The sequence below is a fragment of the Nyctibius grandis genome, chromosome 3 (assembly GCF_013368605.1).
Source record: "Nyctibius grandis isolate bNycGra1 chromosome 3, bNycGra1.pri, whole genome shotgun sequence".
In the NCBI taxonomy this organism is placed as follows: domain Eukaryota; kingdom Metazoa; phylum Chordata; class Aves; order Nyctibiiformes; family Nyctibiidae; genus Nyctibius; species Nyctibius grandis.
This window is the reverse complement of record NC_090660.1, coordinates 22,821,902-22,966,080: the sequence shown is the minus strand read 5'-3', so window position 1 is coordinate 22,966,080 and position 144,179 is coordinate 22,821,902. Positions and strand designations below refer to the sequence as shown.

General features: G+C 37.4%; 1 protein-coding gene across 1 annotated transcript; it reads right to left on the bottom strand.

Moving 5' to 3' along the window:
* Positions 1-43,428: 43,428 nt before the first annotated feature.
* Positions 43,429-121,334, bottom strand: LOC137661529 (cadherin-10). Its single transcript, XM_068397105.1, has 11 exons — positions 121,104-121,334; positions 87,191-87,485; positions 71,683-71,802; positions 70,923-71,090; positions 64,867-65,054; positions 61,748-62,001; positions 57,727-57,863; positions 55,418-55,539; positions 47,003-47,111; positions 44,792-45,043; positions 43,429-43,922 (listed from the first exon to the last, which is right to left on the bottom strand). The coding sequence occupies exons 1-11, from the start codon at positions 121,332-121,334 to the stop codon at positions 43,429-43,431; spliced, it is 2,370 nt and encodes a 789-aa protein (XP_068253206.1).
* Between the last annotated feature and the right edge of the window lie 22,845 nt (positions 121,335-144,179).

Here is a 144,179-nt window from a genome sequence, read left to right as displayed (position 1 = left end):
ATATTTTGTACAATTTTTTTTAATCTATATCTGTCACGTTCATCTAATTTCTATGCACTGTCACTATTAATGTTATCTTTCCTGAAATATTATTTACTCCTGCCACCCTACCCCTGCTTTGTCTTGAAATGTAAATGAACCATGTACTCATCTTTAGTTTCAAGTTCACCAGTGAAACTTGAGATAGACTGATTGTAAATAAAAGTAAAAAAAATCTTTGCGCTGTTCAATGTAGTGATCAGAAGACTTATAATGAGAGAGAGAGATATATATGCAGATGTGCAGCTTGCCATGCCCACCTCAGTCATCTCTGTCTTTGGTCTGTTGGATAGGTCACTGATAATTAAAGCATGACAGATTTTAAAACTGTATGTAAAATGCAATCTAGGGAATTAAGCTTTTTGACCTAATAATGTTACATGTGAGTCTATCATTTTACATGTTTTTGCTGTCTAGCAAATGGAGGTAAATGAGCAATTTAACAATACTTTAAAATATTCTGTTTGTTATAGTTTACTTCATCCGTAAATTGAAATGTCACAAATGTTTCTATTCCATGTGTTCAAAAGTCACTAGGGATTTATTTTAGCTCTTATTTAAAAAGCTGAAAATCAACAATGTATTTTTGAGAGAGAAGGGATATCAGGATGTAATGAAATGCCTGTTTAAGCTATCTGAGCAGTTTCATGGATTCAGCAGATCTTTAGACTCTTCTATGTCTTTCCTGCTGTATTTTATAACTTTATTGATATCAGTTGAATATATTGTTAAAAAATTCAAAATTCTGTTTATGAATTCTGATTAATATTATTAATGTTTTGTACAGATCTACACCAGGTTGGTATTTGCAGTTCAAAAATGGAGCCTTTTGCTTCTTTGATGCTTTTTTCAGCCCAGTCTTCAGAAGCAGCTCAGAAAGGGGATAGTTCAGAGCTAGCAGAAGAGGGCTATGGCTTTAAGGACTCCATTGCTGATCCGTAATTTTTCTAACCAACAAGCTGGCTCCATTAAGGAAAAGCTGGTTTGTCAAAGGGAGGTTGTTGAGAAATTGATTAGTACCAGTAACAATTCCAATCAGGTTTCCCATCAATCAGAGCAAGTGGAAAGGCAAAAAGGAATGGAGGTACAACTGTTTGATTTTCAGTCGTGTTCAGCAGTTAAGGCTGAGGAAGACCATCTGCATCCAGAAACAGAGATGAGGGAGGGATCCCTGGAATAGTCACAACACCAGTGCATACACTGTTGAGCGTGAGGGTCTTTGTCATGAAAGGATCTTGCATTTTTGACACCAGGGAAAAGAGAATAAACATTGCATTCCTTATCAACAACCCATCAAATGGCAACCACAAGATACTCATACTCAACCATATTTACCCTGTTAGTCTTGTACCTTTATTCATTAGTTTTCCAGGTAATACTAGGTGGTTGTTTGGTTTGGGTGAGTGACAGTGGTGCTCTGTATGTTGAAAGTCTGGTTTACGCTGTCTTAAGATGCTGCATACTTTGTTTTAATTCTTACAGATAACTAATTTTTTCCCACACACATTTCCTATCCCATCTTCCAGCTCCTTTCACTGTCAGTTCTCCTTCTTATCTATCTCTTTGTTAGACCTCCTGTAGATCAATATGCACCAAACATGTCATCAACTGAGTGAGTGCAACAGTCATCTCAATCCTGGAATAATATTCTGATGGATCATAAATAGTGGTATAGCTAGAAAAAAAGAGTATAATTTGCATTGATTTGTCATATAGTGAGTAGCCAAATGTCAAGGTTTAAAGCTGGGCTGGCTATTAAACCAACAACAGGTGATCTCTATTAACCCTTTCCTTGCTGCAGAAGCGGCAAGGAAAAGAGAAAAGGGAGAGCGACTTACGGGTTGGAAAGTTTAAACAGTTTTAATAAACAATAACAATGAAAAAAGTGTATAATAATAATAATGGAAATAATTAGATATATACAAATATATACAAAACCAACATCGAGCTCCCCTGATGATGATCACATCACCACTGATGCTGCAGGGCACGCCCCGGGAAGTCCCTGACTGGACTTAGCGGCAGATGGGAACATGATTCAGGAACACAGAGATTGGGATCAAAGGCAGAAGAATGGACAGAGTCCTCTTCAGGTACTGGCCATAGAAGAAGAGAGTGTGACCCTCATGATCCCTCAGGTTTAAACTGAGTATGACGTGTATGGGATGGAATACTTCGCTGATCTGCTCCTCCCCGCAAGTGTGACCCTTTTACGCCTTTTCATTTCTGGAGCATAGAAAATGTAGCAGTGACGTTGGTTTCTATAGGAATAAGTATAAGCAAGGGTCTTTCTGCATACCATTTGTACTGTTACCTAACTAATAACTGCAGACTTCAAGTGTTATCAATCCTAGAAGCAGACACTGTCTGAAAAAAAAAATGTAGTTAAATTCAGAAAGTGCAGTTACTGTTTGGCTATAAGACAGGGTCAGCGCAAAGGACACAGACACCAGGTTCAAAAGATAAGCTTACTTCTACCTTAGTTTAAAGCAGCAAGAGAATAGTAAGGGAAAATAATACAGCAGGAACAAAACAAAGCAAGGTGATGCACCTAATCATTACTAAGAAAGATTCATCACCAATTGCCTTAATACTTTACCATCATCCAGATCTGCAGTCGCTGGGGCGCCCCGGTTACAGCAAGGATTTGGAGAGCCTTTCCCGGCAATTGGGAGGTCCTATGCAGTGTGTCCACTCATAGGTGAGGTCTCCAAAGTCGCTGTAAGAGGGTCCAGCTTTTATATTATTGAATAAACAAGCTTACATAACTTCAAATGCGGAAAAAGTCTGGTTTCACTCAGTTAGATGCTACCCAAAGCCTCGCCAGGGCTTAAGAAGGAACTAAGGGAGTGTCTTTATCTATTTGGCTCTGACTACTTGTGCCCAGAAAAGGTCAGACACCTGGTTTCACAGCCTTGACAGCCTGCCTCTAAATAAGGAAAAATAGATACATTCTCATAACATGGATACATTCTCATAACTTTTCATTTTCACTGAGGATTATATTTTACCTAAGCTACATCTTTCATTAATAATCATGCATATTTCACTAATAATCAGATACTAATATTATATAACGTGTGGTTGGAGGTTCATCCAGAGGTCAGCTTTAGTTCTGGGCCTATTGCTCAGGCCTCAGCAAATCAAGTTACTTAGAAGAAACTTAACTGAAAGGAAAATTGGTTCTGTCCTAGTCCAAACCAGGACACAAATTAAATGTATAAGTGAGAGAGAGAGATTTTAGCAGGACATGCAGCTGATAGGAGGAGGTGAAATAATCTTCGGAAGGGACAATCTTTTACCCACTTATCTCCATTTTTCCATCATCTGCAACTGTAGGATCCAATTTATAGCTGAGGTTACTGTTTGCCATCCCAGTTTTACTACAAAAATAAGTGATTCCCATTTTTTTTAGCTGCCATATTTGATCAATATTGAATGGCAATGTTTTGTGGACCTTTGGAAATGTGAAACATATATAAATTTTTCTGTACTGTTACACAAGTCCTTTTTTAATTTTAGTGCACAGATGTAGCTTATTGCTTTTATGCACATGAATTGTTAATTTAGTTTAAAAAGTAATTTCATACAATCTCAGGGATAAATTGTTAGATATAATAAAAATAGATACTTGCCATTTATGATCATAGATTTAGTAGACAACGCCCCAAAAATTTGCAGTTGAAGATAAAGTAAATAAAAATATAGACGAATAAAAATTTAAGTTCTAATTTTTCCTTATTCTAATCTGAGTTTGCAGTGAGTTGAACCTGGCCAGTGGCCAAACTCCCACCCTGCCTCTTGCTCACGCCCCTCTCCTGTGGGATGGGGAGAAAATCTAAGGAAGGTCATAGGACTCATGGATTGAGGTAATGATGGTTTAATAAAGAAAATAAAAGCTGTGTTTGCAAGAAATGCAAAATAAGGAATTTATTCACCACTTCCCATCAGCAGGCAGACATCCAGCCACTTACAGAATCACAGAATCACAGAATCACAGAATGTTAGGGATTGGAAGGGACCTCGAAAGATCATCTAGTCCAATCCCCCTGCCGGAGCAGGATTACCTAGACCATATCACACAGGAACGCGTCCAGGCGGGTTTTGGATGTCTCCAGAGAAGAAGACTCCACAACCTCTCTGGGCAGCCTGTTCCAGTGTTCGGTCACCCTCACCGTAAAGAAGTTTTTCCTCATATTTATGTGGAACCTCCTGTGTTCCAGCTTGCACCCATTGCCCCTTGTCCTGTCAAGGGATGTCACTGAGAAGAGCTTGGCTCCATCCTCATGACATTTGCCCTTTACATATTTAGAAACATTAATGAGGTCACCCCTCAGTCTCCTCTTCTCTAAGCTAAAGAGACCCAGCTCCCTCAGCCTCTCCTCATAAGGGAGATGTTCCACTCCCTTAATCATCTTCGTGGCTCTGCGCTGGACTCTCTCTAGCAGTTCCCTGTCCTTCTTGAACTGAGGGGCCCACAACTGGACACAATATTCCAGATGCGGCCTCACCAGGGCAGAGTAGAGGGGGAGGAGAACCTCTTTTGACCTGCTAACCACACCCCTTCTAATACAGCCCAGGATGCCATTGGCCTTCTTGGCCACAAGGGCACACTGCTGGCTCATGGTCATCCTGCTGTCCACTAGGACCCCCAGGTCCTTTTCCCCTACTCTGGTCTCCAACAGGTCTGTCCCCAACTTGTACTGGTACATGGGGTTGTTCTTGCCCAGATGCAGGACTCTACACTTGCCCTTGTTATATTTCATTAAATTTCTCCCCGCCCAACTCTCCAGCCTGTCCAGGTCTCTCTGAATGGCTGCGCAGCCTTCCGTTGTGTCAGCCACTCCTCCCAGTATTGTGTCATCAGCGAACTTGCTGACAGTGCACTCTATTCCCTCATCCAAGTCACTAATGAATATATTGAATAGTACTGGTCCAAGTACCTACCCTTGAGGGACTCCACTAGACACAGGCCTCCAACTGGACTCTGTCCCATTGACCACCACTCTCTGGCTTCTTTCCTTCAGTCAGTTCACAATCCACCTCACTACCCCATCATCCAGACCACACTTCCTCAGTTTAGCTGCGAGGATGTTGTGGGAGACCGTGTCAAACGCTTTACTGAAATCGAGATAGACCACATCCACAGCTTTACCATCATCTATCCACCAGGTTATGTCCTCATAAAAGGCTATCAAGTTGGTTAAGCATGACTTCCCCTTGGTGAAGCCATGTTGAGTGCCCCTAATGATCCCCCTATCCTTGATGTGCCTAGAGACAGCACCAAGGACAAGTTGTTCCATCACCTTTCCGGGGATGGAGGTGAGGCTGACAAGTCTATAGTTACCCGGGTCCTCCTTCTTGCCCTTTTTGAAGACTGGAGTGACATTTGCTTTCCTCCAGTCCTCAGGCACCTCTCCCATTGCCCACGACTTAGCAAAGATGATGGAGAGTTCCTGGGAAGCAGGGCCTCAGCACCTGTAAATGTTGCTTGGGAAAACAGCATAGCTGTGAATGTCCTTCCTTCCTCTCCCTTTCCCTGGGCTTTTGTTGCTAAGCACAATGTTATATGGTTTGGAACATCCCTTTAGCCATTTTGGATCAGGTGTCTTGGCTGTGTCCCCTCCCAAACTCTTGTGCCCAGTCTCCTTGCTGTGGGGGGGAAGTGGGAAGACAGAAAGCCATGATGCCTTGCAAGCACTGTTGAGCCAAAATACTGTTATCAACACTGTTTTAGCCACAAATGCAGAGCACACCACCGTATGGGCTGCTATGAAGAAACTTAGCTCCATCCCAGCCAGACCCAGCTCAGAGTAGCTTGTCTTGCTGAAATGCTGTACCTATATATACTGAATGCAGTGTTCATGAAGACAGAAACAGGAAGACTGTTAAAAGACAGTGGGGAAAACTGAAAATTTTGTACTCCTTCCAAGTAAACTATTCAGTAATATAGATTTGTTTTAAATGTATTAATCAAACTCTTGCTGTGTGTTTTGCAATGCAGCATTAGATTTTGTAATAGTACCATTTACTATATGCCTTTATATTGCATTTTCCAATGTATATTATGTTCTTGTTTGACCTTGCTAGGTATCTTATTATTTGCCAACCAACTAACATACAAATTAGTCAGGAACCTATTTATATTCAGAGATTAAAGCATGTGTCTTATGTTCTTGGTTTCCAGTTATCACTTCTTACTTTTTCTCTATTTCTAATGTGTGAGAAGCAACATTTTTACTTCTTTTCTTAAAGACCATCACTAGTTAGCTAATATCGTATGAGGGTAAGCAAAAAGAATAACCACCTTAATAAACTGACAGCTCTATTTTGCATTAACATTCCCTCATCTGAAACTGTGTCTATTTTAGAATCATCTTCTAAAAGTAGTCTAGTAGACATCGGTATTATTTCACAGAAATATTTCCTATACTTCTCTGTTGTCTTCATAAACTTGTGAGTGCAAAGTGCTTTCTCTAAGATAAATTAAAATAAAGTACTGAATATTGGTCTCATGTAGAAGCAGGAGGTTTTCTTAAACTTGCACTTCCACTGCAAGTAACAAAATCATACTAAGAAAACAAAACTTTTACAAAGCAGGATGGCATATTAGAGAGATACTTTCTAATTTTAGCATCATCTGTAGACTCTTTGAATCGTCTTACTTAATAAAATTATATTTTTTAGTTAATGGCAACTAGCCATAACTATCTTTTGTGATGCCTATTCACTTTTTTTCATCTTTTACTTCCATTACAGGTCCTCCCACTGAAAATGCTTAGTTTTTGCACTGCAATAGCTTTCAATAACATACCATTCTACCTCCTTCCCCTTTATGTTTAACAACTTACCAGCACCTTACGGACAGGGCTTCATAAACTGTTTATAACCGGAACTGACTGGCAGGAATAGATAGCTGGTGGTGGGAATTTTCAATATCACCTGTGTTGCCAAAGGAAACATATAATTTAACTAGTTCCTTATAGTTATTATCTTCAGATAATATTTTCATAAATGCTTAATTTCAGATGTTTCTTTCTTGAATACTATACTATTTTTATCACATGAGATTTTAGTTTGCTATATACATAAAAAATAACTGACTATATATCAGAGAGCTATATATCTGTTACATGGCGATATGCAATATTAACAGAGAAACTTTAAGCAATAATTAGGACTGTAATAAAGACATAATAGGCTGTATTGCAAAAAGATGGTGATGGCTGGTGGTTTTTCCACCATCATGTATTTCTCACCATTCTCTCTGTGACTGCCAAGTATGAGCTATGATAACACCACAGTTTTTGTGAGTCGGATTCTTTTTCTTTCTGTGTGTATGTGCATACATATGCATGTATATGCATATATATATATATGTATAGATACACACATATATATTTATAAGTAAATATATATATAAAAGACAGTGAGAGTTTGAATTTTTTTCACCAATAGTATATTTTTTTGTTATAAAGAACATTTAATTTTGGGAAAAGCATAAAGTTGTTCTGAAGAGAAGAAAATGGGCTACCATGATTTTTTTCTATTAACTTCTTTAAAAGGTATTTTAGAATTAGAGAGTTGTCAGGGATATTAATTAGCTACTTGCTATGTGTTTATTACTTTAAGGCAGGATTTGTTTAAAAAGTCAAAAGCACATTTACACCTGAAAATATGGTTCAGATCCCTGACAGTACCATGGTCACTACTGATCACCTTGGTTCAACCATCTTTGAATACTCTTCTACAGTTTTCTGTAGCAGTAGTAAGACTGAACATTACTCAGTAATAACTGAGCAAGTAATTTTATGTTCATTACGTTACACTTTGGAAGAGGTTTTATGTTATAGGAAGGAGGGTCAAAGTTTAAAAATCAGATCAGGATCATCTCTTGTATCCATTGAAACCTACTGTTTCAGAACGGATGTATATTCAGATAGGGCAGATGGGAACATTTCTAGAAACATCTGTTGTCCATCATTCTTCTGCACAGCAACCCAGATGCTGTTGACAACTCGTATGTAAATCATGATGACAATTTGTTCAGTGTCTTTCCTGCTGTGACTAAGGTTGCTCTGGTCATATCATCTATCAGATATAGAAGATATTGTGGTCCTGCAAGAGTGGCTCCAACTGCTTTGTTAGGCAATGAACAATGGTAGTCATTAAATCAGTGAATAAGTTTCTCTACCTAGAATTTATCTCTATCTTACAAAAGGAATTGTTGCCTCTTTCCCTGATTCTGTGTAAAAATGAACATTAGATACTGTTATACAGACTAGAAAAATATTAAATTGCTTTCTATGATTGTTCTTAGCCTTTTTCCTTTATTTTTTTAGTGACATTGGCAGATAATTCTCTGACTTTGTGTTTTAAAATTACTTTCAGTTCAGGGATGTGACACAGGAAGGGAAAATTCTGTATGTATTGTTGTATAAATGTTAGGCTTTTTAGTTCGCAAATGCTTCTGTAAAACCTTTATATTCATAGGAGGTTGATTTATACCCCATATCAGGCTTCAATCTACATCTTCCTAATTTTGTACCCTAAATGAACCAAAAAGATTTTGATACTATGTCAAGGGCAGGGGAGGAAGGAATGTCTAATGTTTCTTTAATTCATAAGGTTCTCCAAATAATGAACTAAACCAGTGGGTTTTAATAGATTAATATAGAACCATTATACAGTGTTTAAAAGTCTCCTCTATTGTGAAGAAAAAAAAGTATTTGTGTAGAACAGTATCCTACTTAAAGATACTGGAATAGTACGGATATATTATGAGAAGGGGAATGCATAGTTCTTATGTGGCAATTAAGAAAATCTTGCAGCTTAGTTATGATTTGTTTTAGTATGCCAGACATTAACAGACTGCTGGTGGGACTGCCATGGTCAAATGTTAATGAATACAAGTTTCATAGGATGGTCGAAAGGATCAGCGAAAGACATTATATAATGATCTCTGAGTGCTTCCTGGGAAGCACTGAATATGAACCTAAATTTATGTAACCGTTAATGTACAAATATTCTGAATAACTTGCAAGAACATGTAGAATTAGAAGACCAGAAAACATTACCTAACTGTAGACAACCCAGTGTCTGTACATTGTTAATGAATCTAATAACCTGAGTTCTTCTGTTCGTGTCTGGTGTCATTCTGTGATGCTACCTAGGTGAGTGCAATGAATGAAATCCAGCCTTTATAATTCAGTTCAATTTATGTAAATTAGACTATACTTCGGCTAATTACAATGCTTCCCACTTAATGACATAAACAATTTAAAAAAAAAAGAAGCTTTTTATATCATTCAGAAAGAAAGATATTCGGAAGGCCAGACAAAATGATCACAATGGTAATATAGTCCCTAAAACTTCACCCCAACATCTTTACAGAATGCCCATGTATTGGACTCATATGTTTTAGAAATATGCCTTGTGTTTATTCACAAATTTTACCTTTGTCAAAATTTTTTAAAAAAGTTAAAATTTGACTGGTACTACTGACATTTAGTAATTTCTCTGGTTTTATTTTCCCATATTTTTTTCTATTACTAAAAATACATTTATTATGATCAACTTCAGTTGTTCTATTTCTAAATAAATTTCAATCTATTCTTAATTAATTTTAATAAGAAAGGTAGAAAATAATGATAGAATACTTATTCTGAAGTGCCACTATATAATTGCTTTCTACTGTGATTATAATGGATTTAAAATATCACTATAGTTATTTATTTCACAAATCAGCAGTCAATAATGATTTGGATTCCAGCTTGCAAACAAGTTAGAGGTGAAAATTCAAACACTTGATACTTTGTGGCAGGTTGTTTCATAAATTTCTCCCTTTAATGGAATATTTCACTACCTTGAGTTACAATATGTGTGTGTAAAAAGATACATTACCAGTAAAGAGGTATGAGGTCTGTACTCTATAAAACTTTTCTGAAATTAAGAAACCATGACTTCCCATGCTTCCAGCTGCAATCAGACATAACATTTAAATTACAATAGTCATAATAATCATAATATTTAAATTGCAGAGAAAATTGAAAATAAACTTCATGGAGCAGTAAACCCATGGACCATGGACTTATGGTTCATTAGAGCTATGCAAATCATAGAATCATAGAATCATTTTGGTTGGAAAGGAACTTTAAGATCAAGCCCAACCGTTAACCTAGCACTGCCAAGTTCACCATTAAGTACCACATCTACATGTCTTTTAAATGTCTCCAGGGATGGTGACTCAACCACTTCCCTGGGCAGCCTGTTCCAAAATTTGGTAACGCTTCAGTGAAGAAATTTTTCCTAAGATCCAATCTAAACCTCCCCTCATGCAACTTGAGGCCATTTCCTCTTGTCATCATGTGTTACTTGGGAGAAATGACTAACACCCACCTTCCTACAACCTCCTTTCAGGTAGTTGTAGAGATCGATAAGGTCTCCCCTCAGCCTCCTTTTCTCCAGACTAAACAACCCCAGTTCCCTCAGACGATTCTCATAAGGCTTGTGCTCAAGACCCTTCACCAGCTTTGTTGCCCTTCTTTGGACTCCAGCACCTCAATGTCTTTCTTGTAGTGAAGGGCCCAAAACTGAACACAGTACTCAAGGTGCAGCCTCACCAGTACTGAGTACAGGGTGACTGATCACTTGCCTAGTCCTGCTGGCCACACTATTTCTAATACAAGCCAGGATGCCGTTGGCCTTCTTGGCCACCTGGGCACACTGCTGGCTCGTGTTCAGCCAGCTGTTGACTGACACCCCCAGGTCCTTTTCCACCAGGCAGCTTTCCAGCCACTCTTCCCCAAGTCTGTAGCAGTTCATGGGGTTATTGTGACCCAAGTGCAGGACCCAACACTTAGCCTTGTTGAACCTCATATAGCTGGCCTGCGAACTTACTTACAGTGTCATCTGCGAACTTACTGAGGGTGCACTTGATCCCCTCATCCAGATCATTGATAAAGATATTAAAGACAACAGGCCCCAGTACCGAGCCCTGGGGAACACCACTTGTGACCGGCCGCCAACTGGATTCAATTCCATTCACCACAACTCTTTGGGATCAGCCATCCAGCCAGTTTTTTAACCAGTAAAGTGTATGCCCATCCAAGCCAGAAGCAGGCAGTTTCTCCAGTAGAATGCTGTAGGAAATGGTGTCAAAGGCTTTACTTCTGTTGAATGGTGTAGAATCACATGTAATAAAAACATTATTCCATTAAAGAAGGTAGAAAGTGGAGTAGGCATATAACACTTCAGGCATTTTCATGTTTTTGTAAACTAATGTCCAGTAATATATCTAAAAATTAGTATGTTAGCTATGTCTGGGAAAAGCAAAAAACCCCCAAAACAAAAATATGAGTTAATTGATGTGTGCTTCTATTTCATGAAAAGTGGTTCTGAAAGATTTCCTGGTTAATTCCTATAATTTTTTTTCTGTTTCAAAAAATTTAGTTGAGTCATTTTGTTTGTCTGTTGCCACTAATCTGACCTCTTCAAGTGACAGTGGTAAAGTATTTTTACAGTCCTTTTAAGAAGCCAACAAGTACCCTACGTGTCGAAAATTTTTCAGCTATTGTGGGTTCTGTCACTTATATTTGGATATATGTGAACACATTGAAAGAGTAAAGCATGAAAAAAAAGGGATTTATCAAAAGTGTTTCTTTCAGTTCTGTATTCAGGTGAATGGGTGCCCAACCAATACTATCAACTGCATACCCAACAGTATTTACCCATCTAGTTGTAAATGTGGACTAAGTAAGACAATGTGATAGTTATTTTTCTTCAAATTTTTGTTAACATTTTAATAGAAAATGTTACTGTTCCTAGCCTCTTTTTGTATAATTCATCTAATCACACAAACTTTTTTATGTGATAAAGTCAAAAATAAGGGTTTAATAGTGAATAATGCACAGCAGAGATTATGGAAGTTTTAGACAACAGACATTTTTTTAAAATATATATTAGATATATTTTTTCTCTCTGTGGTGTTACCTAAGATGTAATTACGAATATTGGGTGTTCTGCATTTCCTGGAAGAGTGTAGATTTAGATTAGATATTAGGAAGAAATTCTTGACTGTGAGGGTAGTGAGACACTGGAACAGGCTGCCCAGTTTAGTTAATATAGAAATCATTATACAAGATTATTTAGTTGCATGGGTCCTCTATCTCTGAAAGGTAAGCAGAGCAGCTTGGATCCAGAAATTAGATATTTTAAACATAGAGATAGATCATTAAACTTTTACAATTTGTTCTAAGTTCTGTTTAGAATGGCTTCAAATTAACTTTTGATGGGAGAGCTCCACCATCAGAAATCTTTGATGGTTTTCTAAAGCAACAGGAATTAAGACATCAGTGTCTGCCTTCTACCTTTCAGTTCTCATTGTAGCTTTTGAACCTATGAACTGTTACGATCAAATTTCTCAAAGATGTAAAAATCCTTAGAATTGACTTCAAGTTAGAAAGTTGGAAGACAAATAGAAGAGAGAGACCCATATGTGACCTCAAGAACAATGCCTGGCCTGTTACTTGTGTTTCTTGATCAGGAAAGAAAATGTGGGTACTGCGATTAAAATGAGTGGAAAAGGTGGTGGAAGAACTACAGGAAACATGAGTAGGAGGGACAAGGTCTCTGCAAAAAGAGGAAGAGAACTACAGGCACGTATTGTCATCTCCAGGAAATTAAGTTTCATTATTTCATTTGCCCGTGGAACAGCTTATTTATTGTTACCAAAAAACCATATTGGAGCTGCACTGAAATGTGAAGTCTGTCACAATGAAGCTTTAATAAGACAGGGAACTTCCATTTCATGTGAATGATTTTATGATCTTGGGCCTCCAACCAAGATTTTCAGCAGTGATTAGTGATGTTATGATTTTTATTATTTTAATAGCCAATACTAGATTCTGTAGAAGGACTTAATTTTCAGAAATTACTAAAAACAACCTTTGGAATGTATGATTCTTCTTTTTTGGAGTGAAGCAGGGTAAAGTCAGAGGAAACAGAATAGAGGAATCTGCGAGATAACAGGTAGGATGTTTCTTCCTTTCAGTCATTGTCATGAGATAATTTATAGGATTGGTTACTGTCAAATGAACCATGTTCTGCTGTTATGTTCATTCTACAGTTGTCTTGTTTAGCAATTAGGATTCTTTAATTGGTGAATTATTCCCAGGAGACATTGCTGTATATTATATGACTTACAGCTACACTTAACAGTTATCTTCAAAATGTTTTCTTTCTGATTATTTATTTTTAATAAAATTAATAAATAAGTAGTTCTCAGATTGTCAGTTTAAGTACTTAATAGTGTAAGCTAAAAAGATATAAACTTGAAGTGGTGTTCTCAACATAAATGGGAAGAGAAAATAAATTACCTGAGATTTCAGTGAGTAAAAAAATAACAAAGGACTGAAAACAATGCTAGGGTCATCATATCTAGTCACTTTATTATCAATCAGCCCATAAAGCTGTGTAATACCTTTCATAAATCTCATCAAGAAAAAAAACAAAACCATATCAAAAGTACTATATTATTAAATGAAGTGTAGTACAAAGAGTAGAAGTTTGTTCTTACAAGTACTGGAGGTCTAAGCTTCATACCTACTGTTTGCTAGTGCAGTGCTTTTGTGTCTATAACAATAAATAATGTGGTAGGTTGCTGAAATACATTATTGTGGTTCACAATATATCTCTGCCCTGTGTTTTGTATATAATTATGTATTGTATTTCTGTGTGTACTTAAAGGTTAATACAGAGAGAAGCAAAGTACTGTATGAATAGATATGGAGGGAAGTGAACAAAAAAAGAGTAAGAAGCTTAGACTGATTGTGCTTTTATTTGATATATAGTCTTTGGTCATAATTATGATAAAGTCAAACTATTCCACATGTATGCTGGTGAAGAAGACATATTCATGAATGAGATACTTAAAGAAGCTCTGAATCTAATTTTTTTTCCCACTCTGACAGTTGTTTTAGTTTTCAAGTAGTTTCATTTCTGTCTGTCATTGTTGTACATTTGCTGAATGTGTATAATGGGAATAAAGGTACTTCCATCAACGAGCTGGTTTTCTAAACAATTACTGGAGAAAAGGGTTCCTTTGGAGGATAGCTTTGAACGGAAGATTATCCCCTGAATCCTCATCAGTTAAGTGTTTTGGCCACCCCAGGTGCAGGTTGTGTGCTATTCTTAGGGGAAGTATTACCTCTGTTCTTTCTTTTAGAAAATGAATCTTAGAAAGGAAGCCATGTAGGATGTGCCATGTGGAAAACTGATCAACAAGAAAGCTTATAACTCTGTATTCACTAGTTAGTCACCCATTTTGCCTCTAGAGGCACAGGAAACAGGTTCCTACCCATCCACTCAGGAAGGATAAAGTCAGCAGGGAGACTCTCACACTATATGACACTGTATTACCAGTTTTTACAAAGTAGTATTTCAAAAGGAATTCCTTCTGGGAAGGGCAGGATTGCTGCATGCATACCTGGGTTTTTCAGCCTCTCATAGTATCAATCAGCAAAGCCCGGACTTTGGGATAGGTATGAACATTAGACCTCCAGTACTTTGGTTCAAATTTCTTACAATATTAAGTCATGTAGATCACAGCAGGCAAAGTCTGGTACTGTAGGATGGACAGGGCCTCAGTCCTTAAAAGACAGGTACCTGAGGAAGCTGAGCAATGGCTATAGGCTAATTCACAACCTGAAAGATTTGCACAAGGCCAGGGGCTGTGAACACTGAAAAAGGGTTTAAAGACCTACAGCACCTGAAGATTACATCACTCATTTTGGGGTTTCCAATTGAAGGTATAAGTGGTGTGCTATTCCTTTGCATTGGACACTGTCTGATCTTTTGATGTACCATTTTCATGACGCTGAAATAAATCAAGAGGTGAGCTGTTAAATTAAAAAATCAAAGGGCTTGCGTGGTCTTTCAGATACTCTTTAGATTCCTGTCCAAAGGTGAAGGAGCCAATATAAAAGTTCTAAACTGTCTTTCAGAGGAGTATCGTTCTCTCCACAAACAATTTCCTAATTTACGCATCTAGTTTTGCCTTTCCTTCTGAGAAAAAAAGGCACTGATACTAAAACCGTGTGAAGCCTTTCTTGTCCTTTCTGCCATATTCTTGCATTTCTGTGTTTGTAGACTTTATTATTTAAGCCTTTTGGACGGAAAAATCTAACACAAAGAATCTGCAAAATTCAACTGTGAGCATCTTGAAAAACACTAATTTGTTTAAAGATTTCCATCTTACATATTCACCAGCTATCTTTTTCTGTCTATATGCTCTTTTTCATAACTACTTCACTGGCGAGTTCTGTGGTGTAGAGACTGTAGATCTGGCAGAAACCTTTAAAAGCTACCACAGTACACATAACAAATTGGTAAAGAATTATTTTGACTTCATTCTTGGAAAGTTGGAGTCTGAATACACCTGAACTTTGAGAAAATAATTGACTTTATATAACTAGGAAATGTTTATCAACATTGTAGTTTTAGATTGCTCTCACTAAATAATTAGAATTTGTGGAATTGCACTTTTGTGCTTTTTTTTATTTTCTTCTCATTCATTGTTCTCCATGAGTCTTGTCTTCAAATGCCTGCTTTGTTTTTTTTCAAAATATATTCTATCACGTTACTTCTTCATAGAAAAGAAGTTAGTGCTGCATTTGAGACTGGATAAAATGTTATAGTGTTTTATTATTATTATCAATAAAACATGGATACTTTTAAATGAAATTATTTTAAAATTAATAACCTAAGCTATCTTGTAGTACAAATGTTCAACATCTAGAAGGATGCTATATAGCTCCCCTTTATCACACATAATCACTGACATCTCTCTACTGTGCCTTACAGTGTGCATTATAACAGTGTATTCTATAGTCAGGAAAGTATTTAATACTCTTCCATCTTATAAACATCTTCTACATATCTTATTAAAATGCAGTAACCATTACTGAAACGTTGTATATATCTTATAAATATTACAATAAACATTAGAAAGATGATCTATATATCTTATTAATATAGCAATAATCATTAAATTATTTTAGTATCAATAAAAGTGTATAACAATGTCATTTTAATATACAGCCCTAGTATCTTATATACACAGTATGTAAGACAATCACTTCCCTAGTGCTGCTGGCTACACTATTTCTGATACAGGCTACGATGCTATTGGCCTTCTTGGCCACCTGGGCACACTGCTGGCTCATATTCAGCTGGCTGTTGACCAACATCCCCAGGTCTTTTCTGCTGGGCAGCTTTCCAGCCACTCTTCCCCAAGCCTTCAGAGGAAGGAATAAATATATTTTTGTGACCCAAGTGAAGGACCTGGTACATAACCTTGTTGAATCTCATAGAGTTAGCCTCAGCCCATCGATCAAGCCTGTCCAGATCCCTCTGCAGACCCTTCCTACCCTCAAGCAGATCAACACTCCCACCTATCTTGGTGTTATCTGTGAACTTACTGAGGGTGCATTTGATACCCTCGTCCAGATCATTGATAAAGATATTAAAGAGATCTGGCCCCAACACTGAGCCCTGGGGAACACCACTTGTGACCGGCCGCCAACTGGATTTAACTCCATTCACCGCATCTTATTTGCGTACCTATTCAATGGATTGTAGTTGTTATTGCCAGGCTGTATAATTCTTCCCATTAATTCCTCTTAACTAGAACGTATATTAACACTCAATCTTTGAGCAGATACAAACAATTGTCTTTTAAAAACAAGGGGAGTGGGAAGAAAATCTTATAGGAAAATGTCACCCCTTCTCACCAAATTGTGATTTTATGACCTTGTATGTCTATGACAATATCGTACTAAAGAAAATTTTACAATTTTATATGTGCTTTCTACCTAGTGCACAAACTCTTTTTACTTTTTGTCTTGGAAATTAAAACAGGAATTTTCTGCAAACAGTAGAATTACTGAAAGTATTATTCTGGTGAATTTGAGTGTTCAAGGTATAGAGCTCTTTGGATTCACTGATGTCTTTTCTACAGAGTGGAGAATAAATATACGTGTATTTTTCTTTTCTGCCTGGATATTTATTTTTATGAAGGCTGTAGAAAAAATATCTCTTGAAACAATTTGCATTGTGCAGATGTAGTAGAAATCGAGCAGCTGATTTGCAAGTCACTAGTGGGGGATTTATATACAACACCCTTGCTTCTGTGTCTATATATGTGTGTGGGGGGTATGTGTCTATATTTAAACACTCTATTTTCTTACAAAATCAGGCTATAGCCAGTAAATAACAAACAAATGAAATGCTGATTAATGTATTCTTAGGACTTTGCAAACTCTATTAGTTTTGTTTTTCCCACTTTTGTGTGGAGTCATGCACTTAGACCTACAATATAAGAAAATCCTTATTTCAAGAAGATGCATTCAGAAAACAAAATAATGTCAGTTAACTGAAGTATGAAGTCCTGAAAATGCATATGCATGTTATTGTCACTAGGTGGAAAATAGACCTAAATCTCTGATTCTTCAAGCGTACAATTTCTGCGTGCATACACCCTAGCTATACTAACATAAATAATCTCATTTTTTCAAGTGACTCTTAATTGCTTCATAGTTAAGCATGTTCCTAAGTTTCTGAAACATAAGAAGTTGCAGCCTGCATAAATGTTTCATTGGAATTATTTGCTTGCCAGTTTTCAGTACACGCTGTACCTTGTTAATTAGCAGACTGGAACATTTTCTAAACATTAAGCTGCAAAATCTATGGTAACATTAAAAATTAAAGTTTGTTGACATGTATCAAAAATATTATGGTTTAAACCCCATATTTTAAACTATTAAGACAAAGTTCTTCATTCATAAGATGTCTTAAATACTTGCAAATGAGTTCCAGAAAGGATTTTAGATCTCAAAAAATTCTGCAAGAACAATGTTCTTTATTTTTACTGCCACATTTCTTAATTCCCCTTAACTGGAGTTTTGGGTGTCCTTGAAATGAAAATTCAAATCTTAAGCAATTCTATGCATAGGAAAGTTAGCCTGCTGACCAAGTTTTCTTCTTTTTTTTTTAATCCTATATTTCTCTTTAAAGATAATCTTTACTATAAACTATTTTGCTTGATCAACATGTATCGTATTTCTCTTTAGACAATGAAGTCTATATATTAATATAGAGAACTTTTGAATACTGATCTTTGGCAAAGATATTGCAGTCTGTTTCATTGTTGTTCTTCAAAAATATAGTTCTAATTTATAGATAAATTACAAAGGAAATTATGCATCTGTAATAAAAAGGCAGATAATTTTCAATGAATAGCAAGAGTCAGTAATTATATTAAAGATTCCAACAGTGTTATATGTGATTTAATAGTTCTCTGTCTTACAGACAATAACAGTTGGAAAAGAGGTGGCTTTTTCAATAGACTGAAGCTATTATCAGAAGTAATTACTGCATGATTGTAAATAGGTCACTACCTATTCACTTCAATAAGTGCACAAATGCCTAGAGTCTGTGATTAGATATGCTTAGTTATATGGTCCCACAGAATTTCATTTTTACATTAACTTTTCATAGAACATTGTTATATTGTTATACACCTATAACAATAAAGTAATATTCATTGGGAATGTCAAAAATATGTAACTCTAAGCAAAGAACTATTACAAGTTATATCTCGGAATAAGAAAACTGTATAACGTGTATCCTTCTTTAAAGTGTTTTAAAATACTTCATAAAATAATAATGCAATTTAATATTTTTAACTTCTAACTTAAGTGCAATGACTTCCTAGAATCATAAAATCATAGATTCATAGAATAGTTTGGGTTGGAAGGGACTTTTAAAGGTCATCTAGTCTAACCACCCCTACAATAAGCAGGGACATCTTCAACTAGGTCAGGTTGCTCAGAGGCCGGTCCAACCTGACCTTGAATGTTTCCAGGGATGGGGTATCACTCTGGGCAACCTGTTCCAGTGTATCGCCACCCTCATATTAAAGAATTTCTTCTTTATATCTAGTCTAAATCTACCTTCTTGTAGTTTAAAACCATTACCTTTTGTCTTATTGCAACAGGCCCTACTAAAAAGTCTGTGCCCATCTTTCTTATAAGCCTGCTTTATGTATTGAAAGGCTGCAATAAAGTCTCCTTGGAGCTTTCTCTTCTCCAGGCTGAACAACTCCAAGCTCACTCAGTTTTGTGGCCCTCCACTGGACCCAATCTAACAGCTCAATGGCTTTCCTGTACTGAGGACTCCAGAGCTGGATGCACTACTCCAGGTGAGGTCTCACCAGGGTGGAGCAGAGGAGCAGAATCAACTCCTTCGACCTTCTGGACATGCTGCTTTTGATGCAGCCCAGGATACAGTTGGCTTTCTGGGCTGCGAACACACATTGTCAGCTCATGTCCAGCTTTTCATCCAGCAGTACCCCCAAGTCCTTCTCCACAGAGCTGCTCTCAGTCCCTTCATCCCTCAGCCTGTATTGATACCAAGGCTTTCCCTGATCCAGGTGCAGGACCTTGCACTTGGCCTTGTTGAACCTCAAGAAGTTCACACAGGCCCACTTCTCAGAATCAGAATCAATCAATCAATCAAGTTGGAAGAGACCTCTGGGATCATCAAGTCCAACCATTGCCCTGACACCACCATGTCAACTAGACCATGGCACTAAGTGCCATGTCCAGTCTTTTCTTAAACGCGTCCAGAGGTGGTGACTCCACCACCTCCCTGGGCAGCCCTTTCCAATGTCTAATAACCCTTTCTGAAAAGAAATTCTTCCTGATGTCCAACCTGAACCTCCCCTTGGCAAAGCTTGAGGCTATGTCCTCTTGTTTTATCGCTAGTTGCCTGGGAGAAGAGGCTGACTCCCACTTCACTACAACCTCCCTTCAGGTAGGTGTAGACTGCAATAAGGTCACCTCTGAGCCTCCTCTTCTCCAGGCTAAACAACCCCAGCTCCCTCAGCCGTTCCTCATAGGTCAGACCCTCCAGAGCCTTCACCAGCTTGGTCGCCCTCCTCTGGACTCACTCCAACACCTCAACACCTTTCTTGAAGTGCGGGGCCCAGAACTGAACACAGTACTCAAGATGCGTCCTCACCAGTGCCGAGTACAGAGGGACGATCACTTCCCTAGACCGGCTGGCTACACTATTCCTAATAGAGGCCAGGATGCCATTGGCCTTCTTGGCCACCTGGGCACACTGCTGGCTCATGTTTAGCCGGCTGTTGATCAGCACCCCCAGGTCTCTTTCCACCGGGCCGCTTTCTAACCACTCTTCCCCCAGCCTGTAGAGCTGCATGGGGTTGTTGTGGCCGAAATGTAAGACCTGGCACTTGTTCTTGTTGAACATCATGCCGTTGGTCTCGGCCCATCTATCTAACCTGTCCAGATCCCTCTGTAGGGCCTTCCTACCCTCCAGCAGATCGACACTGCCACCCAGCTTGGTGTCATCTGCAAATTTACTGAGGGTGCACTCAATCCCTACGTCTAGATCGTCTATAAAGATGTTGAACAGCACCGGCCCCAGAACAGAGCCCTGGGGAACACCGCTAGTGACTGGCCACCAGTTGGACTTTGCCTCATTCACCACCACTGGGCTTGGCCATCCAGCCAGTTTTTAACCCATTGAAGAGTCCACCCATCCAAGCCCCGGGCAGCCAGGTCCCTCTGGACGCCATCCTCAAGCGTGTCACCTGCACCACTCAGCTTCGTGTCATCTGCAAACTTGCTGAGGGTGCACTCGATCCCACTATGTCATTCATGAAGATATTAAACAGCACTGGTTCCAGTATGGACCCAGGAGAGACACCACTTGTCACTGATCTCCATCTGGACATTGAGCCACTGACCACTACTCTCTAGATGCGACCATCCAACCAATTCCTCATCCACTGAACAGTCCACCCATCAAAACCATCTCTCTCCAATTTAGGGAGAGGGATGTTGTGGGGCACTGTGCCAAAGGCCTTACAGAAGTTCTGATAGATGACATCGGTGGCTCTTCCCTTGTTCACTGATGTAGTCACTCCATCATAGAAGGCCACTAAGTTGGTCAGGCAAGACTTGCCCTTGCTGAAGCCATGCTGGCTGTCTTGAATCACCTCCCTGTCCTCCATGTGCCTTAGCATAGCTTCTAGCAGGATCTGTTCCATGATCTTCCCAGGCACAGATGTGAGGCTGACAGGTTAGTAATTCCCAGAGTCCTCCTTTCTACCCTTTTTAAAAATGGGTGCAATATTTCCCTTTTTCCAGTCACCGGGGACTTCACCTGACTGCCATGACTTTTCAAATATCATGGAGAGTGGTTTGGTAACTATATCAGCCAATTTCCTCAGGACTCTGGGATGCATCTCATCATGTCCCATAGACTTATGTATGTTCATGTTCCTCAGGTGGTCACAAACCTGATCTTCTCTTACAGTAGGAGGGACTTTGCTTCCCCATTCCCTGTCTTGCAGTATATCCACTAGAGAGGTGTGGGAAGAGAGGTTGCCAGTGAAGAGGCAAAAAGTTGTTGAATACCTCAGCCTTCTCCTTCTCCTTGACCATTGTTACCAGTTTGCCAGTCATGTTCATTGGGGGTGGGGGGTGGGTACGCTCTCTTTGATCTTTCTTTTCAAGCTGACATACCTATAGAAGCCCTTCTTATTATTCTTTGTGTTCCTTGCCAAGTTCAGCCCCAGACACGTCTTGGCCTTCCCTGCCCCATCCCTACACAACCCGGCAGCGTCCCTATACTCTTCCCAGGATACTTGTCCCTGCTTCCACTGCCTGTGCATTTCCTTCTTGCCCTTTAGTTTGACCAGCGGGTCTCGACTCAGCAGTGTCGGTCTCTTGACTTCCTTTCCTGATTTTTTACAGGTGGGGATTGAGAGCTCTTGCACTCTACAGAAAGTGTCCTTAAAGATCTGCCAGCTTTGTTCTGCTCCTTTGTCCCTGAGAGCAGTTTCCGAGGGGGTCCTATTGACTAACTCCTTGAACAGCTGGAAGTTTGCTTTCCTAAAATTCAGGGTCCTGACTTTGCTCTTCACCTGACTCATATCCCTCAGGACTGTGAACGCCACCCTTTCATGATCATTGCAGCCCAGGATGCCTCCAATCTCGATGTCACCGATTAGGTCACTTGCATTGGTGACCATCAGGCCCAGTATTGCATTCCCTCTGCTAGGGCTATTTCCTGGCTTAAGAAGTTATCCTCAATGCACTCCAGGAGTCTCCTGGATTGTCTACAACTCATCATGCAACTTTTCCAGCAGATGTCAGGGTGGTTGAAGACTCCCAGCAGGACAAGAGCCTGCATGCGCAATGCCTCCTGTAGCTGGAATAAGAAGGCTTCATCCATAGGCTCCTCTTGATAGGGCGACCTGTAGTAGACACCAACCACAAGGTTTGCTTTGTTGCCTTGGTCTCTAATTGTTACCCATAAGCTTTCAACCTGCTCATGGCTACTCTTCAGAAACAGCTCTTCACAATCTATCCATTTCTTGACATAGAGGGCAACCACTCTGCCCCTCCTTCCTTGCCAGTCCCTTCTGAACAGCGTGTAGCTATTGATAACTCCACTCCAGTCATGGGATGTGTCCCACCTGTTGGTAACGGCAACTAGGTTGTAGCTTTCTAGCAGCACAGTGGCTTCCAGCTCCTCCTGTTTGTTGCCTATGCTGCATGAATTGGTGTAGAGGCACGTCAGCTGGGCTGTTGGCTGAGTCACCTTCTTAGAGGAACACACCTTAATTCCTTTGAGGAATTGCACTGGTGCTTCCCTGTTGGATCATATTACCTCAGGAGCCCCTGGCTCATATTCGTAAGACTTCAAGTGTGCTCCAGTGTACCCAGCACATCTCAGAGCAACACACTGAGGGCCCTCACTAGCACCCCATCCCTCTAACCTCGGCATGTCATCCCACAGCTTGTCATGGGCAAGCCTGATATTATCCTCCTCCCCCTTCAAGTCTAGTTTAAAGCTCTGTCAATAAGCCCTGCTAGCTCATCAGCAAAGACTCTTTTCCACTTTTGAGAAAGGTGAATCCCATAACTGGACGTGCAGTACCCAAAGATGTTGCACAGACATGAAGGAACTGGTAGTAGTCTGACTTCATAAAATCTAAAGACCTATTATTAGAACCTTTCTAGGTTTTAACAGTAAAAGTGAACATGAAAGGAAACATGGAATGTGAAAACTGGACAAATTAGAATAGAATAGAATAGAATAGAATAGAATAGAATAGAATAGAATAGAAAAGAAATTGAATGGAAGAGAAGAAGAGAAGAGAAGAGAAGAGAAGAGAAGAGAAGAGAAGAGAAGAGAAGAGAGAAGAGAAGAGAAGAGAAGAGAAGAGAAGAGAAGAGAAGAGAAGAGAAGAGAAGAGAAGAGAAGAGAAGAGAAGAGAAGGGAAGGGAAGGGAAGGGAAAGGAAGGGAAGGGAAGGGAAGGGAAGGGAAGGGAAGGGAAGGGAAGGGAAGAGAAGAGAAGAGAAGAGAAGAGAAGAGAAGAGAAGAGAAGAGAAGAGAAGAGAAGAGAAGAGAAGAGAAGAGGAGAGGAAGAGAAATAGAACAGTCTATTTCAGTTGGAAGGGACCTACAATGATCATCTAGCCCAATTACCTGACCAGTTCAGGGCTGGACAAAAGTTAAAGCATGTTGTTAAGGGTATTGTCCAAAGGTCTCTTAAACACTGACAGGCTTGGGGCATCGACTATCTCTCTAGAAAGCCCGTTCCAGTGTCTGACCACCCTTTGGGTAAAGAAATGTTTCCTAATGTCCAGTCTGAACCTCCCTGGGCACAGCTTTGAACCATTGCCACGTGTTCTATCACTGAATACCATGGAGAAGAGCTCAGCACCTCCCTCTCCCACTCCGCTCCTCAGGAAGCTGTAGAGAGCAATGAGATCACCTCTCTGTCTCCTTTTCTCCAAACTAGACAAGTCCAAAGTCTCTGGTAGACAGGGGCACTCTCACTGGCCATTAATTTTGTTGATGGTGGCAATTTTTATGGATAATGTGCCATAGTTTACCAGTTTGGGTAGCCCCGCAGTGCTACTTAGCCAAAAGCCAAGAGGCAACATTTTTGAAGCAGTAACTTTGGCCTTGGACAGCCTTTCCTCTAGAAAATGGCTGCTGAGCAGATTTTGACACTTGTTCAGATATCACATAACTAGCATAACTTTAGCAGCTGCTGTACCTCCAAGACCTGATGAACAGGCAATGACAGGTGATTTTGCACGTGGACAGTCAATTGAAAGAATCTCTTGCGTGTAAAGTTTTGAAACGTACATGGAAAAGATGAGAAGTGGAGAAGTATATCCCACACAGAGGAAAAAGTAGGAATATTTTGGCCTGACTTCACATTTCATACTTCTACAGGTTGACAGAATATATAGATGTGTTGAAAAGTGCTTACACGTAATTGAGAGCTACTTGATAGTACTGGGGTGATTGAGTCAGTGAATGTTTGATTTTTGATCTAAAATATTAATTTTGTAACAATACTAAGGAAAGTGTAATCTTCCCACTCGTATATACTAATATTCTGACATTTGCAAACTATATGAAATATATTTTTGACAGACAAGGTATAGCAGGGATTCTCTGAATGCATAGTTGCAGAAACTACACTAGAAGATAATAAATAAATCTGATTTTAATGAGATGCTGAGATGGTCCTAAGTAAGGCACAAGCTTAGCCTACTTTTTCTCTCACATTTTACTTAGAATGTTTTGTGCTAGCTAATCAACTGATATTAATCATCCAAGTCCCATGAAATACCCTAGGGGCAGTACTGTTACATTTATCTTATTGTGACAGAACTGGTACAGAACTGCCTTAAGATATCTGTATTCCTACAGTGTGTATAATGTCACCTGGAGCTACCCCATGAACATGTGCAGACTAATCAATTCTGTGAGCTTACTCCTTCTCTACTAACTGATGTAGGCAGTGTAGAATGGAAGGGGGAAGAGAGGAGAAAATATGACTGTAACTCTAAAGCAAATGTCTCTGGAAGAGTGGAAAAACACAGAGAACTCTTCCATTGGTATTGGGACTGTCATATTTATACTCTATCTTATAAATGAAAAACTAGTGACTTTTCTTGTTTGTTTTTTTTTTTAATGTGAAACTTACACTGATCACCAAGCTGCTCTTGTAATTAATTGTTATATTTTAGTTTCTCCACTTTATGTATTTTTATGAAGAACAGGCATTTGAGAAGGGTTGCGTTTGCTCAGTGAGGTTGGTAGCAAAATGTTTTCACTACCTAGATAATCCATTTAGCACTTTAATGCATTGTATTTTGACAGTCTTTTCCTCCTTTTGTATCAAATTGGCCAAACAGGAATCCACTCCTGAACTACGGTGTGTCAAAATGTACAACCTAGCTTGAAATAATGCACATGAAAACTCAATTTTTAGTGGTGTTTTGGTATTTGGCTTACTTTGTTTGCTTCATTTAATCATTACTCACAATTACAACATGCAAGTACGTAGTATTTCCTAGGCTTTTGTCAGACTAAAAGCTGTGGCCCTATTCATATCAATTCTAGGTCAATTTTATTCTGTTTAGATCCTGTCAAAATGTTATATGATGTGATCTTCGTGGGGTAGAACAGTGTTCTGACTCCTCGTAAGGGTTGTAGGTATATATTCTATTCTTCCAGCATAACTTGTTCCTAAATGTGTTTGTTCATAGACACACATGTATTTGAATAAATGTTCCATATTTTTCAATTTTCAATACAACTGGAAAACTGAAGACGGATTAATGTGGAGCTTGGTTTTAACATTCTCTGTCCTTCAAAATAGGGCTGGAAAATCAGATGCCAGGTACTTACTTCAAGTACTTTACTTTGTTCTGTAACACTCCTCCTCTAATTTATTTATCTGTTTTGTTGGTCAGAATAATGTGCACATATTGCAATGAATTATGAGTCAACAGAGATCTTCAGACTGCCACTGACTGCTAAATCAGACCTCTGCATCCTTTGTTTTTTTCTGAAGTTCTAGAAATTGCTTTGTACAGTGATAGAAAAATCTTAGTGAAGAAGAAAATTCAAGACCTAGTTCACAAGAAGGAAACTCAAGTAGAAAGAATTTAAAGGAGTTGACTTCTCTTCCAACAGTCTTATACTACTGTTTTTTATTAGCTTCCGCAGAATTAATCCTGATATACAGTAATGTAAGGGTGAGAAAAATCACATCCTAAGTCTTTAGATATCATTTCAAAGAACAGCCTGATAAAGATATACTCTGGCACACTTAACTTCAAGCAATTAAAGATTTTGAAAATGAAGTCTCAAATTACTAAAAAGATTGCATGCATTTAGAAGGGAAATTAAAAATAATTATCACTCAATTTGTATCAATCAGCTGAAAATTCAAAGCTCTTTTGGCTATTCTAATTAGATATATTGTTCATACTAAGTTTAATGTTTCAAGGAAATATTTAGACGCTGCTAATTTTAAACTACTGGATTTAAGTGAAAAACTGAAGGTTCTTTGCCATGTAATAATCTCATGGCTGTTCTTAGATCTACACAGAAAGGAGTGCTGTTGTTTAGTGAAGACCTGCAGTCAGTGGAGTGAAAAGGAAAGGATATTAATCCAGAAAAAGTAGCCTCTAAAGGAATTGTTCCATCAACACAAAAGGCATAAATATTATATAGAGTATTTGAATTTCTGTTATACACGTATATATACAAACATATATAAAAAAAGATATATTATGCATGCATACATATAAAACCAGAGTTTAAAAATAAAGTACAGCTGTTCATTACATCATAATTAAAATGAATCATATCCCAAGCTAACATATGATACTTTTCTACATATCAAAATGAGAGTTGTCCCTACCAGATTTACAAGTGGTCATGACTGTTTTCTAATGCTTGATGCAGACACATTAATCATCCAAAAACTTCTCCAGCCTCTTCTGGTGGACCTTGGACTAAGTCAAAGCATCCTAATCATGTCTGCCACCTTCTATGCTGTCGTTCCAATTCACCTGGTTTCTTTGTGCTTAAACATTTTCTGCAAAGTTTTGTACTATCTACATTTGGAGAGAAAAATGAAATTCAAAATTATGAGCAACATACATCAAGTTCATGACTCATTTTAAGATTCTTCTTCTTGAGAAGCCAACTTCTGCTCCAAGTGAGTCATGTTCTGACTATTACACATATCTCAAACATCTACCAGATATATGTGCATTGAATTACGTCTTATGCTGAACTACTAGGACAGATCCTGATTTCATCTGAGCAATCTTAATATGACTGTTCTCGGATACCACTTGCTGCTACCAAAGATTCCCTCCAACAGAAGCAAAGCATGTGCTTCTGTTGCAATTGCTCTATTGATCCTCTGATCTTTTTCTGAACCAATTAGAAAAAAAAAAAAATCTGCTGGGTTGCTGAGATTAATTTACTCACCTTTTGGTCAATTCCTCAGCAGTCAGTTTAAGAAGAGTCAGAGTTGGAGGAGGTGGCAAAATGTTGCAGAAATTCAGGACATGCACAGAACCTTGTGAAGAATAAAATCTCTGGTTTTGGTGTCAGCAAGCTACTAAATTGACTCATCTGTATTGTTTAGCCATGTCCCTGTTTGCTAGGCAGTGATTTCAATACCCTTATAAACATTTGTGGTGTGGTTCAGGCTTCTTGTTTGTTCTACCTGTGAGTTTAAAAGGCTCTCGTAAATACACCTCTGACTTAATCAGACAAAAGAAATGCACTCACTAACTAACTCTGTACTCTGCCTTTCTGTCTTGATAACATGAAGAAATTTAAACTGACATCTTGCCTAGGTTCATTGTCACTATCATTCTCCTGAAAGGTTAATGTTTCTACAAACTCATTTGGACTCATTTAGCACAAAAAAAGCATTTTCACCTCCAGCTGTGCGATGATATTGCACCATAATGTACTTCAAATTATAGTATCTATGTTAAAAAAAACCCCAACAAACCAAAACTCATTTTCAATGTTTTCCAGAGTTCTGGTTTCCATTTGTGTCTGGCCATCTCATCCAGTGTGAGACTAAAAGCAGGAGTGTTGAGGGAGGAGGCTGCAGTGAAGGAGAAAGAGGACCAGAAGCCAGTTCTATTCAAAATCCAAACAAGAGTATACTCATAGGGTTCCACATCTTGGGTAATCTTGGGTAGTAACAGTGTTTAAATAAAAGCTGTGGTAAAAGTATTTAAGAGAATACTTTGCAAGTGGGATCTGGATCTGTGTGCTCTAACCCACCAATGTAAGGACACTCTTGGCCCAGTTATTCATTTGTAGCTCTCTGCATTCGAACAGATATGACAAAGAATGTATCAAAACAATTGGGTTCAGCACCAATCATGTACAACTTCTTGATGCAGTTGTTTAGAGCAAAAATCAATTATTTTTGCTAGCTTCTATTTATCTAATTGTGCTGTTAACAGCTAACTAAATCCAAATTGTGATTTTTTAGACAAAAGGGACTGTATATGGAGAGAAACTGGAAAATGCAGCTAATAAAAGTTTAGGCAGTCTCAGCAATCAGTCAAGTATTAATGCTCATTATCCACATGGCTGTGGTTTGGCACATTATTGCCAAATTTAAAACAGCTATTAATGCTTTATTTCATACTTCCTGGAGACATTTTTAAGGTTGTTAAGTTAGCATTTGGTCAATTTTGAAGAGGCTATTTGCATGCCTGGTCAAATTAAGAGGTAGGCACTTTCCAAAGGTAAACAGGAAAGCTGAGACAGTTAACAACAGATGCAATGCGTAATGAGCTGAGAAAATTCATTGAGTATGACGGTCAGGATTGTCTCTAGGAGCCTGGAGTAAGATGATGTCAGCTGAAAATGAGCTAAGACAATTCTGAGACCTGATCCTTGAAGAGATACTAAAGAAGGTTGCAAGTTATCACCATACTTTTTTCAATCTATGTAAAATGCATGCATGAACTGACACACGCACACTAACTTGTTACATCTAAAAGGAACACCATCACCATATGGCAATTATCCACTACTTCTAGCCTTAAATAGATAAGTACAGTTCTATCCCTCTCTGCTGAAAGGTTGCTCACACTCGGAAAAGCAGGATGGTGTGGAAACTGAACAGTTTGAAGACTAAGTTGGACTTGGTCAGTTTAATTACTGAGTTACCTATGCTTCATACTTGTATAAGGTGTGTTTGTATCAAGAGTGATCAATGACTCTTTATTCAGTAAAAAACCAAGAGCAGTCAAGAAAGATGGAGCATTTTCAGTTGTAAACAAAACTGAAGTTTTGTTTAACTAGAGTACAAAGGCTTCACAAACATCTATTCCAAACATTGGCAGCTGGCAATGGTGGAACATATATTTAGTTTATTTTGGTTTACATTAAAAAACAAACTGTCTACAGTTTAGTGTCTTAGAACATCTATTATATGCATAAATAATAATGAGCTAATTTTCACATTCCATCTCCCTCACCTTATCACCCCCACCCCAGAAAAACAGCAACAAAAAACCTTGAACCCTACCCAACAACAGATGTGCATGTGTGGCCTCTGGTCACCAATGTTCCTTGTCCATCTATTTGGGTGGCACTGCGTTTAATCACAAGTTAAACAAAGCCTTCCACAAGAGTATTGCGGTTTGGCAAAAATAAGTTTGGAAGAAACATTTCACATTAACATTTCATATTTTCCTCTGTGCTAGCATTGCATGTTAGTAGCTTCCTCTTGCATTTGATCACATCTCTTCAGTTCTTAGCCAAAATCTAGTAAATGACCAAGAGAAAAGGAAAACAGTTCATAAACAGTCAAGCCTTGCACAACAGCATGCATAGCAGTGGGTGTTTGAGAAAGTCATAATTCAGGTTTTGACTTTAACAGAGAAGAACTCCTCCCTCACAATATGATGCCATTCACTTTACAGTGCAAACCCTCACACATTGCCAGGAGAAAAAGAACTGTGAAAAATGTGTGAGATGACTAATTAGCATGAAAGTAAGGAGCTGTTCATAGGGTATAACATCTGCAGAAATAAGGTGTGAAACACCTTTTCAGAAGGGTTAAAGGAAATAAGCGTTTGTGCTTTTCAAAGAAAACTCCTGGCTACTTTTCCTCTACTACTTAGAATTTTGCGAACAAAGGATATTTAAAGAAAAAAATCTCAAGTGTTTTTCTGAAAAAAGCATGCCAAGTACTTACTCTCCTTCAAAATTTGCATTTCACTGCTATTATGATGGCAGAAGCTGAATGGGCTAAATCAGGTGTTCTATTGTGATGTTTTAGAACCCATTTTATGAAAGATGAGATGCTACACAAAATTACATTTTGTCTCAGACTGAAAAATATTTGTTCCATAGCCTTCTGCAACAGCTGATCTAGCTTCCTTGGAGAAATTATATGGCCTTCTTTTAAGACTGTGAATGCCATAATAAAGAACATCTCTCGTTTAATGAGAAAAGGGATAAGGCTTCAGGAAAGCTTTGGATACCATTGTATTTTTATATCTTGGTATTTGAAAAAAAAATACAGGTCCTTTACACAGTAAGTGAACCTTCCCAATGGTTTTCCATGGAAAGAATGAATAGTCATAGCCTCAGGCATGAGAGACAGGATTTGACTGACCAAGAATGTCTCTCAGAGTCTTGAACAGGATGCCATTACCAGCCGAAAAAGAGCTAAAACAATTCTGAGACTTCAACTCAGAAGAGATGCTAAAGAGAGTCACAATTTTTTGCTATACTTAGAGTCTATGTAAAATGTATTGAGAGATTCTTAACAGAATTTCACTAAGAGGTGCAATATGGGGGTGAGACATGAGACTTTTTGTTATAACGATAATGCTATTTTAATATGAACTCCCCCCCAAAAATTTTTTTTAAAAAAAAGCATTCTTACAGATATTTCAGTAGTATGCAAAATCACTTAACAAACATCTGAAGTTTGTCATTTTTCTAATTCTTCCTAGTATTTTATGAATTGCATTGATAATGCTACTATAGGACATCTAGTGTTTGAGTATACTTTAAATAAAAGACTTAAAATAATACAGTTGAAACAACAATTATTCCAGCAATCTAATCCTTCATGTGAAATCAATTAATGCCATCATCATGTGAATCAGTCCAAAACATTAAGGTGAAAGCAGTTTGGCAGCTTTTTTGTGTATTATACCTCTGCTTAAAACGTCAGCCCAGTTGAAAAGAAAAAAAAAATGTTCCGCGGCGGGTAAGGGGGATGAAAGACCCACAAATCAAAACAGGAGGATTTGAAGCCCATTAAAAAAAAGGCTTTTGATTTCCAAATATAGCATTAGATTATGCTGTGATTTTACTTCTCTTCTTTGCTTGGTTTAATCAATTGGCACATCAATCATACAGAATAAGTCTCGAAATGTTTCACCATGTCCTAATTTGTTATGCTAAAGCAAAAACTCAATGAACTAATAAAAAGTATAATAAGAGTGCTTGGATAAGCTAATAGAAACGTTGTTTTCTTTTTTTTTTTTCCATGATGTAACTCACTCTTTTCCCTCTTGAAACAGTGCTGAAGTAAAATGTTATAATTGAGAAGTTGCTCACTTGGGGATGAGAATTAATTTTCAGTGGCTAATTTTGTATTTGTAAAATGATTTTGTCTAGAGAATATATTTCAGGTGTTCTAATTCAAAGTTCCAGAGTCATTTCCTACACCTCTCTTATATATATTATAGTGATATAATAGTATGTATGTCTTGTGTAGTCACAAAACTATATGACATGTTTCTTGAGCTACTCCATCTTTGGGAAATTGATACCTCTAATGATATGCTGAAATTTGAACCGGATATGCTTTAATAGGGAGAGCTGATCAGAGCTCTCTATCAGAGAGAGCTGATATATCCATATTGTGGAAATGTTATGACATATCCTAGTACTTCTGAAATAATTTCTTAGATTCCTGTACACTTTTAAAATGTGTTTTGCTAGAATATCATATGCAGTTAACATGGGAATCAGGAGTTCAGTTTGATACAAATTCTTGGCAATATCATAATACATTTAAGCAACTTTCTTTTTTTCATGTTGTAAAAATATCATTGTTGCTTGCTGAATATTTAGCTTTCTATTTAAGTATACTCAAGAAAATATAACCAAAATAGGCTGATCTTTGCATATTCATCAAAACAGATGGTATCTTGCACAGACATCAGAAACATAGGGCTCTCACTGAAAGGCAGAAATATTTGGACATATAGAATGTATTGTAGACAGTTGTGTCTTGAAAAGGACCTGGGGGGTGTTGATCGATGGCTGGCTGAATATGAGCCAGCAGTGTGCCCAGGTGGCCATGAAGGCCAACAGCATCCTGGCATGTGTCAGAAATACTGTGGCCAGCAGGACTAGGCAAGTGATCGTCCCCCTGTACTCAGCACTGGTGAGGCTGCATCTCGAATACTGTGTTCAGCTTTGGCCCCCTCATTACAAGAAAGACATTGAGGTGCTGGAAAGAGTCCAAAGAAGGGCAACAAAGCTGGTGAAGGGTCTGGAGAACAAGTATTATGAGGAGTGGCTGAGGGAACTGGGGTTGTTTAGCCTGGAGAAAAGGAGGCTCAGGGGAGACCTTATTGCTGTATACATGTACCTGAAAGGTGGTTGTAGAGAGGAGGGTGCTAGTCTCTTCTCCCAGGTAACAAGCAATAGGATGAGAGGAAACGGCCTCAAGTTGCACCAGAGGAGGTTTAGGTTGGATCTTAGGAAAAATTTCTTCATGGAAAGGGTTATCAAGCAGTGGAACAGGCTGCCCAGGGAAGCAGTGGAGTCACCATCGCTGCAGGTATTTAAAAGACAAGTAGATGTGGTGCTTAGGGATATTGTTTAGGGATATTGCTTAGTGGTTGACTTAGTAGCATTAGGTTAATGGTTGGACTCAATGATCTTAAAGGTCTTTTCCACCAAGATGATTCTGTGCGTCTGTGATAACAAACTCCACTACCAGACTTAGGGCTCTAGTTTCTTTAACATCAGCAGTGCAATATCAAGGCACGAGGAGGGATTAGGGTCTAAAAGCATTCAATTAGGCTGTGAATGACTCTTCTCTGCTTATCAGAACTGAACTGAACCTCTCAATTGTTTGAGGTACATACACTGTTAACATGGAAGAAGTAAACCCAAACAAATAATAGAAGGAAACATCTGCCATCTTTGCAATACAGCAATATTTTATTGTTATATTCTTTTAATACTTTGTCCTGTAATAACACTGCACAAAAATCAATGAAACTCATTGTTCAGCTTGCACTATTTTATAAATAAGAATGAATTGTATCTAAACTGCAGTTGCAGCATGAATTGATGTTCGTTCATTTCACAGCATTTGGGTGCCAGGCAAAAACTAGTGTGCTCCCCTTTCCTGTCTGACATTTTCCTTTTAAACATGAATTGCTTTTCCCTTAATACCCTATGTAAGATAATTGTTTGTGCATTAAATGGCTTAGAAGTTTATAAATAGCTGACAGTGACCAAGAGGAATTATACAGGCTTATACAGATTGTATCTGCACATATAAATGTTGATTACTCTTGCTTTTACTTATATTAATTAAATTAATGGATGCAATAATAGAAATGTTCTGTTTTCATTGAAATGGACAGAGATGACAAATAGCTACAAAGCTGAAACTTAACTATTCAGACTATGTATTTCCTTGTTAGCTCTGTGGGTTTTTTTGTTTTTTCTTACAAACAACTTTGAGGAAGGTTTTTCCCTGATCTTCCTGATACAGGTGTTCAAAGTTACCCTCAAATCTGGTTTTAGGCATCTTCAATAAAGCTTACTGCCATTCATGTTAATAGTGTTAAGGCATACCTGAGAAATAGATGGGCCTTGCTTGTTTTGTAACACATGCTGTACTTGATGCTGAAAGAATTAGCATCCTTCTGTAATGAAGAATAATCAGTCAGCTTTATACCTCTGGAACTACAGAGATTTGAACTTTGAAAGCGGATACTTTGAGGATTGTTTGCTTGCTGTCTTAGCTAAAATACACTCTTTCAGTTTGCAAGCATGTTTTATAACTGCAAGAATGCTATCGCCTCATCCAAATGTAGCAGGCTACAGCACTTTATGTGAGTAATTTCATATTAGATATTTGATGTTGTTCTGACAGTTCTTAAGAGTAGAGGGAAGGCCTATGGTATTAGTCAGAACATGCCTGTGAATAAAATGACAACAGTAAGTCATAGTCTTATTTGGGTACTTCTTAATGTGCTATCAGAAGGAATAAACACAGCAAAATTCTTAAATATATTTTAACAATACTTACAATTTATTATTCAATCATGTTTTCAACATATGTGCTGGAATTTTAGGGAAATATATAGAATTTTCTTTTATCTCTCTGCTGATATTAAGGCTTTCCTTTTTTAAAGTTTTATTATTTGAAAGTTTGGGATTTTTTTTTTTATCCTGCTATACAGCAGAAAAGTATTCTGAAGTTTTATTGGACAATTTAATAGAAGATTCTGGTTTTTAGGAAACAATAATCTGGTAGAGTTTCATTTATAAGAAACAAAGAAACAAATGAGTTTTCCTTCCATTTGAAATAAACTCCAATTTTTAAGAATGCTAAAACTACAGAGGAATCTTAGATGAGTCACATTTGAAAATTCTACCTATGAAATTGTTTATTACACATTATAATACTTAAATAAAGTATTATAATAATTATAATAAATAATAATTAAAATAGGAAAATTTGAACTTCTAAGCAAAAATTTGATGACATTTATCACATAGTAATTGGCATCATACTCTAAAACCATCTTAGTTAACATGATTAAGGTTGCAAAAGCAACTCAGGAAATGCCATTATTGAGGTTGTTTGTGCTCATTTCTTTATGTGTGTTATGAGTTTGTTTTAATCATGTGGTGGTTTTTCAGGTTTCTCCTTTACTGAATGAAAGCTGGCCTGCACTTTGTAAGTAACTTCTGTACTCGTCCAGTGGGTGGCCATATATTTCATTTGCTCTGTTCTGCTCAGAGGGGCCTATTAAGTATTATGTTTATTTCTGGCATTCCTATGGTGCTCACCACTATAGAAGATGAGTGTTTAACAATTAAGTTAGTCAGAAAAATACTCATGGCCTAAAAGGTTTATTTATCTGTATTTTACAAATAAGAAGTGGAGGAATAACTACTAAAGTAAGAAAATACCTTCTAGCTGAGACATGTAGCTCTGAATTCTTGATCTTAAGAATTGATGGTTTTGCATACCAAGAACATTTTTCCACAAGTTTGGAGCTCAGAAATTCAAAACTATATAGGTTATGATTACCAATACTTATTTTATTTTAAGACTCTGTAGTACAAGTAGAAATAGAAAACTGCTTCCCTGAGAAGAGCACAGTTTTTGTTGGAACATTTGTATTGCAAAATGCCAATCTCTGTATCAAATGAGGCAAATCTCTACACAGAATAATCATTACACAGTAGTCTTGAATCATTCCCAGAACAAGTCTACTCAGTGCGTAACTGAGGAAAATAGAGCAATTTGGACCAAGATAGTGAAGAATGTAGGAGTTACCATAATACTTGGAGTATATGTAAATTTGCAGTAAGGACGAAGGTTTCATCCTTTCTCTCTCAAACGCTATTATGGAAGAAAGCCAGACTGAGCCCTTAGATACAAAAGACTGTTATTTTACAAGAACTGTATTTCAGATGGTATAATTAAAGGTCAGAAGATAACCTTCATGCTTTTCTTTTTTTCTGTCTTCCAGCCTCATTTATACTAAGGCTGCCCAGGTCACTGTTTTGAGATGATGATGCAGGAAGGTTTATATAACTTTGGCATAATTATGCACAGTAGTTGTCTAAAGTTTCTCTGCTGGGAGTGTCATCTAGAAAGGTTACTGTGACATTTCCAAAATTGTCTTGTTAATATGAATGAAACATGTTTGTTTCCCATGTCATGCATATATATTGTGTACATGTATATGTATATTTACCTAGAACACACACACATAAACATACATATATATGGAATAATGATTTTAGAAAGAATATTTTCATTATGTTCTATTCTGCCTTGAATGCATCAATAAAGAGTAGCAAACAAAACAATACTTCTCAAAAATGAAAAATTTGGAGAGAGAGAAGATGGACAACAGTTTCCTTCCAATAATACAGTTTTAATCAGCCTCTGAGTCATGAACATGTTTCAGCAACTTCTGTTACTAAATAAAGTGTTGCTTATGGCAGCTAAATTAACTATTATATACTTTGTCTGATGGACTTGCATACAGAGTGAAATATTTTAAATAGCAATTTAAATATAGTTATGTTAAACTTAATGATTGTTAGCTGTTATGCCAGCAATGTCTTGAAAATGTAGCCACTATATTTTCTTCAAATGAATTCATATTTTGAGCCCACATATATTTTGAGTGCTCCACTGTAGTGAAGGCAAGGTGAGTTTAGCTCAGTACAGGTGAAATAAAGTTTTTCTATTAATACCATCTACCATTTTGCTGGTCTACTTCTCTTCTGGATACTGTTAAAGCATTTTCTGGAAAATTATCCCATGATGATTCGGCAGCAGTTGCAGATATGAAGAAAGAACGTCAAGGAATGCTGATCCATTTGTATTCAGAATTACAGGGTGGGATTTGGTTTTGGGGGCAGGGGTCTGAAGACAGGCTTTGATGGTGGCCAGCTGTGGATAGTTGGGAAGAGTGAAAGTATAAAGTAAGCATGTAGTGATACTTCCACATAGAAGTTACTTCCATAATCGCTGGCAATGTAAAATTCCAGGCCTTCTTTAATGATTGTAACTTGCATTGAGGACCTTTTGAAACATTTCCTTCAACAGTTTTGTAATCCATTTAAGCAATTAACATCTACAGAATCTTGCATTAAGGAACTCCACAGCTTTAGGTGTGTTTTGTATCTGAAAAATAACCTCTTTTTCTTCTTTTTGAACCTGATATTTGTTGGTTTTATTAGATGATTCCTGTTTCTTTTATTGAAAACCACAGTGAATAGTAGATCCTCTATATCATTCATGTTTTCGTAGACATCTGTCATATCTCCTGCCAGCTGAAGAATCCTAACCTGCCTCATTGTTCCTCACAAAGAAACCATTTTCTACCTTTGATCATCTCTTAATCTCTTCTTTATCTTTTCTAGGTGTAGAATTTCTTGTTTAGGGGAGAATGTGATAAGGACTGCAATAAAATATTCAATATAAGGACATGACAGACAGTAGCATAAGAATTTTTTTGTTCTTTCCTAATAATTCTTAATATTTTATTTCCTTTATTTACTTAATAAGCTAAGGTTTTCCCACAATCAGCTATTACAACTATAAAATCTCATTTGTGAATAACCATGTCCCATCACTGCATCGCTTCACATTAATATATAGTGATTTTATTTGTTAATTTATTTTCCAGTCATTTACAGTTGCAATGTGTCCTTCCATTTCTTATCACTGGCACTTTTATTTACTGGTCTTAAACTTAATAATAATCATAAATAAGCTCTCTTACCCCATTATTCATCTCCTTTTCCATATGAAAAGATCAGATCATGAAGGATTCCACTTTTGGCTTTCCTCTACTAAGATTATCCTCTACTAAGAAAATTCTACCACTGATTTTCTGTCTGGTGCCCAGGTGAGGACTTTCCCTTTTGTTTTATGGCAGCTTAATTTCTTTAGGAGTTTTGATGAGAGACCTTGAGAGACCTTTTGGACATCTAAGCAGACTATGAAATCTGGAGTTCCCTCCTCTACGTATGAAAAATGTGACTGTCTTGATTCATAGCAAGTAAGTGAAATTCCTGAAGGTGATCAAATCTTCTTTCTGTCCTCATAAACAAGCAGATTACCACACTATCTGGAAACCAGACAAAATTGCAAATGTTCATTACTTCTGTAATTCTTTATAGTGATGAAATTCATGAGGGGAGATGCATACTAGAGATGTGCATTATAATGCACATTCTTTATGCATTTTTATAATGCATTCTTTATGCACAATTGTTAAATATTCCAAAGTTCCTCCATAAATTAAAGTTCATCAACACTGTCATGACTTCCAAAACTTCTCAGGAGTTATTGATTAATTAATTTCTTGGATTTGCTGTACTTTTTGTGACTGTACAGCTGCAAGTAACAAAACTTTGTCATCCTGTAGCCTGTTTGGAACATAAAAGATACTTTCTAGATTTAACTGTTGGCTTTCCTCTGGCATTTTAATGAATATTATACAATTAGAATTTGTTCTGTTCCCCTCAAAAGGACAGATATAAGAGAAGTTTACTGAAAGTTTTCACACATAATACCTAAAAATAGGTGCAAGTATATTTAGAAAATGTTTTCCTTCCAATGCTTAATCAATAATCAAAATAAGATTTTCCAAACATTAATGGGAATGTTCAGTAGTATTTTGCCAAGTATATGTTCAAAATATATCTGATCTCTGGTTTGTAGCCAAAAATAAAAGAAAAAGTATTTGTCATATTTCTTTTCAAAGAGTTTTTATATTTTTCCTTGTTTACTGAGGTTGACATCAACTTAAAGACAATGAAGTTTTCTCAAAAGTTAAATGTTTGCTTTGAAAATCTTTGTTTGAAAGAAAAAAGAAACTCACATTCAGAAAAAACTTTAGTTTAAAACTGTCATTTTGATTTCATAGTTCACTATATTCCTTTAAAATGAAAGCAAAAATAGCTATAAAGAAGAGAAAACAAAAGAAAATTTTTTAAAAAATTATTCTATATCTGGCTTATTGTATTTATTGATTCCCATGTTATTACTATATTTTACATCTTCAGTTATGTGGAAAGTGACTTTTCAGCCAGTTCAACCATATTAGAATAGAGTTTGAATAAGCCTCTGAAAAACTGGAGAGACAATAGAGAAGCCCATGACATTTTGTTGGGAAAAAAATTTGTATTTACATGTCTCCTTATATTTGCTATTATTTCTTATGTTTACTATTTACATAATGTTTTTGGACATAATAGATAACACTGTTATAAATAAATGAAATATTGTTTTACCTTGAACATCTATCTGCTCTTCTTGTTGTGAAGAGATTACTGTTGCGTGGTTTCTGTGCTGTTCAAGTGAGTCTGATAATGATAATACAGTGTTTGAAGGCTTCTGATAACTTTTAGAGTCAGATCTCTAGTTCACTCATTTGACAAAAAGGAAGCCTAAACTCTTTTGTTGATATGCTTATATAAGATATATGTTACTAACTATCTTCCTAAGAAGTTCATTGATTTTTCTTTTGAGTAATTAGTAATGGGCCAAAAGAAAGTATTTACTTTTTCCCAAATGTTGGATAAACCTAGAGGAACACTGTCAAATAATTTGCCTTCTGTTAGAATAAAGGCAAACCAGTCTGAAACAACCTGGAGGAATGATTATATTTACTTGTCTCCATCATTCGCAATTAGCGTAGTGAGCAGCTCTGTAGCCCTTAACAGGTATTTTTGTAGTTACTCCAGTCAGAGCAGACTGTAAGAAGAGATTTGAGGGAGAATAATATAGCAAATTTGATTCTCTTTCTTCCAACTTTGTGTGACAGGTAGAATAAGAAGAATTTTAAAAAACATTATAGGAACATCTGATTCAAGGGCAATAGGGTCACACTGGGTAATGAGTGAGAGGAATGAAGTGTAGACTCTTGACAGACAGTAATGTAATTGATAAATAATTTTCCCTGGGAATAGGATTACATGCAGCTGAAGGACAAATGGTGGAAATGTGACACCTTTTAAGAGTGAATGAGTGAGAAACATCTGCATATCGAGGGCTGGCAGTTGGTGGATATTGACCTGATGATGTGCAATGTGAGGATTTTATTGATTTAGGTTCTTGTTTTAATCCCTGGGTTTTTTTAGTCTGCTTAGACAGTTCTTACCATCAACCTTTTACCTGAAGACTCTATGAAATCTTACTATTTTTGTTGTTGTTATTAACTTAAGATACTGTACACACCTCCTTTCACAAAATTCCCTTTTTTAAAAAAAACCACAATTTTTTGCAACAGACTCTAAGAACTCGTTGTTTCCCTGGGGGTCCAGTGGCTACAACAGTTTTGATATGTTTCTGAATTTTTAAACATTCATAAGGTCTGTCTTGTAAGTCTTTTGTATGTTCCACCTGAAATGCAATATTAATGTATTTTGTCTTTGTTTTGTGTCGTCCTGTGGCATTTTTGTCATAAGAACGTATAGAAAATTCATTCAGACTAAACAATACCAGGGTCTTGTTTACTATATGTTGTTACATTTTTTTAAGTTTCATACAATTTCATGTTGCTAGGCTTAGCAAGTACCACTTGGGAAGCAGGTATCCTGTTTTACATTTTCTCCATTTTGAATTGTCTGGGAGTTTCACTTTCCAATTCCTCACTATTGTAAAGGTGTAAGAAAGACATTGAAATAGTGCCCTTGATTCCTTTCTTCTCCCTTTCCATGGCACTTGATACTCACGGCTTTTATCTTTTTCTATGTGGCCTTACATTTGACTAAGCTATTATGAGTCATCTGTGGCACGTAAGAGCATTGAGAACATTGTTTGTGGACTATTCTGTGATTGCATGTAATATTAAGAACTGGACTCCATTGCTGAAATGATCCACTTCCTAAAATAAATTATATATGACAATGAATTATAACTTCCTGAATGCTTTTCTATGGTTTGTCTGCACAGGTTACTGCATGTTCCTATGCTCACTTTCACTATGCTGGGGTATTTGTACAGTAAAATGGTGTATATTTGTACAGTGAAAAGTTATTTGCACAGTAACATCTATAGTGTTGAAATAGATTTTTTCTCCTTTTCCTAAAATACACTGGGAAATAAAAATCCAAGGATATGGCAAGTGGTAAAACAAATTTTCATTTATACTATTTACATAATAATTTTAGTAGTATGTTTATATATTGTTATATACTTCCACAATGAAAACTACTATTTTATTTAATAATGCATACAGGATTAAATTTTAAACATTAGGTTCAGATTCTGCTGAACAATTATAAAATTACTTCCTTAAATGTAGTGATAGACAAATATTTCCACATAGTTATTGTTCAGAAATAAGTACTGTAATGCAAATCAAAATAATACAGTCTTATTTGACATTTGCTGTTATGTTTAAGAAGTGAGAGCTGTGCGTGTTAGTTTTTTTCTTTCTGGAAACAAACCAGAGATTCTCACCGAGTTATATGTAAAAGTGTTGGCTGGACCTGTTTAACCAAAATCATGTTTTTAACAAAGAGGTAAAAACCAGCTGTATTACAGCTTATTTTATCTTCTGTCCTAATACATAGTCAGTTAACTATGTAAGGTATCACTGATCTTAATGTTGCTGCAGACAGAAAATGGTATTGGAAGAGTGCCTTTTGGCTATTTATGTATTTAATGAATTATTTTTTTTTTTCTTTCTTCATATTACATGTCATTGAAGGACAAATGGAGATTAGGAAGAAAGGAAAATTACATCCCTTTCACTAGATAATCATAAAGAACATCAACTCCTTGTATGGCTTGTAAGACTTCTCTAAAGCTTTGTAATGCTGATTATCTAAGATGCTTAATATTTTCAGAATTATTTTCTATTAAGGAATATAAAAATTCCTTACTTAATGAAAGTATTATTGAGTGAAATGAAGAAAAATCCATACTCTTCACAGTTTCTTAATAGATCAAATAGTTTAACTTGATATCAAGTCAATAAAAGTTTGGTGTCTATTGCACCAAAATAGCTTGCATAATGGCATAGTATTCAGCTTTCAGCTTCATTGGGTTTAATCGCTCATTAAGGAGAAGAAATATCTGATCAAATAAGAATGAAGAATTGAACTTTTTGAAGGACTAATATATTTTCAATATCTGTTGATTTTATGCCAGTAAGAAGCTAAGAGAGACACAGGAGGGATTATTCTTCAGATGTGTTTGTTCCACAATTAATAAGTAAATACAGGCCCTATGATATCTTGCTTTTGCTCTGAAATTATTTCATCTCAGCAATGTTTCAAAATCGCAGTGCTTGTTTACTAAATAGATTTGTGTAATCTAAAGATTGAAAGAAAAGAAGAGACATCTTAAAATGTCTTGGGATACCTACTTTGTTTTATGATAGCTAAAGTATGATTTCTCTTGCAGTTGACTTGTTGCTCAGGTTTCTTTTTACTAGACTTTTCCAAGCTATCAGAAACCTCAGTAAATTGGCTGTGGCGTGTGTTAGTTTTACTGACACTTTGTCAGCCTTCAGCCTCATGGCTTTAAAGGAGATTAGGTTACCCTCAGATGGTTGCAATACAACACACAGTGATTTGTCATCAAACGATTTGTCTTCGGAAAAGGATGGTGCTTAAAAACGGTTGTGTAAACAACTTTTTACACTTTATCCATTTCAGTTATAGTTCACCTCTGATAATGCAATTATGATTCAAAATGGAGAACTATAGAACAAACACATTCAGTTTTTGAAACTAATTATTTGTGTTTGGATGGATTTGCTGTGCCAGCATGTTTTTAGCATAAGGTAATTCAAGTTGAGACAAAATAGTAGTTCATCTTTCTAGAATAGAATATCATTAGTTCATCTCAAAACTAAAACAAAATTTCTCTCAAACATGACAGCTGTAGGAAGTAGCACTTTTAAGCAAGCAAACAGGTGTATAACTTGATCCTCTCCCTGTAAGCACAAGCACTTCAGACTGTGTTTTAATGTATGGAGAATACTGCAGCATAGAAGTACTAGAAGTTGGCTGTGCTATCATCAGAGAAATTTCATGTTCTCTTCAAGCCTGGAACTGATGGCCATAACAGGCAGGCAAGCATCAACATGGTTGTAAAAACTGGTTTATTTCTTAAAAATAAATACAAAAATATAAATATAAAACATTGGAAGATAGAATTTGATGAAATGAAGATGCACAAACTTTTTTTTTTAAACCAGCTGCATATTACACTTATTAACACCAAGTGTACATTTTGTTTTAATTTTAATGTACAGAACAGGACATACCGGATTTTTTCTTCTTTGCCATCTTAAAAGCTGCACTTGCAAAGATAGGACATGTACCTAACAAAAGCGGCTTGTACATGAGGTTGCTTAAGGGATTATCACCCTGTTCAATTTCTGAAGGTAAGATATTGTTTATTTTACTTACTAAAATGGACAACACTGAATTTCCATAGCTTTGGCTCTTGGAAGGTGATTAAATAAAATGCTGTATATATTCCAAGTGGCATTCTACTAGAAAGAATGAATGACATTAATGGACAAATTTAAAACATATTTTAAAAGGAAACCATTGTGCTGAGTGGCAGGAAAATTTTCCTGAATGTTAAATACTATGGAGTGCAGGAGGTGTCTGTAAAATTACTTTTGCTCAAAGGAAACAAAAATGTAGCCTACTGTAGGTTAAGAAGTGTCTTTGTCACTTTCTCCTCCACCGTACATTTCAGCTAGCTTATTAAACCGAGGGCCCCATTCTCGGAGGTAATCATAGTTTTGATCTCCTTCAGTAGTACCCGACTCTAAGGAGCTCAAGGATTCAGCTATTGAATCGTTTCCTTCATAGGCATAGGTTGCAAGCGAGTCATACGGTGGTGCAGAAGGATCAGTATCATGCTCTTTTAGCCTTTGGTTAATGAAATCTCGGACATCTGTGTTATCTGGTGCTGAAGGAGTCCTCCGTGCTACAAATAATGTTTCAGGGATAATGTCTCGTCGAAGCTTCTTATCTTCAATAGCTGCAGGATTCCTCAGTGTGCCAATATCAAAGGCTTGGGTATCTTCCTCTCCACCACCTTCATCGTTGTAACTCACAATGTTGTCTCTGATGTCCTCTTTAGAGAGGATCAAAGGCTCCTTCTTTCGTTGCCTCTTCAGAGCAGCAAACAGCACCACTATAACTTAGAGAGAGAAACAAAGAATGGTTAAAGATCTCTATTTAACAATTTCTTAGTAGCAAATCCACCAGGCACAACAGCTTTATTTCTGCTACATTTCAGCAATTCATTTCTGTCTGATAAATGGATAAACATCTCTATCTGTATTACAATAGCACAGTTAGGTCTATATCAAAATGTGCTGTTTTGCATACACAGTGTGCTTCGCTTTACAGAAGCACAAGCTTGTCTACATGCTCCTTCTGTAACTTTAATGAGTTTTAAAATAGTCAGGTCTATTATCAAGATCTTTTCCCTTTTTTAAGCTCAAAGTATACTCTTAAAAACTAGTTTTGAGGTGAATTACAGGTCATTAAGTGATATTCTGAAAAATGCAAAATGGAGGTTTTACAAAATTTATGTTGTTTTAATTACAGCACAGAAACCTCTGGATAGACGATGCTTTAATATAGTAAAAATATTATTTACTGGCATATTCTGTGTGAAATATATACTGCATGTTGACTTTAGTTAGTTATTTAAATAAAAAATAGATATTACCTCAAAAAAATTTAAAATTAAAGACATGAAAGTGATTTTTGATTATGCTCTCCTCTCTGATCTTTGTTTTTGGACAACTTAACAAAAGAACAAAAATGAGCTTCTGTTTGCATACTGATAGTTTTAACAGTCTGGGACTTGAATTCTTATTTACAACGTTCAATTCCCAGACAAACGGGTTTTGCCTTCTTTTTTTCTTTTTGTTTTAAGTTGCAGTTAAATTCTTCTTGCAAAATCCATGATCATTAATTTTACCAACCTGCCTAGTTTTGTAAAATGAGTCAGGCCTGAGCATTTGTTCATGGGGGGAAAGATGAATTTCTTTTTCTTACCTAGCAGGATAATGATGCAGAGGAGAATGGCAACCAGTGCCCCTGTGCTGAGCCCAGCAGGGAGGAGTAAGGCCTCAGCACTGCAGGACTGCATGTTCCCCCGACTGTCGCAGGCACACACTCGAATGGTCAGCGTGCCAGTGCTGCTCTGGATAGGGTAGTCATTGTCCGATATCACCACGGGCAGAAGGTAAGTACTTATTTCATGTCGACTAAAGCCATTCCTTCTTGTCAAAATTCTGGCAGTGTTATCTAGATTGATTAAAATATACTGTTGTAGAGTATATGAATATAAAATGTATCATATATAGTACAGGCAAACCATCATATTTTACATCACCGGTAGCATTTTGGAACTGTTCCTGATATCACAGTGTGCTGTGATATCTCTCTTTCTAATGATATTCCCACTTGATCAGAAAGCTATTTATAACTTTTCATGTACATCTGGTCTTCTCCTCTGTGCCTCTGCACCACCTTTGAGTGTGATTTGAAAAAAGGATTTCTTAAAGCTTTAAATGTTTTACAGATTAATGCATGTGGTGTGTGACACAGTTCCAGTTCAGGGCTGAAGCCTTGAAATGAAGTGGTCAACTGAGGAAAAATAACCTTCCACTTCCTGCTGTTCAACAAGCACTCTGTTCTGAAATATTCTTTCTATGGATCTTCTGTGACAACACCCACAGGAATGCTATCTGTAATCACAGTATGAAATTTTTCACACCAAAACATTTTCAACATACTGTAGAACAATGAGTTATGTACCTTAGTACATGGAGTAGATTTTTTGGGGGTAAAAATTTTCTTAGGAATTCAGAAAATGTGAAAGGCAGTGGGTATTCCCACACAGTTTTGAGAAGTGAATTTACTAAACTGCATTTGTAGCAGACAAATCTTAGTTGTATGCAGTATACTTCAGCATCAAAAGCTGTTCACTGAGTGGCCAGAAGGAAGGAAACGAAGGGAAGGAAAGGAAGGGAAGGAATGAATAGCAGGGAGACACTCTTTATTCTATTGTTAGGGTCACAACACTAGAGTGTGAGCCAACACAAGGGTTGCAAACTTTTTTGCCCAAAAGAGAGAAAATACAGATTCAGTCTCCATTAGAAGGAAAACTTAATTTTCATCATACTTGTGGATCTCTTGAGGTAAGTGATTAGCTATCTTGCCAGCCAACTTCAGGCTGAGTTAAAATAATCCATGTGCAAAAAGAAAGAAAATAATTACAGATAGAAAAGAAATAGCAAGGTCTCTAAATCTATACACTCAGGACCTAGTCACCAGGATATAATCTTTGTTTAAAATATTAAATTCTATATTTTTTCATAGCCTCTATGATGTGAAACAAAGTTTTCCTTTATTGCATGCCTTCATTAGTTTTGAATATTTGTATGCTATTTGTTTTCACTCAACATCAAAAACTGTATGTCTGACGGATCTTTAAACACCTCTGCTGCTGGGGATTTTATAATGTATCCAAAAAAATTGATTTAAATTCTTCACTTTCCCTACTGTTAGATTTTTTTTCTGCTGTTTGCAGCATATTACTTCCTGAAATCGTCATCAGGAAAAGAGGATTATTCCCGTTGCCTTTATGCCTTTAACACGTTTGAAGACTGATGTCTCCCCTCATTTATAATTTCTTCTGTAATCTAGAGCCCTCGCAGTTAGTTATACTGATAATGAAGGCCCAAATGGGTGCATAGTACCCCTTCCCCAACAGAATCTTCTGAAAATTTTCTCTGATAAAGACTGACAAAAGAGCAAAAGAAAAGCCAAAGTGGCTATGGGCTCAGGGCCATTAATTTCATTAATGGTCAGAAAGAAGCAAAACAGAAGACCAGGGGAATCAAAACAAGAAAGCTAAAGTGAAAAATCCGAACTTGTCAGCTGAAGTAATTTTTGAAACCTTTTTTTTCTCCTTCAGTCAAGTATTTCATCTGGCTCCTCACCCCAAACCAACACTTTTACTGATTTCCTTTATAATTTGTTTTATCACATTTTTGTCATGCTAATTTTTGTCTCCCTTTTACACAGACAAAAATGTACAAGTCCTAAACCACATACATACAGGTAAAATTATTATTCTTGCTAGCAGCAGCCTTAACGGCTTCTCTAGATATCGATAGACATCAAAAGCAAATATATTTCAGGAATGTATGCCAAACAGTAAAGTTAAAACTCCTTCCCTGTAATAGGCATGAATTTTACCTTCATTATCCTGAACAGTGAAGTTGGGGTTAACAGCAGCTAAACTGAAGAAAAATTTTTGTCCACCAAGAGGGTCATCTTTGTCTATTGCACTTATGGTTTGAATAAGCTGCAGGAAAAAAAGCAAGCAAAAAAACAACAAAAATCCCAAATACACCTAGGTTTTAGATACAGTTGTCTGATTACTTTAAGAAGACTAGAAGTGTTAAGACAACTTCATATTCAAACTACACACATATAGACAAATACTTAATCTGTAAACTGTATTAACTAAACAAATGTTAAACAAGCATATCATGTAAGTTTTTCAAACAAGAGCATCCATACACGTTTCATGTGGTGGTACATGTACACATATAAAACGGCCAGCTTTTACCTTAGTCCCTCTCTATTTCTTTTGTTAAATACATATATATATATTTTTGTAACTACATAGAGGACAGAACTTGCCAAAAATAGTTTTATCTGTAGCCTAGGTTGTTTTTATTCTTCATCTCTGATCCATCATTTTAAATTCAAATCAACACCTAAGACAGGAATTCAGAGGATATTTTATATTTTTGTGATAAAAATGGTATTTTATCAAATAGAAGTGTCTGATAGGGAAGTTAAAGTTTCAAATTAAATTTCAAAATAAAAACATTTGTTTCTAAAACAAAATTTTTCTATTTATTAGTATAGCAAAATACACCCATAAGATTCTTGAGATGAAAAATGCCAGTTAGATTATGTATATATTTCAACTCTTGTAAATCATTGCAGCGTACTCTACAGACGCACCACCTGAAAGCAGGATCAGAATCTGGTGTCACAATTCTCAGAGTAAGCTGCATCAGGTCAGTGCAATACTTGGATTGAGTGCTTTCTACAATACTTAGAAAAAAGTCTGGGTATTTCTGGGAGAAGTAATGGCAAGCCCTTTGTCAACATTTGTTATCTGTCAGGTAAATGAATGTGTGGCTTTTTTTCACTGAATTTTCTATACCTAAGGGTGGCAAAATATAATTTCCCAAACAAAATACAATTTTTTATGTATTTATAGATTTATTTCAGAATTTTTTTTTTTTTATACCATAACAATAAAAACTGTACTTATGGCTGAATTTTTGTGCATGCATGCATGAATGCTCAGTTATGTTTTTAAATTTAACTTCAAAAATAGGTTAATCTTTAGCCTAGGTAATTTTTATTCTTCATTCTGATCCATCATTTTAAATTGCAGTGTTTTTTCAAGCACGGAATTACATCTAATTTTTGACACTACTCCTTCCCTGTGGCATACTTGTTAAATCCTGTTTGTTTTTCCTCTTCCAGTTCTTCCAAATACAGTCATTTCTCTTCATATCACAGCTTTTGTCAGGACTGATCATCTTTAACATCAACAATTGCAATGTACTCCTGTTTGCCTTAACAAATGCATGATTAACTCCCAACTTCTCTCTTGTCCATCCAAAATACAGTAACAAATTTCTTCATGAGGCAAGGATTGGATTTCTTTTAATACACCAGCTTGCTTGCTTTCTCAACTGGAGTTTTGTCTTTCTCTAAATTTGTTTTCTTGCATAAACCTCCAATAACTTACTAGATGAACAAAAGAGATAATACAAGCATAGAATATTATTTGTTTTTAAAGAATGAACCTTTTAATTATTTAGTGAGTAATTAGCAAATAAATCTTTAGACTTTTTTCAAAATTAAGTCAAGAAAACACTAGTCCATTTTACTTCACAACTGGAGATCATGAATGCAGCCAGTTGCTGGTGTTAAGCTGATGAAAATCAGCTCCTCCACTTCTGAGTTTCCATACTGATAGTTTAAAAGGAATATGTAGAATTTTTTATAGCCTAAAATCTTTTACAGTTTACAGGCATTATTCACCTACTACAGCACTGCCAACCAGTGTACCTTAGCAGAACAACAGATGTCAAGAAAAGATCTCCTATTAATTCCCCTCATCCATCATTTGTTGTAGCAATTAAAGTTCTCTGGGAACTTCTCTGTTCAAATACTAATCATGTTTAACCTTATGAAACATTTTGCAAGAATGTTCAGCTAATTTGCTTACATTAGGGATTGAAAAAAACTTGCTTGTGTTTTTTTGTTGCAAGTATCATTCAGATATTAAAATGTAAGGATAATTCAAGAATGCTGGCAAACATTTGGCTGACAAAATATTATTCAGTCTCAAGTTACTTGCTGATACATTTATTAAAAAAGCAAAGTTTTAAGGATGATCTTGTGGTTAGACACATTGTCACATTTACAGCACCTGTAAATTAAATTGTAAACTACATCACAAACAAAAACATTATTTGCCTTGCTATTCTCAATTAGAACCTAAACTTTTACAATATTTATAATTTTTTTTTGCAAATGAGGATATTACTGAAAATTCACACTGGAAATGCATTACTAGCTCCTTTTCAAATGAGGCCATGTACACATTCCAACAGAACAAGTACTCATCATCTCCTGTGTGAGCCTGGAAAGTTCTCCTTGCAGTATCACTGGTGCACTCAAATTCCTCCTGTATGTCATCACAAGGAACACGCTATTCACCAGATTGGGAGCTCAGTGTGGATGAAGTTTATTTAGAGTTGGCCTTTGGTCTTTGGAGGGAGCAGCATCTTCTTGAAAACTTTTTGAAGCACTGCATGATCCCTTGTGCTCTTTCAAGGCCAGTACGTGAAGCAAGCTTCAGACAATGCATGGACACAACATACAAATGAACAAGAGGGAAAACAGAGGCCCTCTGCATTGCTGGGAAGCAATGAAAGTACAGATGTAGGCCATAGTCAATGATATAGATTGTTTTGCTGATTTCATTGCTTGCCTACACCATTTCTCTTGCAGATAATTATAGCAGCATCATAGGTTTGGATGTCCTAAATAGAACACATTTGACTTCCTGATTGTTGACTTGAGCAAAAAGAGTTATCACAACTTCTGTTTGAGAGTAGGTTGATGTCTGAAATCCCTCTCAGTTGCATTCTTTTTTTTTTAACAAAATAGTTTTGTTGTACTTGTTTCCTCCACTCTTCTCTATTTCACTGGTTGTGATAAAAATGAAGGTGAGGAGATACTGAGGATCCCAGCGTGACACAGGGAATTTTGCTTCCACAACTTTTTCAGACTAGCCAGTTGGACTCTAATGGTTCTGCCTCTTCTCCAAGACTTGTCTAAACAAGACTTGGGTTGGAGTCAGAACTTTCCATCCCATGGTATTTGTATCGGACAATTCTTTGTGTTCGACTCTTCCTTTTGCTCTGTAGTCCAAGCAATTGCAACATGTGAGAGAAAAAGTTTCCTAAAACTGATACACTATATTATCTTCCACACTTCACAATTATTTCAAAACCCTGTACTGACTTGCATTACAAAAAATTTCTCTTGCCAGAGTAAAACAAAGTAAAACTTTGAGAGTTTTTGAAAAAAGTATGGCAAGAAGAAAATTCTGATACTACTGAAAACACTGGAAGATATAAGATCTATGGAAATATACTGAAGGAACTAAAGTAAGAATAAATCACAAGAGATGGAAAAGGAAGAGAAAAAAATATTCAAGGAAATTAACCGCAAATTGTGGTATGACAAAAGAAATGCAGGCAATGCCAAAAACAAAGATAAAATAACACTTCAGGATTAAAGGATCTAAGAAAGTTTTATTAAAAAGCTAAAAAAAGGAGGGAATATTGAAAGCTAGAAAATGAAACTGCTAGGAATTTAGTTTTTCAATAGATATAATATTTTAGTTATTTTTTTCTCAATAAAAGAAATAATGATTAGAAAGACACCTGGTGTCTTTCTTATATTCATAAGGAAATTGCTGGAAATATGAAGGTACCAAAAGCCATGTTTAAGCAAGGTTATGGTGGGAAAAATATCCCTGACAAAATTTTTATATGGGTAAAATGAGTTGATAAGAAGAGGAGCACTTGTTTAAGAAACCTAGTGTGTTTATATAATCTATGCTGAATTAAGATATCAGAAAAAGAAAAAAAAAGAATAAATCATTCATATTTTAAAATGTCATTGAAAGAGAATCCATGATGAGCTAGACTGATTTGTATGACATTGGGATATGTAAAAAGAGAGTGGGCATGTATGGATTTGGTAAAATGAAGGCTAATAACAGTGAGATTGTAACAAGCATGCTTGGAGACCCCAACAGACAGAAATACAACTTTCTCCATCACTTTTGGGGCTTTGAAAGCTGCAGGGAGCCTGCTTCCTACCTCCGGCTCATGCAGGTAGTCTTTCAGAGAAAGGACATGATCTTTGAAAGGACCAGAACACCACTGGGCACCCATGAAGGTATAGGTCTGTTAATGCAAGGTCGATGTGATTTGGTATATGTTTGTTACTCAATATTTTTAAATTTTATATATATAACCACCCAGACACACATGTATATATGTATTACAATGACCAGAGTAGGAGAAGATAGTGAATGGCCAAAGGGAAATAAAAGAAAACTAGGCAGTTTCCCATTTAAACATCACAATATACTTGTGTCAGGAACAGATGCCCAGGCACTGGCAGCAGCAGCAGCATTGTGGGGCTGCCGGTGCGGCCCCCGTGAGGAGCGGCCGGGGCTGCCCTGCGCCGGACACAGCCGCTTCCAGCCGGCTCCAGCGGCCCCAGCGCAGGGCACAGCTGAGCCCCTCAGCCCCGGGCGGGCGCCTCGGGGAAAGCCTGTGTCAGAAAGGGCAAAACGCTGCCCGGCAGCCAGGGCTGAGGGGAACGGGGTGAGAAACAGCCCTGCGAGCCCCGAGGGGAGAGCAGGAGGAGAGGAGGGGGGGCTCCGGGCGCCCCGGCAGAGATGCCCCTGCGGCCCCGAGAGAGACCCCGGTGGGGCGGGTGTTTCCCTGCAGCCCGTGGGAAGGCCCCAGGCTGGAGCAGCTTTATCTGGGACTGCAGCCTGTGGGGAATACCCACACTGGAGCAGGGAAAAGTGTGAGGAGGAAGGAGTGGCAGAGAGGAGGAGGTAGAAGAGTCAGGAGTGAAAGGATGAAGGTGTACCTGGGAAGGGGAGATGAAGGGAAAGTGCTTTAGTTCTTTTGGTTTTGTTTCTCACCATCCTACCCTATTTTTAATGGGCAATAAATTAAATTAATTTTCCTCAAGTTGAGCCTGTTTTGCCAGTGATGGTAATTGGTAAGCAATCTCCCTGTCTTTATCTCAACCCATTTTCTTTTTCATCTTATTTTCTCCCCCTGCCCTGTTGAGGAGGGAGGGTCAGGGTGGGCACCTGGCTGATGTCCAAGGTCAATTCATGCTTTCTTTTCTTTTGTCAGGTCATTTACATAGGGAGAAGAAGGCCCCTCTTCTGATCATTACCATAGGGAAAGTGAACATGTAGAAAAACACACTCAGCTTCCATGTAAAATCTCTCTAAAGTACAACTGACTTCTTTCTACAGTGATTCCTGTCTTCTACATTAGAGAATCTTTGGAGGCTGGCTGCTGAGCTGCCAGAAGTGCGGCAGCTGGGAGCTGACAAAACCACTGGGAATCCATCTGCCCAGATGCCCAACTCCTGGCACTTCTCACCTGGGGGTGAAGGACAGCTGAACTTCTTTGCGTACAGGGCTGCAGCAGTCCAAGCATTTCACTCCTTTCGTCCCCTCAACTCCTACTGAGTCAGCCTTGTATAGTTCACATGAATGCCTGTGTCTCCTTTATGCCATCACACCAAGATTGTCTTCATTTTTTTGGGGGTTGAAAGAACAGCAACCATCAAAATGGCATTCTGCCACAGGTGCTGCTTGTTCGTAGCTTGAGCTTTCTGGAACAGGGTATTCCCATTGTTTGGAAGGTCATGGTACGATCTGACATCAGCAATAACAGCAAGCAGGAAAACAATCACTGGCCCTTTGAGTCACTCAGACAACAAAAATCACATTTCATAAAAAGTACTGTCCCTCTCTTTTGCTATATATATGCATATACATGTATGTGTGTATATATATATATACACACTCCTCTCCCAATATATATTATACATAGTGTGTGTGTCTATATATGTAAGTGTATATATGTCTATTTCATATATACTTCTATATAAATTAAGTAAATGGAAATTCTAAGGGAAAATAAAGAGACTGGAAAACTATAATATTCATTAAAATGTGTGTCAGTAGGAGATGGGAAATATTTAAATGAATACCACAGAACTTGTGACTGATGAAGTATCTTAATAGTTTCAGTGATCTAATGGAAGATTTACATTTGTAATTATGAAAACCTGAAAGGAAATGTTGGATCTCTTTAGCTTGGAGAAGAGGAAAGTGAGGGGTGATCTCATTAATGTTTCTAAATATATAAAGGGCAAGTGTCATGAGGATGGAGCCAGGCTCTTCTCAGTGACATCCCTTGACAGGACAAGGGGCAATGGGTGCAAGCTGGAACACAGGAGGTTCCACATAAATATGAGGAAAAACTTCTTTACAGTGAGGGTAACTGAACACTGGAACAGGCTGCCCAGAGAGGTTGTGGAGTCTCGTTCTCTGGAGACATTTAAAACCCGCCTGGACGTGTTCCTGTGTGACATGGCCTAGGTAATCCTGCTCCGGCAGGGGGATTGGACTAGATGATCTTTCGAGGTCCCTTCCAATCCCTAACATTCTGTGATTCTGTGAAAGAAAAATAACACAAATGTGGGAGGAATCAAACTTAGAGAACCATATTCAGTACGGATTGATTAGATTCAATCTCTCAGGACAGACTGAGTTCCAAAATAACAAGCCTTATTTACGATCTACCGGTAAGCAAGAAGAATATAATTACATTCAAATAGATTATTCATGTTATCCTGCATTGCATTTTTTTCTCTTCCTGTGAATTGTTTTCTTTTGCAACTCAGATTTTTTTTAAAAAAAGTTTATATTTGTGGCTCTTTTGGTAAACTTGGCACTTTTTGTCTGATAAAGGAGACACTACTGAGCTCCATTAACAATTTAAATAAACATTTATGGATACATACACTTATTTAGCTTCTCATTTATTAGTCATAAATGATTAGTGTGTATTTTTTCAACATTTTAACTGACAGCCTTTTCTGAATGTAAACAGAAAACCAATGTAATGCAGAAATAACTTTTATACTTACTTTTAAACTATACTGACCTCAATATTTTAGATAGCTCAGAAAAATAGAGTTCCTCAAAATATGTTTACATGAAAATATGTTCTATTAAGCATTTCCTGTACCCTCTATAGTTAGTAACCTGGACAGAACAGATTATAAAACCTCAAACAGAGTAAGATTTGTGGATTAATGCATTTAGATTTGATTTTTTACCCAGGACTTTTTTTGTCAAACTGGAAGAGGAAAATTCAGTGCTTTACTTTTCCAATTCTTAATATGTCATACTGAAAACTATTAAAATATTATTTTAGCCTTTATAGAAGACACTGTAACAGTCAAAAATTCTAGATGTTTAGCCAGTGATTTCTATTTATATACCAGCTTGAATTATCTTATAACTCTTGTAGCAGACAAATGTCCTTGCTCAGTAGCTTTAGATATTTTATGCATTATAAATTTGGGCCTTAAATTCTCTGTTCTAATTTCCAGCTGATGTTACTTTAGAAAGAAGAATGGCAACCTGAATGTGAATTTTGTAATACAACCTGAATGCCATACCTGTAGGATGCAAACAAGCTGGCATTTCTCCCACGTTCTATTCAAAGGTGCTAAAATGATTGCACTGAAGTAGTACTGCTACCATTTTAAAGGATTTATTATGGGCTAACTGTGTTCTGGGACATGCTGTGCTGTAATAGGTAGACAGTTTTTTTAATAGTTCTAATAAGAAGCTGCCTGTTACAAACTAGATATTAAGCAGTGCAGTCATTTCACTTAAATTGAGGTAAACATTCTGTAGCCTCTAAGAGGCAAAACAAAATATTATGTTACCAGTTCAAAAAATGTATGTTTTGTATTTTCTTTTCAAATGTTTTTGGTGTGATAATAAAAGATAAGTCTAACAATCGCAAAAAAAAAAAAAAGACAGGTTTAGATGTCTGTAATCACCATCAGCATGGATTGAAATATATCTGAAATTTGCTATTTGAGAGTTATTGAATATATAGATCAAACTTTTTAGTAGTTACATATAACATTTTACTTTGTGAAGATAGTGGCAAAACTAATTATGACCATGTTTCTTGGACATATTTAGTCAGGATTTAACAGTAGTACAGGGTTAGGTAAAGAAAAGTGGTTATTCACACACTGATGTAATATATTGATATTTCACTATAAGCCTCACCTACAGAGCTACTTTGCTTTCATTTTTAGCATTTCAAAAGGTATTTCGGACATAATTTCTCCCAAGCAGCAGGCAAGAATGATCTACAATTGAGTAACATAGCAAAACTGGATAGTGGGAAGTGTTTATCAAAGATATACCTGTCCAGCTCTTGCATTTTCACAGACAAAAGTATCATAGAATACAGCAAACTGTGGGGCATTGTCATTAACATCCAAAATTCTTACGTAGACAGGAACACGAGTAGTATCTTTGGGGTTGTCTGACAGGGGAAGAGAGAAGAATAAGAAGTTAATCTTCCTACTAAGAGTTTTCTATTTTCTCCCAAATTTCACGAGCAATAGACATGCAAGATTAGGTATGAAACTGATCAAAATTTAGCATACAAACTGACACCAGGTAAGAATCAGGCCTCCTGAAAAATAAGGAAGTGTTTTGTGTAGAGTGAAAAATAAATTAAAGTGTTGGTATCTAGTGAGCAGTTAAGCTTTTACATGAAAATAGGGGCTGCAACTCCTAATAATCTGTGCAAATGTAGTACATGAAAAGTATGCCTATTACTATAATGACAAATTTGATTATTTGGTGGGCTCAAGAGTATTATTCTGCTATAAGGTTTTGATTTGTAATTTAAAAATTATTTGTGATCTGTTTTCTTTTACACACAGAAGACATTACTGGCATTGACTTTGTGCATACATATTTTGAAAATTTTTCAAGCCTGACCTTCCTCTCTTGTATCTCAGTAAGTAGGGAGAAATTTCAACAAAGCCAATGGAAGTATCCCCCAAAAGATCTGGTAAAAAATTGATTAGAATCAGAGTTTTTATGTTTAAAATGCCTTAAAAAATATGAATGTAGATATTCAGACCTTAGGTTAAGAAAAAAGAATAATAACCTCCCCCTTGCCAAATGCCCAAACCCTACTATTATTTAGAGTGCCCTCTCATTAGTAGGTTAATTCAGGAATACAAGTGTCCCTGTTCCCACCTGCTGATCTAGTTGCCATACCAAGAATCTGAAATAATGGCCGGGAGTAAAAAAGTGCAGCCATTTCTTGGAATTCTCCTGGCTGGTAGGTAAATACTATATGATTTTGCAACTTTAATGGAACGGGATAAGTAACAACAGAGATGATTCAAAATTACTGATTTTTTTTTCCTTTTAAGCTGCTTCAAACAAACCAGTAAATATTTAGGATTAGCTGGCGTTAAGTTCACTTGTTATTAATAACACCTTTGCTAAAGAGTGTGATGTGTATCATTTTGACATCCTGAATTATTTAAAATGGAAGGTTTAGGGCACTATTTTTCATAACTTTTTACATTTTAGTACTAACTTTCCTTTCTCTAAAACTAACATACCTCTTTGGAGAATGCTAGCTACATCAGCTAGGTACAGAATGTAAATTTGCTCAGAGTATCCTGATGAGGGAGTAAGTTTAGAACTATGATATAAGTTACAAGGATACCAAGCTTTTCATTATAAAAATACTTCTGAAAATTATTCTTACAACATTGGACAGCACTGTGAAGGACTGTAAGCTCAGGACCACGTATTGCAAGAAAAAGAAAAAAGTTTTTTTTTTAAAAAAAAGTAGAGCTACCAGGTGTGCTCAATACAACCACCCTATTGCTCTAGACTACAGAAATGGGGACAGGCAGTCTAAGAATGGTTAATTGGCTGGACATGATGTTCCATTTAGTTCTCTACAGTGTAGTTCTTGCCAGTCACGCTTCACTGTTGATGAGCAGTTTTTTCTTTTTTTGACTGATGTAGAATTAACCCTAAAAATACAATGTCTTTGAAAGCAAGTGATCCTCACTAGCTGATTTCAAAGATCAAACCTTTGTCCTTTAGAAAATTTTCTGTTGGGCGATTAGAGTTAATCTCAATAATGTAACAGGTTTAGGAGGATCTCTGCTTTTGTCTTTGTACTTTTAACATGAAAATTTCTATATAGGGTTGATTTAAATAGTCTAAGAAATGCTACAGGTTAGCGATCAAATTGAACCAAACTTGTAAATGTATAGATTCCAAGAGCTGTAGGTGTAGATACCATAGGAAGAGATAATGAAATCATTTCTAAGGAAATGAAGAAAACAATAGAGACAAATACATAGATTACCATCCTGAACTCTGGTACTTTAACAGTAAAATCATGTCATTGTCCTCAAAGAAAAGGAAGAAAACAGAATTACTCCAGTGTTGTTGTTTAATTGGGTAACATTTCAGAAGTAACTTGGACATTAAAGGTTGGTGGTGGAAGTAGGTGAGGAAAAAAGCAATGAGGAGATAGCTGCTGTTAGCTACCCCCAATTTACTTTCCCAGAATATCTAATAGAAGGGGGCAAAGGGGAAGGAAGTGAGTTTTTTTTCTTATGAAGTCACACCTGTGACTTTACAGTCTAAGGAAAACTGAAAGGAAAAAGAGACCAAATTGTCTTACTGATCTCAGCTGCTATAACGCTAAGATTGTGCCATTGTGATATCTCACGGTCAAGTGGCTTAGATGTGTAGATGGACCCATTTCCAGAATGAATATTAAATATCCTGTCAAGGTCAGTGTGACGATCCAGAGAAAACCTAAATATGATAAAAGAAAGAAAAAGTATTGTTAAAATGATAAAAAATGGAAGAAAGCATATGTTTCACAACAAGTCAATATAGCTTTTAGGTTCTATATGTTACATTACAAAGGTTAGTTTGGAGAAGATGTGTATTTAGTTTCTGTAAATGCTTAGGAAAATTCTTGAGATTAGTTCCACAGAATGAGGAAAAAAATTGCAAGAATTTAATAAATATGATACAATAGTGTAATATTTGATCGTCTGAGCTTTTATAGACATATATGAGAAACATAAAAAATAAGTCAGAATTTCAATATAATAATTAATCGTTTTAGCCCTGAAAGTAAAATTATCGTTGATGTACTGTTCCTTCAGACTGAGACCGACAGCTAACTTATGAGCTTTTCAAAAGTATTGTTATAAGCTCAGCTTCTACACTTCAGGATATATTAATTTACTAGAGATCAAGTTAAAAAAATTCTCTAGAAAAATAAGTTCTCATGCAGAACTTTCACTTTCATGAATATACTGATGTTAAAGGACCTTCTATGTTGCTATAGTTGATATACTTCTGCAGGCAAAACTTCTACTAACACAATATGACAGAATGTCAAACTACAATCAGAAAATTGCTCTTTCCTCCATTTTTTTCTAATACTGCCTTCAAAGTTAGCATTGAACCTTTGATGTGGAATTAAATGCAGAGTTTTGTGAAGTGCAGAATATTTATCTAACTACCTGGCAGAATTGGGCCAAATTAAAAGAGAAGAGTCTGCTAGTACGCTTGTGCAGTACAGTAGAAACAATTGTTCATGTTTCTATGAATTTTTATAAGCTATCTAAACAGTTCATCAAATGTATCTGTTTTTACTTAACTAAACTGAGACAAATGAAAAAATGTTGTAATATGAAAATAATGTCTATAATGTTTTGGTGGGTTTTGTTTGCTCACTCCACCACACACAATAACGTAAATACGTAAAACAAACAAAAAAAACCACAATAAACAAGCCGACACCAAAATGAATACAAAAACAAAACAAAAGGAAATTAGAACAGCCAATAAAGATTTCTGAAAAGGCAGGAAAGACTTGCTCAAATTATTTTTTTTACTATTGGCTGACGGTAGTAACTGTTAGAATGAAGCAAAAACCTGCTATTTTTCAGAGACGTTATATCTAAGACTATTTGACTTATATGATAAGCATTTGATTTTACTCCATCCATGAAAGGAGTTTTAATGAGGAACTTATTTTGACAGTACTCTAGCTAGAAGTTTTTCAATAGGCAATAATAATTTCTCTATCTAACGAGATATATTCTACATTGTTTCATTAAAAATTCTATACCATTTTATAATAGCCATGAGATAAGCACATACTTTTACACCATCACATTACTTCTAATGGCCTGCAAATGCTACCAAAATTATTATTTTCAGAAAATACCTCCATATTCATTGAACAGAAATAGAAATAAGAGCAACAGGAAGCTCTTGGCGTTTAATTTATAGGAAGCCTGAGGCTGTAATATTTTTTTTAATAGCAGTATTAAAGTATCATACAAACTGCCCTAATTTCAAACTATGACAGCTTTCAAAATAGTTTAAATGTTAGCTGTTCACTTCTGGGGTAAACACATAGTACTTTGTATTTAATATTGATATTGTAAGAAGTAAAAACTTGTAAAAACTTATCCTAGATAATTATTGTTTGAATGAATATACAAGGTGTGGCAGGAACAGCATCCCCTCGATAAAGACCAGGGCTTTTAACATGGCAGCTGCTGGCTTTTTTTTTTTCTTCACGCCCTATTTTCACACCTCTGTCATCACACCATGGCCACTGTCATGCACGCACTCTGGTCGGGTGCCGACCTGCACGTACTCCACCCACTAATGGAAATAAAAAAGGTGGGACCTCTTGGTCAAGAGACCGGGTCACCAGCCAATGGGGCGCCTCAGCCCAGAGGAGCTTGTGGACCACAACCAATAGACGACCACAGTTCAGGTTTGACCAGGATACAAAATGGGGCCCACACCAGAGACCCACTTTGAGTGATTCTCCTCAGAGCAGTGGGTCTGTGATTGGAAACCTTCCCTTTGGGTTGGGATGCCACCCAAGGAAACTTCCCGGGATTGAGTCCTCTCACCTTCGTTTTTATGAGTGATTATTTCTTCTGGATATATCCTTGAGTGAGCCCTCGCCCCTTTGGGTGAGTGATTCTATCTTCTGGGTACCCTTGAGTGAGAAGTTTCCCTTTTGTGAATGAGTGTACACTTTGGATCATCATTCTCATGTGTTGTTGTGTAGTAATAACGTCCCCAACTGTTATACTGGACTTATAATTTGTTAAATGTTATTGGAGTGTTGTTTTGGTTACCCCCGTTGTCTCGTTGGTTTTGGCTGTTTGGTTTTGGTTACAAATTAAAGTTTGTTTGAATTTATTACCTGCGTGGAGTCATTTTGGTGCACCTCCATGACACAAGGTTGCTTTGGAAATTCAGGAACAGAGCAAATACTAAAGAGAATTCGATCTATGCTATGTAAATTGTTTTAAAGTTCTTTTCTTCAACTAGATAGCATTAAATGAAAGCTAGAAGAAATGACTGTACTATGAAGAGCATTATCACGTATATCTGATTTTTTTTATTCGAGCAAACTAAATCTAGCTTCAATGGTCCCTTTCAAATTTTTAGAAATTTCTTTGCCCTTATTACCATTGGTTTGCTCCACCTTCCTCTTCTAAATTATTTTCTATGCGAGAATGAAAGAAACATCAACAGGATGTAGAAAAATTTTATAAAATAGACTTTAGGTTGCTACTCTGTGTAAATAATAGTGATGAGCGGACTACCTGCAACAGTTCTTCAATTCATCAAGTTGTGTCAGAAACAAAATAAGTGAAAGCTCCAAGTTTGCTCTTTTTCCAGTCATGATTAAGAAAATATAAGTACTAAAAGTGTCAGTTTTCTAATGCAATTAGGGTGGATAAAGATGCAATGCTAACTTTTTTATATATTCTTGAATTTTAGAGGCTTGGTTTATCTCCTGTCTTTTCCATACGCACAAATCACCATAGGAGAAAATTAGATTCCGTTTCATTTCCTAATCCAGTCTTACCACCTGGACCTCATTAAGAAGTATGTGACAATTGACTTCAAAGTCAGTAAATAGGATTCTTTTGCCAGAATGTAATTTTTGTACTTTGTTCAATACTTTAGACAACACACATCCAACTTGGACAGTGTTGTCTCACTTGTTTCTTAAAGCTTATGCGTTATAGAAAACCAAACAAAAAACCCCACCCCAACATATAGTTTACTAGATTCAGCTAGATGTGATGTAGTATGTAGCGTCTAGTAGTATACATAGAAAAGATTTTTAAAGATATTAATCTTTCAGTGTCTAATTTCTTGGGGTATTTGTGGACACATAAAGACAATTTTATCCTGTATAGCAATCACTCTAGCAAGTCTTCAAAGCAGGAAGCCCCAACTAGAGCAGATGAGATCAGCACCAGGACTGACTAGAGGAAGCATTAGAAAGCTCTGTCCCCTTCCTGAGCCATAGACTGGTTTGGCACTGTTTCACAGTGTGAAGCAAGAAGTAGTCCTGAAGAGCCTACTTGAAATCAATGTGTAATTTTATAAGCTTTCTGAGATTTGAAGTACTAGAAAACATTTCCTGTGTCTTTTGTGTACAAGTGAATGGCTGTTCCTTGAGGTGTTTGGAGGCTTATGAATAGCATCAGTCACAATTCTGCCTGTCTCTGGGACACTAGTAAAAAACCATTAGCGTTTTCTTCCTGTGCATAATGTGTACGTGAAAATTAATGTTTTATTACTATTTCTCTTAATTTCTTCAGCAAATTATGTGTTTTGAGAGACTGGAGTATTACCTTATCGGACTTGAGGCCGAATCAGGATCCCGTGCCATTACTGTTCCTATTATTGTCCCCAACTCAATATCTTCATGCACCTCAAAAAGGTAAGAAGATCTGCTGAAGACAGGAGGTTCATCTACATCTTCTACAGAGATTTTCACAATAGTTGTATCTTTGAAAGGTCCAAGATAATAGAAGCGTGGATCCACGTGAGTATTCTCAGCTTCTACTTTCAAGGTATAAAGTCGTCTCATCTCATAGTCCAGTGGCTAAAAACGAAGAAGATGATAAAGTTTATTAAATTACATTGCATATTGGCAGATGTTGACCTGTATACACAACAGAAACTGAAGAGGACTCAAGTCTTGTGAGATCTTGCCCTGTGTTAGGGGAACTCCAATACAGTTCAAATTTTCCACAGTATGGGGATCACTTCCTCCAGTAAGAAATTTCCATTGTTTTTAGAGGAAGTTTTTCTTCCTAAATATTATTTGAATTATCCTAGCATCAATGACAAAAATATTTTCAGTGCAAATTTACCAATTATTTAGTGAATTTTGCAGCTGTTTCACAAGAATATGGTTTTGAAACAATCATACAAGCATTTAAAAAACTTGAAATACTGACTTGAAATACTGACATTTCAGAACAAAGTACTTAAGGCTAATATTTCTCAGGAAATACTATAAACTCTTGGATACACAAAATGGCTTGAGTATGCTTATTGTCAAACAAATGTAGCTAGCCTTAAATATCAAGAATGTTTTAGGTTTCTTTTAAGGAGAGGGTGTGCATTAAAGTTCTCTATCTAGAGAAAAAGTAAGGCCTTAATCTTGTTCCTTTTCATTTAATTTAATTAATCCAACATTAGGGTTTTTTTTTCAGAATAGATTTGACATTTTTGTCATCAGTTCCTTTTTAAAATGGAAGGAGGAAAGGTTCAGGGTTATAATTAGAAACCATTTTGGAAGGAAAAGAATGTCTACTCCTTCCAATTTTTCTGACTGTCATAGATGAAAAGTGTTAGCTAATTAATGATACTGAGGAAATGAGCAAGCTGAGAATTTACCTTTCTGTCACAAAGACGACTTCATTAACTCCCCCAAAATCTCAGGGAGATACCAAACTGGTGGTTTTCATTCATCAAAATGGGTGGCAGAAGACTTGTTTTTTTCTGCCTAACTGTTTTTAAATAAAAATTAATGTTCATGACATGCCAAAGTGTCAGCCTAGAAATTTAAATATTCTGTTTAAAAGTAAAAAGATGCAGTCCAGTGAAAGAATGAGTTTCCCCACTGCCCGAAACTTATTTTAAATATTAGTTAGAACAGAAGGGAGAATATCTATGAATATTATTGAGAAATGCAACAGAGTGCTGCTATTTAAGCTAGATCTGAGACTATTGGTGTGTCTATAAAGTGCATCGTGCTGATGTTAAGGGATACTGGCTTCAAGCCTAGAACCAAAGAAGCCATGTTAGTCCAGCTTTATTCTAATTAGCTGACTTAATTTGCCAGAAGATGTACCATGCAGATATAGTTAACTTGCTACTAGTACATTCACATCCAGTTTGGACATCTCTTCTGGCTACCCTGCAAAACATGGATATGAAATGTGTGGATTATACAGGTATTCCAACATATCACCAGTAATAAAAAAACTGTTCTCCAAATATATGAAATCGTGACAGAGAAATTATTTTATCTGTGAGAACTTGTATGGAAAAATTTGTATAGAAAAAGTTCTTTTGCAGCAGGTATTAAATTCAGACTTAAGTAACTTAAGGGCTCAGTAAAGGAACACCAGCTATTTGCAGCTATTCACCATTGAAAACAGAAATGACAATCAACATGGCTAAATAATAAAAAAATAAATAATATTTCTGTAAATGAACAAATTGAGCATATCTTCTTCCTTGCTAGTTAATGCTGTTGTCTGTGCTATCCGAATAAGCTACTTATTTATCAATATGAGAAAGCATCTGAAAATTGAAAAATGTGTCAGATTGCTAATGACAAAATGAGAAGATCTTGTTCATTAGCATTTATTGGTGACATTTTTGGTGCTGCTGTATTATAACATATGAATTTTTTATGCTTGATCCAGTTATTAGACTGTTTTTTCAATACATTATTTATTTAATATAATAGTCTGTGTGACAAATCTGAAGCAAGCAAGAAAGGAGCAACACAAGAGAAACCTTCACAAACTTCTAGGAAAAGGAAAAATAACAGACCCCAAACTTTGTATTTTCATTCCTTCCAAGATAAACTAGAATGCTGACTCTGAACATAGAAGAACATGGAGAGTAAAAAGGAATACACTGTGATCTTTGTAGAACTTATCTTTTCCTTGGCTGCCATTATCAAGAGATGTGGAGATATATTTTACAGTAGTGTTTAATTTGTTTAAAAGCTAATATGAGCAGTGCTTTATGTTAGAAGTGCTGCCTGAACTCTTTAGCAGCACATCTCAAAATCCCAAAGAAAAGGACTGAGGGACTTCTGGAAGGGAAATTGTTGAGGAGCAGAATGGCATTTCTAAGTGTGAGATCTTACACCTCTGAAAGTGCTCTGACATGCAAGACAGAGGGCAGAACTAAAGCTAGTTCTGAAACAGGGACACCGTTATTATTCACTGCTCCCGTGTCAACCAGCTGACATATTGGAAACGGGAACAAAACAATATAGCTTGCGACTAAGCTTCCGTGGGCGTGTTTGTGTTCTGGCATACACTGGTCATCTAAGTTGATGAGAATCTCCTAGATAAATGTCTCTCAGTGGTGAGTGAACTGCATATTGCTTGCTGAAGAATATAGGTTACATGAATGCTAAAGAAGTTTGTATTTGAAATCACAGAGATAATTAGTACTAACACATTGGAGGTGGTCCATTTTTTACATACTTTGTTGGCAATAATGCTTTAAAGCTACTCTGCATCTCAGATGTTGTTACTGCCTATTATTTGCAGTTCGTCTTAAAAGGAAATAGTACCATTCAGTCACTGATGGGGGATGCTTACAAGTGTTAAGCAGTTAGAACGTGTCAATACATGATCTAAGCACTTTTTTCCAATGAACATTTGTGTCGTAAGATTGATACCAAAATCATTTGGAGAATGTTGTTAATAGACACCTTTCTCACAGTTATGATGCCTTCCTGCGTGTCCTTCTGTGTCACAATATCAAACATATCTGTCCCATCACCATCTATAATTCTGTACTCTACTTCTGCATTTTTTCCAGTGTCTGCATCTGTGGCTTTGACGCTGCCAATGGCCGTCCCAACTGGGGAGGACTCGGGAATGCGGAGGTGGATGGTACCTGTCAAAGAGACAAAGAGCCACTCAGGAGCCCCACAAGCCATTACACACGCATTAAGTAACATTGTATCACAAAACAGATGATTATATATTTTTGTGTATCTTTTATTCTCTAGAACTTGCCGTTTAATACTGGGAGGATGGGCAAGATCTGAGGCAGAGAACTATGCAGGGGAAAACTTTAGGTAGAAGATTGAAAACAAAATTGTAGAAAAACATAATCATAGAAAAATAGGATTGAAAAGGACCTCTATTCTCCTATCTCAAAGAAGAACCAACTACGTCTGTACTTTTTTATTTCATTCCTGAGACATCATCTGGAAAGACTGCTTTGTTTTCTTTTCAGGCTTTGCTCTGCTTTTTTCCCTTTAAAATCTAAGATGAATCTTTTGGGATACATTTTACATCTATTTTACCGTGGAAGCAATACAAAGAACAGAATCCCCTCACTTCTCTGGTCAATTCTAAGCAGCAGATTGTCATTTTAGCTTTCAAAATTAAATAGTCAGATACAATATTAAATAAATTTGAATGACATGCAGGGATAAGTTTTTGAAAATCCAGAAGCAGAAGGTGTGCATATACTTGCTAAAGTAGTTAATTCACACTTAAATAAGGCTTATGAACATTGCAATTTTGGTTTTGTGGTACTTTTCCTAGCTCATTTGTATCCCTTTATTGTGGTGTCATACAGCTGAAAAAAACCATGGGAATAAAACTGTCATCATTCAGACATGCTGCAATAAATTGAAATAAATACCTTACCATACATTTTAGTATTCTATGTCCTAGTCTTACTGTGAAAATTGTAAATAAGGGTTGAGATCTCTTATCGTATCTGTCAGAACATACAGTAGGAAAACACGTGGGAAACATAATGCACTATGAAGAATTCTCAGAAAAAAAATTAAAATTAATGCAGATACAGATGTCATTCCAAAGATGAAAGTTAAGTCATTAAAGTTCTATTGAAAAATGTTTTCTTCTCTGGCCTTAGTTAAGGGTTCCAAGATTTGCCATTTTGCTTGGAGACTTCCTAAGGTAAGTAAAGTGAGGTAGAAAGATAGTTCAGTTAACAGTAACATAGAAGTGGAAATGGTGAAGACCAGCAACCACAACAGGAAAAAGTTGAACAGGCTACCCAAAAGGTAGCACATATATACCTCGTTACAAAAAAGAAATATGGAAAAGTCCATAAAGGGAGTTATTAGTTTTGTGCCATCAGGAAGAATCGTGGGAAGAGAGCAGTGGTGAGGCAGTATGGGAAGGCCACTGGCAACATGATCTTATCATATCTTCAGGAAATAACACGTGAATCATGTGAGGATTATCAGTGTCTTTTAATAGACTATATTACAAGCCAGTTACAGAGTGACAAAGGAACTGCTTTTGGTTTTGGGAACGCTCACAGAAAAAAAACCTATTCGATGGGATGTTTGAGACTTTCATTCTATAGAACTAGCTTTTTCTGTTCCATTATGTTATAGTTTGCCAAACCAAAAAAAAAAAAAAAAAAAAGCAAAAATTCCAAAAAATAAACACATTCACATATAGTTTGTAATTAAATGTTGAATAAAAAATATTGAAATTTAATTTCTTCATATTTTACTTAGGCAGCTTTTGAAAGAAACTGATATACAGCAGCAGAATTAATACTTTATGACTGTATACACTCCACATTCTATTTATATGAATTTATTTTTGCTCAGTTACATTTTGGCATTTCAATTGAGCGATTTATCTTGCATTTGCTCTGACATTTTCATTACCTTTCTCTAATACCTAAATCTGTGTACTTTGCTACGTTAGTATATAATCTCTCTGTAATCGCCTAATGGTTAAAAAAGAAACAGAAGAAAAAATAGCCTCTGCTCCCATTTAGTATTTTTTCAGTACAATGTGAGACTATGGTGAAAGACCACTTTTTTTCCCCAATTAATATTTATATGTTAGAATTAGTTTTATGGTGTGTCAACTATTCCCCAGTTTTTTTTATGGAGTGCTTAAAACTGCATGCCCAAGCTATGCCTTGTGAAAACTACTTGGACTCCCACTGCAATACCCAATCCATTAATTTAGTCTACAAAATGGTAATAGGTTGTATCTTGAATTGTTAATAAGGTAGTGGAAACAGAGAGTGAAGATAACCAAAAACCTGTCATCTGAAAGATAATTCTATGTCTAACATCCGTTTATAGAAATTTCCACCATAGTATGAGACACTTCGTTTGTCACTGAAGACATTTAATGCATTGACTAAGTATGGGATGCGGTGCAGCTTTAGACACTGTGTTAGAACACAAACTACACCAAACTAGAATTATTCTAGCAAAACTCTGCTGTCAATCCTTTTTCTCTCATTTTTCTTCCTCAAGAAGAGTAATTTACTGTTTGCATTTACTCCAGTGAGTTATGTTCCTTCATTTGTCCGGAATAAAAATAGGAGGATCAAGGAAAGGAACAGCTTTGCCATATATGAAGGAAATCAGTTTGAAGATTAAAGTCTACACGCTTGTTTCTGGAAATACTTCAGTCAGTCATAAAAATGAAAAAGCAATCTTATTCATGTTTATCCCGTATTCATGTTTGGCCTGTATGGACATCATGAGGTTCAACAAGGCCAAGTGCAAGGTCCTGCACGTGGGTCAGGGCAACCCTTGGTATCAATACAGGCTGGGGGATGAAAGGATTGAGAACAGCCCTGTGGAGAAGGACTTGGGCGTGAGCTGGCAGTGTGCGCTTGCAGCCCAGAAAAGCCAACCGTATCCTGGGCTGCAACAAAAGAAGTGTGACCAGCAGGTTGATGGAGGTGATTCTGCCCCTCTACTCTGCTCTCATGAGACCCCCACCTCGAGTACTGCGTCTAGCTGTGGAGTCCTCAGCACAAGACAGACATGGTCCTGTTGGAATAAGTCCAGAGGAAGGCCACAAAAATTATCAGAGGGATGGAACATCTCTGCTATGAGGAAAGGCTGAGAGAGTTGGGGTTGCACAGCCTGGAGAAGAGAAGGCTTTGGGGAGACCTTATTGCAGCTTTTCAATACTTAAAGAGGGCCTATAAGAAAGATGGGGACAAACTTTTTAGCAGGGCCTGTTGCGATAGGACAAAGCATAATGGTTGTAAACTGAAAGAAGGTAGATTTAGACGAGATATAAAGAAGAAATTTTTTATGATGAGGGTGGTGAAACACTGGAACAGGTTGCCCAGAGAGGTGGTAGATGCCCCATCCTGGAAACATCCAAGGTTAGTTTGGACAGGGCTCTGAGTGACGTGATGTAGTTGAAGATGTCCCTGCCTACTGCAGGGGTGTTGGACTAGATGACCTTTAAAGATCTCTTCCAACCCAAACTGTTCGGTGGTTCTTTGATTCTATAGTACACTTCTTCCCATTTACTCTTGAATAGACACATAGTGTAAAGGTAAATAAAAGAGTAATACAGGCTATACTCTCACAAGAGACGTGGGCTGCCATAACTCAAATTCACTGAATTTCAGTCAGACTCAGGCTCCTAAGTCCATATACTACTTCTTCCATTTATCATTGGTCAACTCCATCTCCTTACTTCCGAGAACACTTGGAAATATTACAGTTGAGACAGAGATCCAATATCTGAGGTCTTTGACAGCCTTTCTGTGCAGAACCTTCATAACATTTTACATTTTATCATGTTTACTCAGAAGAACAGCCACTGCCACCTATAAGGTTTTCAGAACTTTAAGAGGAGAAAAATACTCTGAAGAGTCCTTGCTCTGTAATTGAAACAGCAGAGGAATTAATAGGTCTTCTGTTTTTTTGAGAAAGTATGATAAAATACAATAAGTAGAATTTTCCACAATTCTGAGTTTGTTGTGGCAGAAGTTTAATCTGTTATGAAACATTTTATTGAAACACGTAGCTGTAATATGCTACTGAGTTCTGTGAAAACATAATGGACCTTTTAATATTTTTCCTGGTAATTTATAAATCTCATATGAATATGACTGTCTCATGAACCTAATACATATCTGGTTTTTATTAATGGAAGAGAATAAGAATAATTTAACTTAATCAGTATCAATTCCAGTAGTCTCATTGAACTCTATTAAAATTGGAAATTGTTATAAAGTTTATTTGATTTTGAGATTAAATATACAGATTTTTTAAAAATCAATATCTATTTTTACTTTCATATATCTAGTAAAATTAGTCAGCTTTGTAAATATTTTATCTTTCATTTCCAGTGAAACATACATTTATATCTATCAAAGCTAACGGCAGAGAGAAAGTAGAGAGGAAAACAAAACAAAACAAAGCAACAACCCCCTTCCCCATGACAGTATGATTAAAAGCTTTTTTAAAGCAAAGGTCACATCTGATTTACACTGACATTAACAGAAAAATGCAGAGACATTTCTGGGATGCTACATCAGATCCTCATCTGACTCAAATATGATGTTGGAGTGCCAGATAAGTCATGTAAAAGTGGTCTAGAAAGGTGATTCCATCATTCTAAGTGTTAATTTCACACACTGTTTAAGAAACAAAGGAAAAAAAAAGAGCATAAATATGCATGTTTGATGCTTATACGCTGTCTTAAATTTAACTGTTGAAATTAGCTTTTCAGTAAACCTTTGGACATGAGTCCTCCTTGAATAGTCTTCCTCAATAGGTCCAGAGAGGAACAGTACAATATTCCTCACCTACACAGCACAGGAATTACCATAATCCTCTTTATACAAATGGAAACAAGAAAAATAATAAATAAAAAAAATGTGGAAATACAAAGAATATAAAATGACAAATTAACAATAAATTCTGTCCAGAATAGGGCCTGTGTGGAAATGTACAAACTGTAAGTAGTCAATTGTTCATGATGTTTTTATTTTGAGTCCGTATATGAAATCACATGCTGATAAACATTTTAGCTAAACACATATATATTAACTACAATATTAAATTGAACAAAATTATGTACTCCATTTGTGCCATAAAAAGCACATAAAATTGGAATCATTTGAAGCTGATTCTGTTATTTTGAGCCTGAAGGCTGATCACCAGTAACTAATAGAATCAGTAGAGTTATACAGAAGAAAAAATGGGTGGTGAGGATACTCTAAATCCCTTAGCTCTTAAGTATGTCCAAACCATCTTGCAAATATTACAACTTCAGTATAAGCAAAAGGCTTTAAATGTCTCTAAAATGCTTAACCTTTAACAAGTCTGATGTTACATATTTTAATATTTCCATATTACGTAGAGACCAAGAATGTTTTTATATTTTACTTTGAGGATACAGTCTTGATTGCTGTACGATCAGAAGTTAAAAAACATTATAAAAGGCTTTGGTAAACTTAAGCTGTAAAAAAAAAAAAGTTAAATGCCATTTACATTGGGAAATTTTCTATTAGGTTTTGTAGCACTGTAACTGGAAAAATACAAATCTGCTTGATTCCCTTCAAGTAATTTGTTTTCCACATTCTTAATGATTAAATATTTAAGCAGATACTACAATTCAAAAATTTCTGCATATCTCGAATTACTACATGTTTTATTTTCCAGTGAGGGAGTATGTAGGATTTAAGCAATAGGTAAAGGAAGAGAAAAACATTGCACTAATGCTCTTATGAGTCCACCTACCACCCCCTCCCATAGTACTGGAAAGTATTCCAGGTTTGCTGCAGTTACATTTGACCATGTAACCAGTTTCCTAACAAATGCTGTAACATTTAATATACTGCTTTAATAATAGTGAATAAATCGGTACATAAGCCTTTTGTTCATGTGTGCCCCATAATCTAGATTTATTCGAAATTAAACCAGATGGTTGATTGCTTAACTCTTTAGTTTGAAGCTCTTACAGTGCAAGGCAACTATTAAATGCAGCTTACTCTGAGGGAATCGAGGTGGATTGTCGTTGACATCAGTCAAAGTGATATTCACGGTGGTGGTCCCTGATAATCCACCCATCTGGCCTCCCATGTCCTTTGCCTGGATAACTACTTGGTACTGCTCCCTGTTCTCTCTGTTCATGTTTGGCAAAGCAGTCCTGATGATACCTTAAATAAATAAAGAAAAAACAAAAATTGTTAAAAATCTTTTTATTTTTGATGTGCAGCAATCTGCGGCATCTTTTTTTATATTAGGCTGTGAAATATATTTCCAAAATATTCATTTCATATTTAAAGTACAAAGTTCTGTTCATAAGCTTTATAGTCGTCAATAGAAGCTATCTGTTTGTTGAACAAACTTTAGTTCTACATCACATCTCCCTTTCCAGTTTACATTTCATGCTAAATATGATTCAAGATATTTATGCACAAAGTTTATGAGTAGAAAGAACACCTTTTATTAGTCCAAGTAGTACCATTAAGAAAAAATAATAACATTTTCTAGGGCATAAACATTTATTTTTGCCTTTATCAGAAATGTTGTTACTTAGATCTTTAAGCTATCAATAGTACCACTGTAAAGTTACTTATGCATCATAGTGTCAGCTGTAACAACTCTAAGTTTTTGTATTTATTATAAGAATTATAAGTAAGTTATGAGGAAAAAAGCAAGAAATACTATTTCATTTCAGTTATTTTTTAAAATTAAAGAAAAAGTCTACAGTTTATTGTAAATTGAAATAATGACAATTTTCCTGACCTGTTTCTGGTTCCACAGAGAAATATGGCTGTCCCTGAAGTATGCTGTAAATTACTCTGGCACTGTTTCCATATGAAGGGTCATCGGCATCAGTAGCCGTAACTTGCACCACAGAAGTACCTGAAATATCCAAAGTCAGCTTATTTTCTCATGGTACTAGGTGGAGGTCCAAGAACATCAACTTGCATTCGAGCAGACCCCAAAGAAAATTTCAGCTAATGTCGATTGGACTTTTCAGATGTATTTATGATCTTATAGTCAATTTCAGGTACATTATTCCCTATTTCAAGATAGAATTCTACATAAATTGAGTCTAAACTTCCCTAATCCCACAAGCCTGATTAAGATCTAATTAGCGAAGGTAAACAATAGCTATGGTTGAGCTGAATTCTTATCCTTACCCAGCTACAATAATTTCATACTTAGGTACTCACTTCCTCTTTTCAGAAGACTTATTTGTTTTTATTACAATAAATATCTGCTTTCTTTTACCTAGAACCAATTTTTTTTTTTTTGTCCAATGACATCAACATAGTATGAAACTACACATGCAGGAACACGACAGAAAAAGATGATTAAATAGGTCATTGGAACTTGGGAAAAACTAGTCATCAGTTCTCCCTATCTTCTAAGTGTTAAAATAGATTCCACCTGAAGAAATACTGCCATATGGACTTTGAAATCTGTTGGTTATTTAGACTCCAGAAAATTTTCTGATCTTAAAGATCATCTCTAAATTTTAGTGGAATATACCAGTCCTTCAAAACATGAAATGCTTACCATTGCCTCTGCCATTTCTTGCTGAATCAAAATAGCTTCTACATCCTGTTCAACTCTTCTACCAGAGAAATAAAGTTTCAGCAAGGCTCTCCCCTATTTACCTCCATAAAATGCAGATACAATTTTAAGTATATAGGAAAGAAGTGAAAAAAAAACAAGGAAAAGAAAATAAATCATCATATGTACGTGACTGGTTAGCCATGGGCTACCTGAGGATCAGAAGACTTCCAAACCTATTTCTTCTTTTATACCAGTTCTTTCCCTCCACCAAATACTGCCAAATACTGTGAAATAAAGCACCTGTAAATCCAAGCCACTTGGCACAACTGTTTATTCCCTCTCATAGTTTGACTACATTACACATTTATTCTAACATACATAGAAAGGCAAATAGAAGTAAATGCTAAGCTTCCCCCATTTGGGATTTCACAAGATGACAACAAATCTGCATTTGACAAGTCAGTTGTTCAACCATGTAGGGACTCACTGAAACAAGCGTTTCTGTTCTAAAACAGTAGAAAACTGAACATTTCTGAGAACTCCCTACTTGCATCTCATAAAGAATGGAGAATAGGCAAATTCCTGGTTATATTGTTACTGATATTAAAATGGAATGAATCACTGATTTAACAGAACAAAGCCTCAAACACAGAATAAAATTTATAAAAAGTTGCTACACAAATATAAAGAAAAAATATGATGAAAATTATGAATATTTTCCACTGTACTAATGATTGCTTTAGTGATCATCTAGACTAGGGCTGAAACTGAAAATCTGAATACTAAAATTAAAAGAATGTAGGGGTGGTAGAGCTGTCCTAAAAACTTAATCTGTTTCTGATTCACAAATATCTTGTATCTCCAGCCACACTGAACTGCATTTGCAGATATATGCATACATAACTGTTCTGTTAAAAGATACAGAGGCCTTTTTGTTGAACATATTTAAGTTCTGAGGAGTGTTGCCTTGATTCTGAAATGCACTTTTTGGACTATCCTAGTATGTAGCAAACTGCAGTGCTAGAATGTATACTTGCTCCTAAAGAATATTTGCTGAAATAGCAAAGAGGTGTTGTGTAAAAGAAAGATAAGAACAAATCATGTTCTGTAACTTAAGTGAAAAAAAAAAAAAAAGCAATAGAAAAAAAATCAAACCACCAAGTACACAAATCAATGTGGCATTATCCAAGTAAAATTTACAAATCCTTCATTTTATATCTGTAAAAACAGAGAACAGGCATCATGAAGGCATCTATCACAACAGTACAATGTTTTAATCAGAAAAGTCTACACTGCAAACCCATGAAAGGTGATATTTTGTCTCTATTACATGTAACTGAATTATTTCTTGTTTCTAATTTTCACATTTCCTTCATATGTTCAAACTAGTGATATTTACTAATAAGTCAATTGTATGAGATTTTTATTTCATTTTAGTTTGAAAAAGCATGCAGACTTGACTTTGAAGGATGATTTGGAAGAAAACTGAAGAACGTGTTTAATAGCTTTAAAATAAATAAAATTTCCATTTGCAATGTAATATGTGTTTAATAGTTACTGCTGCCTCAGTTACGAGTGTCATAATGCACATATATTAATTAATGCTATTTTAATACACATACACTTGAAACAGAACAAATCATATCAGCTATCCTGCTTTCTGTCTGCAATGAGTGTGACTGCATTTACACCCAATAAAATCTATCAGACACTTCTGAAAACTGTAGATTTGATCCTGTTCCCTTTAAAGTCTGTGGGAAGAGACTTGGGCTCTTTTATTTCATCACTATCACACAGTGTGATTTACTCAGTGGGTTGTGCTCAGGGCAATGTACACCCCATTACCTAAAAGCAGTAAGAATGAACTACGCTTTTTAATGTTGCCTCAGCACTGGTCGGGTACCTGGCAAGAAAAGTGCAAGGACACTGCTACACTTCTGCCTGCCATTCAGGATGCAGAAGTCACCACTTCGGTGCTGGCCGTTGCTCATAAAAGGAAGAGAGACAATGCCGAGGGATTAGTGATTTCTATGAAAAACCTGACAGAAACCATGCAAAGAAGCAAACAGGAGGAGTATATAGGTATATCAGTGTATCAGTTATGTTGTGCACATCAACTGTCAAACCATCAGCTTGCTTTGCCTTGCTTCAGTTCATGCAAGTCACTGAAGATCACTGATGCTCAATACTACAAATATATTGTTTGCTCTGGTCTGAAACCTGGACCAGAAATACGAAGGCACTGAAGATGATCAGTCGAGCCAGGGTTTAAAAACTACAGTGTGGGTGTGACCTAGTCAGCACTACTCGGTCTGGGCCTCGTTCTGTCTTTTACATAGGTACAGATTGCTTCGATGAAGTTAGTAAGAGTCTTTGGCCTTCAGGATCTAAAGCCTTATCTGAACTCTATAGGAGTGCATAAAGGAGAATATGGCACCAGCTGTGTTATTAATAAGACCTATGAATTCTGTAATTTCCTCCTTGCATACTTGCAAATTTTATTATACAATAAACTAGAATTATATGGTGGTGAGCTAGGCCCAGAAATAAACAGTAATTTCTCAAATTATTGTAGTTCTCAGAAGGCATATTTTAACACAATTTTAATGATAATGTTTGAATCTCCCTAGGGTCTGGTACTATAATAGTAATAAATATATTTGGCCCTTTTTAATGTGGTCCTTGCAAGCATCTTCAAACACCATACAAGTATTAATGACTTTGACCTCACAATGCATTTATGATGTAGATGTATTAGATAAGAATCGTTGAAGATAGTTAACTAGGAAAAAGAACCCACAAAATATTCATTGTAGAGCTGAATTTGAAACTTATATTTCGTTTTACTTACTCCCAACTGAGTTACATGGTATTTAACTAGAGCAGGTGCCCTTCATAGTAAATTATCCATACAAATAACAAGTCGAATTAATAGAAATTTTCTGCTCTTTCTAGCAGAAAAGAGAGAAAATAATGACACATGTTCTCCCCTGAAATAAACTATTTAATACAGAAGAATAACAGAGAAGTGGAAAGAGCTGCATATTCAGGGAAGTCATCAGAAAGGTCTTGGAAAACAATAACGTGGAAACAAGCATGTCAGTGGATATTTCCAATTCTTTTAAGATGTCCCTTTTAAAGAAAAAAAAAATGTTTACTCTTGGGGTTTTTTTGGATTTGATTTTGATTTTTTTCCCCTTTTTTGTCTCCTCTCCTTATGGCAGGTTTTGTGTGCAGAGTGAAATTGGAGTTTGTATAAAATCTAAAATTGTAATAGAATCATTTGGGTTTTCAAAATCTGTCATTATTGATATTATGAAATTATAAGTCAAAAGATGCAAAAGGGTTTGGTGAGAAAACTATAAAAAAAAGATTTAAAAAATCTTTGTTAATAGAAAACAAGAAGGAATTGTTATAAGATAAATGCTATGGCAGAGAGGACTAAGCATTGGGAATTGTTGGAACAACACTAATGAGGGAGTGTACAAAAAGCCTAGGGAGAAAGCCAAGCAATAGTAGCTCTAAAGCTGTCTGAAGAGAAAGATGAAAAAATAACCACAAGTAGAGTTAACTGTGAGATACCCAACCTGTAGTTCACATGTAAATCCAGAGGGAGGTTATATCTTATGAAGCATACATCGATATCCTTAACTCAGAAGCAGAAAAGACCAGCTAGGGGGCATGACAGATATTAGAATTAGCATTGAAGATACAGGATGGAATAAAGGTGAGGCATGATTAGAGAATATATAGGCTACAACAGATGAATAGAGAAACATCAACAAATAAAAGAAAAGATGTGATGATTAAAAAAAAGTTGTAAATAGCAGAAAATTCTGAAAGCTTGTCTAAAAGATACCAATAGGCAAAATTCACAGGAAAAGCTGTATAGAGGGTAATAGACTCATCCACAGTTCTGCAAAGAAACCTTTGAATGAGCAGAAAGAGATAGGTGAAAAATATGACAGACAGAACAGAGGACTGTAGTCAAAACTGTAGGAATATTCTGAGTCACAAACTTTGAAAGTAAGGAAAGGAAAAAAGTGAAAAATCTAAAATATCTGCTAATCAGTACAAGGATTTCAGGAGAACAAGATGTCTTCTAGGATATTGACTGAACTGCAAGATGCTGAAGTTGGCCTATTTATCTCTGCCTTTACTATGATTAATGAGCAGCAGAATAGAGTTAATATGAACATCTCATCACTGTGGCTGCACTACAGCAGACAACATAATTGCAAAACTGCAGAATAGCTGACTTTTTTTGACACTTCTGAAAACAAAGATAAGATTAAGTCCATCCATTTGAAACAGTGATATTCAGTACTGGGACTGAGAGTGCAGGCACCAGGTGATAGCAGAGGTCTTGAGGATGCAGTCCCAGAATAACACACCAGAGGCCCCAAAGGTATAAATACAAGTTGCAAGTTACTGGTCATATTACAGACCGACTTGGATTTAAAGTATAAAAAAGAAAAAAAGAACAAATATTTAACATCTGTAAAACATCAGTTGTATGGTGAAAGTACAGAGAAGATAAATAGAGGATATAAAATATGATGACAACATCTGCAAGAATTAGAACCAATGAACAAAAAGAATTGTTCCAGTGTTGTCTCCCCAATGAAAGGCATGACATCTGATCAATATTGCCATCTATTGACATAAGGTCCTCTTTCACCTTTGGTAGTGAAAGTGCCATGCTTTTTCATTTGCTATTCACCCCATTTTGCTATTACCACTCACCAATCATACTTATATATAAAAATACCTTTCTCTATATAGATGGTTTAAACAAATTGTAATTTTAAAAAACAGTATTTGTGTATGTGTGTGTGCCTGTCTAGTGCTCTTTCTCACCTGATAAAGTGATTGATAGTAAGTTATCAAACTTGAATGCACAGACAGTAGCAGGAATGCAAGGCATTCTATAAACATATAGATAGATTTTTTAGTGAATAGTTCTATCATAGAATCATAGGATATCTCAAGTTGGAAGGAACCCATAAGGCTCATTGAGTCCAACTCCCTACTCCTCACAGGACTGCCTAAAACTGAACCATATGACGTGGGATGGAATAGTAGGATTCTCTCTATAAATGCCTGGCTACGAGACTGGTGCTACAGGCAGGGCTTTGGGTTCTTTGATAATGGCTGGTTTTATAAGACACCAGGCATGACGGTAATACATGGGGAAAGTTTAAGTCGTAGGGGCAAAAGGGTTCTGGGACAGGAATTAGCAGGGCTCATTCGGAGAGCTTTAAACTAGATTCGAAGGGGGATGGGATAGTAGCTGGGCTTGCACCACTGGGGCAACGCTCTAGTGTTGAGGTAGACCAGGAGGCCTCCCATCCCCCTGGGGTGAAATCGGTGTGCTCAGCTCGGTCCCTGAAATGCCTGTACACCAATGCACGCAGCATGGGGAATAAACAGGAGGAGCTGGAAATCCGTGTTCGGTCGGGGGGCTATGATCTAGTGGCAATTACAGAGACTTGGTGGGACACCTCGCATGACTGGAATGTGGTCATGGATGGATATGTCCTGTTCAGGAAAGACAGGCCGCTAAGGAGAGGTGGTGGAGTTGCTCTTTATGTGAGTGAGCAGCTAGAATGTATTGAGTTCTGTCCAGGGGCGGATCAGAAGCGAGTTGAGAGTTTGTGGGTGCGAATTAAGGGGCAGGCTGGAAAGGGTGATACTGTTGTGGGTGTCTATTACAGGCCACTGGATCAGGATGAGGAGGGTGATGAAGCCTTCTACAGGAAGCTGAGAGCAGTCTCGCAATTACAGGGCCTGGTTGTCGTGGGGGATTTCAACTCCCCTGATATTTGCTGGGAGGCCTACTCAGCCAGCCATCCTCAGTCCAGGAGGTTCCTCCAGTGCATTGATGATAACTTTCTGATGCAAATGGTGGATGAGCCAACTAGGAGAGGAGCGCTGCTGGATCTTGTTCTCGCTAACAAGGAGGGTCTGGTTGAAGCGGTGAAGGTTGAGGGCAGCCTTGGTTGTAGTGACCATGAGATGGTAGAGTTCAGGATCTCATGTGGCAGGAACAGAATAGCTAGCAAAATCACAACCCTGGACTTCAGGAGGGCCAACTTTGGCCTTTTCAAGCAATTGCTAGGGGAAATCCCATGGGACAGGGTACTAGAAGGTAAGGGGGCCCAAGATAGTTGGTTAGCGTTCAAGGACTGCTTCTTCCGAGCTCAAGATCAGAGCATCCCAGCAGGTAGGAAGTCAAGAAAGGGTACCAGGAGACTTGCATGGTTAAACAGGGAACTGCTGGGCAAACTCAAGCGGAAGAAGAGGGTGTACAGATCATGGAAGGAGGGACTGGCCACTTGGGAGGAATATAAGTCTGTTGTCAGAGGATGTAGGGAGGCAAGTAGGAAAGCTAAGGCCTCCTTGGAATTAAACCTTGCAAGAGAGGTCAAGGACAACAGAAAGGGCTTCTTCAAATACATTGCAGGTAAAGCCAACACTAGAGTCAATGTAGGTCCACTGATGAATGAGGTGGGGGCCCTGGAGACAGAGGATAAAAAGAAGGCGGAGTTACTGAAAGCCTTCTTTGCCTCTGTCTATACTGCTGGAGGCTGTCCTGAGGAGCCCCGGACCCCTGAGGCCCCAGAAGAAGTCAGGATAGAGCAGGAATCTGCCTTGGTTGATGAGGGCTGGGTCAGGGACCAATTAAGCAATCTGGATGTCCATAAATCCGTGGGCCCTGATGGGATGCACCCGCAGGTGCTGAGGGAGCTGGCAGAAGTCATTGCTAGGCCACTCTCCATCATCTTTGCTAAGTCGTGGGCAACAGGAGAGGTGCCTGAGGACTGGAGGAAAGCGAATGTTACTCCAGTCTTCAAAAAGGGCAAGAAGGAGGACCCGGGTAACTATAGACTTGTCAGCCTCACCTCCATCCCCGGAAAGGTGATGGAACAACTTGTTCTTGGTGCTGTCTCTAGGCACATGAAGGATAGGGGGATCATTAGGGGCACTCAACATGGCTTCACCAAGGGGAAGTCATGCTTAACCAACTTGATAGCCTTTTATGAGGACATAACCTGGTGGATAGCTGATGGTAAAGCTGTGGATGTGGTCTATCTCGATTTCAGTAAAGCGTTTGACACGGTCTCCCACAGCATCCTCGCAGCTAAACTGAGGAAGTGTGGTCTGGATGATGGGGTAGTGAGGTGGATTGTGAACTGGCTGAAGGAAAGAAGCGTGAGAGTGGTGGTCAATGGGACAGAGTCCAGTTGGAGGCCTGTATCTAGCAGAGTCCCTCAAGGGTCGGTACTGGGACCAGTTCTAGTCAATATATTTATTAATGACTTGGATGAGGGAATAGAGTGCACTGTCAGCAAGTTCGCTGATGACACAAAACTGGGAGGAGTGGCTGACACACCGGAAGGCTGCGCAGCCATTCAGAGAGACCTAGACAGGCTGGAGAGTTGGGCAGGGAGAAATTTAATGAAATATAACAAGGGCAAGTGTAGAGTCCTGCATCTGGGCAAGAACAACCCCATGTACCAGTACAAGTTGGGGACAGACCTGTTGGAGAGCAGCGTAGGAGAAAGGGACCTGGGGGTCCTAGTGGACAGCAGGATGACCATGTACCGGCAGTGTGCCCTTGTGGCCAAGAAGGCCAATGGCATCCTGGGCTGTATTAGAAAGGGTGTGGTTAGCAGGTCAAGAGAGGTTCTCCTCCCCCTCTACTCTGCCCTGGTGAGGCCGCATCTGGAATATTGTGTCCAGTTGTGGGCCCCTCAGTTCAAGAAGGACAGGGAACTGCTAGAGAGAGTCCAGCGCAGAGCCACGAAGATGATTAAGGGAGTGGAACATCTCCCTTATGAGGAGAGGCTGAGGGAGCTGGGTCTCTTTAGCTTAGAGAAGAGGAGACTGAGGGGTGACCTCATTAATGTTTCTAAATATGTAAAGGGCAAGTGTCATGAGGATGGAGCCAGGCTCTTCTCAGTGACATCCCTTGACAGGACAAGGGGCAATGGGTGCAAGCTGGAACACAGGAGGTTCCACATAAATATGAGGAAAAACTTCTTTACGGTGAGGGTGACCGAACACTGGAACAGGCTGCCCAGAGAGGTTGTGGAGTCTCCTTCTCTGGAAAAGAAACCTGCCTGGACATGTTCCTGTGTGATATGGTCTAGGTAATCCTGCTCCGGCAGGGGGATTGGACTAGATGATCTTTCGAGGTCTCTTCCAATCCCTAACATTCTGTGATTCTGTGATATGACTAAGACCATCGTCCGGATGCTCCTTGAACTGTGACAGGCTTGGTGCCATGACCTTGATGCCAGGACCTTGGTACCTTGGTTCCCTGGGGAACTTGTTCCAGTGACAAATCACCCTCTCAGTGAAGAACTTTTTCCTAGTGTCCAATCTGAACTTCCCCTTATGCAGCTTCATTCCATTTCCTCATGTCCTATTGCAGGTCACCAGACAGAGGAGATCAGCACCTCCCCCTTTGCTGCCCATGTTGAGGAAGTTGTAGTCTGCTATGAGGTCACCCCTCAGCCTTCTCTTCTTCAAGCTGAAGAAACCAAGTGACCTCAGCTGCTCCCTGTATGTCTTGTCCCTGAGACCTTTCACCATCTTGGTTGCGCTCCTCCGGACACACTCTAATAGTTTGATGTCCTTATATTGAGGCACCCAAAACTGCTCACGGTACTTGAGGTGGGACCACACCAGAGCAGCTGTGCTTGATGCACCCCAGGACATGGCTGGCCCTTTTTGCTGCCAGGGCACACTGTTGACTCATATTCAACTTGCCATCAACCCAAATCCCCAGACTTCTTTCCACGGGGCTGCCCTCCAGCCTCTCATCCCCCAATTTGTACATTTAACCAGGATCCCCCCATTGCAGGTGGAGAATCTGGCACTTGCTCTTGTTAAATTTCATATGGTTGGTGATTGCCCTGCTGTCTAATCTGTCCAGATCTCTCTGTAAGGCCTCTCTACCCTCGAGGGAGTCCACAGCTCCTCCTAGTTTAGTATCACTGGCAAACTTACTTAATGTACATTTGACTCCTGCATCCAGATCACTTACAAAAACATTAAAGAGCACAGGCCCTAAAACTGAGCCCTGGGGAACCCCACTGGTGACTGGCTGCCAGTCTGATGTAACCCCCATTTACTACAACTCTTTGAGCCCGACCCATCAGCCAGTTGCTCGCCCAGCATATTATGGTCTTGTCTAGCTGTGTGCTGGACAGTTTATCCAGGAAGATACTGTGAAACAGTATCAAAAGCTTTGCTAAAATCCAAAAATACCACATCTACTGGCTTTCCTTGGTCAACTGGATGGGTGACCTTGTCATAAAAAGAAATTAAGTTGGTTTAGCAGGACTTTCCCCTTGTGAACCCGTGCTGGCTATGACCAATGACTGTGTTGTCTCTCAAGTGTTTTTCAATAACTCCCAGAATAAGCTTCTCCATAAGGCACTGAAGTGAGACTGACAGACCTGTAATAACCAGGGTCTTCCTTCTTTCCCTTTTTGAAAATTAGGACAACATTTGCCAGCTTCCAGTCAACTGGGACCTCTCCAGACTCCCAAGACCATTGAAAAATAATGGAGAGAGAGGTCCTATGATGACATCAGCCAGCTCTTTCAGTACCCTGGGATGAATTCCATCGGTCCCCATAGATTTATGTGCATTCAGCTGGAGCAGCAAGTCTTGAATAAGTTCAGAGTGGACTGGGAGTTTATCATCCTGCCAGTCATGGTTTTCCAACACAGGGCTCTGGGGGTTTCAGGGCCCATAATCAGTGTTGAAGGCAGAGGTGAAGAAGACATTAAACACCTCTGCTTTGTTTACATTCCTCTTTGTGAGGTGACTGACCTCATCAAGTAATAGACCAATATTATCTTTGATCCTCCTTTTGCTGTTAACATATCTAAAAAAGCCCTTTTTGTTGTCCTTCACAGTGCTAGCCAGCTTGAACTCTAATTGAGCTTTGGCTGCATGAATTTTCTCCCTACAGTGGTGAACAGTGTCTCTGTAGAGCATTCATGTGGCCTGTCCTTGCTTCTAATGGCCATATACTTTCCTCTTCCATCTACGTTCTTGAAGAACATCCCTGCTCAGCAAAGCTGGCCTGACGCCTCGCTTGCTTGACTTCCGACACTTTGGAATTGCCTGCTCCGGTGCTCTTAAGAGATGACTCTTGAAAAGTGACCAGCATTCATGGACACCAATACCTTCAAAAGCAGATTCCCAGGGGACCTTATTGACTAGTTCCTTCAGCAGCCCAAAGCTGGGTCTCCCCATATCCAGGGTCAAAGTTTTGCTGGCAGTTTTTCTCCTGTCTCCAGCAATCTGAAACTCAACTACTTCATGGTCACTGTGACCAAGACAGCCAACAGTCAACCACTTCACCCACGAGTACTCCTCTGTTTACAAACAACAAATCTAGTAGGTCATCTTTCCTAGTCGGCTCCCTTAGTACCTGTACCAAGAAGTTATCTTCAATGTGCTTCAGAAATTTCCTCGACTTGTTTGTGTCTGCTGTATGGTATTCCCAGTTGATATCTGAGAATTTAAACAACCCATAAGGACAAGGGCAGTCGATCTGGTGATATCCCTTAAGTCCTTGTAGAGTAATTCATCAGTTTCATTGTCCTGGCTGGGTGGTCGATAGTAGACCACCAGGTTTCACTTATGCCAGTGATGTCGTAGCTCTGGAACTGGGACAAAGCTTCTAGCTCCTCTTGCTTAGCCTCGTGCTGCATGCATCAGTATAAAGACATTTCAAATGCGCTCCAGTGTACTCAGCACATCATGGAGCAGACTGAAGGACCTCGCTAGCACACTATCCCCTCAAATATTGGTGTGCCACCCCCAGGCTTACCTCTAGCAAGCTTGGTTTTATCCCTTTTCCCCTTCAAATCTAGTTTACAGCTCTTTCAATGAGCCCTGCTAACTCTTGCACAAAGATCCTTCTCCTCCTTTGAGACATGTTTATCCCATCTGTCACCAGCAGGTCTGGTGTCATGTAGACCCACCTGTGATCAAAAAATCCAAAATTCTGCTGGTGACACCAGTCTCGGAGCCAGGTATTGATCTGCTGGCTCTCCTTGTTTCTTCCCTCATAATTCCTTGCAACTGGAAGGGTAGAAGAGAACACTACCTGTGCTCCTGATCCCTTAGCCAGTTGTCCCAAGGCTCTGAAGTCTCTTGATTGCTCTTGGACTTCTTAATGCAACCCCATTGCTGCCTACCTGAAAAAGGGCACTACCAGAGTAGGAAGTTTTCTCATCACGTCTTTAACCCAGGACCCAGGGAGGCAGCAGACTTCCCTAAGTGGATCAGGTCAGCACATTGGGCCTTCTCTTCCCCTCAGAAGAGAGTCTCCTATGACAATGACTGGTCTTTTATTCTTTATGGAAGTGGTTTTGACACAGGGCGCAGCCCAACTTAACCTTGGTGACGTCTCCAACCTAGATGGACCATCGTCCTCAACATTGTTCAGTTTCACTTGCAGAGCCTCATACCTATTATGCAAAGGCACCTGGGAAGGTGGGGTAGTCATGGAGGAGATGTGCCTGCTGTGCCAGGCAGGAACTTGTCACCATTCCCCCCTATCCCTTAAGTCACTGCGTTCTGGCAGGTGGAGAGAGGACAGGGAATCCTCTGTAACCTGTGCCCTGTCTGCCTGACAGGTCTGTCCCAGGGAAGGTAGGGTGAGGTTCCAGTAACCTATCTCTCTCTATCGCATGGCCGTAGTATGGCCATGCAATGCCATACTATGTTGACTATGCTGGACTAGTTAGTGAAAATATTACAGTCCTGATAGTATAGTACCTTTTACAGAACAATGTAACTCCTATGTACTTGCCCAGCTAAGAGCTACAGTAATTTGGCTTTGTAATTTCTCTTTCTGGTACCTATGCCTGAGACAATATTCATATCCTAAACTCTGCTTAATGTTTTCAGACACTTACAGAAAGGTTATATGTTTCTATATGCTTACAGAGGTGAGTACCACAGAAGGAGACAGATTCAATGCAACAGTACAATTACATCCAAGACTGCAATTTCTCTCTGCATTCCTTACATCAACAAGTGTGACACTTTCTGAGCCCATGGCCAACAGTACTGGGCAAGTAATGGGCCACTTCCAATACTATAACTCAAAAAAAAAAAATCTGGAGAAAGCGAAATAGAGCAATGCAGGAATTTCTTCCTATTTTCCTTTTAATGGGGAGGCACTGTTCTCATAACAAAAATGACTTTTTTTTTGTTCCTTTTTTCATAAATTTATCCTGTGAGTTTCTGTACTAAAAATGCTTGAATTGTACGATGTCTGAAAACAAAGATACTGCTTTAAGAATACTTTTAAATTAATTATGTGATAATATATTTAATTATTATACAAATATATGAAGACTTTTGAACATATTGACTTTAAAATTTTAATTAATTCTGTTTGCCTCAAAAGTGTTATGCAGTTTGTTCTTTTAGAACATTTCTCCCCTTCTCCATTCAGCTTTTGTTTTTGAGATTACAGAGTAGATTTGTTTAAGTTGGAAAATTAAATTAGTGTTATGAAGAAATGAATCAGCTTTGAGGAATACCTTTTAAAATCACGTCATCCATTCAGAGACCACAGATGAACATACGCCTCTAGGGATCAGCCATAAAGCTAAAAACCATAAAGCTAAAAGCAAATTCCACCTATTAGGTAGTCAGTAGTCTAGCAGCTGAATGACCACTTTTATAAATCTAGGAACATGACAGGTTTTAACCTGGTTACAATTCTCTAAATTATGGTCATTTTATTGACAGAATAAAGTCTATTCATTTCAGCACAATTATTTGTGCAAGATACAGGATTAATACTCTAAATACATCCAAGATTTTTTGTTTTTTTTTTACCCATCAGTGTAGTTTTGTGGATATTTTTCTTATCAGCTTATGTCTTTTTTTTATAATGTTTTTATTTTGTTGCAATACAGCAAAATTAGCACTTTCATGTTACAAAATTTCACTTGTATGATCTATGTGGATGTACAGATACACTGGAACCTCACATCCTGAATATTTTAGAATCATTGAAACAATGTCTTGAATGTTTGAGAACACTTAAGAAAAAGATTATCTTTATGTAATTGAGACTGAAAAAGTTAGGAATCAACAGATTATAAATGAGTTTTATAATAGTGTAATATTTAATGAAAGCACTGAATAATTTTCATAAAATCTTTCCAAGAACATTTTAAGCAATGCCTTCTGGAATTTATAGAAAAAACATGAGAAAAAAAGTGGAAGCTCTAAGATGTCTTTTTTCAACCCTACTGTTATCTTGCCATATGCCTCTAGCAAATGCAGCAATGTTCTTTCAAGATGCTCTGCCGAAAGCTATATGCATTTACTGAAATGCATGATTCTACAGAACTGATCAGTAAATTAATAAATCAGTATTACATTTTGTTAATTTTTGGAACTGTAAAGAAAGATGACTTTCAGTCCTCCTCTTTATGTGGACTAATTTGATGGGATTCCAGTACAGCCCTATGCAACCACCTGGCAGATTTCTTCCTCTTTCTTTTCCTTTATACTAAAAAATGCTTGCTGAATGTTGGCATTTTAAAAAATGATTCAATCACAAACTAAAAGCAGATTGAAATATCTTATTAAGAATAGAAAACTATTAGTATTATGCTTCCACACATTGTTGTACAGTTTGCTGAGGCCATTCTCTTTCAATAGTTACATATTTTCTTGCTCTTTTAATGTTTTCCAAAGCCCAGGAAAGTAAATACTAAAACTTAAATACCTGTATATATAAAACATCTCAAAACACTGTTTGACCTAGTTCAGGCAGTGGTAGTAATTAAAATAGTAATAATAGCCAAAAAAAGTACTGAAGTTATTGTGTGTTTTCTGAATATTTAGAAATTAGCATTATATCTACAGTTATACAATGAATAAGTTAATATTAATTTTTAAAAAGAGATTGTATATATTTTTAAGCTTTTCAAAATCCTTCCTAAAGAACTGTATGCACTAATTAATGATAGCTCATATTCCAAAATGCTATTGTTTATGAATCTGACCAGCTGGCATGATCCAGGCCACAACTTTGTAGTCAAGATAGGAACTGAAAATACGTTGCAAACAGAAGAAAGATTAACTCAAACAGCTGTTTAAGAATCTTGAAGCTACATTCATGAGTGAGTTAAGGAAGGAAGTGAAAGCACAAGAGGATTTGTCCATACAATAAAAAACTGAAAGCAAAGAGAACAAAGAGGGTGTCTACCTTCAAGCAGTGCATCAACAGCACATGAGTAAACATATAACTCTCCTCAGCCACAGAAAGAGTGAAAGTGGAGACAGCTCTCCATTCCGTGCTTATCGCCACTGAGGACCTCCAGTGAAAATGAAAGGAAAAATTCATTGAGCTTTCAACAGGCTAGTTTAGTGATCTTATTCTAACAGTTCTTAAGGAGAAGAGTGATTCACCATTAACTACTTTCTATTTATATTTATATTCCAAATCACTATAAATAAGTAATTTGAATATTCTAAGTAGAACTAGATCTCAAATCACAAAAATCTTTTTCTGGAGGAAATTCCAATATTTGAACAAACAAATCAAAATGAAAAATACTTAACCCAAGAGGCAGAATTCTGAACATGACTGACTGTTCAGAGGATGAGGAAATTATTTGCTAAGTAACATAAGGCAGGCATTTGTGCCTTGGTATAAAGCACTCACCCACTACTGACATTTCAGGAACACTAGCAGTGTAAATTTCTTCTGCAAATGTTGGTTCATTGTCATTGATGTCATGAATTTTGATGACAAACTCAGATTCGGGTTCCACTGGTCTCAGAGTTCTTCTATTAATAGCTTGGGCACGCAGGGTGTAAAAGGCTTTTTCTTCCCTGTCAATTCTCCGAGTAGCATGAATGTCACCTGTTTTCTCATCAATTATAAAAAGAGTACCAGCCCCATCTCCTGACAAAATGTATTTGAGGGATCCATCTCCCTTGTCCTGGTCAGAATGAAGCTGAAAAGGAAGAAAAATAAGAGCATTTTATTTTGAAGTAATGAAAGATTTTTTTTAAGTAATTATTATATATTAAATCATTTTGCATGCAACAAACATCTTTAATACCAACAAAACAAAGTAATTTTCAGTCACCATTGACTGGCAGTCATGGTGTAATACTGAGGCATTTGTTTCCTAACTTAGCTCTGGGAATCTTTGAACTTAACTATTGTGGCAGATTTTAGTTTTGCAACAACACCTGTTCTCTGTTAGGAAACCTTTGCACCACAATTCTTAAAGACGACTTTTATGTTAATACTGACCTTTTCCTTCCTTGAAGAGATTCTATTAAAAATTCACAACCTGCTGTGTTAGTTATAAATTCACTAAGCAGATAAAGAACATGGCAGAATACATGACAATTAGGAAAATAGAACAACTGGTTCCATGTCATACAAAATTTTTTTGAATTTTATTTCATATTATTTATATTTCTCCTAAATTGGAGAACATTTCATTTTAAGTCATTATGATTTTCACTCCATCAACTCATGTAAATAGCATAAAGGAAAGAAACAAAGTTATTAAGCATTCAGCATTGATTTAATACCCATTATGTAAGTAATACAAAGCTTAACTTCATCTGTTAATGACCTGAAGTACTGACTGACTTTAGTACATCCATAACAAAAAAAATTATTCGATCATGTTGCTTTGTTCAGTACAGTAATGTAGTTGGATCATTTGATCTTTTGGATACACTTGCCATAATTTATTTCATCACCTTGTTGGAAAGTTCCTTCCAGTCTTATTGATTTCATAATTAACTGAAAGAATCTGGCATTTAGATTTGTTTTCACCATGAAATGTATCCTTCTTTTTTTATTTTGAGGTTCAGCAGAAGGATCAAATTAAGTAGAAGCTCTGATTACAAAAATGAAGTGCAAATACAAAGATTTTTTCAAAATCACACTAAAAAAAATCAGAATGTTCCAAAAAGTTTAAGACAGAACTAGTGCATTTTTTTCCTTTCTAACAATAGCTATTTGAACACACTTTAGCAACACCAATTAGAACTGCAGTAAGATCATATTTAGTCATGTGTAGGGGTTTTGTTAATTTAATCTCACATTTCAGATCATGAAAAACATTATATACATATCTTAGTATGAATATACCCTTTGGGATGCAGTCGTGGAAATATTTGTCTTTTTTGTCTATGGTGCCCTCGTATTGTTTTCCATAGCATCCCTTTTAAGTCAGTATCAGAGGTAGAATATTCAACTAATAGAGTTTTGAATGTGACTTTCCTTTCCTTTTGTGCTGAAAGCAAGCATACACAGTGGACTCGTGGGATAAGCTGAAGTCAAACAGTGAACTTCTCTGCTGTGAAACATTTTCAAACACTGAATGTTTCCCACACACTTGCAATATGTGGAACAGAAGGAGCTCATGTGGAATCTTAGATAAAAGCCTTTATGGTAGAAATTTATAAAACTATAATTGTTCTAAGCTTTGATTTTCTGTGTAAAGGTTTTCCTATTTTCTTTCAGTTCAGAAATAAACCTTGAGAAACACTCTAAATATTTATCAAAGAATGACAAATTAAACTTTGCTTACATTACATATGTGTGTATTTACAAAATACACATTTTCTTACTACTTTATTTTATTCTATAATAAATAAAGAAATAGGAAGATCCACTAAACATGAAGAGTAGGAAAGTAGATATAAAGAGAAATCTTTTGCAAAGAAATCCTATTATTTCTTTTCCTTCTGTTTCTCTTGCTGACTTCAAACTGAAGGTTTCAAGCCATTCTCACCCCCCTTTTGGGGAATGAAGTTTTACTGTGAACTTCAATCCCTCATGCTCCTCTCTTGATGGCCCATTAAAGTTGTGACCTTTCACCCTTCTAAGTTACATTCTTTTTAGGAGACTGGACAGTATCTTGCAGATTGTGGCCTATTTCATAATGTCATTTAGTGTAATTAGTCCTGAAAAGCCTTTGAAGTGTTTTCTTCTTCAGGTCTTCCTGAGGATACCACCTTATCTTCCAGAATGTTTTGGTCCTAAGAGCTCACTGGTGGACCATGACCACTAGATATAATATTTTCACAGCAGAGTGACAAAGAGCAGTTATAGGACGCTGCTCTTCCTTAAGACCTGTGCACCAGAAATATAAAATAAAGGCCCATTTGAGCAAGAAAGATTGTGAATGTGGGGGGGGGGAAATCTAAATGGGCACATTGCAATTTTCCCATATGCTTTCCAAAGTCAGATCTGGTTTTATAAATTCTTACAGAAGTTGACGACAGTACATTGATGCTGCAGTGCCTGTTCTTTAACTCAGAAATCAGTTAGCAGAGTCTGGCAAAATCCATTCTAATAAATTCTCTATCTCCAGAACAGCATAACCCCATGCAAACTGTTCCCAGGAACAGTATCTGGCTAAATTTAACTCACAAATCATGCATGAAAATTGTTTTGGAGAGTGATATCTAGCAAAAGCATGCCAGGAACTTGTAAAATAATTTAGCAATCCCAATAACTGCATTCTCATGCCTGAGAATGTTGCCTGGCATTAGAAGCACAAACACAGTGTAGTGAACAGAACTAAATCAGAAAACTAAGAAAACCCCTATACGAAAAAGATATGAAGCTTTGAACAAATATGCTCAGATGCAATTCAGGATGTAAAGATCTTTTAATATACTTATTTGTCTAATACGTAAAGTACTATCAATGTTGATGGTTTTCCATTCATTCTTCTGTAGCTATGTGTGTTTCAAAAATGCTTACTAAGCTGATTTGGAAGTGAAAAATATTCTTTTTACACCACTCGCAAAATTATTAACCTCTTGCACCCACAAAATTCAAACTTTATAGTTTTTTTTCCTACCTATATTAGCCAAAAGACTGGAAAGGGAGCTGAATATAAGATTTTGAGACACCCATATACAGGCTTTTAGGGAGCTGATAGTTATTTCAGAGTAACATGTTTATAACAAATACCAACCTGCATTGTTTAGGCGAACACTTTAAGCTATAACACTTTGCATTTTCTAAAAAATGTTAATAATTTCACTTTGGATTGTAATCCAATTTAAATTTTATGTATACACTTAACAGTCCACAGTTATTGTAGAAAAACTTCAAATTCAGAATGACATTTCAGAAGGTCTTTTTGGGTGATCAGGAAACACTAAACAATAGATACGATGAACAAGGCTTCCAGACATAATTTAAGGAGTGAAAATGTATATTTTATATGACCAAGGAAAGAGAATATCTCTCATTTAATTTTCTTAGCTCTTAATTCAATCCAGATATTATTAGAGGAATCAAGATGGCTACCAACCACCATATGTGCTTGACAGCCTTGAACATTGAATCTTTATCCAGCTCTCAAATGCATGAGCAGTGTGTCAATTAGCACTGCAAAGTTTTGTCATTTTACTCTAGTGTTAAAAAAAGTTCTGCAAAATATTTCTCTGCTAGTTTTAGTATAAAGCGTTTCCTATAGTTATTTTGGCTAATGGGCATCTGTGATTCATGTCAGCCAAGCTGAGAAATGGAGAGACATCTGTTTCATTTAGCGATTTTATTGCACAAAATGATCAGCTGTGAAGAAGTGGTTTTGTTTTCATATCTGTCACTGATATTTTGCAAACTCTTGTTTCAGTGAATTTCTTGCTATTCTTTCACAGAAATACTTCCCTTTTCAGCTGTCAGTGGAATATGTACTTTATATAAAATTTTTCTCACTGTATAGAAAATCAGAATGTCTGTTAGTTTTATTTTATATAGCCCTGTTTCATCATACAGTAATTGCAATTACTGTGAAAGACAATTTTACATATTTGGTCATCTATCTAAACTGGTTGAACAAGCTTTTAAATTGAGAAGGATTTCATGTAAATGAAAAAGGAAGGTATTGTTAAACAGATGATCATTAATATTTAGAGAGTAACAAAACAGAGTATTATGTGAATACTTAAAACAGAAACTGAGTTATCAATCCAAGACAGAGAGAAAAATAGGTTTTAAAAGATGAATTTCTTTTTTCTTCAACTACAATAAAACCGGAGTTAACATATTACCTTGTTCTTCAAGGTAAATGCAACCATAAATAAAATGAGTTAATGAAAAGATGCCACAATCAAATTCAGATCAATATCTTTTAAGATCTGTAAAAGATCTTAAAACATCTTTCAGAAGACTTCAGATGAACAACATAATAATTCTGCTTTAAAAATTACTTGAAAATTACAACATGGGAATTGTATGTTAATTGACTTCGAATGATTCAAATCAAAGCTGCCAATTATAGGAGTGTGAGTTTTCTTTTCCCCCCCTCTGTTAATTCCACACGAGTCTGAAATGTCCTAATTGAATATAAAGGTCATGGACTTTTTTCTAATAACATACAAAGTGTTAACCCTGTTTTCACCAAAAAGCCAGAAGATGCTACTGTGAAGAACAGAGAGGAGATTAGGTTAGTCAGACCCATTTTATACAAATACTTCTGGAATTTGAAATGATTTATGACAATGCCAGATAAAGACTTAAAGATTTGTCACACCTATTTGTATATGAATTTCAGATTCAAAAGTCCCTCTGAATTTTCAGTGATTGGTATTCTGATAACTAAAGAACAGAATATGACTCTATTAACAAACCAGCCTTTAGTTTGAATTCTTACTGTAGTTATTAATACAGTTCAAGTTGTTTTTTTATCTTAATATGCTATGATGTATAGGAGACATTCCAATTCAATTTATAGTTTTTGTAGTCTTTACCAAATGACATGTGATTCCTATATTACCTCACTAAACACATTTTTACTCTCCTACTTCATAATAGTAATTTTTTTGGTATAATCTATAAAATGTTTTTTCTACTTTCTTCTGCAATATATTTGTAAACTTTTCAATCTAATCCAAATATCTCAGTAACAATGCAACCTCACTACACTCCTGAAATACTCTATCTTTTAGATTTTATTCAATAAGCCATGCATTTTCTCCTAATTCTGAGGTCAAATTTCAGGGCAAATTGTAACCTAGTAGCTCTTTTGTAGGTAAACATATTAGCCATGTGATGCCAAAATATACCTGTGGAAGTGTTCACAATTTCACTCTAAGTGTTCTACAGCACATATTATAATATTAGCATCTTCACTGCATACTTTGTAGAATAATAATGATAGTCTCTCTAAAAATAATCACAACAATGGGCAGGTTTGATCTGAAATCAGCAGAGAATAATTGATATAGAATTCCCACAATGGAGATATTTATTTTAAGCATCATGAGCAGAACTATTAAATGATGCAGTTGTTTGACATTAGCTGCAGTTATTCTAAAAGATTTTCAGACTAGCTCATGTCCTGTGCAGTATGCTCTTAGTTCCCAGATTTAGCTGTCATGGATTTGAGCCAGGTTTTACTCACCAAAGAGATTCACTTATTTCAATTTATCCTTAAGGTAACATTTAAAGCAACTCTCTTCAGTGATGCAAGAATTTGCACTAAGTTTTAATGAGACATGCCACACATTTAATTTTCCTACTCAGTTATATTGTCAGTTTGCCAGTCCTGTGGTATTGTGTGCTATTTAAAAGTGGAGATAGGTGGAAAAGAAAAAGGCACATTTCAAAAAGAAAATTTTGTGAGACTGGGAAAGATAAAAGGAGAGCAAACTAAAATGGAAGCATAACAAGTAATGCAAGATGAGGAGTGCTCTGAAATTCTTTTGCTTGCTGAGAAGCAGCAATGAACAGAAACTAAAAACTCCAGTCTGCAGTGCATTTTCAGATTACATTAGTTTACTCTAACTTGATTCATAAGAAAAGGTAAAAATAATTGTTACCATTTCTATTGAGAAAGATTGCAGAAGTTCCTTGCTGCTCAAGATTTTTGTTTGCTCCTACCAATGTTTTAAAATTGTAAGACATAAATTAAAATTAATAATATTTTTAGAGTTCCTTTATATATCCCTGGTGAAACAACATCTATAACAGGATTAGATATATTATTTTCCCAGGTCCCTACAATTGTCACTACCAAGTGATATAATCTGCAAGATTCTCAATTTCCACAAACTAATCATACAGCAAAGGTATTTTTTCATCACTAGAGTTGCATCTTTTCCCCATTATTGTACTTATTCTAAAGGGAGTATTCACAATCTAGAGAAGGTAGATGGTCCTGTCACTGACAAAATCTTCTGGTATTTCAGTTGAGCAATGCAGTTTCTTTTTTTACCACACATCATATGACCAGCACAGAGTCTCATATAGATGCACTAAGTCAACATGCCAATAACTAAACTCCCTCTTTAAGCCAAGGTCTTTAGCTGATGTTCAGAGAGCTAGAACAAGAAAGTTACGGCTTCATTAGGGTGTTGCAGCTTCTACTCCAGAAGACACACAAGCATTGAGCTAACATGAACTAGAGAATAATTGAGTTTCATACACCAAAGAATTCTTGCATGAACCAATATGCATGTTCTTTTCCAATTTTAATGTAATATATACAGTCCCTGCATCAGGTGAAGACAGAAAGTAGAAAACTGTCATTGAAACTGAGGTGTCCTTACTTTCTGGCAGCTTGGCCTAATACCTCCTGTAGATGACTGAGTATGAATAGGCACAATGGAATTCTTGTGTTAAAGGGAAATAAAAATCCTGAACTATGTCTGCTGTTCAGGTTCCCATTCACTAAAAAAGTGGACTAAATGAAGAAACATTATTTGGTCCTACTCCTACTCAGCTTTATGTGGCACAAGCCTATATTCCTACTTCCATGAGTAGTCTCTGTACACTAACCTATGGTCTCAGGATGGAAATATGTCTGATAAGATTTTCCTCAGACTTTTTTTTTTTTTAACATACATATTTTTTATGCTTTCTGTTTGGCTGATGCTGGACTAAAATAAAATATTGTATAAATGATTAAATAGTTTCCAGAACAATCTCTCTATTCCACCAAGGAATGGCCTAGGAAGTCTAATATGCTAAACCAACACAATCTTTCATTTACTGAATTCAGAACAGCTTTTATGTATTTGAAAGCTTTGGGTTTTGTCTCTTTAGTTTTTGGTTTTATTAAGGGAAAAGTCACCACTAATCCTCATGTTCTCTGCATTAATGACAAAGAGATAATTAAAAAACAATTTTAGGTAATTTTTTTTTTATTAACAAGATTTTTTTTTTTATTATAGCTTATATGTGTTTTCCTAAAGTAGCCTAGTTATAACAAAAACAATCACTAAACCAGCATTTGTTCTTATATATCCTAATGCACAATTTGTGCCATACATAAAAAGCATTGCAATTTTTTTTAAACAAATTCAGAACACCATTAAGAATAATGATGCTTAGTTAATTTCACCCACTGCTGGAGGCTGTTTAAAAACATGTTAAACAAGATTGTCTTTGTTTCCATCTGAAATCACTGTAACATGTAAAATGGTAAGAGATGTGAAGATCTTCTACCTTCATTATGTGTGCATTTTCTTCTCATGAATATTCTAAAGTATATGTATCTTTGGAAGAAGTACACTTAGGGGCAACAACAAATATACCACAGAGAACTGAATGACAATGCCTGTCAGCCCAGGAAGTGGAAAATTTCAGCTAAGGTGCAGGGTATATATCAGAATTAAGGAATAAAAAACATTAAGGGGAAATTTTAATAATCTCCAAAACAGTGATATCCATGATAATATAGTATTATTGTTAAATTTAATCCTGAGGAAGAGAGGGAAAGAGAGAGAGTAGACATATTTTTCATATGTCTCAGGAAAGTACTGATGAATCTGAACTGATGAGATATAATATTATAAGATTTCAAACAATGAGGGACAAAGATGTCTTGGATCAATCCTGACTTCATTTTTTATCCCAGTGAGATCAGTGGGGCTATTCATGTAATAGATGCATAGTCCAGGAGAGATGTATTGATATCTTATAACCCTACAGGGGCAGTCAAGGTGTTAAAGGTAGATCTGTGAGACAAGAGAGGTAGAATATGTGTAAACCCTTAAATGTAACTCATTTTTATTTGCCCATCAAATTTGTCTCTCCTTTTAGTAGTTTCTGAAATCCATTATTCTAGAGAATAGTATTCTCAAGAAAAATCCTATCTATATACCAATTACTAAGTAAAGAAGCTATAGTTTAAATCATTATGTACAATTACATTACAGAATGGTTGAGATTGGAAGAGAACTCTGGAGGTCATCTTGTCCAACCCATCCCTGCTCAAGCAGGGCCACCTAGAGCCAATTGCCCACCACGTCCAGATGGCTTTTGAATATCTCGAAGGATGGAGACTCCACAACCTCTCTGTGAAACCTTTGCCAGTGCTCAGTCACTCTCACAGTGAAAAAATGTTTCCTGATGTTCAGAGGAAACCTCCTGTGTTTCAGTTTGTTCCCATTGCCTCTTGCTCCTTTACTGAACACCACTGAAAAGAGCCTGGCTCTGTCCTCTTTTCACCCTCCTTTCAGATATTTATATACATTGATAAGACTCCCCTGATCCTTCTCTTCTCCAGGGTAGAGTTCCAGCTCTCTCAGCCTTTCCTCGTATGTGAGGTGCTCTAATCCCTTAGTCATCGTTATGGCCCTTTGCTGGACTCTCTCCAGTATGTCCATGCCTCTCTTGTACTGGAGTGCCCAGAACGAGACACAGCACTCCAAGTGTGGCCTCACCAGTGTTGAGTAGAGAGGAAGGATCCCCTCCCTTGACCTGATAACAGTACTTTGCCTAGTGTAGCCCAGGATACCATTACCCGCCTTTGCAGCAAGGGCACATTGCTGGCTCTTGTTCAACCTGGGGTGCAGCAGAACCACCAAGTCCTTTTCTGCCAAGCTGCTTTCCAGCTGGTCAGCCCCCAGCATATACTGGTGCCTGGGGTTGTTCCTCCCCAGGTGCAGGTCTTTACACTTCACCTTGTAGAACTTCATTAAGTTCCTGCCAGCCTATTTCTCCACCCTGTTGAGGTCCCTCTAGATGGCAGCGCGACCCATCAATCACTCTTTGCAGCTTTGTGTTATCTGCAAACTTGTTGAGGGTACACTTTGCCCTGTCATCAACATCATTAATGAAGATGTTAAACAGGACTGGACCTGATATTGATCCCTGGGATATACCGCTAGCTGGTGGCCTCCAACTAGACTTTGCACTGCTGGTAAACACCCTTTGAAACTGGTCATTAAGCCAGTTTTCAGTCCACATCACAGTCTGCTCATCCAGCCTGTACATCAACATCTTCTCTATGAGGAGCTTATGGGAGAAAATGTCAAAGGCCTTACTGAAATCCAGGTAGACAATATCCATTGCTCTCTCTTCATCTTTCAGGCCAGCTGCTTCATCACAGAAAACTGTCAAGTTGGTCAAGATTTTCCCTTGGTGAAGCCATGCTCACTACTCCTAATTTTCATGTCCTTAATGTGCCAGGAAATGGTTTCCAGGATTAGCTGCTCCATCACCTTCCCAGAGATCAAGGTGAGGCTGACTAGCCTGTAGTTCCCTAGGCCTTCCTTCTTAGCGTTCTTGAAGATGGGGGTGACATTTGCTTTCCTTCAGTCTTCGGGTACTTCTCCCAGTCACCGTGACTGGTCAAAGGTTTTTGAGAGTAGCCTTGCAATGAATCTGCCAGCTACCTCAGCACTCATGAGTGCATCCCATCAGGGCTCATGGACTTAAGGAGGTCCAGATTCCTGAAGTATTCCCTGGCCTAACCCTCTTCTACCAAGGACACATATTCCTTGCTCCAACCTTTCTCCCTGGTCTCTGGGACCTGGGATTCCTGAAGGCTGGCCTTGCTAGTAAAGACTGAGGCAAAGAAGGTATTCAGTACTTCCATCTTTTCCATGTCCTGTGTCTCACTGTAGAAGCCAGGTCCTCCGTCTCGTTGAGCTATGGGCCCACATTTCCCCTGGTCTTTCTTTTGTTTCCTATGTACTCATAGAAGCCCTTCTTGTTGTCTTTGACATCCCAGGCCAGATTTAATTCCACTGGGGTTTTAGCTTTCCTAACTTCATCCCTGGATGCTTGGACAACGTTTCTGTATTTCTCCCAGGTTATCTGTCCTTGCTTACACCCTCTGTATACTTCCTTGTTGTGCCTGAGTTTGGCCAGGAACTCCTTGTTCATTCACACAGGCCTCCTGGCATTTTTGCCTGACTTCTTGTTTGTTGGGATAGAGCTCTCTCAAGCTTGGAGGAGGTGGTCCTTGAATATTAACCAGCTTTTGTGGGCTTCTTTTCCCTCTAGGGCCTTATCTCATGGGACTCTTCTAAGCAGATCTTTGAAGAGGCCAAAGTCCACTCTCCTGAAGTCCAGGGTTGCAAGGTTGCTTTTCACCCTGCTCGCTCCTCTCAGGATCCCGAACTCTGGCATCTCATGGTCACTGCAGCCATCCTCAATGAGGCCCTCCTTTTTGGTGAGTATGAGGCCCAACAGAGCACCTCGACTTGTTGGCTCCTCAAAAACTTGGAAGAAGTTATCATCAATGCACTCCAGGAACCTCCTGGATTGCTTATGCCCTGCTGTGAAGTTTCTCCAACAGATATCAGTGTGTTTGAAATCCCCCATGAGGACAGTGAACATGAGGCTGTTCCTGTCTGTCTTTAGAGGGTGTCATCCACTTGTTCTTCCTGGTCAGGTGACCTTTAGCAGACACCCACTATAATGTCACCTTTGCCTTTCCTTTCTTTAATCCTTGTCACAGTTTAAAGCTGGGCCAGCTATTAACCAGGTGGCAGATGCTCTCTGTTAACCCTCTTCCCCCCACTAAGGGAAAGGGAAAAGGGAGAGAGACTTATGGGTTGGAAAGTTAAAACAGTTTTAATAAACTATAATAATGAAAAAGAGTATAATAACAATAATAATAGAAATAATCAAATATATACAAATATATACAAAACCAAGACTGAGAGCTTGGAAATCCTCCTCAGGCAGAGTTGCTCCCCCCAGCACAGGCAGAGGGGAAAATGCAATAGCTCCACCCAGCACGGGCAGAGGGCAAAATGCAATAGCTCTCCCTGCCATCACACCTGCAGGCTTTTAACTGGAAAATTGGCAAAGCTGGTACCAATCAGTGGGAGACAGGAGGGCCCCTCCCTCCTGGGCCCCACCTCCAGGAGGCAGTGGGTTAGTGATAAATAGGAAAGTGAGAATGACATGTATGGGATGGAATATCTCGTTGGTCAATTCTGGGCCACCTGCCCTGTCTGCTCCTCCCTGCAGGTGCGACCCCCTTCGGCTCTTCACTCGTAAGCAGTGAGGAATTTAGCAGTGACCTTGGTTTCTCTAAGACTAATTGGCCTGGTTTGGGCCAAACCAGGACATTCCACCCCTTATTCCATACCATTCACGTCATACTCAGATCACCACTACCTTTTCATTTTCAAATATATATATACATATCACTAGTTTATGATTCTTCTCTATACAAAAAGTTCATTAAGTTCATTTGGTTCAGGATTGTGGGTTTCCATCTGGCTAGCAGTCTCTCAGCAGTCTCTCTGGCTAGCAGTCTCTCTTTCGTCATGGTTCGTGCCCACGGGTTGCAGGTTAAAGATGTCAGACTCGAGGAGGTTACTGGACGCCTCTTGATGAAGCTAGTTCCGGTCTCATCACCACTGTCTTAACCTGAAAGACACTTATGCAGCAACGACATACAGTTCAGAATTAAGTAGTCTCACCCAGAATCAGATCACCTTCAGGGACACATCGGACTTCACCATCTTGCAACATCACCCACCAAGTACATCCAGGTCCCTGAGCAAAAGCAATCCCACGAATGGGTTTACCTTTGCCCGTTACAGGAAGAATCCAGACAGTTTTTCCCAATAGATTCCTTTCATGCACCACAGGGACTTTGTCTCCTTCTACTGTATGTAGAAGGTCTGACTGAGCAGGGCCAGCTCGATTGATAGATCCCCTGGTGTTAACTAACCAGGTAGCTTGTGCCAGATGCTTCTCCCAGTTTTTAAAGGTTCCACCCCCCATTGCTTTCAGGGTAGTTTTTAACAGCCCATTATACCGTTCAATTTTCCCAGAGGCTGGTGCATGATAGGGGATGTGGTATACCCACTCGATGCCATGCTCTTTGGCCCAGTTGCCTATGAGACTGTTTTTGAAATGAGTCCCATTGTCCGACTCAATTCTCTCTGGTGTGCCATGTCGCCACAAGATTTGCTTTTCAAGGCCCAGAATAGTGTTCCGGGCAGTGGCATGGGGCACAGAGTATGTTTCCAACCATCCGGTGGTCGCCTCCACCATGGTAAGCACATAACGTTTACCCTGGCGGGTCTGAGGGAGTGTGATGTAGTCAATTTGCCAGGCCTCCCCATATTTATATTTCAACCACCGCCCCCCATACCACAAAGGTTTTAACCGTTTGGCTTGCTTAATTGCGGCGCATGTTTCACAATCATGGATAACCTGTGCAATAGAGTCCATGGTTAAGTCCACCCCTCGGTCACGAGCCCATCTGTATGTTGCATCTCTTCCTTGATGACCTGAAGTATCATGAGCCCACCGAGCTAAAAATAGTTCACCTTTGTGTTCCCAGTCCAAATCTATTTGGAACACTTTAGCAGCTTGATCCGCTTGTTGGTTGTTTCGATGTTCCTCAGTTGCCCGACTTTTAGGTACGTGAGCATCTACATGACGTACCTTCACGACTAGTTCCTCTAGCTGAGCAGCAATATCTTGCCACAATTCAGCAGCCCAAATAGGTTTCCCTTTGCACTGCCAGTTGCTTCGCTTCCACTGCTTTAACCACCCCCACAAGGCATTTGCTACCATCCATGAGTCAGTATAAAGATACAGCCTTGGCCACTTTTCTCGTTTAGCAATGTCTAAAGCCAGCTGGATGGCTTTTACTTCTGCAAATTGACTTGATTCACCTTGTCCTTCTGTGGCTTCTGTGACTCGTCGTATAGGACTCCATACAGCAGCTTTCCACTTCCGATGCTTTCCTACAAGACGGCAGGATCCATCGGTGAACAGGGCATACTGCTTTTCATCCTCTGGTAGTTCATTATATGGTGGGGCTTCTTCAGCACGTGTCACCTCCTTTTCTGGTGGCATTCCGAAGTCTTTGCCTTCTGGCCAGTCCATGATCACTTCTAAGATTCCTGGGCGATTAGGGTTTCCTATTCGAGCCCTCTGTGTAATTAATGCAATCCATTTACTCCACGTCGCATCAGTTGCATGATGGGTAGTAGGAACCTTACCCTTGAACATCCAGCCTAGTACTGGTAATCGAGGTGCCAGGAGAAGTTGTGCTTCAGTACCAGTTACCTCTGAAGCAGCTCTAACTCCTTCATATGCTGCCAGTATCTCTTTTTCAGTTGGGGTGTAATTGGCCTCAGAGCCCTTGTATCCTCGACTCCAAAATCCTAGGGGTCGACCTCGAGTCTCCCCTGGTACTTTCTGCCAGAGGCTCCAGGTAGGACCATTGTCCCCAGCTGAGGTGTAGAGCACATTTTTAACATCTTGTCCCATACGGACTGGTCCAAGGGCTACTGCATGCACAATCTCTTGTTTAATCTGTTCAAAAGCCTGTCGTTGTTCAGGGCCCCACTGAAAATCATTCTTCTTTCTGGTCACTTGATAAAGAGGGCGTACAATCTGGCTGTAATCTGGAATATGCATTCTCCAGAAACCCACAACGCCTAAGAAGGCTTGTGTTTCCTTTTTGTTAGTTGGTGGGGACATAGCTGTTATTTTGTTGATCACCTCTATCGGGATCTGGCGACGCCCATCTTGCCATTTAATCCCTAAAAACTGGATCTCCCGGGCAGGTCCCTTGACCTTGCTTCTTTTTATGGCAAAACCAGCTTGCAGAAGAATTTGGATTATTTTCTCCCCTTTGTCAAAAACTTCTGCTGCTGTATCACCCCACACAATGATGTCATCAATGTATTGCAAATGTTCTGGAGCTCCACCCTTTTCTAGTGCAGTCTGGATCAGTCCATGGCAAATAGTAGGACTGTGTTTCCACCCCTGGGGCAGTCGATTCCAGGTGTACTGGATACCTCTCCAGGTAAAAGCAAACTGTGGCCTGCACTTTGGTGCCAAAGGAATAGAGAAAAACGCATTAGCAATGTCTATGGTGGCGTACCACTTGGCTGCCTTTGACTCCAGTTCGTATTGAAGTTCTAGCATGTCTGGCACAGCAGCACTCAGCGGTGGTGTAACTTCATTTAGGCCACGATAGTCCACAGTTAATCTCCATTCTCCATCAGACTTTCGCACTGGCCATATAGGACTATTAAAGGGTGAGCGAGTCTTGCCAATCACTCCTTGATTTTCTAATTGTCTAATCAGTTTATGAATGGGGATCAGGGAGTCTCGATTGGTGCGATATTGTCGTCGGTGCACCGTGGCAGTAGCAATTGGCACCTGTTGTTCTTCAACCTTCAGCAACCCCACAACAGAAGGATCTTCTGAGAGGCCAGGCAAGGTAGACAGCTGTTTAATGTCCTCAGTCTCTACAGCTGCTATACCAAAGGCCCATCTATACCCTTTTGGGTCCTTAAAATACTCGCTCTTGAGGTAGTCTATGCCAAGGATGCACGGAGCATCTGGGCCAGTCACAATGGGGTGCTTTTTCCATTCATTTTTAGTTAGGCTCACTTCGGCCTCCAATACAGATAACACTTGAGATCCTCCTGTTACTCCTGAAATACTGATAGGTTCCGCCCCTTTATGATCCGATGGCATTAGGGTGCACTGTGCACCAGTGTCTACCAGGGCTCGATACCTTTGTGGTTTTAATGTGCCAGGCCATCGAATCCACACAGTCCAATAAATCCGGTTGTCCCTCTCCTCCACCTGGCTGGAGGCAGGGCCCCCCTAATTAAGAAATGGATTCGTGCTGCTCACAGGGACTGGACCTTCATTTCTCCTATTCACACTTGGGAAAAAGTGATTTGAGGCCCATCTCCCCTGGCTGGGGTCCTGCTCACTGGTAACTGGAGCAGCCATCCTCCTAGAAAAATTCTCTCTGGTATTTCTTTTAGCTTGCAACTCACGTACTCGTGCCTGTAGGGTACTGGTAGGTTGTCCATGCCATCTGTTCATGTCCTCCCCATAACCACGCAGGGCAAACCACAGGATACCTCGTGATGTGTTCCGTTTCCTTTGAGCTGGTCCTGTAGGAGAACGTTTGCTCCTAACAGCTGCAACGCATGCCTGTGTAGGTAGAGAGTCAAGTTTATTCTCGATAATGGACAGTTTGTCTGACAGTTGTTTAAATGAGTCCTTGTTTTCCTTAGTCAGTTTTTCCACAGCCGAGATGCGTGTCTGCAGTGGGGAAGAAATACTATCTTCATACTGTCGCATACAGTTAGCCATTTCGCCCACACTAGATCGTGCCATAGCATCTTCTCCCCATACTAATATTGACAATGTATGGGTATATGTCGGTGGAGCATTCTTCACGACCTTCCGGAACATGGATCGGTTGCATTCCACTTCATCAGGATCTACAGGATCTACAATGTCCCGTGGGTGTCTATAAATGATCTCTTGCACAGCCAGTTCTCTAAGGTAGTTAATACCTTTTTCTATAGTGGTCCATTTGCTTAGGTGACTCATAACATCATCTTTATAGGGATACCTGCTCTTTACAGCTGACAAGAGTCGCCTCCAGAGACTGATAGTGTTTGACTTTCTTGCGAGCGCCTTATCAATACCACCATCTCTGGACAGGGATCCCAGCTATCTGGCTTCTCTGCCATCCAATTGCATGCTGTCTGCCCCATTATCCCAGCATCGGAGCAGCCAGGTAATAATAGGTTCACCGTCATAACGGCTGAAGTCTTTCCTTATATTTCTCAGGTCCTTCAGGGATAAAGAGTGGTAGGTTATCTCTACATCCGAGTCCTCCTCTTGTGATAGTTCTGCTTTAGAAGGACCTTTCTTCTGTGATGGGTCTGCTTTAAAAGGACGATCGAGGAAACCCCCATCTGTGTCAGGCCCTATCTCTGCCTGAGAAGGGCCCTCACCTGGGTCATATGATGGCTCTGCCTTAGAAGGCTCCAAGTCATCATCCTTCACTTCACGAGCTGATTTCTTTTGGTATTTCTTCCTGGTTACAGGAGCAATTGGTACAGATTCGATAGATGCTGGAGTCTGAGTAGATGCAGTGGCTGTCGTGGGAGTGCTGAGAGTCTGAGTAGCTGCAGTGGCCATCTTGGGGGGTGTAGCCGCTGTGGTACAGGCTGCCGAGGTTTCAGTGGGTTTAGTGGCTGTAGCGGCAGTACACACTGTAGGATCTGAGGTGGCTGCATAACACCTACAACTGTCCCTGCACCGATATTTAATCTTATCCCACATCAGAAAGACATTCAGGACAACCAAAAATAAAAACATGCCACCTAGACAGCACCATCCTAATTTCGCAAAATCTAGTGGAATCAGCTTTGCAGAAAAGGAGAAGGTACTATTTCCCAAAGTAAAACTGGAAGTGTAATCATTAACAGAATCTGCTAAAGGACGCCTGGAGCGCGCAGATGAAGTTGCTGCTACTGATTCGCGATTAAAGCTGCCCATCATTGTGTCATAGAGATAAGAGATCGGAATATTAACTGCCCAGTTTATCACAGCATAAATCAGTATCAAACCCCATACCAAAACAATACATTTCGACCAGCGCCCACTGCTAAACTGCATGCAAACATTCATAAGAAGCAAGCAATAACACAGTGACCACGGCAGGTAAGGCATCATTGCAATACTCAATTGTGAAAGAAACTCCATAAAAAGATGAGATAACACAGCATTCAAAAATGACATCACCATCTTCAGTATCTGTTTTAACTTTCCAAACCCTTGTAAATCTCAAAGGAAGAAATCTTATATTCTCTCAGCTGAGCTCTCCGGGTCTCCTCCCACCAGAGCCAGGATTCAACTTATCAGAGCAACCTGTTGGAGCTTCTCTCTCGAGCCCCACGTTGGGCACCAATAAATCTGTCACGGTTTAAAGCTGGGCCAGCTATTAACCAGGTGGCAGATGCTCTCTGTTAACCCTCTTCCCCCCGCTAAGGGAAAGGGAAAAGGGAGAGAGACTTATGGGTTGGAAAGTTAAAACAGTTTTAATAAATTATAATAATGAAAAAGAGTATAATAACAATAATAATAGAAATAATCAAATATATACAAATATATACAAAACCAAGACTGAGAGCTTGGAAATCCTCCTCAGGCAGAGTTGCTCCCCCCAGCACAGGCAGAGGGGAAAATGCAATAGCTCCACCCAGCACGGGCAGAGGGCAAAATGCAATAGCTCTCCCTGCCATCACACCTGCAGGCTTTTAACTGGAAAATTGGCAAAGCTGGTACCAATCAGTGGGAGACAGGAGGGCCCCTCCCTCCTGGGCCCCACCTCCAGGAGGCAGTGGGTTAGTGATAAATAGGAAAGTGAGAATGACATGTATGGGATGGAATATCTCGTTGGTCAATTCTGGGCCACCTGCCCTGTCTGCTCCTCCCTGCAGGTGCGACCCCCTTCGGCTCTTCACTCGTAAGCAGTGAGGAATTTAGCAGTGACCTTGGTTTCTCTAAGACTAATTGGCCTGGTTTGGGCCAAACCAGGACAATCCTAATCCATAAATTCTCCATTGGGTCCTCTTCCATCCCCAAGCAGAGCTCCATGCACTCTAGCTGCTCTCTCACATAAAGGGCAACTCCCACTCCTTGTCATCCATTCCTGTCCTTCCTAAAGAGCTTGTATCCCTCCATTGCAACATTCCAATCATGGGAGCCATCCTACCACATCTCCGTAATCCCAACAAGATCACAGCCCTGCAACTGCATGCAGACCTCTAACTCGTTGTATTTATTCCCCATACCGCATGCGTTAGTATACGGGCACGTAAAAGGGGAATCCCAGCACACTGAGTTCCTGGACAGGGTTTGGTGGATTTGTCCACAATGATGCTTTGTAGACCCCTTGTGGACACCTCAGTTACAAAGGAATTACAATTACTTAGGGAAATTTAACTGAATTTAGTTGTGTTTGTATTAAAACTGGGAAGGTAGCTATAATTAAAATTTAAATTAAAATTTCTCCTACCAAAGAAGCGTATTTTATTCCTCTATCAGACCATAAGATACCAAAATAACCAGATTTGGATATAAATCTTGTCAGAAGTCATATAGAACATTGAACGTTATGTGTGTATACATACAAGACAGCATCATCAGCCCAGTGAACTGTATTCCTCAGCTACTTTTACTGGAGAAAGAAAGTCCATCCTGATCTTCACTGCTACAAATTAAGAACTGTACTCCATAACAATTACTTTCCCTTGCAATGTTAATTGCTGTTTTCAAAAATGTGTTCTGTGTACTACATCACTGATGACAAATTATTTCTAACTTACATGAACTCTGATAATTAGCTGATAGGCCTAGTCAATATTTCTGTAAAGCTTCTATGGCATTTTGCTGGCATTTGTAAGACATCAGAAGCATGCTTTACCTAATCTCCCTTTTCCTAATTTCCAATAAAATATGCTATATTGGTTATGCTGCTGGTGTTTGGATTTTCTTGTGGTTTTTTTTTTTTAAATCTCCTTTGTTTGGCATAAATTATTGCTTTATCATTTGTACCAAACCCCTCTATTCTTTCTGTCTATAGAATCACAGAGCATTTGCATTCTCTTTTTTTTTCTGGAATTAGGCCTAGTTTTATGAAGCTTTAGTTCTTGTCTTGTGCACTGTTAGCTCCTACTTTTTTCTTTTGGCAGTAAAAAAATGCTACACTATTCCTAGGAAACTTCCTAATTCTCTTTTATCATACAGTCTTACATGGCATTTAAAATAGTATTCCTTGCTCCTTCAATGACTTTGTTTTCTATAGCACATCATCAATGCTTCCTAGCAAATACATCAGTATTACTGAAATCTCTACCATTATTCTTAAATGATAAGCCTTGATTAATCCCATGCGGCTCTTTTCAGTGTCGCACCGCTCAGTAGTCCTCTAGCTATTACATTTATTTTGCTTGGCTTTTCCTAGAAAACATGCCACTCCTGACACATAAAGAATGGTCTGTCACATAACCTGACCTAACTAAAGAGATAATTAAGCAATCAGTTTCCTTATTTTCCAGCTGTATTATTTATATAGCAGTCTCATTATCCTTTTTGAATGACCTAAGACATCCTGCTGACTGCTAAAGGTATTTCTAAGTCCTCTGAGGAATCCCCTGTGGAGCTGGCCTCCTCAGTAGCATCACTGCTTAAAAATGTGGCCATATTCCTGCACAGTAGCTCTTATAATTGACAGATATTTTTAAAGAACAAAAAAAGTGGAGAGTTCTGTGAAATTTTGCAAATAAAAAAATGAATATCTATTTACAGAAGTCCTGTATCTTTCCTCTGTCCCCTCATAGATGTATTTATCTGCTGTTTGGCTATGCCCATTTAGCCTCTCCTGAAGCTCATGCGTTCTATTTGTCACATTAATTTAGCATTTCACAAGTACCTCCACTTGATTAGAAGTTTTCCTAAATTTTAGCATCATGGCCTGGAACATTGCATTACCCTGTCTTTTCTGTTTCCTTCCTCAAAATGCATTGTTTCATGACATTTCTTTAAATTCCTACTCTTTAAAACATAAAGTTTGTATAGAACTCTCATTTTTTCTCCCTGTTTACTTCACCTCTTACACAATTACATTAGTAATTTTTCTCACTGTCAAAATTTATAATATCAATATCGTTTTTATCATTTAGTACTAATCTAGATAATTTATAACCATGATTGCCTAGGTAGTAATAGTTGTTAATTATTATATTCACTCCAAAATAATATTTCTTAACTATTTCTACTTCCTAAAGATCACGTTTGTAGTGGAATTAGCAATCATAAACATGGAGACTCAGAGATTTTAATTTATGCATATTTTACATCAAATGCCATACCTCAAAAAAAGATATGCAAAAGCTCTTGTTGGAAGATAGGATTCTTAATATAGAAGGAAGAAATCTTTATTACTTTGTGTCTCTGCATATCAAGTGTAATTTATTCTACTAGTCACTATATTGTAGCATATATACTTCTAAATTATATATAATTACAAAAAAACTAATAAATCTTTTTAGGAAGAAAACCCAGAAAAGCATTTTCATAACATAAAACAGTTTATAAACTAAATGGCAGGAAAGAGAAGTTGCTTCTTTACTCAGCTGTTTTTGGATGAGGAAGACAGAAAGTATTCTGCATGATCATCTCTACTGTATCATGCAGCCACTTTACAAAATACTCAGAATGGCAATCTTCCAAGTTCTACAAAGTAGGGGTTTTTTTTTTGTGTGTGTGTTTGTGTTTTTTTTGCTGCCACCACCATTTCACCCTAAAATATTTCAAATCATCAAGTCCAACCCCTATTTCCAACTTTGTTGTCTTAATAAATGTCATTTGCTTAGGAATTATTAAGAAAAGACAACCATTCTTTGAGCAATAAAAATAAATCAGAAGTCACCAAAATATTGTCAGTGAAGGACAGTATGATTACACAGAACTTTACATCAAGAGGAAACTTAATATGTTCATGTCTTCCCACCATGCTTTGAGAGAGATATATAGGCAAGTTTAAAGGAAAGGCAAGCTCCAAGGAATAATTTAAAAGTTCAGAAGCAGAGAGAGAACCTACACTTTTGAGTAAATAAAAACAATCCAAAAAAAGTTAATTCAGTGGGGGTCTGCGTTGCATGTAAAACAATAATGCTAAATACAGGTAGCATAATTGCACTGAAGACCATAGATGTGGGAAACGAAAGGAACAGAATATCAGTGTAAGCCAATATGAAGGAGGAAGGCTTTTCTACAACTAGCAAAAGGGAAAAAGAAGAGATGAACAGAATTGCAATTGAGCTCTGAGGCTTTCTTCAATTTTTACAGATTCTTGGAAGTATCTAGAATTTTTTCCCACAGAAATTTTCTGTGCCCAACCATCTCTGTCTTACAGTGCAGGCAGTAATCTTTGGAACTACATAGTTTTCAAAAGTACAATATCATTAATATCCCAGGAACATAACGTTCCTACTTTCAGCTCTTATTTTCCACCTAGATGCTTACATACACTCTGTTTGGACATGCCATTTAGCATGCCAAGCCACTTAATTTTTCATTAATCATAGAATCATTTTGGTTGGAAAGGACCTTTAAGTTCATCAAGACCAACCATTAACCTAGCACTACCAAGTTGGCCACTAAACCATGTCCCTAAGCACCACATCTACTCGTCTTTTAAATACCTCCAAGGATGGTGACTCCACCACTTCCCTGGACAGCCCGTTCCAATGTTTGACAACCCTTTCAGTGAAGAAATTTTTCCTGATATCCAATCTAAACCTCCCCTGGCACAACTTGAGGCTGTGTCCTCTTGTCTTATCATTTGTTACTTGGGAAAAGAGACTGACACCTACCTCGCTACAACCTCCTTTCAGGTAATTGTAGAGAACAATAAGGTCTCCCATCAGCCTCCTTTTCTGCAGGCTAAACAACCCCAGTTTCCTCCACTGCTCCTCATAACACTTATGCTCTAGACCCTTCAGCAGCTTTGTTGCCCTTCTTTGGACACAATCTAGCACCTCATTGTCTTTCTTGTATTGAGGGGCCCAAAACTGAACACAGTATTTGAGATTTGGCCTCACCTGTGCTGAGTACAGGGGGATGATCACTTCCCTAGTCCTGCTGGCCACACTATTTCTGATACAAGCCAGGGTACTGTTGACCACCTTGGCTGCCTGGGCACACTGCTGGCTAACATTCAGCTGGCTATCAACTGACACCCCCAGGTCCTTTTCTGCCAGGCAGCTTTCCAGCCACTCTTCCCCAAGCCTGTATCATCACATGGGGTTGTTGTGACCCGGGTGCAGGACCCAACACTTAACCTTGTTGAACCTCATACAGCTGGCCTCAGCCCATTGATCCAGTCTGTCCAGATTCCTCTGCAGAGTCATCCTACCCTCAAGCTGATCAGCACTCCTGCCCAACTTGGTGTCCTCTGCAAACTTATTGAGGGTGCACTCAATCCCCTCTTCCAGATCACTGATAATGATACTAAAGAGAGCTGGCCTCAATACTGAGCCCTGGGGAACACCACTTGTAACCAGCCACTGACTGGATTTATCTCAATTCACTACAGCTCTTTGGGCCCAGCCATCCAGATGTTTTTTTTACCCAGCGAAGCATATGCCTGTTCAAGCCATGAGCAGTCAGTTTCTCCAGGAGAATGGTGTGGGAAAACAGTGTCAAAGGCTTTACTAAAGCCTAGGTAGATGACATCCACAGCCTTTTTCTCATCCACTAAGCAGGTCACATTGTCATAGAAGGACATCAGGTTAGTCGAGCAAAGACCTGCCTTTCATAAACCCATGCTGACTGGACCTGATCGCCTGGTTGTCCTGTACGTGCCACATGATGGCACTCAAGATGATCTGCTCCATAACCTTCCCCAGCACTGAGGTCAGACTCACAGGCTTGCAGTTCCCCAGATCCTCCTTCCGGCCTTTCTTGTAGATGGGCATCCCATTTGCTAATTTCTGGTCAACTAGGACCTCTCCGGTTAGCCAGGACTGCTGATAAATGATGGAAAGTGGCTTGGTGAACACTTCTGCCAGCTCAGTACCCTTGGTTGGGTCCCATCCAGCCCCATAGACTTGTGTGTGTCTAAGTGGTGTAGGAGATCTTTAACCATTTCCCCTTGGATTATGGGGGCTTCATTCTGCTCCCCAGCCCTGTCTTTCAGCGCAGGGGGCTGGGTACCCCCAGAACAACTGGTCTTACTACTAAAGACTGAGGCAAAGAAGCCATTAAGTACCTCAACCTTTTCCTCAGCCTTTGCCACTATGTTTCCCCCTGCATCCAATAAAGGGTGGAGATTCTCCTCGGCCCTCCTTTTGTTGCTAATGACGAAGTTGTTTGTTAGTTGTGTTCAGGCATGTAAGGTACCTTGCATCTGTGTTTCAGGCAACTGGATGGTCTGTGAATTGGATCTTTGAAATGAAAACAAGACTTCTTTGATCCTCAGACTTGAAGAGCATATGAACTCATCTATGATTGCACATTTAAAATTGCTATAGACCAAAATATTGTCAAATTAGAGAGCAATTTATTCCCTCAGTCATCCAGTTGTCCTTTAACACTCTTAAGTAAATAGCTGCTAAAAGACTCAGGAAATAGTCAGGAAGTAACACTCATGAGTTGGACAATGATGTTTGTTTACTCCTGCAAACAAATCTTACTCTGTCTGCCCAGGACTTCAGATACATTGACTGTATAGCTACTTACTGCTTCAAAACAGAAGGTATTGGAGGGTTTGAAAGAACTTGCCATTACAGCTTTTTTTTTGGCTTCAGCTTATTTTCAATTATCTTCAAAGACAAAAACACTCATATAAGGAAAAGCTTCCAGCAGGAAGGCATTTTAAAAGGGTAAACATCAACTTTTAACTTCTTAGAACTCTCTCCCTCATGGGTATTTTGTTGCAAGCTACCCATTTTCCCTCAGTATTATTCCTGGCTCTTCCTTGTTCTCTGTGTATATAGGATATTTAAAAGGTCATCTGCATCTGATTTAAAAAAAAAAAAAAAATCAAGACAGGGAAAAAAAAGCTCCTAAAGCATCAGCGTTTGAATTATGGTTGAAACTATTGGCTATTTATACATTTATCATTTCAAACAAAGCGTAGGTCAAACATTTCTAAAGCTCCCTTTTCTATTATGTTTTTTAATTCCTTGAGTGAACAAACATACTGTGATGAAGTGGACTCTACTTTTCCTGAGCTATGGCTTTGAATAGAAATCATTTCAGTTTTATCAGTTCTTTCCTTTTTTGGAGTATCTTTTTTGTGACAAGCAGATAACAATTTTAAAATTGAAAGATAAATTGAACTGAAAGGAACTGGAGAGTTCAGACTCAACTACTTCCCTGTTTCTCATACTATTTTGAAGCATGATGCAATTTTAAGTGCAATGCATAATCACGTACAAACTCGGAGTTTGGAAACCACCCAAGAGAGCTATAACTGTTCCCTGTGAAGGCAACAAAATGCATCTTACTGGTGATTTTACACCTGCTGTAGACTGTCTTCCCTCTAAATCTTCCCGACAACTCATCAGCACTATTGCACTTCATGCTTGCACAGAGTGGAATTGTCTCTTTTAGAAATTAGTTTCAAAATGGCAGATCACTGCTACTGGGATTATTAAGAAAAAAAAAAAAAAAAGTCAAACATTTTAAAATATTTTTCTCAGAGACTGAGAAAGCCAGTAGCAGAAACCTATCCCAGTGACTAGTAGGATCATACTGACCAGTATCATTATCACTTAACTTCTCATCAAATTCACACCAGAACCAAGCCTTTATTCCGTGAATTATTTATATTGTAACTACCACCACTTTTGTTGTAGACATCTCCTGCACTCAGAAAAAAGTCTGCCTTAGCTGCAACTTAAAGGGTGCTCATCAAAAAAATACACAAACACACAGAAAATTTCTCTGACATATTATGTCACAGTTTGAGTTCCCAGGTTCTGATTCTAAATTGTGGTCGCAATGCATCAGCTTTTATTCTTCTTTGAAAACAAAAATGGTGTATATTGATAAATGGCTTGCATTCAAGTGTCAATGTATAAAAAAAGTAAAATGGAGAAGTTGAATAATCTTCTTCACTCTTATATCAAAACTAGCAAGTTTTCATTAAACCATTCATACATTCCCAGTGGCTTTCATTTACCATACTACCTAGTAGCACCGAACACCATTAGATGTAGCTTCCAGTTAGCTGACAGAAAAAGAGGAAACACTATTCAGCTAGTAGTCGCTACTCATATTTGCATTAGCTTGACTAGACTTGAAAAGTATTTGCATAAGGGGTAAGCACATAAAAGCAATTAGAGGGATGCAGAAAATTATAAAGTGAAACCCCCGCACTGTTTTGAAAGTGTTATTTGTGAAGCACTCACAGCAGATTAAAATTAAATATGAGCATAGTGTATGATTTTACAATACTGAGATCTATTGACACATGGAAAAGGAAATAGCAAAAAAATGTTTTAATATACATGAGCTAAGTATGTTATTATATAGAGTGCAGGTGCCCAGGTGTTGGCAGGGGGGTTGCTGGGGCAGCCCCTGTGAGGAGCGGCCGGGGCTGCCCTGCGCCGGCGCCTCGGAGAAAGCCTGTGTCGGAAAGGGCAAAACGCTGCCTGTGACATATGATATATATAGGACATGCTACCTTTCATTCCTGTCAAACCAGTTCTTCTCTGCTAAGCTAGAGTTTGAATGGCACCACTGTTAGATAACCTACTTTTTAATTTTATTTTTTTTTTGTTTCATTTTGCTATCCTTGCCTATTTCCATCCTTTTTTCCTTCCTTCCTTCCTTTCCCACCAATATGTGCTGTATCTCCTCTAATACCTCACTTGACAGTTTGAGCTACCATCATCTAATGAGGCCCCACTGGTTTTATGACACAGGTCTCTTGCAGTGCTAGGTGATTCTGGTTGGATGAACAGTCCTATTAACTTTACCATTTTAGAGAAAAAGCACAATCCCAAAACAGTTTGCCTGTTCAGTCTTTAAGACAGGTTTTAAGCAGAGAAACATTCAACATATCCAGCATTTCTCCTTAGCAGAATAAATACTGACACTGAACTTCCTGAGAAGGACAAAACAGCCTTGGAACATCTACCCTTAGCATTGTTGGATGCCGTCTGCATCCCTAAAAAAAAGCCTAAAAGGACAGTAATCCATTCCAGTACTATTTCACTGTGAAGCAGTGGAGTTTCACCGTAGGCCTCTGTTCTTCCTCATCCTTTCCAAGATTTGCCAGTCTAAAGAGGCAATCAGAAATGCTCACTTAGGTCTTTCATTTACAGTGCCTGGCACATCTGACCAAAATTACGATCAGATAATTTTGACATCAGGGATCATCTCCTTAAGCAGTTGGATTGAGTAAGCTTTCAGTATGCCCTACCCAAATGACCCAATCCCTCTTCCCTTGTTACCAGACAACACTGTTAAGAAACTCATATGCACAGACATCTGTCCAGGGCTGGGAATCCACAGCCTTTGAACAAATATATCTATCTGGCTTTGAATTCAGGCACATGACAACTGTGGCTTCTTCAGTCTTCACTAAAAGACTGGTGGATATTACAAAGCCTTTGTATTCCTTAACAACTGCCTGTTAATTCTGTCCTGTCTCATCCAGTAAAACCCTGTATCTTGTAGGGATACATCCAGTACAGTAGCTAGTAAATAATTCATTCTTTATGGGAATAAAAACTTGCTTTTCAGCCAGGTCGGCTCTTTGCCACCAGTACCTTCTGCTGCTGTTTAATGAAGCAAGAAGTCAGAGACTCCCAACATACGCTGAGGTTTCCAAAGGAATAGTCCTTTTGCAAAATAAACCCTCTGCATACTTCAATTTAGAGTAAATGTTGAATCTAACAATTTAGAGTCATAAACTCCCTACTAAGCTCGATCCCTACAGAGTTTGAGAAAGAATTTAAATCTCAGCACTCACTGAGAATCAATCAGCCTCCAGTACAATCTTACAGGAAGCTTTGGATGCCTCTGATGTTATGGAAAAACAGTGGTTGTACCATGTGTTTTGAGAAGCCATCATAGCTCCTATGTTCTGGACTACAAAAAGAGGTAGAAAAGGACCAGTTCTTCTAAAAGAAAAGAAATTGAAATGTATTTCACTCTGACATTCTTGACCTGTATATCTAGGTCAAGAAATATCTAGGAGCCCACACATGTGCACCCACAAAAGCAAGCTTTCATATCCTTGCCATAAATTGGTGTCTTAAATAACCCTCTTCACAGCCTATGTGTTAAGTCTTGCTGAGATAGAAATAATTTTCTAAATGTTGTTGTCCCTCAAGTGTTGATCTCACCACACTGCAGTATCTTCAATGAGGTAAGATTTTTGAAGATATACAGCTGTGAACATCTTGCTTTTTGTAGTTACACCAAAAAAATCCCAAGTGGAAACTGTTAAAGGACAAGTTGTCCTTTTTCATCTTGGCAGCTAAGTGCTAGACACAGCAGATCACAATTAATTTATTCAGTTTGCATAATATCTTTCTCCCTTTCCATTCTTCTTTATTTAACCCTGTCACAAGAATCTGCTTTAGGTAAAAATTCAGCCTCTACAGAACTTCGGTGCCACAGAGCTGATTTCTTTCACCTGAAAGGGAAGACATTTTACGCTCAATCAGAACTTCACACCAAATATTAAGATGGCATATAAATGATTTCAATTCAAATCCTGCTCTTTAGTGTCTCATGGCACCAAAGGTCTGTAAAAAAGAAAGAGCTATGGTAGAAACACTCTTCAGGAATCAAAATACAGAAGTTTAAAAGAGTTTGGTAAGTCTTCATCTTACCACTACAACAGCAGCCCTTCATTGAGATCTTCTTTTTTTGTGCCCTACTTGGCAGTGAACCCTTTGAAATCAAGGCAACATACTCTTTTGTATTACCCTCTCCAAAACCAGTATTTCTTGTAGCTGCTGCATCAGAAAGAAAAGTCCATTCAAATTCCTGCCCAGGATGGTTTGTCTTTCATCTCTCTCAGTAAATTATTTTGTTTAATCTTTCCTTAAAACTAGCAGTTTCTTCAACAGTGACAATGCTATGCACGTCTGATCTTAGGTAATCTTGATCCTTTCATGTTAACAGAACATGGACTTTCAGGAAAATGCATCTATCTACCTCTGATGTTGCAAAATTCTATGTAAAATATTTCTCATTGGATTATGGTCTACATGACGCAATACTAAGCAATACTAACAATACTAATCAATATGAATGAATACTACCAATACTAACTTAAAACAGTATATTTAATTCCAATAGACATACATTTAACTAGAGTACAAGCAACATCTGAGGCTTCCCTACTTCACATCTCTATGACTGGGTGGTAAGCTGTCCTGGGCTCCATTCACACTTTTATTACACTACTCTTTTGCTGAGGTGTCTAAAAGCAATGCCACTTTTGGGACAGCTGTCTTTCAGGATTTATCAAGTTAAGAATGTGGGCCCTTCCTTCAGGTACCAATTCTGTGATATATCATCCACAGAGTCAATAGGCACAGATAGTTACTAAAAGGAAAAGACAGGCTACAAACCAGTAACTCTTCTTGAAACTGTGTCATGTACGCATACATTGCTAATACTTCAAGTCCTTTCCTCAGAATCCTGTCTGTGTTGGGGTTCTTGAACTGAGAGGAACTAAGCGAGGTTGACATGGTCTACACTTTACACCATCAAAGATAATGGGTGCACTTAGAAGCATGTAATTATGAACTGCATGGGTAATCCTTTTGGTAACAGTTCTAATATGGCACATGCAAAATTATATATAATTTTGCATCATATATTCGCACATAAATTTATCTTTGAGATACTAAAAACCACTGCAATGTAATTAAGAACTTCAGTGTTTCAAAGTACTGAAAAATTCATGTTGGTTGATCCTTTATACAATAAAACTGCTGTGATGAAAATTGCTGGAAAAAGTAATTATCTATCTCAGAAAGCAAAGTGGGAAGAATATCTGCAAGAGTGAAACAAATGGCAAGATTTGGTAAAATAATAAAGAAGGAAAATAAACTTTAATGTGGATGAAGAATGTACTTGTAAATTTATTTTTGAATGACTATGGAGTAAGATACTGTTGGTACACAGTACTGCTTCCTTTAGGTGACAACTATTAGAGTATAATTTTTAGATTTAAAAGAAAAATGTTTTTTCTTGATATACTCAAAATAAATTGAAGTTTTTCAGAACAAGTTTGAAAATGCATAATACTTTCTAATTGCACCACTTTATAAGAATAATAAATGGGCCTTGAAACAATATACTAACAAAAAGAAACAAAAATTATGAAACAGCTTTCAGTATGTTAAGAAAGAATAACAGAGCATACACAGACTTTCTGCACAGAAAAAGACATAAAGGAACTATTAACCATAACTCTAACCCCAGATATTTATAAAATGGCTTTTTTGATATGAGATTTAAGCTTCTTTTTGAACATCCTTGCATTGTTTCTCCGAAGTTGGGAAAAGTACCTTTTCTCAGAATTACTGTCTTCTAGTACATTTTTGCAAACGTAGCTCAAAGATAAATTGTGTCATACATACATAGGTCTGGTTTCCCACATTGCTCTTTTTTATGGCTTCAACCTTTACTAGAAACCACCATTGTAATTATTATTTAGGGTTCTGCATATACAAAATTCACTTATATTGTTTTGATTTCTACCCTCAGGATGCTGTGTATTACATGAAGGAAAGGATGACCACCTTCCTTTCTTATAATAATAATATTGACCTGAAGCAACCACTGAATGTCCATAATCACTCAATATGTACTTTGCCACCATTTCACAACCGTGGTTGACTAAACCAAGGAACTCTTCAGCTGTTACTGGATTATGTTCCCATTCGTTCATTGAACCTCATTTCCATCATATTATTCTAGTAGAACATTCTCAAGCCAACTTAAAAAAAACAGCAAATAAATGAATACATAAATTGCATGGTGAATTGTAGACACTGATTTCAAGAGTAGTGCGATATTCAGTAGTTTTCAAGCTCCCTTGACAGATATATAGATGCAGGATAAGAAACAAGACAAAATAGAACAATTATGAGCTCAGAAAGCAAACAGATGTATATCACAAATCCATATGAATCTGGTAGCCTCAGTGCTGGAATTTCTGCTGATCCTTTCACTGGCCTGTTTGTGATCTAACTATTATCATCAATTTTAAAAATCACACTTAGTGCATATTTTAGACTGGAACCTCTCCATGACAAATATCCTCTCCTAGTTATTGACCATGAATCATCAAGTTCTAACTTGTGCTGTTACTCTCTCATATAATTTCCAAACACCATCTCCAAATATGTTGCAGGGTAATTAACAGGAAGATGTCATTTTATATCGCCCACCTATCCAAATCATTTTGGCTTTGGATAAAATCAGATAAAAGGAAACATCCAGAAATATTTTGACTATGCAACCCAGATGGCCTTTGGAAAGGTGAGCACAACACTAGGGAAAAGAGATAGCTACTATAAAGTCTATGTACTACAATGTTAATATTAATTATTTTTCTCTAATAATTTGAGAATTTGGACTATCAGACTGCTAAAACATTAATTAGTGTAACAATCAATTTTTAGCCCCACATATAATCTCTGCTTCCTTTTCCTTCTTTATGCAAAACTCTCCCCATGCAAATACAATGCTGTAGTACTCTTCATTTCACATGTTTTTTCTGCACTTTTCCCAAACTTGTCAGAAAATTACTGTAGGGCAACTTTATATACTCAGGTTGATTTTAAATTTACTTGCTCAAATTAGCAACTTTTTTTCTCTAACCAGAGCAAAAAAGGTGAAAGTGCAGTCTTAATTGCTTCTCAAGTTTCTTCTCAGTTCTGTACTCTTTGCTGTTTTACTTATCTTTACTTATGACTTCCCATTTGCAAACACTTATTTTCTCTCAGCCCAAGTAATTATGTTTACCAACATCTCTTTTCCTAATGCAGATGAGTTAGCCTATAAAATGTTAACCTTTTTCCCTCTAAAGAATCCTCCTTCACTCATCCCATGCCTTACAACCTCAGCTATTCTGTGATTCTGTGATTTTCAGCAAGTCAGTATTTCCCTGCAGTATTTTACCAGTTCAAAACCATGTAAAAAATGAAAATCTGTATTACAGAAAATGAAATTTACTATAATTGAAAGAGGGATCCAAGAAAGATGGATAGTATTCAAGGACCACCTCCTTCAGGCTCAGGAGCAATGCATCCCAACCAAGAAGAAGTCAGGCAAAAACAACAGGAGGCCTGCATGCATGAACAAGAAGTTCCTGGACAAACTCAGACACAAAAAGGAAGCCTACAGAGTGTGGAAGCAAGGGCAGGTCACCTGGGAGGAACACAGGGAAATTGTCCGAGCAGTCAGGGAGCATGTTTGGAAAACAAAAGCCCTGATTGATAGAATTAAATCTGACCAGGGACGTCAAGGGCAACAAGAAGTGCTTCTATAGGTCAGTCAGTGATAAAAGGAAGACTAGGGGAAATATGAGCCTCCTCCTGAAGGAAACGAGAGACCTGTTTATCTGGGGTATGGAGAAGGCAGAAGTACTCAATGACTTCTTTGCCTCAGTCTTCATGGGCAAGTGCTCTAGCCACCACACCCAAGTCACAGAAGGCAGAAGCAGGGACTGGAAGGATGAAGAACCACCCACAGTAGGAGAAGATCAGGTTCGAGACCATCTAAAGAACCTGAAGGTGCACAAGTCCATGGGACCTCATGAGGTGCATCCATTGGTCCTGAGGGAACTGGCAGAAGAAGTTGCTCAACCACTCTCCATAATTTTTGAGAAGTCATGGCAGTCTGGTGAAGTTCCCACTGACTGAAAAAGGGGAAACATAACCCCCATTTTCAAGGGAAAAAAGGAAGACCCAGGGAACTACAGGCCAGTCAGTCTCACCTCTGTGCCTGGCAAGATCATGAAGCAGATCCTCCTGGAAAGTATACTGAGGCATATGGAAATCAAGGAGGTGGTTTGTGACAGCCAATATGGCTTCACTAAGGGCAAATCATGCTTGACAAATTTGATGGTGTCCTACGATAGGGTTACAGTGTTGGATAAAGGAAGATTGACTGATATCATCTACCTGGACTTGTGTAAAACATTTGACACTGTCCTACATGATATCCTTGTCTCTAAATTGGAGAGACATGGACTTGATGAATGGACCACTCGGTGGATAAGGAATTGGCTGGATGGTCGCTCTCAAATAGTTGTGGTCAATGGCTCAATGTCCAAGTGGAGACCAGTGATGAGTGGCGTTCCTCAGGGTTCGGTATTGGGACAAGTCCTGTTTGACATCTATGTCAGCAACATGGACAGTGGGATTGAGTGTGTCCTCAGCAAGTTCGCCAACAACACCAAGCTGTGTGGTGCAGTTGACATGCTAGAGGGAAGGGATGCCGTCCAGAGGGACCTTGACAGGCTTGAGAGCTGGGCCTGTGCAAACCGCATGAAGTTCAACAAGGCCAAGTTCAAGGTCCTGCACCTGGGTCAGGGCAAGCCCTGGTGTCAATACCAGCTATGGGATGAAGGGATTGGAGCAGCCCTGAGGAGAAGGACTTGGGGGTAATTGTTGATGAGAAGCTCAACATGAGCTAGCAATGTGCACTTGCAGCCCAGAAAGCCTACCTTACCCTGGGCTGCAGCAAAAGCAACATGGCCAGCAGGTCGAGGGAGGTGATTCTGCCCCTTTACTCCACTCTCGTGAGACCCCACCTAGAGTACTGCATCCAGCTCTGGGGTCCCCAACATGGACATGGAGATGTTGGAGCAAGTCCAGAGGAGGGCCATGAAGATGATCAGAGGGCTGGAGCACCTCTCCTATGAAGAGAGTCTGAGAGTTGGGCCTCTTCAGCCTGGAGAAGAGAAGGCTCCAGGGAGAAGTTATAGCAGCCTTCCAGTACCAGAAGGGGGCCTACAGGAAAACCAGAGAGGGACTTTTTACAAGCGCATGTAGTGATAGGATGAGGGGTAATGGTTTTAAACTGAAAGAGGGTAGATTTAGATTAGATATTAGGAAGAAATTCTTGACTGTGAGGGTGGTGAGACACTGGAACAGGTTGCCCAGAGAAGTTGTGGATGCCCCCTCCCTGGCAGTTGAGCAACCTGGTCCTGTGGAAAGGTGTCCCTGCTCGTGGCAAGGGGGTTGGAAGTAGATGATCTCTTAGGTCCCTTCCAACTGTAACCATTCTATAATTCTGTGAAATTTGTGTGTTTATCACCAACCATTGGTGCTAGCTGGTACCAACTACTGCTGACACTAACTTCCACTTTCAAGCAAATTACCATTTTGAGTTAATTCCTTGTACCTGTTTGAACTTCATTGTCGCATTATATGTTACATATTTTTCAATAAATCACATGGCAAAACATAAGTGTCAATTGAAAATAATTTAAAGGACACTTCCAGTGTCTATGTATGCATCTAGTATGCTACGCAGTCGTATGTGAAGTTCTGCTGACTTCTATCGTAGTTCACTTCCTAACCACCTAATTTCTATCACATGGTTGTTAATGAATTTTACTCACTGCAGTTTACTGAAATGCAAGGAGAGTTAACGAGGAAGAATTTTTTTTCTTCTAAATAGGTTGCATTCTTCAAGCATAAGCACAGAAAAAGAATGCATTATGTTGTATGAAACACGAAATATTCAAAGAGAAAGAGCTGAAAAAGAGTTTTATAATGAATTATAAAATATTATGTTTTGATACAAAAGAAATACTGAGTGGGCTGCTGGTAGGAGCAATGTGCTAAAGTAAACAAATTTGTCAACATGTCTTCATTTGTTTCATTCAAATATTTCTGAATAGCAATATTAGTTTAGTGATTCTAGCAGGACAAACTATATCTATTGCCTGAAAATCTGCTTCTTATGCATTAGAATAAAACATAGAAATTAGGGCTCTGTAGAAAGATAAGTAAACTTGACAATTACACAGAAATCTTAATGAGAAACTTACCTTGCCTACGTACTGATAATCAGATCCTGTGTATTCCTCCAAAAGAAAAAACTGGTTCCACATCCAGCCTCGCTTCTGGCGATGAATTGCTTTTCCATCGTTTCCTGATGCACGTCCCCCAAAGCTTTTGGGTCTGAGATCAGGAGTCCTTCTGAACAGCATTTCTGTATTGCAGGGATGCGGTAGCCACATCCAGAGCAACAGAAGCAATAGGACTTGCTGTATTGTCATAGTCCTCCACTGCTGAATCTTTTTAAGCTGGTCAGCGATGGAGTCTACAATTTTGTTTTTCTTGACTTGCTTTTTATGTCTCTAGTTGCTGATGCAGCCAAGCAGTTTCCAGCAACTCATCTCTGAACTGTGCATAGTAACCAAATCCTGAAAATAAACAGGGAATAGACAACGTAAGTTGAAATGCTTTCACTCCCTAGTGTCCAACATCCTTGCTGCTGTATGCTGTAGATACAAAACATTATGACATAAAAAGCAACCTGGTTAGCAATATAAAGGTTATCCAGAGAGGAAGAACATTGTTAATATGTTAGGTAGCTGCTGTCAAAGCACTTCCTAAGAAAGAGTAAAAGCTCCCTGAGATGATCAACTATTTCCCCTTTAAAACCTTTCAATTTAGAAGCTTCTTGATATAGAAAGTGGGATAAATGTTGCTGAAACTTACACATTAAATACTGCTGCCTTTGCTTTAAATGTTTCCACCTGATTTCATTTACAAGAATCCCAGTGTTTCATTAATCTTACTATCAAGAGAACTGGAAAGCCAACACAAAGTAGTTTTAGAAATGAGGAAATGGTAAAACACCAGTTCTCCAGGGTGTTTTAAATGGCAAAAGATAATATCATATGCATCAGAAGAAATACAACATGACAAGAAGCAAACTTTTAGACAGAAAAAGTTCTTGAGATGATCTTGCAATATGGAGTGATGCAAGCTTAGCCTTAAAATGTAGGAAGTATTTAAAAAATGACAGCCTGTTTTGCAAGTATCCTGAATAACTAATTTTGGAAAGTAATAAAATTAATCACATTGTGGGAAGTGATTTTACAGAGAGAAGGCAAGCCTCTCCTAACTCATCTTTGTTTTGTCTCCACTTTTTTTTTGTTTTGCTTTGTTTTCTTCTAGTTTTTCCTTCTGACAGAACCATGAGATGTTATTTCAGCAAGACAAATTTAACCAGGTTCTCTTCACTTCACTTCTGTCTCAGCATTTAAAGAGTAACGTTTTTTGCTAGTGAGATCATTTGGTAATGTTTTCCTTCAGTATATCATGAAAACCTATGATTTGCCTTATTAAAAGGTTATAGTTTCTGCAAATTTTAATCAGGGTAGTTTGTTTTTGTTTTTGTGTTTGTTTTTTTTTTTAGCATGTCCACATAAAACAAAATGCATGGATGGTAGTTGCAGTTCCTTGCATATTCTTCCATATGTGGCAGAAAACTCAAGTAGTAAAAAGCTTGGGTTGTTTTTCTCTTTTCTGATTTTGATAGGTAAGTAACATCGCGCACAGCAATCTCATGTGTGTTCTCATTTCAATAACATTATAATATAGCTCACTATCATCTTAAATATTTTTATTTTTCAAATTAGAGAAATTCTTTAAGAAATTCTTTGTGTTTCAGTTTGATATTGATGCGCTATTTAAGATATTTCCAGTAAGCCTGTGTTGATTAAAAGAGTTAGCAATAACCTGTCAGGGGTTTAGAGTGGAAAGCCTGTGAAATGTAGTGATTTCTTACAGTTAAAAGACTCTGTGTGTGTGTGCATGTGTGTGTGTTAATAACTGAACAGATTCAGTCAGGAAACAGCTTTTGTCTTCAGGGTTAAATTCTCTCAGGAGAACATTTTCCGCTCTCATCCAACATCTGGAAGACTAAAGAACTTCTCAAAGCCCACTGCTTTCAAGGACTTTATCCCCAAGACTGTTCACAGTAACTCACAGGTGTTCATTTCCATTTGTCTTAATAAACAGCAGGTTATGTATAGTTTCATTTACCCCTTCTTTCTTTGCTCCTATAACTTTGACATTTACTTGATTTGTGAACTTTGAATACTACCCAGAACAATCTGTTCTAGTATACAGAACTAATAACATAAGCTGAATTATATCAGCAGGTACAAAGTGGAGATGTGGTACTCCACCTTGGAAATTATTTATCACAACTCATAGTTATGTTCTTTTGAAAAAAAGGTATACTGAGTGAGAGAGAAGGACTATGATTTATTCTCAGATACTTAGAAATGTTTCTTCACAAAGACCATAGGAATTTGAAACTTGAAATTAGCTCTTCAGGATATTATTAATTTCCTTGAAAATTAGAAAGCTATGGGTTTGGGGTTTTTTTTGAAAAGGAGAAAAGGAGATATATTTTTTTTTTTTTTTGGTGTGGGTTTTTAATGTTTTTTCACTTTCTTGTTGCCATCAGTATATATATTCCATTATTCACACATTATTATTTGATGTAGAAGTGTTGTTAAATTCCTCTTGGGAAATAATACTTCAATATTAGGGGTAGTTATTGAATTTCCTTCTTGTTAAATTAGGTCAACAGAATAAAAGCTCAGATGAAATTTGTTAAAGTTACAAAAGCAGCTAATGCACATGGACTTGGCAAGCGTGGCTGCTTAATGGATGTATGTACCAGCAAGGTCTTTTCCCTCCTTTGCGACTTCTGTTGGAGTTCAGCTTCCTGCTTTAAATGTAATGAGTTTGATAGTAATCTACACTAAAGAAATAAGCCTTACCTTCAAAAATACGCTATCAAACAAGAAAAAAAAGATAGAACTAATAATAATTAAATAAAAAGCACTGAAATAAAGGAAATGTTTGAAGATAATTAGATGAAGGAAACCTTTTAATATATAACTACAGAAAACATACAGAAGTCCCAGTTCTGTAATACATTGCACATGTGGGTTCTGTGCTGCCCTGCCAGAGTTGGAAGTCAATGGAGGAAGATAAATTTATTAGTTGGTTTTTTTTAATTCACCAGAAAACTAATTGGAAAAATGACTAAATTTTGGTGAAAATGTTGTCTTAGAAGAGGGTCTGAGAACTCAGCAGAATTGTAATAGTTTTACTGGCTTCAAACAGTTTTTTTAAAGAACAGAGATAGCTTTAAATAACCTTAAATAGTTTTCAATGAAACTATTTCACCAGTCTTTCTCCTCAAATCTCTCTCTACCTCTTCTTTCAGAAGATCACTTCTCAACTTTTTCTCACAATAGAAAAGAAAAAAAAAATTATAAAAAAGTTTTCTAAAAAATATCAAATATGTGCAAGGTTCCACATTTCTCTGTGATATCCTTCTAAATAGCATTAAACTTACTACAGAGGAACATTGTGCCCAACTCTGCTCTTGTTTATACAGTGGTGGGTTTTTTAAATTCTTTTTAATGAGTTTTCTTGGAACAATCTCTAGTATGGAGGAGATGGATCAATCACCACTGAAGCTATTAATCATTTCACCATTAGCTTTCAGCCAACAATTTAAAAACAATTAGGCAGTTCACTTTCCTCATGCTAATCACTTCTATATCTCTCAGAACTTCAAAGAAAACATTTTAATGCAGCTCCAACTGTATTCATGTGATTTCAAATGTAATTTTTGCAACATTTGGAAAATATTATATTTTGCTTGCTCAATCATGCAACCCCCCTAATAATACTAAAAATTACTTCATATCATTTGAAACTCATGAGGTTTAACAGACACATAAGCTGGGCCATGAATACCTGTAACTGATGCACCTCTCAGACTCCCATTTACTGGTTGCTCCAGGAGGTTGATTTTTTACAGCCGAGATGTTATTTCTTTAGTAAACTATTTCCTCTTTTTGTCTCTCTTTCTGCATTAATGTATAGCTGCTTTTGGAAGTCTGCAGAATTAAATTTAAAGTAAAAACTGTGATACAAATAAAAAGCTTGTCTGTTTTTTTTAATAGCAAAATTTTAGTAAAACTGTCTTGTGAAGAGCAAATTTGAACAGCAAAAAATTGTACTTGGGATAGCTGCCATTTATGATTTTTGTTCCACATTTAACCTTGGTCAAACTTGACCCGATTTTTAATTGTGTAACATTTCAAAAAACTTGTTTAAAGAAAGATATTTACGCAATGCCATTTCTGTTTTCACCACTTGTTTCAGTTGGGAGTCATTATCTATTCATACCTTTAATCTTGTCTTTCAGTCCTATTTTGCTATATTTGTACAAAATAAAGACAGTTTTGGTACCAAAGATGCTTCATGATGAATTAGGTTAAACTACATTGGAATTTTATGAGGAGAACAATTTTTAATTTTATTACAATTTAAGACACTGGAGCATATTTTGTTCTTGTTTTGTTCTTGCTCTGCAGAGGTGACACCAATAGGGCAGTTCTTAGATGCAGCCACAGTGAGAAAGTTTTCTTATTTTCTGCCTATTTCTCCAAATCTTTGGTCTCCCTTCAGCCACCAGTATAGAGCTACGACCACAGGCTGCAGGCCCTCTTTCGAAGTGGCTACAGCCATCAGCCATGAGACATAGTTGTTACCATTTTGGTTTCCTCCTTCAAGTAGGTAACTTGGTAAAGTGCCTCTCTATTTCATTAGAACTCTTGACTCTTGGCTTATGATGTCATAAACAATATTCAAAACTGGCTAGGTTTTGGAATAATAGGAACTACTTAACAAGCTAGTAAAGACGGAAATGGGAAGGTAAAGGTTCTGCACTTAAGTGCAGAAAAACTGCATTTCCAATGAGCCTCAGAAGAACCTCCAGCTCAGCTAATCTAGTTGTTTTAACTTATTTGCCATCTCTTTATCAAAACCAGGAATAAAGTTCTAATACATTAGAGCAGAGTACGATGAAGCAAGTACTTTAAAGAAACATCTTTGCAAGAGACTCTTATTCAAAGCACAACAAAATATTTCACTCTGTAAGTGTAACTTACAGGTGTAAGCTATCCCTTAAGGGAAAAAGAAGACAATACTTTTTATAAAGGTTTTCAAGAGTACTTGAAGCAAACAAATGAGCTCTTTCAAATGATCTGTTCTTAATGGATTCTAATCTCATCATTCCTTGTGTTATAGATTTATGTTCCTTGCTTTATCTATTATATCCCAATGAAGTTGCCTAAAGCCATTAATAATGTAATTGCCTAGTTCTGAACTCATGAGATAATTGGTAAATTGACAATAAGTTGCTTATTTCATAAGCTTCAGCAGAACACTTACACATCGCAATGACCACACTTTGAGTTATTAAATTATAACATGAATTTGCAAAGTAATCAGTTGTATCTTTGAACTTTAGAACTCAATCCTCTTTATGAAGTCCTGCAACCCTTCCACTTAGGAATTTGAATTGAGTATGCATAGTTGGATGCTAAACTAAAAAAAGCAACAAACATTTCAGGAATTATGTATTTTAATTAGTAATAGTAATTATATTTCCCAAGTGTCAAAACTACTTTACTCAAATTAGAGTTTTTCCTATTATTGTCATAGTTCACAGGGAAAAAGACTGAAAAACAAGCAGAGGAAACAAAGAAAAGGCAAATACTGAGCATTATAACTTTCGCTACAAGAGTTAAGTAGTATTTTAGGTAATAGAGAATACATAGAAACATATCTTATATCTTATTTTTAAGCATATTTATATAGTACAAATCCTAATTGTCATTAAAAAATAAGTTAACATGCACTATTCCGATTTCAAAGTGGAAGGTTGAAAATTCAGTCTGGTAGTTCAGTAGATGTGATATCCAAAAATTGATAAAATAACCCCAAGTGGACATTAAACTGAAGAGGAAGAAAGCATTAACACCTCACTCCTCCAAGTTCCCCTGCTGCAGGGAACATTGTCCTCCTCCTTGTGAAGATCTCTGGATGCCTCACCACAACTATTCCCTGTTCTTAGGGAAGACTGGAACCCTCAGTCTTAAGACACAGCAGGACATTGAAAGAGTGAGCAGAACACCAGAGAAAAGGCATAATATATTAGTAAGTTATCTTGCATAACAATTTTGACTATTAATGTGGCTTTTCTGTATTAATTAGATTACTTGGATACTTAGCAATAATTCTTAGCACTCTGTATATGTTGAATTCACTTTTTCTCACAGCAAGACATCAAGAGTAGTGCACTATTATGGTAATTCTCTACTTAGACATTTAAATTTACATTTGTCCCTAAAATTTTGGGAGAGAAGTTATGCATGCAGCAGTGACAAAGTGGTAAGCTATTTGTGGACATGCAAAAGTTAAGTAAATCATTTCTGTACCCTGTGAGGTTCCCATAACATTTTATTCCTGCAGCATCCTGTTCTCCCTTTTAGATGACTCTTTCCTATCTGATTATATATACTGAGTTAACTTTCACAGGTCTTGGTAGCTACCAGTATTTTTCTACATAATTTGGATAAACAATTGGAGAGTTAATTTATTAAGTTTACAGAGCACATAAAAAAAACCCCCAGAATTTAAAAAACCCAAAACAGAACTAAGGTATTCCCCAAAAATTAAAGGATTTATCTGAAATGTGCAGGATATGATTTAAAGAAAAGAAGTTGAAAGATCATAATAGGTTGCACAACATAGGAAGAAACTATCTAAGCACAGTTCTGGAGAAAATAATTGAAGAACAGGAGTATAAGAGTTCTGAACAATCTCAATATGGTAGTTTTTTTTATTGCTCATCTTAAAAAAAAAAAGGAGGAAAAGTAGTTATGTGAACAGGAATATTATTCTTGAGAAATACAAAGTAATCCTTTCTCTCCACTCAGCCTCATTTCAAATGCTGTGTCCAGGTTTGAACATCACAGTACCAACATGTAAATAATCAGAAATCAGGCTAGCAACAAAATGTTTAGGAAAGAATTGTTATTTTTGAGGAAAGAAGAACTACACCTATTTGCCTAGTCTACACAGAGAAAAAAAGATGAAGGTGGTAAGACTGTAGTTTTCAGAAACACTGTTGAAAGTAAGAAATTATTCTCAATGCCCACCACAGATGTATAAGTGCTTGATTTCAATCACAACAATGATGATTTAGGTTAAGCATTAAGAAAAACTTCTTGTATATTTGGAGGGGTAGTCGGCAGTCAAAATGAGACATGACTGAAGGTTTGGAAGAACAGTTTGAGCAAACTGCTTTCAGAAATGGGCTACCTGTAGCTGGTGTGACCAGAGGATTTCTCAAGATCTTTTCAAGCTTCTTTTCAAGAACTGTATCCCATCTTTTTCATTATTTCTTCTCATTATGTCTTCCTACCTCTGGTGCCACTGGTACCAGTAACCTCCCTGTTTTCCTATATATGAATATGTATTATTAAGTCCAGCTCAACCCCATCCTTTTCCATTTATCTGATTTAATCTCAAAAGCAGCTGTACATTTACTGTTGTGGATTGAAAGGAATTTAAATTCTCTTGCTTGCCAGCCAGCATAGCCTGCTCTTGCACATCAAAGGATAGAGTCCTAGCCACACAGCTCCCTCCCATTTAGATAAGGTCTGTGCCAGTCCTCTGAGGCTCCCTCCATAAGGTTTTGGAGTTGCATTTATCCAATCATCTGCTATATTCTCCCAGATAGAGAGTGAATTTAGCATTTTCTTACTCCACCCTGGATTCATCCCATGTATTCCTTCCTAAATGATTCTCCTCTTTGCATTTCTCCTCTTTGGAGGAGGGGATTTCTCTTCTTTGTGGCCACACTGCCTTCTGAAACATCCGCATTCCATTATTAGGAGACCTTTCTCTTTTATAAAGAAGGTAGTGCTCTACCTCATCTACTAAAAAAAAAACCAAAACAAACCAAAACCCACAAAATCAGTTATAGCTTTTAGTATTTGATTATACTTTTTCCTTCCTTCCTTCTTTCCTTCCTTCCTTTAATTAAAAATAAACAACCAAAAAAACACCTCTCAATTTAAAAAAATATCCCGTTCTGATATTTAGCATGCATGCTAGGGAAAGGAGAGAGTGATGGTGGAGAGGAAGACAATGACCCATTCTGATGGGAAGCAGCAAACAACAAGTTCCAGAATGTTTTCTTCTCTGAAGAAGTATGGAGTAAGAGGAAAAAAGTGATTTATCAGAGAAAGTAAATCTATTTGCACTATTATAACATTGTAATTTAGACACAAGTGCATATACTAAAGAGATATTGTTAACACGCCATTTTCTTGTTCTTATTCATTTCAGTCTATGTTTGACAGACTGTGATTTTTTTCTGGAAATGAAAAGATTAGAAAATTCTGTCTGAATGTTGCCAAGAGCCAAAACAGAGATCATTGAATATCTAGACCTGGGGACTTAATATCGTTTCTCCCTGTACTGAAGGGTTTTCCTGAACAGGGTGAATTGTAATGAATAATGCTGAACAGTTACAAAAAGACATTTTTTTCCTTCAGGGCAGGTGGAATTTTAAATCTCCAATGTTTTCACCTGCCAGCAAACTCTAAGCCTTATTAGAGAAATAGAATAAGCACAGAAGCGTGCCAAATATCTAAAAACTCACCATAATCTCATCAGAAGTTTATATCTTCAGTGCAGGCTGAAGCCTTACAGCTTCAGAGAGCAGAGGCAGTTCACTAAAGCAAAAAGAATTGGGGCATTGAGAGATCGTGCCTGCTTAGAAAACTGTGTAATTTAATAAAGTGTTCATTGATGTCTACACAGTGGCTCCTCAAACCTGTGTTAGTGCCTGTGCCTGCAGCATGGATAGTCCCATTCCTGCTAATTAGATGATAGAAGAAGGATTACAGTCTTTCTTAGCAGACAGGAAGAAATAGAAACAACCATTTCTCATGGAAGCTAACAGTTCAAATGTAAGAGAGGATCAGATTTTAAGAAAGATTGTTAAAGCATATGATTATATGTCTCATTAGAATAAAAATGTAAGTATTGAAAAATTCACTTCATTATTCACAAATCTCATAAATATTACATTTGACATTAAAAAAATATTGAATGACAAGAAGGTATATTTGCAATGCATTTGAAATTTTTTACTATAAATATTTCTTAAAGTGCTTTGAGTTTCACCTTGTGTTCAATTCCTTTATAATTATTTTAGCATATTAAAAAGCCCTGCTATAGCTCTTTTTATTGTTCTCAGTTTATACAGCAAATTAAATGTCCGTTTCTGGAGTGACTGCAGTTTGCTGTGCCAGGATGACCTAAAATTATGAAAAAAAATGTAGGGAATGGTAATATTTCTTATACTGATTTGTTATGGTTGGATAATCATAACTTCTTCACCATTAGTGAGTCAGAATTATACAGCCTCCTTTATAACGTGTCTGTAAATTGTTTCAAATGTTAACCCATGACGAGAAACCTCTTAAGAATATACCACGTATATGTATACTGTATAATAATCTGTAGCCTTTTGTGCCTAACATTATAACATCCACAGTGCATTGCAAGAAGATGAAGTACTGTACATCAGGTATTCAATTTAGGCAGTGTAATATTTGATATTGCCTATGCAATGTGAAACTACCAGCTGTACGATGTACACATGATGATAACAGCTAACTAAAAGATGACATCCCATTTTTTCCCAAATGGTCCTTGTTTTAAAACAGTACACAGCAGGCTGCAACTGACATCTTTTCAAAATTGTTTTGCACCAGGATTAACTATAAAGACCTGCAATTCATATTATTAAAATTCACCTTTTTTGCATATTTCAATAATGAAAAGGATGTGTCTTTATTAGTTTTGAAAAGAGATATCTCTTTTAAGTAGCATATCACCCTTACATCATATATGGGCATGATAAATGCTGATGAACACAGGTCAACTAGAAACTTTGGAGGTAAGGAAATTTTCTCTTAAGAATACTTCTGTGTACTGTAAAACTCCACCAGCACTGCAATTATACTGACATTCAGAGACCTCTTCAGACTTGGTAAACATCCTTTATACGTATACTGGCACTGCTGTATAAGAACAGAGGTAGACATTGATCAGATAAATGAAATTATGCATATTCTGACCCTGGGCTCCACACTTGTATCAAGACTCTTCTGATTGCCTCCTGCAATAACTGTATAGGTCTATGCTTTATACAATCTCTGTTACTATCTAGTCTTCAAGGTAAGAGAGATTAGGCCAACACAATAGATTCTATAGGAGTAGCAAGCTTAGATGGAAAAGTTGGATAAACTTGTGAATTTCAGAAATATTCTCTGAGCAAATATGAGTATATTTAGGAACATGTTTGTATAGTACAACTTTTTTTGATATTTCTTTCATGGTTGCTGGTTATACAGAGACAAATACATTGGTTTGCTGGTTTTCTGTATGCTGTAGTTTTATGGTTATATTTTTTGATGTCGACCATAGCATCTAAGAAAATGGTAATAGTAAAGGACTGTTACAGAGCTAGTCTGAAGACAGTTACTGAATTTGTGGTGATAGCCAATAAGGAATTTCCTATTTTGCCAATCAGATGTCATTATGCAGAACACTGCTTGACAAAAAAAATACTTAAAAATTATTATTTCAGGGGAAAAAAAAAAAAATTAGTGTGCTGAAGAACACTTGTAATACGCACCTCAATAATGTGTAGAGGAGCTCTTCCCAACAAGAACACTCCTCTGGAGAAATAGATCACTGAATTCTACATGTGTTTTTTTCCCATATTGAAACATTTCTCATGTTTCACACACTGTGCTGTACACTTTTCTAACAAATACATGGGTGCAAATCAGCAACCACTTTGCACTGAAATGAACTTGCACAGGTAATTGGTGAAGGGCTACACCCAGCTACCACAGGAGACACTTATTTTTTTTCAAAACAGTCATTCCATCTCTGATCTTTCACTCCTGATTTCCAAGGGAAACAAAAAAAACACCTTTCAAAGATAAATCTGGAACAAAACTTCAAAACTCAGCTGGAAAGCAAAACCAATGGGCTCAAATGAGTTGCTGGTTTTATTGAACTTCATCTCTCTCTCTCTTTCCATCTAACCTCTGTATGTCTGCAGGTTATAAACTACCTAACTCTGTTTCCTTTGAGAGCTAAATATTTTTTTCCTCTTCAGCATCCTTCTCATATCAGTCTATTTCATTGGTGATGACAATATATATGCATATATATTTTTCTTTACAGAGCTCATGTAATTGATAGGTATCTAATTAAAATTGGATAAATTATCCCCAATTTTTTTTGTCTTTAAGTCTACTTTTTCTATTTCATATCCAAAAAAGGGCTTCTATGCCTGAAAGAATGCATTTTTTTTCCAAATACAGCCAGACAAGCCAGTAAAATATTTTGACTTTCTTAAAAAAGCTGTACCTCATCTGTAAGTCCATAGATCATTACAATTACAGCAACACTAGAAGTCTTTATGTCATTCATTATTGCTTCATCCAAGACACAGAGAAGGGATATACTGTTTTATATTACACTGCAGAAGACAATAATAAAATCTTGTTCTATTATTCTAGACTAAGCATAAGAAACTCAGGCAAAGACAAAATGATCACCTGAGATTGCAGAGCAAGTATGTGACAGGCAAGGAGGCAAACTGCATCTTTTGAAGTCTCATGATACAATACAGAGTGGTCTTTAATTTATCCTTTTCTGTATCCTCTACTTATCTACCCTGTTTCAAGCCTGTTTGATGAGGTCATTAAGTTTATGACTAGCAATGGACTTACTATTAGCCAAGTGAAATCATTCAGCTGCTCAGTGAGGGAGGTGTGTGTGGTAGACAAGAAAAAAATGGGAAGCTCCTACCTGTAGGATAAAGCCATGCTCTGAAGGACTATAAATACATGTAAAATATTATAGCTGTATAACTCAAGTAATAGAGCATTAACATAACTGAGTGTGGGCTGATGAGCAATTAGAACATGGAATAACAAGCAGAATCTCCTTAGTCCATAGAAAGACTAACAACGTTTTAGAGAAGGCATCTATGCTACTATGTGAAAGAGGATGTGCAGGCCAGGAAGCGTCCCTATGTCACTTTAAAATATGAATAAAATGAATTTAAAACCTGGTGCTGGCTGTCATTAAAGTTTGTGAGACTACATATGAAAAGATGAAGTTGGTAACCTATTAAAATATAAATGCCAAGCAGTGATAAATACTAAGAGAATTAATCATACAATGTATAAGGAACTGTTAAAGATATATACAGGAAAAACATTATTCTCCAGAAAGCAGTTGCTGAAAATTGAAGTCACTGAAATAGTAAATGTTTCCCATGTATAGGTGACCAAAAACTATCTGCTTTGCTGCCTGAAATGAAGAAGCCTATGTGTCAGATGAAGTATTAAGTGAAGTTGTATGGGTAAATATGAGCGGGCCTTGTCTTCAAAAGATGTGAGATATGAGGCAAATTCAGGAAACCATTTGTAATTAGTGCATGAGTGGTTGTATCCTGAAGGTCTAAGTGTGGTTCAGTGTCTGGAGAATGAATAGTTAAAGAATGCACATATTGGCAAGCAGGACAAAGTGGAGAGTGAGAATAAAAAAAAAAAGACTGTAGAGAATCAGCACGCTCCATTTCTTAATCTCCTCCCACACCTCCAAACCTTGCTTAGCAGCAAGTAATGAAGTAACATCATCTGTGGTGTACAGCATGAAGATATTCCAGAGTAATGATATTTTCAAGGAGAGGTATCAGGTAGCAAGCAAGAAAGTAGTTCTGACTTATGGTAAAATTAAAAGGAATGATTATCCCATATTGGTATGTGTGCATATTTATTTTTTTAGCTTGCGAAGTAAAGATCTTCCAGTATAAGTGAAAGTGAACTGACACAGTGGTTGCACTTAAGAAAGCCTGGAATAATATCATGTAATTATAGATAAACTTGTTCTTAAAAGAGCTGTAAAAGGAAGAAAACAAGAGAATGTCTGGGAAATCTCCCAGACATTGGCATTCATCTGAGATGTTTTCTGGTGGTCTGCAGACTGCTTGAAGGAGGAAAGACGACAGACAGATCCTTAGAAAAACTCTACTGGATCCGAGGTTTTAAATTTAAGTTTTGAATTTATTGTCTTGGCCAAAAGTACATTAAAAAAAAGAAAAAAAAAAACTTTACCTACAGTTGTGGCATTAAATTTTCTTTTCCCGCAGTTTGTCCTATATCATGGCATTCAGCCCATTAGGTGCTATGTGTAGGTTAAACATTGCAAAATACAAACTTTAAAAATTGTTAATGCAAGAAAAGAGGATTTGTTTAAAAAGGAGGGGGTTTTTGTTTTATTTTTCTTCAGCATATTTTCTTTCCAAAGTGAGACTTCATTAACTCCAAAATCATTCGCAAATTCAGTACAGATGGCAGCTAATCAGGCAGAGATGTTAACCGAGGCCATTCCTCTCCTGTTCTGATCACCAGGTCTTAGGATCTCTCACAGCCCCTTTCACTGAAATTATTCAACATTGTGGACTTTTTCATAGTTGATGAAACATAGAAAAAAAGGTAAGAGAGAATGACAGATACCCAGTGTCATGCCATTCAAGAAGGCCTCAGAGGAAGAAAAAAAATCAAAGCCAGGCAGAATATCATATTACAGTTGTAATCTGCATTCTGGCAGATCTCTCACTGCTCTTGCCTTCTGTTTGCAACACCAATTAGTATCAGTAGGAACCACACAAAAAACCTGAAAAAAACAGCGCTTTCATCAATAATTTTCAAGGTGCTAACACATTTTGCAGACATATTTTGAGACTTGTAAGATCTAATTTTTCATGTAACAATCACAAAAAAACTCCATTTACCCATGAATTTCAGGCTAACCTTGTTGTTCTATTTAGGGACTTGAAAACTGAAGTGCTCTAAACTTGTAGACACCTGAACAGGTTGGTCATGATCCTTCTGACAGAAAAGATTTTCCTTTTTCCCCTTCTCCAATGACCACTACTATTGCTCTGAAGCAACCTTCCACAGACTATATTAAACTGTTTGACAGCAGCTAAAAGAATATAACCTTCGTTGGGTACCATTTTTACATTTTTGGGTTTGATTTTTTTTTTTTTTTTTTTTTGGTGACAGAATGGCACAGAGTATCACCTGCAGAGTAAGTTGACTTTATTTTGTAACATTCTGTAGTAAAAAGAATGAGACTTTAATATCATTTGCAGGTAACAAGAAATTTCATACACAATTCCTTTACTAGACACGATTCAGACAATAAAAGGAATTTTCTACCTTTATTGTGGGCTTTTGTTATTTATAAAACAATGACTGGAAGGTGAAAACTTAGGTAAGGATTACTCTTGTGACAGATGTTACCTTTTTGTTCTTATAACAGTTTTTGGCCAACCAGACTTCTAAGTTGGAACACTGGAATGTAGTGAATTGGCAATTGGCAGGTAATATACAGCAGCTACAGTGCCTATCAGTGTATTTATTTAAAACTAGCATTTACTGGAGAGTTTTCATCCTTTTCACTCAAAAGAAAAAATTTCTGCTTTTGGACAAAAGGAAAGGAAGAAAATAGTCATGTAAGCAAAACAATATTTTGTAATTATTTTTTAAAATCATCAGGAACTAGGAATAACATAAACAGGTCAAGATGAAAAAAAGCTGAAGGAGTAGAGCTACAATTAGATTTTTTGATAGATTTTAGTATTATGTTGGTTTCTTTCTCAGTTGAATTCTGTGAGATAATCTTAATTTCAAGAAAGGCTTTGGAATCAGCATTACAAAACTGGAGATCTTCAGACAGTAACAGCTTTATCGCAAGTGCTATCTGAGAGGTGATTTGACATCTGATAAGGTTTTAAGTTATCCAGTTTGGGGTGCATTTATATGTTTGTTTTGTTTCCATGTATGTATGTGTGTACTTATGTATAAACTTTGCAGATATAGAGGTACTTATTCAAAGTATATAGTAGTGGGAATATTATATAGAAATAGAAAAATATCTGTCCTGAATGGAAACTAAGAGAAAACTAAAAACATTCAAGACTTTGTTTGCTTTTTAATTTCTATTTTATTATTAATTCTGTTCAATATTCTGTTTCAAGTAACACCATTTCTATTCTGTTTATCTGACAAAGTCCACTCTGATCAACTGTGTTTCTGGTTCTTTGTTTTGTTTTTTTTTTTTTGTTTGTTTGGTTGGTTGGTTTTTGTTTGTTTTTTTGTTGGCTTTTTTATTTTTTTTTTGTTGGTGGTGTTTTGTTTTGTTTTTTTCTTTTTTTTTTTGTATATCAATATAGTCACAGACTCCTTTTATATGGCTGTTAGACATTCATAAAGTAGCAACTAATATAAACTATTCAACCAATAATGACCAGCCCACCGTGTCACATACGGTGAGATTATCTTTTGCTTAACAGCTGTCTTTACTCCAAACCGAAAATGCAAAGCTGCAAGGGCCTCTACTAGGTAGCATCTTTGCCTGTCCACACCATATCCAAAGTGACAATGAGTCTTGCTATTTCACTCAAATGATTCCCCAACTGCACCTACAACAGCCAGAAAACAAAATGCAAACACTATATATGTTGTAACATTGATCTAGCAAACAAACAACTAAAACAGGCTGCAAGACAACTTAAGGATATTGTATTACAATAGCAAGGTGTCATGGTTAAGTGAAAATGGATTCATACGTTACAGGATTATCAAATTTCTTCTTTTGTTAAACAACAAATAGTTTTAATTAAAATTATATATTTCTGCAAATAGAGTTAGCTAGAAAAACAACAATTTTCCTGACAGATTCTGGTGTAGGATTACCTTTATCCCAGTAAAACTCAATGATTTATATCAATATACATGATCTACTGTGAATTTTGCAGTTTTACGTAAGTAAAGAAATTATTTTATGATGCATGCAGTATTTATGAAATTTTACAGTTCTCTTTCTTTTGTATTTTGAATTGAAGATGAATAAATTACTGTTATAATTGGAAACCAAATGTTTCTATTTTAATTATACCTGGAAGTCAATTAGGAGTCAAAACTTATACTTCTGTGTGAAAAATGCTGTTTATTTGTATTTAATGTGACTGAATAATAATTGTACAAGACGAATGTATGACATTTAGATTATTAGAGTTCTTTATGTCTGTGAGTTCTTTATGTCTGTCAATTATTATCTAGTCTCTGGTTTTTGTTTCTGCTTAGAATTAGGGACTGTTTCATCACAATGTGCACAGGTAATAATTTTAAGTGTTTTTTTAAACAAGTCTTTTTTCAAAATGAAAAATTATCCAGTGATTAATGATGTATTGTTCTTCAAAACTTACATATTACAAAATATTACATATTACAAAGCAATTTTTTCTATAACATTTTTAAAGTGTTTTTACAAGGACTTATTCCTACTTTGTGCTGTGTTATATGCAACATTTTAATGTAATTTCTGAATGAGTCATGGTGTCTTAGTCAATATGTACACATTTTTCTCTACAGAATATTCTTCTGTAAACTTACCAAAGGTCTAGAACAGCAAGTGAAGAGAAATCTCTCTTGTAAAGATCACAAACAGGTAACCACAAGCAGACTGCAGAAAAATAATTATCTAATTCCAAGTGTCAACAGTGTACTCACTGTCTACTCAGTGATAAACTGACTTTCATCCCATTCTGTCCTCATAAGCAAAAAAAATGATGTTAATACTGCCTCATTCCCTGAGGAAACTGCCTTGAACAAAGGTATTATTCTTAGAACAAGAATTTGATAAATCTCCCATATTTTAAGGCAAACCCCTTCAAATCTGCAAATGTGAAATATATACAAATATGTGGCATGTAAGTAAGATATTTTACATAGAATTTCTTCACACTATAAACTAATAGCTTGGACAGACAAAATATTTCTGTAGAACAATTAATACTTTAAAATATTCACTCAGCTATGGTAAAAAGCACTTAATCCCACTACGTACATAAAAATAAACTAGAATGCCTCAATTCATTTCCACGTTGTACTGATTTTGGCTGGGATAGAGTTAATTTTCTTCACAGTATCTCATAAGGTGCTGTGTTTTGGATTTATCATCAAAATAGTGTTGATAACGCACTGATATTTTAGCAATTGCTGAGCAGTGCTTACACAGCGTCAAGGCCTTTTCTGTTTCTCACACTGCCCTGCCAGTGAGTAGGCTGGGGGTGCACAAGAAGCTGGGAGGGACACAGCTGGGACAGCTGACCCCAACTGACCAGAACAATATTCCACATCATATGGTGTTGTGCTCAGCAATAAAAACTGGGGAAAGAAGAAAGAAGGGGGCACATTTGGAGTTATGGCATTTGTTTTCCTAAGTAACCATTACATGCTGATGGAGCCCTGCTTTCCTGGAAATAGCTGAACACCTGCCTGCAGATGGGAAGTAGTGAATGAATTCCTTATTTTGCGTTGCTTGTGAGCATAGCTTTTGCTTTCCCTATTAAGCTGTCTTTATGAGTTTTTTCACTTCTATTCTTCCCCCCATCCCACTGTAGGGAGAGTGAGTGAGCAGCTGTGTAGTGCTTAGCTACCTACCAGGGTTAACCCACAACATCCATCCATTTTTTTCTCTCAGAAAGCTATGTTAAATAAAGGTAATCTTTCAGGATAAGAAGAACCAGATGATCTGGAGATTTTAACCAACAGGTTCCTTCAAATCACTTGCAGCAAGAGAAGCACTATAGAAAATCACAGAACTACTTATAACAGACTTTCCTTACCATTCTTGGGTTGCAAAGTTATCAGGAAAATCTGAATCTCAGATCTTCTGCTAACACTATAATCTAAAAGCTGGCTAGGAAATAAATCCACAAAGATACAGATACAAGAGTACACACACAGATACAATATACTCAGATACCTAGTGAAAAAAAGTATTCTGGGAAGCGTCAATATAGGCAATGTTGACCATCTGTGATCAAAATCACTCCTGGGGAAGCAAATCCATTTCTGCCCAAAGCATACCATGGCTTAACTAGCAGCTAAAGAATTACTGTTTTATCCAGTCTGCCTTTGTATTTTTACAGAACAGCGTCCAGCTTCTCACTTCTGGGAGGCTTATATCAGGCTGAATTTCTGTCAAACTGCTACAAACATTTTTACACCTGTCAAGAAAAATGCATGGACCCAATGCTAGTGTCAGCATGGGAAGAAGCAATGCTGAACATTTAAAGCTTGCTATTCTCATTTATAGCTTGCTTTATAGTAAAGCAAGCAATTACAAGAAGCTTAGGACTTTAGACAAACATAGGAAGAATGTCACTTGAGGTCCTACATCCATTCATTAAGGGCCAAAAGAACAATGGTTCCAAACTGGAAGTAAAAGTGATTCTTAACAGGCTGTAAAGGTCACAAATTAAATGTTAATACATCCCATTGACTATTTTTTTTCTTACGACTCCTTCTGTTCACTTTTGCAATTTCCACACAGTGTAATTCATGAGTTACTTGCTCTAGCCAATATTTTGAACATTGGTACATTGACAGCTATCCCTTCTTTTCCTGACATTTTCATTTTATCCCTGGTGTTTATTTTAGTTGCCTTCCAAACACCTGTTAGAGAAAGCCAGGCCAGTATAAGAATCTAATGTCAATGAAAATGTCGTATTTATGTTACTATAAGAATGTCAAGGATCTGTTCTTAATTTCGGGAATAAAAAGCCAGATACTTCAGTGACTGAAGTGTACTTGCTGAAGATATTCACTGGTGTCACTCAGAGCACAATATGATGTATATTTAAAATGTATATTACCATATTTAAAGAAACTATGGGAATTTTTTTCTAAGTGATGAGAAGAACAGAACTACAATGCTATTATATATATGTATACACATTAGCAAAACTTAAGAGAAAGTGTCAAGCAATTATATCCTCCCTCTCCTTTAAACACTATTATGAATTAAAATAGATATATCATCTCTAATAACTCTTATATGAGTGAAGATCAAAGAACTCCAGTGTAAATTTTTCCTGTGCCTATGAACAAACCTTCCAATTTGCCATGTCTTTATCATATTACTCAGTACATCTCTCTTAAAGACAGCTGTATGATAGTGGAGGAAAAAAAAAACCCAAAACCACAAAGAATATACCAGCTGTAGAAGACAGACAGGTGTTTAAAAAATGGCCATCCATTGAACATGGTATAAGGTCACTTTCACGTTGTTGAAAGCCTTGCACCTTTCTGGCAACTTATGAGGTAACAGGTCAAACACCACCTGACAGACAATAAGGTCAGCAAGAAGTCATGTCACAGAGCAACTGGATCTCAGTAGCAGCACTGCTGCTGTCATTTCCATCCTCAGTCCTAACAGATGCTGCATGTATGTCCCTTCTCATCTGCAACTGGACAGCAGCCTCTTCAAAGCCTCTGTGCCTCAATGTTTTTCCAAATCCTGTTCCACAACCTTTTCCAATTAATTTGGAAACTTTCTCCCCAAGTAAACTGCTGAGGTCTCCTACAAATGCTCATCTGTATCAAGATATGTAAGTTTTGTCCACAGTATCAACATCTGTAACAACCTCTTACTCTTTTCATTAGTAAGCTACTTTTATTCATTGTCTTTTAGAGAACCTTCTCATTAGGAAGGAAACATCAGTTCTGTAGAATAATACTCTGGAAATAAATTAATGACTGGTGGTGTCGCCTGGACTGCTTTGGCTTCCTCACTTATGGGATATTTTTCATTGCGCTATTAGGTAAAGATGAGTTCTTTCTTATGGGACCTGGAGGGAAATAAGGAAGGAACATCCAGGTACTAACTTAGTAAAGAAGATTTTAAAGTAAGATGAAATATGGGTATGCTAACATAAACATGTAATTTAGGTGTAAACAGGAAATACCTATAAACCAATCTGAGGGCAAGGAAGATAAAAAGTACAGGTGACAAAGTCAAAAAGGATGAAGAAGGTACTCCATTAGTAACCTATGAAACATCTTTGACATCTGTTCATTAATACAAAAAACGCAGTGAGCAAACCTAGAAAATCTTTGTCTTTTGTTTTAGAAGTTGAAAATAGTATAACAAGCGTAACAGAGAGCTGATGAAGCATCCCACAGGGCTGGAAGATTACGATAATGTTATGTGTAGGAAAGACAGGAAGACTAAAAGAAGAGGTAGTTTTTGAAAGAAACTATATGGCATAAACAAAGCTTTTCTAGTGCAAAAGTGGGAGAGGAAATGCAGTAAAGAACAGACTTCACCTAAGCCACTGTCATTTCATTCAAAACATGGGGAAGCATGTCAAAAATATAAAATATATTGTATTGCTAAATATGAGTATAAAGAAATAGCAGGCAGAAAAATAGGTAAAATGGACAAAGCTGAGGTACAAAATGAGAAGTCGGAGACAGCTAGGATGAAATAATTCTGTAAGAGCATTAGCAATAGGAGCAAGATTAAAAACTTTGGTTCAATAATCAATGGAGAAATAGTGCTTTTACAGATAGAATGAATGAAGCTGGAGAATGCAGTGCCTTTTCTCTGCAGCACTGTTTCTAACAGTAAATTTAGGGCATGTAGCTAATACAATTAATATAGGCAGCAAGATGTTATGATCTCAACATTAAACAGGAAAAAGTCAGGATAAAGATTAATTGAAGAACTTAGATGAGAATGACCAGCCTTTGCAATCCTATTAGCTGTATAACAAGGTGGGTTTGCAGCCAAGAGCCGTGAGATATTGGAGAAATCCATAAACAATTCCTAGATGAGAAGGAGATGGAACGACACTGGACAATGTGCGCAGCTATGACAAAGGTAACCCAGTTATGTTAAGTTATGGGACTCTTCTTTCAGTGACAAGATATTCAGAAAACCCAGCAACCCAGTATCTGCATGTTCATGTCTTGGTAAAATAAAACCACCTCAGCACGGGAATCAGGCATGCTCAAGGACCACATACTGTCCACTGCAAATTACAGGTTTTTAAAGCACTGGGCCTAATGAATTTACTACTAGGAGAGAACATGAATTGGCTGAAACAGTTTTAAAACATTCTCTTATTTAAAAGTATATTTTCTACTCCAATTCCACTCTAAATTCTTTCTGTAATTGAATAATTATCCTATTGTGTGGACAGAGAAAAATCAGTAAATGTTAACCATCTTAATGCTAGTGAGGCAAACAGATCACTGAATATGATTTAATGGCATCATCTGGATCCAAAAAAGAAACTGATATATAAGGAGGATTACTACCTATAAGAAAAATAATCTTCTCGGACAACGGTGAGAAGGGCTGAGCTAAAACAATAAATCCATTTTTGAACACCACATCTTAAAAGAGATGTGAAGAAGTCAGGGTAAAAGAGGAATTGTCATGACTATCCTGGCACAAGTGAACAAACTGGTGCTACTAGGTTATAACAGAAAAGTGTGAGAGGGGAGAACAAGTTACAACTTTCAAATATGTAAGACTTCTGTAGAAGAGACAGGGGATAATCTGTTATCCATATCTACTGAACATGACAAGAAGTAATGGTTGAGATGATTTGTAGCTGGGAAAAAGCCCATAAAACCCAGCCCAGTGAATGAATTTTTTTGTAGCTTTAATGATAATTACCTCTACAGACAGAACTAGCACACATTTACATAGTACAATTTGTCTCTTAAGACTGTATTGGAGATTAACTTCCCTTTCCACCTCTGTCCATCCATAATCTTGTAAGTGCTATACCCAGAAGACCAACCCTGAACTTCATTTTATGCACACTAAAAAAAGCAATAAGGCTATTATATAATATATTCTTTCAGATATCTTTCACTTCCACACAGTAACTGAACAAAGTAGAAGATTCAAATTTTGAGCCAATCTTAATCATACACACCCTATTTTGTGAAATAAAAAGTAATAAAAGGGTTTGTTAACCTAGATTCAACATAAAATAAGTAATATTCACAGGCTGGCTTCCACAGCCCTCTAAGCATTAAACATAATTTGAAAAACTAAATGCTTACTCATATTTTGTTTAGTAGTAGCTCACCCTACATTTGCTTTTTTAGAGTTGTCACTTTAGACTACTGGATTTTCAGAAGTACCTTTTAACATCACTGGAAAATGGGAAACATAGCCCAAGGGCCTGAACACACAATGGTTAATGCTTATATACCCACTGTGTCTTCAAGGAAAGGAAGATGGAATGATTCCAAGTATGCAGAAGAAATGCTGTCTGAAAGAGGAAAAGTAGTAGGAAAACTGTAATCACATTCTTAAGGATGACCTGTCTCTAATATGATGTTTGATTCTTTTAGATATTTCAGCCATTTCAAATCCCACTTAGCTCTCATGTGATGTCATTTATCATCAAACATAAAATGTTATGTTTCCAAAGATATTGTAGTGTGAATAAACAGAGAAAAAAAAAAAATCAGTATTTTTTAATTTAGAGAAAAATTGAAAAAAATTTTAAAAATAAACATTTTCTTAAATTGATAAACTACCTCTTCATCAGCCTTGAAAGGTCCCAGGAAGTGATCTTCCTTTTCCCACATTTATTTTATTATATATTTTCATGTTTTTTTACTTAAGCATACTAATACAATCCATGGCCAGTAGAGAAGGATGAACTTGAAAGGAAGAGTTTCTATTCCTAAATCTTCAAGTAATGTGAAGTGTGAGTTAGGGCAAGTTATTTCTGTGAGCTATTCCCAGCCTCCTAGCCTTTTCCAGTCTTGTCTACTTAGTTTATAAATGTCTTATATCTGTGATATTCTCTAACAGGCCACAGCATTTCCACACAAAGAGTCCAATCAGCTACTTCCAAAAGAGCAAGAAAATTCAAGCTGCTCCACTAGACAGTTTACACAAGTCTTACTTAATGCTAGAAGCCCCAATACACTACAGTCAGATGTTATTGCCTTGACTTCAAGGCAGATGGAAAGGTTTTGAACAGGATAACCAACTCCTGACAGGATGTCTTTACAAAGAAAAGGCCCCAGTGATTATATGTAGAGAAACACAATTAGTACGACAAATTCCCAAGATGAAACGGAGATTGAATGCCATTCTCAACATCTATCATAGAATCGTTTTGGTTGGAAAGGGCCTTTTAAGATCATCAAGTCCAACCATTAAAATGCATTCATAACTGTATTACATATTATTTGATAAACAAATAATCGGGAAGACTTGATTTTAAAATTTTACTT

Bases quoted from the DNA above. Each gene is read 5' to 3' on its own strand.
- LOC137661529 (XM_068397105.1), bottom strand. From the start codon at position 121,334: ATGACAATACAGCAAGTCCTATTGCTTCTGTTGCTCTGGATGTGGCTA. The intron at 71,091-71,682 runs GTCAGGAAAATT...TATTTATTTAAG, and splicing joins CTCTGTGGAACCAGAAACAG to GTATCATCAGGACTGCTTTG. The intron at 55,540-57,726 runs GTAAGACAATTT...TTCCCCTGTCAG, and splicing joins CGTTATAGCAGCTGAGATCA to ACAACCCCAAAGATACTACT.